General features: G+C 38.2%; 2 long non-coding RNA genes and 1 pseudogene across 2 annotated transcripts; 1 reads left to right on the top strand and 2 right to left on the bottom strand.

The window, feature by feature from the left end:
- Positions 1–22,386: 22,386 nt before the first annotated feature.
- LOC150066594 (NADH dehydrogenase [ubiquinone] 1 alpha subcomplex subunit 12 pseudogene) lies at positions 22,387–22,786 on the bottom strand (annotated as a pseudogene).
- A 2,619-nt stretch (positions 22,787–25,405) lies between these two features.
- Positions 25,406–93,145, bottom strand: LOC150066592 (uncharacterized). The gene is made up of 3 exons (XR_016539201.1): positions 93,049–93,145; positions 89,407–89,468; positions 25,406–25,842 (listed from the first exon to the last, which is right to left on the bottom strand). It is a non-coding gene; the product is annotated as an uncharacterized LOC150066592 (long non-coding RNA).
- LOC150066593 (uncharacterized) lies at positions 70,531–82,236 on the top strand. Its single transcript, XR_016539200.1, has 3 exons — positions 70,531–70,596; positions 70,713–71,134; positions 82,161–82,236. It is a non-coding gene; the product is annotated as an uncharacterized LOC150066593 (long non-coding RNA).
- Positions 93,146–144,179: the final 51,034 nt, after the last annotated feature.

Here is a 144,179-nt window from a genome sequence, read left to right as displayed (position 1 = left end):
TAATGTAGGTAAAGGAGTTAGAAAGATGCCTAGTAAGTGGAGAAGGATCATAGATGGTAGCCAAGGTAAACATTTTACTCTGTTGGGGGCAGATTATAAATGTTCCTTGAAAAATTGGTGAATTATCTTTCCTCTTCCATTCTGCATGGTATTCCAGGGAACTGAACCAAATAATTATTTTATGAAAATACATAAGGAGAGTTTCAATAAATGAGAATGATAGCACTCCTAATTTAGGTGGGGTAGGTTTCTTTCTCTTTCTTCTTTTTAGTATACAACTTCAAAAAATAAAATAAAATAAAACAAAATAAGGAGCTTCTCAGGACTCTGATTTAGATTCCTTCCAGGAATCTACATTTTAGACACTTGTGTTAGTCTGGGCAGATGGTCTATATTTTGGGAAAAAATTAAAATAAAGATAGTATAAACTATGGTATCTATATATGAGAAGCATAAAATGGTTTATATTTCTACAGAGTTTCACTGAAGTCTGTGGGCTGACATTTCTAAAGAGATTAACACCAGCATCATAAATGAAAGTGGATTAGTTCAGGATATATTATTTGTAAAAGAGGGAATTTGCTCTCCTATACCCAATTCTTCAAGGAATGTGGACCATATCATTTTTCTTTGTGATGTTCCATAATGCAATGAAATGAATGAGGATAATCTAGAGCCAGTAAAATATCTATGAAGCATATTCTTCTTGGGAAATAGTGTAACAAATACATATTGTTATGTTAAAAAACTTTCAGGATGGATGTACAATCCTGGAAAGCAGCCTCACAGGAAAGATTTGTCCTGGAAGTAACACAGAGCTATCCAATTCAATGTCCTCATGTTTACCTGTGATGAAGAGCTACTCACAGATAAAAAGTTATAGCTGAGCAACAGTGGCTCATGCCGATAATCCCAGCTACTCGGAAAGCTGAGATCTGAAGATCAAGGTTCAAAGCCAACTGGGGCTTTGTTTCAAATGGGGTTTGAGAGACTTGTATCTCCAATTAATCACCAGAAAACACAGAAGTGGTTCTCTGAATCAAAGTGGTAGAGTGCTATCCTTGAGCAGAAAAATCTCTTGGATAGCACCCCAAGCCCTGTGCTCAAGCCCCAAAACTGAAAAAAGGAAGTGTATTACAGACCACCTACTTTATTAATAACCAGACTGAATCAGACCCACAGTCTTCTCAGGTTTTGCTGTGGTCCTTTATGGCAAATCACTGATTTTAACATAATCATAAACAGGCTTGCAAATCATTGTCAGTAATTCTAGTGATCCAGAAGACAAAGTAAAAAACTGACTCTATTCTTCTCAAAGAAAAAAAAAGCCAAGAGTCATGGGAAATTATATAGAATTAGTATATATATAACATTGATGCTTACAGGTTGCCCAGAATTTCTAAATGATTCTGGAAAAGATTTAAGAGATAACTGTACTATTATAAGCTGACTCACTGTAGCATTTTCTGGAATATGATTGGTGGACATGGCTCTGACACAAACCATTAAGTGAACGTATTCCTGTTCCCATGGAACCTATAGAATAGAGGCAACTGAAAAAGCTGTGTGCAGCAATAAATGATGTTTGGTGCCTAAATAATTCAAAAGGCTTTGTCCTGATGCTCAGCAGCATCATATGTAAAGTAATGGTTTAAGCATGATAAACTTGGAGCCCAGGTTTAGTTTAGATCTATATTTAAATAAAAAACCTATAATTGTCTTTAATAACCAAATTGTTATTTAGTGATTCAATTCAGTGAAAAGTAATTCCAAAGACAAGTCATTGCTGACATGAAAAAAAGAAACTAAAATTATAGTACTACATCAGCCCTTCCTACTGCTGCAAAACACAAGTTCCTAAACTACGCTTATAAAATTCACAACATGAACAGATTTCCAAGAAAGAATATCAACAGAACATTGAATATTTGGATAAAACTTAAATCTATGCTCAGGATGAATAAAACATTATTTCTACCCCATTGTCAAAACTTAAATATACCTGGCTAATCTGGCTGTAGCAAACATTTAAATTAATTAATAAAAAGCATCATTATAGGAATTCCATATATTCATAGGTTTATGTTTTATACTAAACTTCTTTAGTCAATCATTAAACCTACAACAAAACATATCACTCCTCTCTACTCTCTAACCTGGCTGCCATCTTGTATTCAAGTTAAGAGCTTCAGGAGTCTAGCATGGGAAAGCATCTAGCCATATCTTATCTTGCCTTCCCATAAAGTTCATACAGAAGTGAAAGGACAGGGACTATGTAATAAAAAAGAAAAATGCAGTAGTTGTGCTACATGAACAGAAAGAATAGGAACCCTGTTAGCTAAATACATTCAAGGGAGACATCAAGTCACCTGTCATAGATATGCTAAAACCATGAATAGATAGAAAATGAAAGTTGCTATCAACATATTAAATATTTAGAGGCATTATCCAGTTTGTTCTTATGCCAGTCTTATGCCAGCTATTTACTTAGCTGGACACAAAGTTTGTACATGTTTTAATACTTCCAAACTTTTAAACATTTTTGGATCAACTTCTCAATTTCTGAGCACTCAAATCAGCTCTAAATTTCAAGATACATATCCAAAATCAAAATTCCAAGAATACAACAACAATTAACAAAGGAAATCCTCCAAACATTTCTCTGAAAATGAACCATTTGTAAAATATGTAAAAATATGTGAAGGAAATAAGTTCACATTTTATAGACACCTACCTTATTTTATACACCATTTTTCCATTTCAACATCATCTCTTATTATGTTAATATATGCACATACAATAAGGAAATGGGAGCATAAAAAAGATGGAACAGACCAAGATGAGAGACAAAAGATGGTAGTGCAGACACAGTTCCTGACTGACAAAATTGTCTACATTATCCTCAATTAACTGGACACAGAGATGTACTCAAGACACATATCCAATATATTAGCTACTATTATCAGAAATAAAATCACAACTTGAACTAATTGAAACAAAATAAGAAAATTCATTGAGGCCCCAAAATGTCTAGAAGGAAAGCATCGAGGCTGGCTTTAAAAGTAACTAAAATCATGAACTTGATCAAAGTCAGTTTTCTCTCTTATTTCCCTCTCCAGTGACCTCTCCACGAGATGAAATCTATAGTCCTAGAATGTTACATTATAGTTTAGAAGCAAATAGAGCCTGATAGTATCATCTTGGGATATACCAGTTGGCAGTAAATAATTCTTTTGGTCAGATTTTTCAATGGCACCATTATCGATATTCTGAATTGGGTAGGTTTTTTTTTGTTTGTTTCAAGGTCTGTGTTAGACATTGTAAGATATGTGAGAACTCTGCTAACCTCTCTCAGTGGATGTTAACAATATCATCTCCATTACAACAAATGCCACATCTCCAAACATTATCAGTGTTCCCTACTGTGGAAAACATGCTGGAATCTTCTGTTGAGAACACTGCTTTGGGATAACTGGCGGACTACTAGCCTGGTTTGCTTCAAGCATCCCTTCAACCATAATCCTAGTGAACAGAAAAAAAAAATGGGTTTAAGAACATGGTAAGTCACCTTAGGACCACAGGACCAGAGTGCTGCAGCAGAGATGGTGGGGAATTTCATTTAGAGGCAGGAGCCAGGATGTGGTTACATTGCAACTGAGCTCTACTGCAATTTCTGTTAATTTCTTAGAGCTTAGAGCAAAGAAAACAAAGCAAATGAGTTTCTTTACCTGGCTCAAATGCAGTCTTGTGTGTCTTTCAGGCTTAAAACTAGTATCTTCCCGGGTAGTCCATGTGATCTTTTATATTCAGTAACTCTATGAAACATTTGGTTTATGCTCTCTCTACTTCTCTCTAAACTCTGAGTGTACTTTGTTGACATATGACAGTCATACATATCTATGAGTTCCATGTGGTAATTTGATACAATGTAAGTAGTATTTCTATCTCCTTAAAGATATTTCTTCCTGGGGCCGGGAGTTTGGCCTAGTGGTTAAAGTGCTTGCCTAGCATGAATGAAGACCAGGGTTCAATTCCTCGGTACCACATACATAGAAAAAAGCCGGAAGTGGTGCTGAGGCTCAAGTGGTAGAGCTCTAGTCTTGAGAAAGTCCAAGGACAGTGCTCAGGCCCTGAGCTCAAGCTCAGGACTGGCAAAAAAAAAAAAAAGATATTTCTTCCTTCATTTTTCTGTGCTAGGGATTGAACCCAGGCCCTTGCATATTCTAAACAAACACCCTTTATTATCTCTTGGTTCTGGGAACTTTAACACTCTTGGAGTTAAATAACTCTTATTAACTAGCAATAATAATAAATCATTGTGAATTCTTGTTACCCTATGCAAACATGCATTTTTAAACACAGGTAGCAAGTCTTTTTGTTCAAGGTACAAGATAATAATAGCTAACAAACACATTGAATACCAATTATGCGATGGACACTGAGCTAAGCATTTTATTCAGTCCCTAAAATGGACCTATGAAAAGGCCCAGTGATTACTTCTGTGTTGCAGAAGAGGGAGAGAAAGCCTTAGAGAACTTAGGTGATATGCCCCAGGTCATCAAGCTGGGATTTCAAATGGTTTTGTTAGATACTGAAGTCTTACCTGCAAATAAATGCTGTCAATTTTATTTTTTTTGCACAACTCAAGTTGAAGAACCAGGAAAGAAACAATGGAAGTAAATGTGATATGGTTCTTTTTCTTTTTCTCTATCCCATATCCCACCACATGTGCGCGCGCGCGCGCGCGCGCGCGCGCGCACACACACACACACACACACACACACACACACACACACACACACACACACACACACACACTTTTTATAGGAATAAAGAGCCAAAGATATTTTTAAGTCTTTTTCTAATAAGTAGAGACAATCAATTAACCCCAAAAAACTAAACACTGCCAAGGGTAGGTGAGGGTTAATCGGCTTTCATTCCCATTCAATTATGGCCCATTTCAGTTGATGTTTCTACAGCTGAAGGGCAAAGGTGGGCTAGATAATTGCTTTGAAATATATTTTCCTGAGGGATTAGCATTAGAGCAGCAGAATTCTTTTATGGAAAATTAGAAAAAAAAGTAGTTGCATATCTTGACTGTTTCAGAGTGCTATTAAAAAAATCCCAGTAAAGTAGAATTTGGGATCACTTGTCAATGTCAATGAGCATAGAAAGTTTTGAATCTCAAGATAGTTTTCCGAAAGCATTTTCTTGTTTTGAATAGGAAGCACGGAGAAATGTAAGGAAAAAAACAGACCTGGCTACTAGTTTCAACAATTTGTTTCCATTTCATTAGTCATCTATTGACTTCATTATTGTCACTTCTAAAAGTAGTAAGTTAGGTTCTACTTCCTACAACCTAGCAGTGGTGAGAAGCCATGGTGGTAGGATCAAAAAATGTTGCAGCAAGAATCGTGGCTCATATCTCTGATCCTAGCTACTTGTGAGTTAAAAACAAGCAGGATTCCTGGTGGAAGCCAGTCCTGGCAACAAGTTCCCAAGACCTCAACTCAAACAACAGGCCTGGTAGTTCTTTCCTGTGACCACAGCTAAATCGAAGTCTGAATGAGCATTGTAGACTGGGACTGGCCACAGATAAAAATGTAATATTTTGCTTGAAAAATACCTAAAGCAAAAAAAGAGCACCTGTCTAGCAGTTGTGAGTTCCAACTCCAGTATTGCCCATCAAAGAAAGAAAAAGACATTTCTTAATACTGTTCAATCCAATCTGCATAGCTGAGGAGCGCTTGTTTCTCTTGGTAACTCATCAACCTGGTCAGAAGAAAGTCTGTGTGCAGCTCAGCCATCTCTCTGAATATGGCTTCTCTATTTACAACAGCAAAAATAAAAAAGAGGGAGGCTATCTTACTGTAATGCCTGCCCCTCTTTTTACACGGTTGTTACATGGCCCTAAATGAACGTCCCATGTTTAATAGTGTGCATTCTCACCTGTCGACGTAGACATGGCAGTTTCAGGTGTTCTCCTCAGGCCCCCTAAGCTTGTCTATGGAGAGGATGGATATTTCTTCCCTTGGAATATACATTTTAATATTAATGGTATGTTTTTCAGTTTTTGAAGCATCCCTCATCACAAGCCCACAAACTCCACACTGAGCCTAGAGCCCTTGAAGCACAGATCTTGTTCTCTGCCCCATAATTCTGGAGTCACCTGGAATCCAACAGCTCAGATGATATCTAAGGCTCCTTTCAATGGCTAAATTCTAAGCTTTTCCAAGTCTAAAGTAAAGATATTAAAAAGAGCCAGAAAAACATCCCTGCCAAGCAGCAGGGATCACTAGACTTTTAAAAGTACTTTTTCATGAAGATGAAGGGGTTTCCTATTTTCCACCCATAAACAACTATGTAATAGTCCTGTTATCAGCAGTATTAATCTCCACGCTTCCTGCTTTTGTAAAGATAACCTATGACTCTTCTGTAACGTGAAGGCAGAGCATAACTAGACAAAAACCTCAGAGCCCCAAAATTTGCCTCGTTCCTAAAAGTGATGGGGGTCTCATACACACTTTCCTTGTGGTTGTTAATTGTCATAACTAACATTTTAAAGAACCTTCTTTTGTCCTTCAGCTTAATAATGGTAGCTGGCAGTGGTAGTTCTTTTGAAGTAATTCATGAGAACAAATACATACATATTAGCAGATTTCTTCAATAGAACAGGATCTGCCCTAATATTGCCAATAGTAGTATGTGCTCCTGTTAAACAAACCTAATTTGAAACTCTTTCCCAATTCTTGCTGGGAAAACACTCCCAGTGCCAGTGGATTAACTATATTTACAAAAAAATTTTTACCTGATCACTTTATGGTGTATTAAGTATTTGAAAACTTAAAATAAAAAGGAACTGGATGATCCATCCTGATAAGGCTTCACCAGAAAACCCTGAGCTTTTGCCAGAAACAAAAATTACTCAAATCATATGCTGAGTACTAAGGAGGAAATTTTAAAAAGAGATTTCAAGATTTTTTTCACTTGGTAACAAAATCAATTGGGGCAAAGTTGGCCTGGTCTCTCAAGATAAATATTTTGGAAGTGTCAATACTCATTAAGAACAGTAAGAATGTGTTCCAGTGGTTTTCATTTAGGCACTACCCATTTTGCTTTGTCTGGATGGTGTTTGTTGCAGAAAAAATTTAAAACAGCATGTGACAAGACAGTAAAATACAAGAAATGAAAGTTAAAGAAAAAGTAATTTTAAAAAACCACACTGGGAACACAAAACAGAAGACAAGAATGAGGCTGAAATGCACATCCATGGGAACTTATAGCCCGGAATGTGGCTTTTCCACAAACATTATCATGATGAAGGACATTTAAGTATTCTTTCTCAATTTTCTAGAACTATATACAATGTGCAAAGATGATTCATGTTCAAGCCCCTTGGAACATATGTGTATGACTGATGTCTGCAGAGAAGTGTGATAAGATATTGCAACCTCTAAAAAAAATCAACCAGCTAAATATACTTCTTAAGAAAGAACAGAACACACCAATCAGTCTATGACAAAGGTAGTATGAGGCCATCATTAGTTTTGTTGATTTCTTACTTGATATCCACCAAAGACAATGATCTCACCAAATGGCTTCAGGAAGCATTTGAAATGCCTTTTTATTCTTAATGGGATTATGATTATTCGAAGTAAAGAACTCTGAGAAATCCTAATTTGATTTTTAAAAAGCAGGTGTCATGTTTCCTAGACATCAATGTTTTCACAGCTGTAAGTAGGGCAGCCATATTCTAGGGCATGAGCCTATCTAGAGTATAATTTGGGGTTTCATTCATCTGGGCATCTAGGACAAGGAACTGATATAAAACCATTATCAAAGTAGATCTTTGCACAACCTTGCTTTTGGGATAATGAGAAAAGTAAATCCTACGGGTTATAAATTCTTCCAGATTAGTTGACTTGCTTCCTTTCTTATGAATACTGTGATTTGTAGAGTTGCCTGCCTATACTTTCCCCACTGGTTGATAGATGGAATACCATATAAGACTTTTAAAAAGGTAGACTTTAATTGACTCTTATGAGAAAATTCTAAAATTAACTTGCTTTCTTCTTGTGTTTGCTTTATTAATTCTGATCCTTGGAGTTCAGACTTCTACTTGTTGATTCTGATAGCAGACTCTCAAAATGTTGGCTCTTACAAAACATTTAGTGGTTCTTGGAGATGTGGATAATTTGAACTTTCAGTTTCTTCAAATAATCTGTTTGAGACTACTATGTTAGTTACATCCTTAATAGGGAGAGGAACATGTGCTGTCTGGAAAGACAGGAATCAATTTTGTCTTACTACTCTATGCTTTCTCCCTCCAGAGTATACCAGCTTCCTCAGATACTCTCTTGTCTTTCTCTGCCCAACTGGTTCCACCCTTGCCTGGAAAGTGGGGAGAGGAAGTGGTCGATGTGTCTTCCCTCCACTGTTGGCAATATTTGAGGAAAGGACTGTCTCCCAGCCTCCTGATCCTTTACTTTCTTCTGCAGCATCTCACAAGTCACTCTGGAGTCATTTCATAGTCTTCACTTCCTCTTCCTCCGTCTGCCTCTCCTGACAGCTCATATTTCATGCAGAAAAGATACCCTGTTAACATTTTAGGCTGTGGATTTCCCGTTCCATCCCAGTCTAGATGAATTTTTTTCAAGGACTTTGGTAATACATGTCCATCTGCAGCACCCCCTATGGTTTTCCAGCATTGTAATAGATTGATTTTCAAACGCAATGTGTCATTTCTAGAAATTTGGCAGAGGAATGGGAGCATCTCTGCTCTCAGCATGTGTTCAGCTCTCTCTACAGGTGTGTTGTGGAAACATTATGTTCAGCCCCTCAGCACCCTCCTCCAGAGAAGCCTAATTGGAACTTCCATAGGAACAAAGCTGACAGAATGGATTAAGCAAGGAGAATTTATATCTTTACAATACCCAGCTTTCTAATTCATGAGCAGGTATTTCTTTCCCTCCCATTCGTTTTTTCTATACAACGTTATAATCCTATTTGCAAATGTCTTAATCCATTCTGTGTTACTCTAACAAAATACCCCATGCTGCTGCCTTGTAAAGAAAAAGAGGTCTATTTAGTTTACTGTGTTTTGGATACCAAAGGTGGTTCAAGATCAGGCTGTCTCCTCTATTTGATCTCTGATGTGTCCTCCCCCACACTGTATCACACATGTGGAGGAGTGGAAAGGGAACAAGCCATATGCAGATGGGGGCTGCAAGCCTGGGGTGGCCAAGCTTTATAACAACCCACACTCACTGTTGTTCCCAAGAACACAAATGCATGCCCATAACCAAACACTAATTCCTCTTAAAGGCATAATCCCTTCCATAATCCCTCCCACCTTTTGGATGTATCTCCAATTCTCAACATTGCCACTTCAGGTTATTGCAATACATGTATATATAGGAGGAAATCTCAAATATATATATAAATCATAGCAATATAGGTCTTGGAAGCCATTTGGTTTGATCCTGGATAGTTTATGCTGTTGGTATGGGGGAAGAGAATGCCCATTAGTATTTCTCAGCCAATCTCATTGGTAAATTGGGAAAGCTATTGGTTTTGATATATTCATTTTGCAACTGCCCAACTTGTTCAGCACTTCTATTTTTTTTCTAATCAGCTTTCAATTGATTCACCTACAGTTTCCAGAGAAATGATCCTGGGGTAGTGAGCCATATGTGCACCACTCTTTTCATTTAAATGTTGCTGGTGATGGAGAAAACAATATGAATCTCCATCAAAGAAAAATAAGAAATAGATTTGATGAGTTACAATGAATACAGATAGCAAAGTATCCGGCAACCTTCCAAAGTACACATGTTGGAAAAGATCTGCAAGTGAAGAGGGAACAAAGAAGATTACAAATATCTATTTTGACACAATCTTACCATTCCTACCTAAAACTCTGTGCAAGTGTATATGCAAAAAAAGGAGAGACAAAGTTGGACAGCTGCACAATCTTATGTTTAAAGTGGTGAGTTCCACTGCTTTTCTTTTTTCTTCTCCTGCAATGTCAAAGTATTATTCTTTCAATAAGAAGAAAATGATAAAGATTACTCTTGGATGGATTTGGTAGGTAAATTTTTAGCATCTATAATCACTGTCATTTGACCCATGACCTCTTCTTTCTATGACCGGCCATGTCATTGAAGTCTAAAAGAAGCAGAGCCTGTAGGGGTGTCTGAGTAAGCTAGGTAAATGAGGCTATTCCACTGGAGTAGTGAATGCCAGAGAAAATGGCAATTAATGGAGGATTCTCAGAGATCACTGAAAAATAGGCAAGAGGGTGAAGAAAAGAATGACATTGTCCAAAAGAGAAATGCACTCATTACCTGAGTGTATATTGAAATGGTAACCTCTCTATACAACATCTTAATAATAACAACAAAATTATATTACTTTTTTAAAAAGTTAGTCAAACTAGATAATGTCCAGGCTAGGGAATCTATCCATGAAGCTTTATCATAAAGTAATACCCAATATAAAATAGACTAGACTCGTTAAGCCAACACCATCTCAAATATTTTAACAGCTCAGTGTAACATGTACCAAGAATGTTTCATGCAAGTTATTTATGCCGTTGGCACAGCTTGTGGCCAACCTTAAAATTATATTTTGTTAGGAAAAAGAAGAAGTAATTGTTATTGCATTAGCATTTATGAAAGTTCTTTGCTTATAGAAATGAGGCTAATTCTGTTAGTAGAATAACCCCCAGTGTTAATACCCATAGTTTGGATATTAATTTGCATTTGTGGAAAAATTTACATAATATGGAAAAAAGCTGAGCATCTGCACTTATTGTATGTAGTTCAATAAAATGATAATCGAAACATAGGTTCTCCTGTTTGAAAAGTGTTTTATTGGTTATTAAGTATAGTCCATGCCAGATAAAGGTAGCATCTTGTCCGTACTATCCTTATGTATGGTCTGTTAGAAAGTCAAGATGGTAGAAAAGTTCTCATTAAGCTGAAGATTGTTAACAAGAATGGTGCAGGAAAAACAAGAAGTATTGGTTGCATTGTTATAAAGGCTTTATATAAAATACTTCAATGAATTTTGCAACAATCCTATAAGGCATTTACCATTATATCTATCTTTTACAGAAAAGGGAAAAAATGCTATCAAGGAAGGATCCAGCTGAAAGCAAAGCAGGGAGCCAGGTGACAGTGGTTCAAGTACGTGATCCTAGCTACTTAGGTAGCTGAGGATCACAATTCAAAGCCAATCCAGGCAGGAAAATCCACGGGACTCTTATTTTCAATTAAACACGCAAAAAAGCCAGAAATGAAGCTGTGGCTCAAGTGCTAGAACACTAGACTGGAGCAAAAAACTTTGAGACAGAGTCCAGGCTCTGATTTCAAGGCCTATGACACCCCGCTACACACACACACACACACACACACACACACACACACACACACACACACACACAAAGCAACACCCTGTAATTGACTGTTTCTGATGTATGTAGCTGATATTATTTCTGGTTTCTTCCCTCTCTTCTCTCCCTTTGGTGATGAGTTACCCTATAAGAAGTAATTACCTACTGTGTTTGTCATAGCCTACATACATGTATCTTTTGAATAAAGGACATTGTCCTTGTTCCTCAAAATGATTTATTATGGCTGAGTATTTTATTCTTTTTCAGAATATTTTTGGTTGCAGGTACCAAGAACAAGCCCAAGAATTCCAAAATAATAAAAGCACTATCTCATATCACATGAAAATCCAGAGGTAAAGTGAGTGCTGGTTTAGTTGACACAGGGACTAAATCTTATCAAAGACTAAAGTTATTTTTTTATTGTGTTACTTTTAGTAGTAGAGATTGAATTTAAGGCCTCAGTACATACTAGGCAGACACTCTACTACTGGGCTACATTCCCAGTTCTCAAGATTCTATCAAATACACTGTTTCCTTATCCCCCTGATCCCTCAATCTGGCTCAAGATCCAGGATAACCTTAGCTAATATAGATACCACATTCTAGACGGATAGCATATCTGCCTATATCTCTTTGTAATGATCAAGGCAACTTTCTCAGAAATTGTCAGCATACTTTTGTCCACTGAGTATAATTAAATCACATGCCAGCTCTCACAAGCAGTTCCCAGCAAGAGACACAGGACATCAAAACCAGTCCCTAGAGCTGGAGTTGGGACAGCAATGGAGAAGACACAAGACTGAACTAAGCAGTGGGTGTTTCTTAGGACAGAGATGAAGGTGAGGGGAAAGATGAACAGATAAGCAATCATGGGTGCTAATCATAGGATATAAGGAATAAGTGTAAGGCCACTGGCTTCCCCACAGAATCCTGCCTCACAGATTTTCATATCTGTATCATATTATTATTAATTACTTTATGAGGAATTCTCCCCTTCCACTTATTCAGCCACACCCCTATCTAGAAGCATCTTCCCTGGAATGCTAACTGGCTGGCACACAAAAAAAAGATCTACGTCAGCCGTGGGTTTCACTGGCATCCCACCTTCAAGGTTGGACTGCATCAGAGTCTACCAGTCACTCTGAGAGACTAATCCCACATTGGGTCCGCAGTGTGTTTTTGATTCATGAGGCCACAAACTGAACTTTCTGGTCATCTTGCCTCCTGTGGGCTTATATAAAATCTCACATTGCAGGTGAGAAAGTCTGGCATCCCACAAAGCCACCAACATTGGTATATGACCCAAACCAGAAGTGTGAGTTAGTAAAATGTCCATGAGATGAATTCAAGTCAGAGAGAACCAGGACATAAAACAACTGAGCAGGTCAACTTGCCCTCTTTTATTCCCCTTATGGACTTTTCTGAGCCACAGTTTCTTCAAATAGACTATCTGGGTGTGACCTTTAGCTTCTGCACATGCACTAGCTAAGCATTTAGAATGTCTCTTTGTGAATGATGGTGATGCAGATCTCCTCATACCTGCACGTCTTTCTGCACTCCCTTCTCCCTTCTTTCTCAGATTCTGCACTAAACCTCACAAATAAACTTTTGTGCTCCTCCTGAATAAGCAACTCAGCAACTGAGCAACTCAGGTAACAGATTTTACAGAGAGAGTTACTGGAGACATTCCTCTCTAGAATGCCAGATATTTGTATAGCCTAAAATGGAAAATTAAATCAGTGGTCCTTTTTAGAAGCATAGCTCACAAAAAAAAACTATTCAATAAAACAGAGAACATGTTTGAGGACATTTGAGAAAGAAGATTCTATTTTGTTTACAGATATACCATAAAGTAAACATGAGTATTTACTTGTAAAATATCCTGCAATGAATAAAATATAGACAACATAAAACCTAACTTCACAGAGAAGCAATATCCAAGGACTTACATGCACATTTTAATAATAGTAGGATACATTGCTATCCAGTCAGAAATCAGAAACAATTGAATTCATCCAGCAACTGCTTGTTTATATCACCCATCAGAACTCACTCAAGACATTCTGACAGTAGGTTCCGTAGAATTTTATAAGCCAGAAACATTGGCTTAAAGAAAGTAAATGGGCCAGGGATAATGACAAAGAATAAAATAATCATTAAAAATTAGAGGAAAAGTGACAAGCTCAAAAACCCTGCATCAGATCAGGAAAAAAAAAAAGTTTTAACTTCTTTGCTGTGAATATCACTTCCTGTATACCATCAGCCTGAGAATTTTTTCACACAGGGCCAGTGCCCTTCTGGCTTCTGAAGCCTGCTACCCACTGACCTGGCTGTTTACTGCACAATGTTATTTGATTTTTGTTTAATGTTATTTCATTTTTCCATCTGTTTGTAGCACCCTCCCCACACACTTTCCTAGCTGTCTGGGAAGCTTAAAATACTGATTATTTTGTTCTTCTTCTCCTCTTTGTGGTTCTGGGGTTTGAGTTCAGGATGTTGCCCAGGCTAGGCAAGTACTCTGCCATTCAAGGCCTTCCCCCAGCCTTGCCTCAAACTCACAGTCCTGCCTCTCTCTGGTAAATAGATGGAGTTACAGGCAGGAACCACCACATTCAACTCTATTTAGTCCTGATGGAGAAAATATATAAATTGTTATTTATTATTAGTAGTAGTAGTAGTAGTAGTAATAGCAGTAGTACTACTGTAAGCTGGTGACAAGAGAACAGAGAAAGGAGGAAGCTGTTCGTATCTTCAAGCGACATTAAGCCCTTCATCTCAAGCCTCTGGGATAGGCTATTCTCCCCAACTCAGAACTCATCAGATGTCTGTTCAGTGAATGGAAAGAAAAAGGGTTTCTTGAAGAACATGAAAACCAAACAGCTTTCCCAATCTCCATCCAATATAAAGCACATCCTTCCCTTTCCACTTTTGTTCCATGTTTAATTTAATGTAAATCCAATGCTTGGATGAAATTCAAGCCTCGCTCTGTCTTTAGCTAGTGCTCCAAGATCTTCTGTGAGAAACAGCTGTGAACAAGGCCTGAGATCTGAGACGGGTTAAATGTGAGCAGAGCTGAAAACCTGAGAAGAATTCTCCAGCCTAATAATGGCTTATTAAAAAGCCCCAGCGAGGCTGCCCCAGCTTGACAGTTGGCCCTCACCTTTCTGCTTCCTTTCGAAACAGCTCCGTAAAACCAATCTACCTCTGCCTGGAGACCTGCCATCGCACAGGGCAGAACGAATCAGGCTTCAGTGTTTATCCTGGAACACAATTCATCATATTTACAGAAAGGTCAGACCCGCCCGAACAGCCTGCCTTTGGGTTTTATTTAAATTTACGTTTTGTTAAAGAGGCTTTAAAGAAATATATATTGTTCAATCCATGCTTATAATGAAGGAGCCATTAGGTTTGTATGATTTGTGTTTCAAAGGTCAACTGCTGTATGAAAAATAGTCACATTTGGGGAGACTGGTATAGGAGTGATAGGAGCCGTGGGTGAATTTCCTTTTGCATCCATTCCTTTCTTCCAAAACGTGAGGATTATCAATGTTTGCAGAATAGCCAGTGCTACAGCAACTATGGGGAAATGAGAATCCCAGCTCAGGTGCTTTTTGAAAAAGCAAAATCAAGTCAAGTGCAGAGAATGACAAAGAGACAGACAGACAGACAGACAGACAGACAGACAGACAGACAGACAGACAGACAGGGAATTGTTATGGCTATGGAACATGATTCTCTTAGCAAATGTTCCGTGGCATAGATTATCAGTAGTTTACAGCACAGACAAAAGATACACAGCCAAGCACACAGTACTCCATTTGTGAGGGGTTTTCAGAAATATTATTCACATGCATCCTATGTGGTGGTTGGCCAAGGGGCTTTTCTCTTACATTCCTTGCTGCATTTTTAATCACATATGGCCCCTTATAGATTGTCCTATGCAATCTAGAAAACTTCTGAGGTTTGGTGGTCAAGCCTCCTGGGGCTCCTTTTTGAAACAGCTTCTAATCTATTCCAGAAAGTTCAGCAGAGAAAAACAGTACTCTCTCAATAGACCACACAAATAGTGTTAGTATTGATTAGGAAAAAACAAATCAAGATCCAGGAAGATTTAGACAGTTTAATAAATGAAGGCATCCTGTCTCAGTAGTGATAGAAATTCATGCATCACTGATGATGAAGATGAGAAAATGAAGAGCCTCACAAACCTGGCATAGGTGCAAAGAGAAGGAAAAACTGGAACTGGCTATCACATTTGTCACTTTCCTAGCACATCATTTGAGGGATTTTAGGCCTTCGTTGATTAATTAATTAACCCAGCCTCGGCTGGGCACTCAGGGCCTGGGCACTGTCCCTGACTTTTTATAGCTTAAGGCTTGTGTTCTACCACTCGAGACACAGCTCACAGCTCTAGATCCAGCTTTGCTTTGCTTTGCTTTTCCTTCCTTCCTCCCCTCCTTCTCTCCCTTCTCCCTTCTTTCCTTTCCTCCTTCCTTCCTTGGTGATTAATTGGAGATAAGAGTCTCACTGACTCGTCTGCCGAGACTGGCTTTGAACCAGATCCGGCAGAAAAGATCCTCAGATCTGAGCCTCCTGAGTAATTAGGAGGTGTCTAATTTTTAAAAATAACCCAGTGGAGTGTGCTAGGCACCAATGCTTCATAACTATAGCCCTAACTACTCAGGAGGCTGACAGCTGGAGGATTGTGGCTTGAGGCCAATCAAAGCAGAAAAGTTCATAAGAATAACAAAATAACCAGCCAATACCAGGACTGGAGATGTGACTCAAGTGGTCATGCACCAGTCTAACAGATATGAGGCTCTAAGTCCCAACTTCAGAATAGAATAAAAGTGATATAAAATAAAGACTTCATCATTTCTAGGTGAGAACTAAATGATATCATCTGTATTAACCACTCATCCAGGTGCCCAAATTTAATAGTCACTGAACAATACATAATGACATAGAGGAAATACAAGGCCACTGTGCTGCATCTGGGGCTGACTCTGGGTCCTCGCCTCATATGAGAGCCTGCAGCTGGGTGCTATGAAAGATTTTGGGGGCTGTTGTACTGTCAGTTTAACTGTCTGCTTGAGTCATCTACTCTTGTTTTGTTTTGTTTTTTAAATAATCAATATTTTCAGGAATTGCCCCACCACTATCAGTTTACAACTCTGAGATGAGTATTTTCAGAAGACAGAAGGTGGTTCAGGTAAGGAACAGATGTACGACTGTGTGATCTAATCGTACTTCCATCAATAAATGAATCTTTTCTTGCTGCCTATTCTTCAGGGCATGTCAATGTTGTGAAACAGCCAAGGTCATTTGTCATGTCCTTTCAGGGTTAGACAGTAATTTTTCCACGGAATGGAAACCTTATAACCTCCACCCTTCTGAATCCTTGGTATGGAAGAGCCTACCTTAATAGCTACGTCATAGATTTCTGAAATCTGTAGGAAGCTCATCTTTGGGTCTTCAATTCACCATTTCCTTTGCCAGGTCCTTGAAAATAGTTCTTCTCCAACATGATTTATAAGCCAGCCTGCCATCATCCTCATCTTGTTTTTCATATATTTTTTATTATAATTAATAGAAGGGTTACATGGTATTTTCCAGATAGATGGTGTATTAATTCCCATACATTGATACCCTTTCATATGTCTTGGTCCCCATTTCCTTCCCCCCCACCCCCACCCCTCATCTTGTTTTCCCCCATTTCCTATCCAATTTCAAATAACCAAATACAAATATATCCCATATATCAGGTAACAAAGTGAGATACTGTAACAATATGAGATAACCAAGGGACAGCAAAAGAGATGAGAAATAACATAGTACCTTAAGAACATCATCCTCATCTTGATAGAAGCTCCGTTTAAGATTTCCCCTTAAGGGGCCAGTAGCGTAGCCTAGTGGTAGAGTGCTTGACTAACATACATGAAGCCCTAGCCCCCGTGGCTCACACCTCTAATTCTAGCTACTCAGGAGGCAGAGATCTGAGGATGGCAGTTCAAAGCTCTGGCACTAAAGAACCTGTGGTTCTTATCTCCAATTAATCACAAGAAAACGGGAAGTGGGAATAGAGAGGGCAGTAGTCTTGAGCTGAAGAGCTCAGGGACAGCACCTAGGCCCAGAGTCCAAGTCCCATGACCAAAAAAAAAAAAAAAAAAAAAAAAAAAAGATCAATGAAATGCTCTGTAGTATGGTCTAATTGATTTTTACTATTTTTCTAAAAAGTAGAGTACAGTTTTATCACTTAATTTACATCTCTTCACAGTTATCTAGTACTTTCCAGGTTGTGGGCTATTAGTTTTTTAAATGGCAAAAATAATACTATCCTACAAATGAAGAAAAGTGAGGGAAGGGGTCAGGTGAGAGAGGTGGGTGAGAATGTTAAAAATATCATATTGGTCATGGGGCTGTATTCATAAACTTCTCTGCTGAATGGCAGTACAACTACCTAAAGAAAATAAAAATATATTAAAAATAAAGAAAATGTCTAGTAAGACTAAAGATTGAAACCACTGGAACTCCATCCAACTGAACAGTGATCCACACAAATGGTTATAAATCTTACAGGGGAGTGCATTGTAGCCTTCAAGAAAAGCTTAAACTGCAGAACTCCTTTGATCTACAAACATCATGAAGGCGTCGTCTATGAAGAGAGGTCAGCCTCAGATGTTTTCCTCTTCAGGAATACAAACAAATAACTATGGGTCTAGCTTTTTCTAAAAGCATATAGCAACTTGATAAACTATTGTAGGAATTTTTAAGGCTTTAAAGATCCAGTTTAACCATTTTATGTTTATGTATGTATACTGGTTTTATATATATATACATATATATATATATATATATAGAGAGAGAGAGAGAGAGAGAGAGAGAAAGAGTCTCAATGACAGTTAAGGAAATTTTTTTTACTATCTCGATTTTTCTGGAACTTCTTTGAGTCTTCAGAGGCTACTAACAATAACAGACTTGAAAAACACATTTCTCAATCCTAGTAGCATTTTTCTTTTTTTAATTTACTTTTATTGTCAAGATGAAATATACTCATTGATTACATATATAACTATAACACTTCTAATAGTATTTTTGAGGTACTATTCCTTTTATTCCAAGGCACTGGATTGTTTTTTTATAATATTGGATTTTTTTAATTCTGACTTCGTATATTTTAGATGAAATACCATCTTATTGAATTTGTAGTTTTCTTCTTTTCCACTAATGGGAAAATGTTCTCTTTTTATAGACAATAGAAACAAAAATAGGAATGGTAGGCTCTCCCTTCCTCCCAACATGTGAAGTCATTTCACCTTGCTGTTAGCTTGGTACTTCCTCCAGCATACTTCTTTAGTACTCTGTGTTCCAAAGATAGCTGAAATGGCTTTCTGAGCCATCACGACTTGGAAAATTGCATTCATCTTGACAATACTGTGTGGTTTTCCAGTCCAACCTTGAACATTTGAAATTCATTGTTTGTTGGGTACATGTGGGATGTTTAGTAGCTTTTCTAGAACCTCACCATCAGAGACCAAAAACATCTTCCTCTCTCTGTGTCTGAGATACCCAGACAGCTATATCTATAGTTTATACAGATCTCTTCCTTATTTCATCCACCAAAGAACAAATTGAACCAAGCTTCTCAAATCACAAGATTAACATGAAAATAGTTTGAATCATGAGACAATGTTCACAAGTGTATAATGCCTCTGATTCTGATTCCCCAACTGATTTCTCAGAATGGAAGTCAACTATTTGCCTTAGATTGATCCTTACAAATCCTTCCTAAGAAATACTAATGCTTACCAGCAAAAATTTTTAAAGCTCCCATGATTATTTCTAGCTACTTTTCCAACAACGATTTACTTTCCTTCCTTTAACTAGAACATTCCTAGATACACTTTTTAGTGTTGTGTCCTTGTAATAAAGTCAACTGAGCAAAACCCAGAGGGGAGGATTCTTTCAAATGTCTTTTGGGAAGAAAGAAAAACAATCCACAAAAAAGGGAACAATGTTCTTTTGGAAATAGCCTGCTGTGGCAAACAGAATGCACAGGAGAAAGGGCAATTTTGTGATTCAAAGGAAAGGCAAAAGTCAGAATTCTGCCAATGCATGACACAGGTGCAAGGCACAGTGAACTTTAAGAGGCCATGCTCTCTGCACTATGCCTTTCTTGGGAAGTTTTGCACCCTTCCCACATCACGTCAGAGGAACTCTTCTCTACCTTGTGGTGCCATTGTCTCAATCTGGTAAAAGTGCCCTACCCAACTTCTTCCTCAGATAATTCACTGAAATATGCCACATGTTTGCCAGTGGCCTGTGCAGCTCAGCTTTTCATCATTTAGTGTGCATGAGAAGCATGCTTAAAGTTTATTTAAAATGTAGCATCCTGTAGACCTGCCCACCAGATCTTTGTTATGTGTGAGGCCAAACCCAAGAATTCCCATTTTTATCAAGCAACACAGGTGATTCCACTGCATTGTTGAAGAATACACAACAACACATAACCCTCGACATTTAGTATTGCTATCTTCATGGGCAGCTTTGGCAGTCAATAAAAGAGTGTGACTGGACCTTTACACAAACACATTCAGAAAAGAAAAGAAGACACGTAATGTTCACCAGAAAACAGTGAACAAATGCAGGAGCGATACTCACTAGACACTACGTTGAAATGAACTATACAACAAGTGGGTGGCGAGAGGGTTGAAAAACTAGAAGATGAGGGAAGGGGTGACACTGTCCAAAAAGAAATGTCCTCATTGCCTGACTTAGGAACTGTAACTTCTCTGTACATCCCCTTTGTAAGAACAATACAAATTTAAATTTAAAAGATTTGTTTTGAAATGTCAGGTGTTGGTTTGTATATACTTATATGAATATACTTACAGATGTTTTGTTAACCTTCTCCAGATGTGTGAGCCTGGGGGAGGCTGTGCCTTTGCATATCTGAGCCAGATGATCTAGCTGGTTGTCTTGAAACCTAGGCTCACAATGCATGTAGATGAGAGTCCACTGCTACTGTGTATGGCATTCTGTATGGATAGATGAGATGCATTCTTCTTTGTCCACCTTAAGTAGTGGGCTACATTTCATTTCTCCAGAAGCCTTGCTTCTATACTCTCGAAACAACTCCACATGTGCAGGTTCTTTCATTTCTAAGGTTGCAAGGGAAGAACTCTCAGAGATTACAGAAACATAGACCCATTTTGAGCCCAAAGCAGTGCTTCTTTTACTCTCATTCTACAAGAATAAATAAGATAATGCAAACAAGTTTTTTTCTTTGTGAACAGATATATAAAGAAACAAAAAATAATACTAAGTAATTTGTTGGATGGATATTACTGAAGTTCTCTCCAGTTCTCTCCAGCCAGGTGGCAGGGGAGGAAGCAAATTTTATCCAGGTACTGATGGCTCATGCCTAAAATTGCAGGTATTCAAGAAGAAGATACACTCTTTAACCTGATCTTTAAAGTTCAAAATAATCCAGGAGAGACAAATCCTGGAGACTCTTCTCCCAAATTATCCAACAGAAAGCTAGAAATAGAGACATGGTCCAAGCGGTGGAGAGCCAGTTCTGCATGGAAAATGTAGAACAAGCATTCAAGGTTCTGAGTTCTCATTATCCAGGAAACTTCCTCCCATAGTCTTCTAACCACTACACATCCCAGGATAAGGATGTGAATATTCTGTTGTTTTGATTTTTTTAACCTAGGAAAATGAAGTAATATGGTATGGAATTTCTGAGGCTGGTTTCTTTTAAGACAAAAATATTGAAACAAAATTTTAAATATGAATTCAAGTGGTACTGTAGCTCAAGTAGTACAGCTCTGGCCTTTGGCACAGAGAGGCTCAGGAAGAGAGCCCATGCCCTGAGTTCAACCCCTAGAACTGTCAAAACGAATAAATAAATAAATAAATAAATAAATAAATAAATAAATAAATAAAAAGTTTAGTACCTTTTGCTCTCCCACAATACGGGCATTCATTAAATGTTTTAGAAGTGATCAATAAAGCAATTGGCGTGTCCCTTCAAAAAAGTATAGCAGCTCACTGTGGTGTAAAATTGGTAGAACCTCACTGTAGAAACCACATATGCTTTGATTAGACAATTAAGACCATCCCGAAATATCTGCCCTGTATCAAATTCCACTTGGATTCTAGCTATACTTTAACTCTACACATTAGAAAAGGCAGAGCCCACACCTGGAAGAATTCAAAATGTATCTGGATGGTTAGTACCACAAAGGTTAAGACATGTGTTTATGGTGATGGTCGCACACCACGTTATCTACATTATAAGAGACGAGACTCAGAAGGCAGGACTTGGGTTGCAGACCATGATTGTTTGAGTTATCAAACAATTCATTGTACATTACAAAGTGAGTTATGAAAGACAAAGGCTGATGCAGGAGTACTTGCCAAAGGAAGGCTTCCCAGGAAAAATGCTGGATTGTCCTCTCCCTCACAAGTATATTCTTTGCGCCAAAGACAAGTTCCATAATGAGTCCTCTCTGTCTGTGACAGCACTTGCCTCAGACCAAAACTTGTTCTACAACATACCAAGAGTTCTCCGAGTTGGCATGGGTCAAAAACTAAAATGATAATAAAATGGTATTGATTGATAACAGAGACTTTTTTGGCCCTTTATATGTTCGTGAGAATCATCACCAGGTCCTAAAAAGTGAATATATAAAAAAAGTAAGACTCGGATTAAATGGCTCATAAAAAGAGTAGCTTGGATTTAAGACCAAATGTCTCTAAATCTGAAAACATCTATTGGAAAGAGAGTACTCACATCATTGGATTGTCTTAACACTGATTAGAATAGTCCAGGATGATTGATAATTGTATGGTAGTTTAATCTTGCAAACGTGTATTTAGCACTATTCTTTTTTTTTTTGGTCAAACAATTTTAATGGTAAGCAATAAAAGTATACGACATGAAAGGCCTGTATTTTACACGCTGAGGATTGCTTTCATTGTCTTTATTTGTGAAATGTGGAAGAGGGAACCCATTCATGGATCTTCTTTTTAGTGATGGAGTAGGGATCTTGCTTCTCTGGGGTGTCACTCACGTTGAGCTGGTGGTTTGCCCAAATGAATTTATCAGCAATCAATGCCAACAATGCCATTCTGGAGGGAGGCACTGTGCTTGCATCCACATTCATGAAGTGTTTTTGCTACTCATTTCAGTAATATACGTAACCCATTGATGACAATTGAACAACTGTTATTCTCATAGTATTGGTTTCCATATTTGTCTTCCCCCACTCATGTACCAGTCTTGAAACCATTTGTCCTGAACAAAGCCCATAGGTTCCCGAAGAGGCCACCGTGGCCATAGTACTGCTTTATTATTTCCCTCAGGATGTCCAGCAACTCCATGTTTTTCTGCAGGCCTCCTATTTAGTACTATTCTTAACAATCCCTGTGTTATCTCCTTTTAATGATGATGGTGTCCACGCTGGAGAGGCAAGACTGTTCTCAGCAGAGTTCACCTATTTGTCAGTGGGAGGCCAATTGAAAGCTACATCTCCTGATTCTGTGAATAATTTTCACTATTTCCACAAATGATAAAGCACAGCTTCAGTACTTCTGGGTAAACATGGAAGATAAGCCATAATGTGGTCTTTGAGCCTGAATGAATTATAAATCCATGATAAAAAAATCACTGATGAAATACTTTTATAATAGAGCTGCTCAAAATGTCCTGATTAAAAGAGACCTAGAGGGCAGGATTCAAATAGTCCCATCAGTTATTTATCTCATCCAAATCTCAGCCTGTTACAAAAATCATGGAAATTTCTACATAAATGACTTTATCTGCATCTGTTTGAGAATAAGAGAAGCAGAGGAAGGTTAAACATGCAAATGATGTTGTAAAATTCATTACTGTGGATGTGTCTGAATCTCCATCCCACTGCTTTAGGGGACACCTGGCTACTCAGGAGGAAAGAAAATCAACATGAGAAGAAACTGGCAGGCTGTCCAGTAAACATACCATTTTTAGGATCCCTGCCTGAAAGGATCAGGCAATGTAGCAAATTATTTAAAGGCTCAGTTGTTCACCTAGTCCATAGAAATCTTGAGTTGGCATTCCTTACCAACATTCTCTAGTAAGTTGTGTAAACTTTGTACAGCAGTGTTGAACCAAAGAAAAAGTGAAGCTCTAACTTCTGAACTAAAGAGCTTTACTTTGAAGACCTCCAGACTTAGTTTCAAGGGAAATTGGAATAAGTTGTCTCCCAATCAAGTAGCAGTAGCTGAAGCATTTCTATATGCAAATAATGAATTAAGAATTCAAGAGAAAGAATTCAAGAAAACTCACAATAGCCTCGAAAAATACCTAGAAATAAGCTTAAGTAAGTTAAAGACATATCCAATGAACTCTACAAAGGCTTGAATTGTCCTTACTCATGGATTGACAGAATTCATTTGGTGAAAATACTATCAACATGAAGAAGACTGAAACTAAGCTCTATAAGAGACATAGTACAAATATAAATTCAAAATAAATCAACGATATCAATATATGCACATATATGTGTATATGTACATACACATATATATTAATCTACTATAGGCAATCCTAAGGAAAGCTGAAAGGTATTGGCATAGGTGATTATTTTCTGAATAGAAATATGCCCAGGAAATAATAGCAACACTTGACAAATAGGATTGCATCAATCCAAAAGCCTTCTGCATATCAGAGGAAACAATTACCAGAGACAACTCACAGAATAAAATAAAATCTTTGCCAATGATTTAACAAACAAAAGGATTTATATCCAGAGTATTTAAAGAACTCAAAAAGTTAAACAGTAAAAGAACAAAAATTCAATTAATAAATAGGTAAATGAATTGAATAGACACCTCTCAAAAGAAGCCAAATGACTAATAAATGCCTAAATAAATAACATATCCTTATCCAGGAAGTGATATAAAAGCAATGAGATTCCATCTTACCCCAATAAGAATGATAACTGTCAAAGCAACAACAACAACAAATGATAACAATCATTCAGAGAAAAAAGAGCACTGTTGGGGGGGTGGAATTAAACTAATGCGACCACTATGGAACCCTGCCTTACCACTACTGAACATATACCCAAAGCAATGTAAATCAACAATGAAGAATAGTACTTTTTGCCCATGCTTATTACAGCACTATTCACCATAACTAACTACCTAAGAGCCCAACAACCAATCAGTGGAAGAAATATGGTATATAGTCAGCAAGGAGTACTTTTAAGTACAAAGGCAGGCTGCTTGGGGCGCAAAAAAGGGAAGAGAGAGGGAAAGGATGAGTTACTAATATATAATAGCAGATAGGTAGATAGATAGAGAGATAGATAGATAGAGAGATAGATAGATAGAGCTGAATATATATGCATATATGTACACACAACTATAAATAAACCCCACAAATATAAAAAAAACTCCACCTTTGCAAAAGGAGGCAAAAGGTGAAGGCACTATATAAAGAGAGTGAACTTATTCAAAGTACATTGATTTGCAGCTGTGAAATTATTACAATAATATAACCTGAGACTTAATTTTTACTATCAATTGTGTATTAATAAAATGATAGGACAGAAGGAAGAATGGAAATAGAGGAGAAAAGGAGGGAGGGAGGAAGGAGGGACAGAAGAAAGGAGAAAGAAAGTATGAGTAAAAGGAAGGGAAAGAAGGAAGGAAGGAAGGAAGGAAGGGAGGGAGGGAGGGAGGGAAGGAGAAGGCAGGGAGGGATGAGAAGGCAAATTCCGGACATCCATCGCAGATCTCTTATGCTACAAATTCTAACAAGTATGTTTTAGCAAGCTTTCAGGTAACCAAAATGAATACCGAAATATGTCTCACTGCTGAGGTATAAATCTCCCAGCAACTCAACACTATCAAATGAGTAGGTGTTACCATTGTATAAATGCTAGGTGGTGTGGGGATAAATGGCTGACACACTACAACACTGGTATTGATCTGTTTTGGTTTTACAGGTTTTATTACTGAGCTTTAAGGTCTTAAGGAGAAAGGTCATGGTTTCCACCTCCAGAAACATCACTCCCCAGTGTCTGAATCACAGACATGGTTGCCTTGATCTTGGCTCTCAAAAGTGCCATCTTTACCTGGAATTTACTCCTCATAACAGTGTTGTTTTGTCACATTATTTAAAACATCTTCCCAAGATAAATGTCTCCTGTCTGGAACAGAAGTCTCCATGACTCCTTGCTCTGTTGTCCTTGTTTGCTCACCCAGCTTTCAAAGCTGTCTGGATGCTTCATTAGGGTCACGGGGGAGGTAATAGAAGGTGATCAGCATGGCACAGGCCAGGCACAGCTCCAGTGGAGAATCTTTGTAAATTTTAGACATAGGAATGAGGCAGGAATCATGAAAAAGAGATTCATCTCTTCAGAACACCTGACATCCATCACATTCGTGGCATCCTGCAAAAATCATAGCAAATCCAAAGGTAAATCCAATTTAAATAGAAGCACTAACACTCAAAACATTCACATGGATGTAATTTTTAAGTGAAATAAAATGAATATAAAAATAAGGAACCAAGAGGCAGAGATAGATGATAGATAGATAGATAGATAGATAGATAGATAGATGATTGATAGAGAGACTGAGAATGATAGATACTGTTTTTCTGAATTTCTCTTTTCTTTAAAATAAGTGAGTCAGCTGAATAAACTTGCATGCAAATTCCAACTTTAGAACTCCCCATTTATCTCTCACTGCAACTTGGATCCTCTCCTTCCCCAACCTTAGCTATAACTGAGCTCAGGAGAGGCCAACAACCTCCGAGTTTCTGTGTATTTTTTTATTGCTGATTTTCCCATGATAAATCATTTGGAGATTAAGAAAGTTTTTCCACATCTCTTCCTTTGAACTGCCTATACACATGGAGATGGCAAAGGTTATATCTGGTAATGCATCTGGGCAGTGAAAGAAGGAAAAAGAACAGCTTTTAATAACTATTAAGAAAACTATTCTTCCTTTATCTTAAAAAGTTCTACTTCACAGAATTTCACTTGTATGAATATACCCTCACAACAACCATTTTATACTGGTACTAGTTTCATAATTGTATAGGTTTTTGCTTCTTAAATGAAAAGGGCCAGTGGCTTCTAAAGAAATTTCTTCTCACTAAGTTTTCCTTTCTGCTTTCTAAGAAAGTAGCAGTTTAAACAGAGAATGTAACTAACTGTTCACATCTCTCTGCAGAAGTCCTCTGAGTTAGCCCTCCGGCTTCTTACATTACTGATCTTTGTGATTATTGTCTGTGTTGGTTAGACTTGAAGATTGGCAATGAGGAAAATCAGGATTATTCTTGAGTTTGAACTTTAGCAAGAAAATTACAGTGTTGGTCTACCCACTAAAAGATTAAATTTATTCTTTGAGTTGTTCCTAACAGGTTCACATGGGACACATTTTCACTTGCTCTTCCCACAGGCCCTCTCAATTAAGAGATTGTGAGGCTAGGATATCTCCTTTGCAACCTCTTTTAATAAATAATTCTAATTTCTAACTCTCGGCTTCTGGGCTTTCTATGAATTCCAAGAAGCAGCGAAACCATAATGCAGAGGATATCATTCGATTTATAATTAACAAGGATCATTCCTGTATAAGGCAGCATACTGACCATTTGGGGGAAGTCGAAATATGAAGCTAGGATTTGTAAAAACCATATAGTTTTATATGTTAAATAGAAGGGATCATCATGGAGTAAAAGTAGAATAACTGAATACAGGTAAAAGTTACTGGTAATAAGTGAAGGAGGAGGATAAAAGATAAGTCTTGGAGGAAGGTGGAAGATGGCGCCGAGACAATAGGGACTCTGCCTAGCTTTCTCTGACAAAAAGAGAGAACCAGGGAGTCCCACGAGCCATGGCGGAGGGCACCGGGCAGGGCAGCCCTGACCTGCAGAAACCAGCATAGCACTGAGCCAGCAAGCCGCAGAAGCAGTGGAACCCAGACGCGGAACCAGAACAGCAAGCAGCGGAACCCAGACACGGAACACAGGTGGCAGAGGAGACTCGAGGGGAGTGAAAGACTCCCCACCACCGTGGAGCACCCACAGCCAAATGCAGAGGCATGAGTAACACAACAGGTCCCCAAACCAATCTGGAAAGCAGAGCTGGTGTCAAGCAATAGAACTTAACTCAGACCCCTCCACCCCACCCCACCCGAGAAAAACTAGCAGGAGCAGGGGGCCAAGGAATTTAGAATCCTGTCCTTCCCCCAACAGCCCCCTCCCCCAGGCCACTGACTGGAGACTGACAGGCGGGGGCGCTAAGACCAAGCACCCCACCAAGGGAGGTGGAGGTGTCCTGGCCCCCACCCGCCCACAAGGTTTCTCTCCCAGGCCTCTGACTGAAGTCCACAGGCGGGCTACGCTAAGACCCAGCACCCCACCAAGGGAGGCAGAGCTGTCCCAGCTCCCACCCACCCAACAGGTTCTTCTCCCAGGCCACTGGGTCTGGAGAGTGGGGGGCACTGAGACCCTGCCTTACAACAGTGGGTAGGGTGTGAAGGAAAATAGGAGCCAGCATCTGTCCCCCTCAAATCGTGAGCCCGGCATCCTACAGCTGGGAATCCTGAGCTAGAAGGCACCAAGGGGCCCCCCACAGTCACAGACTCCTGGACAAAGCCGCAGAAACACAGCAGGGAACTGAAGGGTCTTCCAGCAGTCAGGCTCCCTTCTGAGAATCAGAAAGGCATGGCTCCGCCCTTGGAGCCCACGCCCTTGGCTGGGCCCTGCCCCTGGGAACAAAAAAAGAAGAGAGCATACCGAAATAAAATCGCAGACAAAAATGGTAATATCACGACAGAAATTACCAAGATCCAGAGTATCATGAGGGAATACTTCTCAAACCTTTATGCCAACAAATTTGAGAATCTAGAAGAAATAGATGAATTCCTAGCCAATATTAACATACCCACACTGAACCAAGAAGAACTATCTCAACTAAACCGGCCTATTTCAAGCACTGAAATAGAAATGGCATTAAGAGACCTTCCACCTAAGAAAAGCCCAGGGCCAGATGGATTCACAACTGAATTCTATAAGGTCTTCAAAGCAGAGCTCACACCAATACTCCTCAAGCTCTTCAACCAAATTGAAAATGAAGGTTCCTTACCAAACTCATTTTATGAAGCCAGTATAACCCTCATCCCTAAACCAGACAGAAATTCATCAAAGAAAGAGAACTATAGACCCATTTCTTTGATGAACATCGATGCAAAACTTCTCAACAAAATACTGGCCAACCGTCTACAACAACTCATCAAAAAAATTATACACTATGATCAAACTGGATTCATCACAGGGAGGCAAAGCTGGTACAACATACGCAAATCAATTAACATAATTCAACACATCAACAGGAGCAAGGACAAAAACCACATGATTGTCTCAATAGATGTGGAAAAGGCATTTGACAAGATCCAACACCCCTTTATGTTAAAAGCTCTGGAGAAACTAGGAATCCATGGAACATTCCTCAATATAATAAAGGCTGTGTATGACAAACCCACAGCTAGTATTATACTTAATGGCGAAAAGCTAAAGCCATTCCCTCTAAAATCAGGAACAAGACAAGGATGCCCACTCTCTCCACTCCTCTTTAACGTAGTATTAGAATTCCTAGCCAGTACAATAAGGCAAGAAGCAAGTGTAAAGGGAATCCAAGTAGGGAAAGAGGAAGTAAAACTATCCCTCTTTGCAGATGACATGATTCTGTATTTAAAGAATCCTATAGACTCTACTCCCAAGCTCCTTGAGCTGACTCAAAACTTTGGAAGGGTAGCAGGCTATAAAATTAACCCTCAAAAATCAACTGCCTTCCTCTATGCCAACAGTGAGAGGAACGAGGTAACAATCAGGAAAGCAACTCCTTTTGCAATAGCCTCAAAGAAAATAAAGTACCTAGGAATTAGCTTAACTAAAATGTAAAGGATCTTTTTGATGAAAACTTTAAAACCCTGAAAAAGGAAATTAAAGCAGAACTAAGGAAATGGAAAAACCTCCCAGGCTCCTGGATTGGAAGAATCAACATTGTGAAAATGACAATCTTGCCAAGGGCTATCTACAAATTCAATGCAATACCCATCAATATCCCAATGGCATTCTTTAAAGAAATAGAAGAGGCAATCCAAAATTTCATATGGAATAATAAAAGACGCCGTATAGCAAAAACATTTCTTAGCAGAAAGAACAGTGCTGGAGGAATTTCAATACCAAACTTTAGACTCTATTACAGAGCTATAATTATCAAAACAGCTTGGTACTGGCACAAGAACAGGCCTGAGACCAATGGAATAGAACTGAGGTCCCAGATATTAAACCACAGACCTATGGCCACCTAATCTTTTGACAAGGGAGCCAAAAAAATAGAATGGAAGAAAGATAGCCTCTTCAACAAGTGGTGCTGGCAGAACTGGTTAAGCACCTGCAGAAAACTAAACTTGGATCCTTCTTTGTCACCATGCACTAGAATTAACTCCAAATGGATCAAAGACCTGGAGGTAAAAGCTGACACACTGAAAACTTTACAAGAAGGAATAGGAGACACACTAGGCCTACTGGCACAGGTCAAAACTTTCTTAATAAGGACCAAGAATCACAACAAATCAGAGAAAGGCTGGATAAGTGGGACTGCATTAAACTGCAGAACTTTTGTATGGCAAAGGACATAGCTAGTAAACTGATCAGGAAGCCTACAGAGTGGGAGAAGATCTTCACCAACCAAACAACAAACAAAGGCTTCATATCTAAAATATATCAACAACTCAAAAAATTGAATCACTCCAAAACTAACCTCCAAAGTAACAACCATCCCATTAAAAAATGGGCCAAAGATTTAAAGAGTCTTCTCTGAAGAAGAAACAAAAATGGCCTATAGACACGTGAAGAAATGCTCAACATCTCTGATCATAAAAGAAATGCAAATCAAAACAACTCTAAGATTTCACCTCACTCCAGTTAGAATGGCCAGGATCAGGAAAACTAATAACAACAGATGATGGAGGGGATGTGGCCAGGAGGGATCACTACTACACTGTTGGTGGGAGTGCAAACTCATTCAACTATGGAAAGCAGTATGGCAGTGCCTCAAAAGGCTAAACATAGAGCTCCCCTATGACCCAGCAATTCCACTACTTGGCATTTACCCAACCATCCAGAATCTAGGGCATACTAAATCCACTAGCACAACAATGTTCATTGCAGCTTTATTCACCATAGCAAAGATATGGAACCAACCTAGATGTCCCTCAGTTGATGAGTGGATCAACAAGTTGTGGTATTTGTACACAATGGAATTCTATGCTGCTGTCAGAAAGAACGACATCGCCCCATTTGTTAGGAAATGGAAAGACTTAGAAAAAATCATATTAAGTGAAGTAAGCCAGACTCAAAGGAACTTAGGCTCAATGGTTTCCCTCATTTGTCATAATCTGTAGAAACCTTGGGCTCTACTAGCAGAGATTTGCAATAGAGCAAAACCTTGATACATAAGGCCATATAGTATGAAGTTAATTGAAAGGACCTCCAGGATATTGAAACAAAAGCCACATAATGAATGATTGTTGTCCTTAATGTACTATGTTATCTCTCATCTGTTTTGCTGTCCCTTGGTTATCTCATATTACAGTATCTCACTTTGTTATCTGATATATTGGATATATTCGTATTTGGTTATTTGAAATTGGAGAGGGAAGGGGGGAAAACAAGATGAGGGATGGGGATGGCGGGAGAGTAATGGGGACCAAGACATGTGAAAGGGTATCAGTGTATGTGAATTAATGCACCTTCTATCTGGCAAATATCATGTAACCCTTTTATTAATTACAATAAAAATATTTTAAAAAATAAGTGAAGGAAATTGTCATCATAACAAGTAGTCTTTATTAAAGCATTCCCAATATATTTTGTCACGTGCTGCTGTGGCTTTAAGTTTCCTGGTCACTCCTTTCAGTTTTCTTCATTAATTGAAATAGTGTGTCAGTTAACATAGGATTGATTAGTTGTGAACATTTACATCCAAACCGTGTCTAAATCTGTTTTCTCAAAGTCTATTTTATGTAGGGCAAACCCAGTGGTAACATATGGATGACTTTGAGGGCTAAGAAACCTGTATATTTGTTGTGACAGAAATTCTATTGCTTTGGAAATCTTAATTTCTGCTTCCTTTAAACAAAAGAAAAGCATCCATTCTCTTCTTCATATTTAAAAAGTTCCACAGGTAGCATAAGTAATAGAGAAATAAGGAAAGGAAAACCAACAGGTGAATGAAAGGTGAAGTTTTCACTAATAGGTGGGTGAAAATTTTATTTCTTTGCAGAACTCTTTTTAAAGAAAATTGATTTACAGAAACACTGAACATTTCAGTACCATGTTACATTTCTTACAAATCTCACCTATATCTCAGCAAAACACCAAAAAATTTGAATCTGTTCTGTTCTACAAATAAAACATAAATGATTACTTAGCACCAATATCCTGCTTAAATTCTATGCCTCTATCCAAAAGGTCCAGATCTCTTACAATGGCTATAGTTTTGTGCTTTGGGCTAGAACTTTTACACTCTACAAGGAAATTTTAAGTTTGTTTTATAAAACTGTGAAGATGGGGCCGGGAGTTTGGCCTAGTGGTTAAAGTGCTTGCCTAGCATGCATGAAGACCCGGGTTCGATTCCTTGGTACCACATACATAGAAAAAAACGCCTGAAGTCGTGCTGAGGCTCAAGTGGTAGAGCTCTAACCTTGAGAAAGTCCAAGGACAGTGCTCAGGCCCTGAGCTCAAGCCCATGACTGGCATAAAAAAAAAGAGCAAAATAAAACTGTGAAGACTTATTTTATCCTCAGTTTTTTATGTATACTCTTAATAACTTGTCAGATATGTTATTTTCTGCTGCTGCTGCTGCTGCTTCTTTTCTGAGAAGCTGATTGGAAAAGGACATTATTTTGGAAATAAATGTTTCCAGACTTCACCTAAGTACCTGCCAAGAGGGTAGTGTGAGATTCAATATCACGGGTCACCGTGCATACATAGGGTTGCTTAGAACTAAACACAGCTGGCTGCGAGTTTGGCCTAGTGGTAGAGTGCTTGCCTAGCATGCACAAAGACCCGGGTTGGATTCCTCTGTATCACATACATAGAAAAAAGCCAGACACAATGCTGAATCTCAAGTGGAAGAGCTCTAGCCTTGAGAAAGCCCAAGGACAGTGCTCAAGCCCTGAGCTCTAGCCCAGGACTGGCAAAAAAAAAAAAAAAACTAAACTAAACTAAAGGGCCTAGTTTTCCACGGAGATGTAGACATTGTTCTGAAAATGATGGGAGTTACTCCAAAAATATGCTTTGTTTTGTTTTGTTTTTCTGTAGAGGCCATGGGTCACCGCGTTGTGTGGATCCTGTTCATTTTGCTATTCTGTAGCCATCTGGTCTGGAATTCTTTGTTTCTTTCTGGAGGAAAAAGAGATTAGTGACTGGTGCCTCTTGTGTTTTCTGTGGTTTTTTCCCCCAGGTGCTATTTTATCTTCTCTACTTCTGCTGCTTACCAAACTTTCAAATGAGAACATTAAATTTCCTCCTTTTGTATTTATATTTCTGGCTCTTCGTTTGAAAAGTGGGGACTGTTTCATATTTATCTTTTCAAAAGCAAAAGGGAAGACAATCACAATCACTTACATAATTTCACAGTATTTCTTTATCAGAGACCATTAATACAAAAGAAGAGAAGCAGCAGCCGCAGCAGCAGAATAAGAGGAAGGAAGGCAGGAAGGAAGGCAGGAAGGCAGGAAGGCAGGAAGGCAGGAAGGCAGGAAGGCAGGAAGGCAGGAAGGCAGGAAGGAAGGAAGGAAGGAAGGAAGGAAAGGAGGAGGAGGAGGAGGAGGAGAAGAAGAAGAAGAAGAAGAAGAAGAAGAAGAAGAAGAAGAAGAAGAAGAAGAAGAAGAAGAAGAAGAAGAAGAAGAAGAGAGAAGAAGAAAAAGAAAGAAGAAAAAGAAAGAGCCTTCCTTCTTACTCAAAGCCTCCTTGGGAATGCAATCAGGCCAATTAGTAACCTAAAGAAGATGGCCCTAGCAGGCAGTCTGCATCCCTTGCTGGGAAAAGCTGGAAATGAGGGCCATTTACACATATTTGGTATTTAAAACTCAGAGTTTCTATGTTTTGAATCTATAGAACTATTTCCTTTCCTGAATTTTGAATATATGCTTTTTTTGAATATTTTCATTCAGAGTTTTAGAAAAAGCAATAATATAATACCCCTTTTAAACATCTCTAATTTTCAATCCTAATACAATTATCTCTTTTAAGACTAAAAGCATGCCACTCTAATTTAGATAGCCTAATGTATCCCACACTACAAATGCATTTTAATGATTAGCATTGGCTTTAATAATGATCCATCATCCTCATGAGAATTTATTTATTTATTTTTGGTGCTGAACACCTGGTGAGTTTTAAGAAAAGAAAGCAATGAAATGAAAAAGAATTTTATAATAAATGTTTGGTCAGTGGTGGATTGGGCTTTAGAAAGGTGATAAAAGGATAAGGTAGAGAGATTGAAGGGGTAAGAATGATTGAAATATATTATAAACATGCCTGGAAATTCACCTTACATTACTAATATATGTTAGTTAAAAAATAAAAGTAATGGATTATGCCATTTGATACTTCCCCACTTCTTTTGAAGGGGATAATATGTGGTCCTTTCATGTAGCCAACTTAACTATGGGATTTTCATTATTTATAGACATTATATAAGATACAAAATATAGTACTCTTAAATTACAAGGAGCAGAATCTAACTGTGCATTATGTGAAGGAAGCCCCACTTAAGACATGGCATGTGGAGAAAAGTCAAGGAACTCGTGGAATGCTTACATATAAACCCAGCCATAGTCTGAAAAAGAGAGCTGATGGGGTTCACAAAGAGGAGAGAGAGAGAGAGAGAGAGAGAGAGAGAGAGAGAGAGAGAGAGAGAGAGAGAGAGAGAGAGAGAGAGAGAGAGAGAGAGAGAGAGAGAGAGAGGATATCTAGATATCTAGACAACCAGAAACACTCTCACTAACCCCCTGAAAGCTTGTCTTCCACCCTCACCCCCCACCTTGCTACAGCAGCAGTGGCAGGAGGAGAAACAGCATCAAAGAAACTATGCTCCTTTGCCTAGCTGTCCATCATCTTTCTTAAACAGTGTCCTAATAAACCTTTGCTGCTCCTGTTCTCCTGTCTTGGAGAATTTAATTACCCCAAAGAAAATGCATCCTATAGCTATTGGAAGGATCATAGTACTGATCTGAATTTGAGAGAATAGGCTGGGAAACAATGAAAAAGCTAAGGAATTAAAGAAGATCATGACTGAAAGAGCCATAAGACTGAGGATGGGAGGTACTGAAACTACTTATATTGAAAATCACTGACTCCTTATTTGGGTTCATGAATTAACTAAAAACAGGAGAAAAAGTACTTGGTGTCCTTGCCTCCATTTTGGGTCTATCTTTGCTCTGAGTCAGTCACCTTTCAGAAGCTGACTTGAAATCTGGAAGGGCACGACTCGTCAATAACATTTTTTTTTTCTAGAAGAAATGGGGGAAACTTTGTTCCAAAGTAAGAACAGGAGAGCCTCCTCCAGTCAGCTCACCCATCGGATAATAATAACTTCTGTATCCTGACCAGATTGTTCCTCTCCAGTGATCACAGTGATAACTTTTCTTGAACACTTTGATATCAATCAACCAGGCTATATTGACCAAGGTTGTTGAATCATTATGCATGCCTTCCTTCCTCTGTCACCTTCTGTCCGCCCCCTCCCCCTGTTCTTTTTCTATTTAAACCTAAAGCTCATATTTTTATCTACAGATGGCTGAGGATGGATGGAAGTGTTAGCTTGTGGCCTGTAATAAATCTCTTTTCTCTACCCATCACTATTACTCATCTTTTTATTTGGGGTATTGGGCAAGTGTCCAGATCTGACAGACTTTCTCTAAGGAAACTCCACCTGGAGTTTGGGGCCAGGGCCTAAAAGTGTGAGTTTTACTGCTAGTTGCAGTCTTGATTCAATGGCTTCTTCCTCCTCATTCTTGAGTCCTTCACTGAATAGTCAATAACCAATAGACCATAATTAAATCACATGTGAATCACAGAAGTATGAAGAGATTAAGAAGGAGTAGAACATTCTGATTGCATTTTTTATCCTGAGAAATGAGCAGCATCACTCTGAAAGGCTGTATGGGAGGTATTCTCAACCCTCCACCCCCCCAAAAAAATATTAAGAGAAATTTAGACAGATATGGGTAAATTAAAATGGCAAATGATCTTTAAAAAAAAAGAGCACATAATCTTTAAAGTCAGAAACTCTATTTAAGTATGCAACCTTGAACAGGATGCCTTTTCACTCTCTCTGTCACGTTTTAATTCTATAAAATAAGTGCTTGCGGGGTGGGGAGTTTGGCCTAGTGGTAGCGTGCTTGCCTAGCATGCACGAAGACCCGGGTTCAATTCCTCGGTACCACATACATAGAAAAAAGCCAGAAACAGTGCTGAGGCTCAAGTGGTAGAGCTCTAGCCTTGAGAAAGTCCAAGGACAGTGCTCAGGCCCTGAGCTCAAGCCCAGGACTGGCAAAAAAAAAGAGTGCTTGAAAGGATGAAAACAACTCAGTTTTGTGAAATTCTGCCAAAAATCAAACAATCTTCAGTTGACGTCAAAAGGGCTCACCAGTACCATCACTGTCAGCACCTCCCATTTTCAGAAGACATGGCTGTTATCTGCCATAGCAGCCTCTTTCCTCTCAGGATTGCTACTTTTATATCTAAGACTTCTACACCATTATCCTGCAGGATAATGCACTGAGCAAAACACTCAGTCAGGAGCCCTTTAAAGGGGTCCAGTATTGTATCTAAGAAAGAGAAACTCCACTGTGCTTTGGTAACAACCTTTTCTGGTATCTGCCTTAGAGGAAGACATCAGAGTACTGGCTCACAGGAAAGACTGAAGTGCTGCTAATGACACTGGGCAATGCCTTACAACTCAGAGCTGATAATCAACTCTGTGAATCTCACTCATGTAGAGTGGCTCCTAATTCCTTGAAATGATGTGGTGGCTCCCAGAGCTATAAGATTTCTACTTGCAGAGCAGCAGTTTCCTCTGTCCTTCCACTACAACCAAGCTATGAGCAAGATATCTGGCTCCATAGACAGCTCAGGAACAAAGATGGCAGGGTATTACATGGAACAATGCCTATTCCCATCAGAAGTGGTCACACCGAGCCTGTGCTGAAGGACAACACAGATGGGAGGTTCTTAGCATTACCTTCTCTACTCAAACCCATACAAAGCACTGCATAAAGGATTTGGGGGAAAATGAATATGTTTTTCTCCCTATTGTTTTTAATGTGTGGTTCCTGTGAAATCTCATCTTGTGAGCTTATTTTGACTGAAGGTGTTATAAAATGGTAGAGTGCTTGTCTAGCATGTATGAAGCTCTGGATTCAATTCCTTGGTACCACATGCAGAAAGCAATCTGGAAATGGTGCTGTGGCTCAAGAGGTCTAGCTCTAGCTTTGAGAAAGCCCAAGGACAATGCCCAGGCCCTGAGGTCAAGCCCCAGGAAGGGCAAAAAATATCTGTGGTCATATAATACTTGAATACTTTTGTGAGAGGGGTTGAGGGCACCCAATACAGGACGTTGAAATCAGAGTTTCATTCTTTTTTTCTAAGCTGCCAATTCTTTTTTTCATATATTTTTATTGTAATTAATAGAAGGATTACATTACCAGATAGAAGGTGCATTACTTCACATACATTGATACCCTTTCTCATGGTTCCCATTTCCTTCCTAATCTGCCAATTCTTAAACAGTTTTGCTCAAGGTTAGCACGCTGCCAGTTGAGCCAGAGTACCACTTCTGACTTTTTCTGTGTATGTGGGACGGAGGAATTGGACCCAGGGCTTTCTGAATGCTAGGCAAACACTCTACCACTAGTCCATACGCCCAAACCAGTGTTACATTCTTGCTAGACAGGGGCTCGACCACTTGTACAATCATATCAACTCCTTTTTACTTTAGTTATTTTTCTGGCAAGACTTCATATATTTTTTTGCCAGTCCTGGGCCTTGAACTCAGGGCCTGAGCACTGTCCTTGGGCTTTCTCAAGACTAGAGCTCTAATGCTTGAGCCACAGCCCCACTTGCAGATTTTTTTCCATATATGTTTATTGTAATTAATAGAAGGGTTACATTATATTCACCAGATAGAAGGTACATTACTTCACAAATATTGATATCCTCTCTCATGTCATGGTCCCCATTTCCCTCCCCCTACCCCCATCCATCTTGATTTCCCCCCTTCCCTATCCTATTTCAAATACCCAAATAAGCATATATATATATATATATATCAGATAACAAGGAGAAATATTGTAACAATATGAGATAACCAAGGAACAGCAAAAGAGAGATAATATGGTACCTTAAGGATAACAATCACTCATTATATGGCTTTTGTTTCTATATCCTGGAGGTCCTTTCATTTAGCGTCATACTATATGGCCTTATGTATCAAGGTTTTGTTCTATTATAAATCTCTGCTAGGAGAGCCCAAGGTTTCTACTGATTATGATAAATGAAGGAAACCATTGAGCTTATGTTCCTTTGAGTCTGGCTTACTTCACTTAATATGATTTTTTTCTAAGTCTTTCCATTTCCTTACAAATGGGGCAATGTTATTTCTGACAGCAGCATTGAATTCCATTGTGTATAAATATCACATATTGTTGATCCACTCATCAACTGAGGGGCATCTGGGTTGGTTCCATATCTTTGCTCTGGTAAATAGTGCTGCAATGAACTTTGTTGTGCTAGTAGATTTAGTATGTCCTTATTTCTGGATGATTGGGAAAATGCCAAGTAGTGGAATTGCTGGGTCATAAGGGAGCTCTATGTTTAGTCTTTTGAGGAACTGCCATACTGCTTCCCATAGTGGTTGAACAAGTTTGCACTCCCACCAGCAATGTAGTAGTGATCCCTCCTGGCCACATCCCCTCCAGTATCTGTTGTTATTAGTTTTCTTGATCCTGGCCATTCTGACTGGAGAGAGATGCAATCTTAGAGTTGTTTTGATTTGCATTTCTTTTATGACCAGAGATGTTGAGCATTTCTTCATGTGTCTATAGGCCATTTTTATTTTTTCTTCAGAGAAGACTCTCTTTAAGTCTTTGGCCCATCTTTTCATGGGATGGTTGTTTCTTTGGAGATTAGTTTGGGAGTGATTCAATTTTTGAGCTGTTGATATATTTTAGATATAAGGCCTTTGTCTGTTGTATGGTTAGTGATGATCTTGTCCCACTCTGTAGGCTTTCTAGTTAATTTGCTAGTTATGTTTTGCCAGACAGAAGCTCTTCAGTTTAAGGCAGTCCCACTTATCCAGCCTTTCTCTGATTTGTTGTGATTCTTGGTCCTTATTGAGAAAGTTTTGACCTGTGCCAGTAGGCCTAGTGTATCTCCTATTCCTTCTTGTCAAGTTTTCAGTGTGTTGGGTTTTACCTCAAGGTCTTTGATCCATTTGGAGTTAATCCTGTTGCAGGGTGACAAAGAAGGATCCAACTTTAATTTTTTGCAGGTGCTTAACCAGTTCTGCCAGCACCATTTGGTAAAGAGGCTGTCTTTCTTCCATTCTATTTTTTGTCTCCCTTATAAATGTTAGGTGGCCATAGGTCTGTGGGTTAATATCTGGGTCCTCAGTTCTAGTACAGTGGTCTTCAGGCCTGTTCTTGTGCCAGTACCACACTGCTTTGGTCACTATAGCTTTGTAATAGAGATTAAAATTTGGCATTGATTCCTCCTGTGCTGTTCTTTCTGCTAAGAAGTGTTTTTGCTATACGGGGTCTTTAGGCTCTCAGATTTTTGCCAAGAACCTGTCTCTTATCTACCAGTTCACTTGTAGATGGGATGATAGACACCTTGCCATCATATCTGATTATTTTAGATGGAGTCTAACGTTTACTGCTGGCCTTGAACCATGACTTTCCTGATCTCTAGCTTCTTACTAGCTGAGATTATAGAAATGAACTACTGCACCTGATTTTTCAAAGCAGGCTATCGCTATGTAGACCAAACTTTCAGGTTTTGCATGAAACTCACTGTGTAGACCCAGTCAGTGTCAATTTGCAGTTCTTCTGCCTCAGACTCTTGACTATTGATATTCCAGACATGTACCACCATACTTGGCTAGATATTTTATGTGTTCTTGGAAATAAAACTTAATGATAGAACTTCTGAGCTTCATATAATATACTCAGCCATCATCTATTACTCCTTATCTTTCACCATTTGCAAATGTGTAGTAAATGACTATGTTGTTGACACATATGAATATGCTATATCACCTAATTAATATTTTAATTAACACCTTTTGTCATACAACCTTTTTTGCCACTTATCTATGAGCATCTTTTCACCTAATCTTTTTTGAAATGTTGAAAACAACTTAGGTTTTGCTTAGAATCAACAGTGATTTGTTTTATTCTTATGACCCATGTGTTTTTTGCTCTTCTCCTGTGACAGAGGAGCAGGAACCCTCTTCGATGAGAATCTGCTTGTTGTGTGTTCAAGACTGTTTTCTGTTGTTCTCAAGAGAAACAAGTAGCTAGTATCTAGGATCTGGCCCTAACCAAATCATCAGTGTAAAAGAAGTGCTCTTGGTACCACCTATCCACCAGCAAGGTTTATCTTTCATAACTCAAATTGGAAAAGAAAAAAATATTAAAATTACATCAGAATGGTTGACTTTAGAAAACTGTCCCAATGCAAACAAAAACCTGCTAGCTCTGTTCTAGGATTTATTATATGATAAGAACTGGGTTGCTATGGCAAATAATTAGACTTTACTAGGTAAATATGTTTTGTAAATGTATTTCTCCTGCAATTGTCTCTTAAATGTGTATAAATATTGATTAGCAACAAAAAAGAAAGAAAGATAAAGGAAGGAAGGAAGGAAGGAGCGAGCTAGAACTTTAGAATCCAGACCATTCACCCTCATCTGCCTTGATATAATCTTCACAACTTTTACTGTAAAGAAAAATAATTTCCCATAACTCAGTAAAATTGATGTTCAGCTATGAGAAGAGAGTAAATGCTAAAAGCATGTTGTTGTGAGAGGCCTGGTTTTGTATTTCCTAGTTCCTAACTTCCTTTGAACAGAAGGAAAAAAAACTGTATTTATTCTGTCCTATTACTTTGAAGAGAAGATTTAAAACAGTGCTGTTGAAAAATGGAAGGTTCATATCGAAGCTTTTCTTTGCCTTGCTTTTGAGCTTGATAGAAATGTTCTTATGCACCTATGACCCATGCTGTGGGTGTATCAGAAAGTGTTTTACATGTCATAGTTTTTTCCTTGTTATCTCCTATGCCTTTTCTCTTCCATTGTGTTTCACCAAGTGAAGTCACAAATGGCTTTCTGGATGATTCTGAAGGTTCAGAGAGTGGAAGAGTTGTCTGAAGTCAGACTGATCAGGCACAGCACAATAGTATGTGCAACTGGACACCTGGGGGCCAAACTTATCTCTGACAATCAACAATGACAGCTCTAGCCTGACACAGTGGATCACAGCTGTAATCCTCACTACTCAGGAGGCTGAGATCTGAGGATCAAAGTTCAAAGCCAGGCTGGGAAATAAAGACCATGAGACTCTTATCTACAATTAATCACTAGAAAACCAGAAATGGGGCTGTGATTCAAGGGGTAAGGCAGTAGCTTTGAGCTGAAGCACTTAGGAACAGTGCCCAGGCCCAGAATTCAAGCCCTGTGACTAAAAAAAAAAATGACAGCTTTTCTCACTATAGACACTGTGGTCATAAATCAGATCCACTCAGTCACCAAGCAAAAATGCCACATCATTCATTCTGTAGAGGTTCTCTGGATTTACATCCAAGAACTTGGAAGCCACTGATCAAAATAAATGAGGACACGCATGCTGTGATGTTCCACCTGTTTTAATTTCCATTTTACTAAACAAAGTATTGGGAAATTTACAGTTCTACAATGGGTTCACTCCAGACTCATGTTCAGTTTTCATATGAACATCTTCTGACACTCAGAGAAAGGCCCTTGGCTACCTGTGTTTTGCTCTTCTATCTCATGTTCCACAGTAAGCTAATGACTTTAGACTGTGTTACTAAGGGAACTGGGTATTGGACATCTAATTATACTCCTTTTTTGTGAAGATTTCTTCTATACTGAGAAGCCACTGACTTATGGCTCAAAAATTCTGACAAATTTTACTTCCAACAAATGCAAATTAACTAAATTAAAACAGATGGAAGATTCATGTTCTTTCTCTCAATATTCTTTTTTGTTTAACCTATCATCTGAAGAAAAAGTTAAGTAATATGAGAAATGGTGGCTCATTTGTTGGTTTATTGAGAAGTCAAAACAAGTAGAGATCTAATCAGAATCAGTCTTTTGGCAAGGTCTGGGCAAGATGTAATAGTGAGTCTGCCTTATGTCAGAAATATTCTGTCATCAGTTCAAACACCATGGGTACCATGTTGAAGCTACAGCAAAGAGGCCTCTGTGGCTGGTACTGCTTATGCAGCACCTTGGGGAGCTGGGAGGGGATACAGTGTCACATAAGACATGGTCAGGTGCTCCCCTCCCATTCTGAGAGCCATGGAAAATGTGTTGAGAACACCTAGAACTCTAGAATGATACCATCCATTTTACATCATGAAATAACTGTCTCACAGAGGTTGGTAAGAAAGAGACCAGAGCAATCCAGAGAACAAGTCAACATGAGAGCTAATGGTGAATTTGTACTGTAGTGGTAGCTGCAAAAAAAAAAAGTGAACAATCCACTAGGCTTACAGTTGCCACTTAGGCAACTGGTTGTCAGAAAAAGTGAATAATAAAGAATGGTGCCTCCCGTATTGAAGTTTAGCACACAGGTAAGTGTTCATACCTGACACCAAGACTAACCAAAAGAAGGAAAATCTGGTCAAGAGCTCTGACATCTCTGACAGTAGATGAACCCAAATAAGAATAGAAACAACTAACTGGGAAACTGCTATAGGACATGTCCTAAGAGAAAGTGACAGGAGACTGGGACAGAAAAGAAAATGTAACAGAATGGCCAGTATAGCAGAATAGCTAGTATAGGATTTTGCATAAAACTAGAAAACAAAGTGTTGATGGAACCAACTGGGTCTGAATCCACTGAATGGCTGAGAAACAAGGGGAAGAGCCAATAACTATTGATTTGGTAACGATATGTAATGAACTGTTTCTGAGAACTGGTGGAATGTCAATAGTGTTCAGTTAAGGAGGTGTGGTGGGCAGAAAAGTAATGATAGCAGCACTGTACTCCTTTTCCAACACATTTTTGAGTGAAAGAGCACCAAGAGACGAATGAAGACAGGAATATCTGTGGTCTAGGGGTGTTGGCTTTATTGCTGTCATTTGGAAAGGGAAGTCAGCAGAGCAGGAACCATGACTATGGAGCACACAGAAGTATACAGCTAAGGAAGTGATGGCTTTTGAATGACAGAGATGGCATCAGGGCACAGGTGACAGAGTTGTCCTAAGATTACTTTGATGATGAGATAGGAATAGGTAGATATTGATAGTCAGAGACTTGGGTCCTTGGATTTAGACACTCAGTTCAGTGTCTAGCAAGACCTGCCTTTTCAGCAGGTATTTCTGATCACTTCTATCCTTTTCTGTTAGCTTTCTATCACTGTGACAAAACACCTGAGGAAAATAAGCATAAAGGGGGAGATTTACTTTAGCTCACAGTGCTGGAGGATTTATTCGCAGAAACATCATGGTGAGAGGACATGAAGGAACAACGCTGCTCACTGCTTTGCTCTCAGCAGCTGCAAAGTAAAAAACGAGAAATAAAGAGTCCAGGAACCCAATGTATCCTCAAGGGCAATGTCCTCAGTAACCAATTTCCCACCATAGGCTCTGCTTCCTGAAGCTTCCACCACCTCCTGAAAACACAATGAGCTAGGAACTAAGCTATCACTATATGTACATATGGGGCACATTTCAGATCTCAATTTTCCCTCATCAAGTTTCCTCCTATTCTTTTCATTCAATCACACTTTCTTCAAGGAGCCAGGAATTACTCTCGAATTCATGCAGCCTAGCTCCCTGGGCCTATGTGAATTTCTAATCTCTCGATTTCTAACTTTTTTAGGTAGTCCACACCGGGCACTTCATTGTCTACTATTTTTGATCTTGATCATTTCTGAGTTTATGTCTTGTTCTCACCATAGGGTCAAAGCTTTTGTGATGGGGAAGGGGAACATGTGTTTTCTGATGAATTTTTGGTTTCCAGTAGAGCCTTCATGTTGATGAGGATGCCATTGTGTCTCTGTGTGCCTTGTGAATCCTCACAGACTAGCACGAATACAAGTAGAAGAGATCAGGGCAGGGATTACAGAACACAGCTTTCAGAGAATGTCCATCAGCAACAGCATCAACTCCACTCTCTTTAATTCAGAGTCAATTAAACTGTGCAGAGGCAGGTACTTTAACCAACAGAGTCAGTTTCCACTCATATATATCTGTTGGAGGCTGATTGTGCCTTAATACTTTTATAAAGAGAACACTTATTCTTCTATCATCCGTCAGGTGAATTCCCTATTTGTTGAAAGAGTAATACAATGCTCATCATTAAAATGCATGGTTATAATTTCATTTTGCAATGAAATCCATCACTCCTTTCCAAATCTTATCACAGACAGAATAAACTGGTACATAATTCCCAAAATTACATTTAACACATTTCTAATACAAACTTTTGCAATAAATTGAAAGAAAACTGATCAGATATCATAGCCATTTTCAATGAAGAAAAAATATATTTCCTCAAAATCCCCAACTCTTTTCCTCTTATGTAAAAAACATCATTTTAAATAACTTATAGGACTATGAGATTAGAATGCTGTAAAACTGTATCCAATACTTTCTTGCTTTCTACCAGTGTTCTCTCCACTCTTCATAGTGACTACTTTAGGCTCCATTATGATTTAGAGTATCCATTCCCCCCCACGCCAATGATGGAGATGAGTGGGTGTAACAAACAAGTTGTGCACCTATTGGACTATGGCCCTACTGATTTAACTGGTGCGCCTAAATACAAAAGAATACAAAAGAGTTGATGCTCATTAGCCAGATGCAAATCCATTACTGCAAAAAAAAATTAGAAAAAGAAAAGAGGAAGAAAAAGAAGGAGAAGGAAAAGGGGAGAAGGAGGAGAGGAGGAAAGAGGAGGAGGAGGAAGAGGAGGAGGAGGAAGAGGAAGAGGAAGAGAAGAAGGAAAAAATAATGGGGAGAGAAGATGTAAAAGGGAAAGGAAGAAAAGAAGTCAATCAATGAAAATAAATAAAAAACTGAATTTCCAATAAGTTAACAGCTGGATCACATTTGTTTATTGTAATACGCAACATTGACTAAAGTTCTATTTTCTGGTCCTCTTTAACCATGTTTGTCGAATTCTCTGAAATACACTGGTTTAATTCTTTAATTGGCTTGTGCTTAAGGACCAAATTCTTTTATCTGAGCTACCAACCAATATACACTATACTTTTGGCCTGTCCACAAGATGGGTTAAGACAAGAAAATGGCAGGAAGGGCTGGCAAGGAGGAGAGTGATAAGGCAGCCATTTAGAAGTCATTAGCTCTAGAACAACATAAAGGAGGTGTGGGGGCAGAAGTTTTTTCCCACGGGATATTTTACAAAGTTAAAAGGAAAAGGCTATTGTTCTTTACTGTAACCTGGGTTTTACTAATTGATAGTTATCAGAGAAGTATTATTTCATTAGCAAAAAATAGAATTGTCTTTTAAGCAGTGCTGAAAGTTAATTTAATGCTCTTGGTATTATCATAGTTGAAAATATTTTGGTGGTTTTTCCAAAATAAATTCGCATCTCTCTGTTACCTCTTTCCTAGTTTGTAACCATACCTTGGTCAAATGTTTCTGCGATTAGCTAGAAAAAAAATATCAGAAGTAAATTCTTTAAGAAAATCTACTTCATAGGAGAAATGATAAGACTTTGCATCTTTCCAGAGTTCTCTAGTCTGCTTAGCAAAGACATTTTTTTCTTTAAATTTCTGTGAGCAAGAGGAAGATTACCTTTAACATAGTTTGGAAACAGAAATTTCACCACAGTCAGAAGTCCATTAGTAAATTGGTTTAGGATCACAGCATCTTCTATCTGCTCTGCTTCCCAGTGAGACACATTTCCCAATTAACAGTGGAAAGCTTGACACATGAAAAGGAACACTCTTTCCCATGACGAGTTGATACCTCTGTAATGTTGTTCCTTGCCCTGAGGTACATTTTCTACTTTGAGCCATATTTCCATGTGGGCTTTAATAGGTCCACTATTATGGGTGCTGGGAAGACTTTACAGGGGAAGCTCTGCAGATCCATTCCTACTCCAGACAATTGCCTCTGTTTTCTGCCATGATGAACTTAGTACACACATGAACTGTCTCAACACCTACAGAGTGATTGCTAACCTGCTTACCAAAACACATGTGTGCCCATGTGTGTGGGTACACACACACACACACACACACACACACACACACACACACACACACACACGCTATGACCACTAGACGACAGCGATTGCTCTTTATCACTCTAATAGTCTCATTGCAAATAATAGGTCTTAAACATCTGATAAGCTTGTGATTCTCCATTCTGCTGCTTGCTATATGATCCTTTGATTTCATTGTAATGTATATATTGACATAAATCCTTCTAGGGTTTGGAAAGGACTAAATGAAGTAGCTATACAAAATGTTAATCCACATGCCTGGTCCATAGGAGAGACCTATAGAAGAGAATCTGCTTGCTAGTCCCAAACCATTTCTGCTACATATAATTTTTACTTAAACAAAACTAAGTTGATATTTTTAAATAAAATGGGCATGCTGAGGATTGATGGTTCAAGCCTATAATCCTAGCTACTCAGGCGGGCTGAGATCTAGAACAAAAACAAAACAAAACAAAAAAAACAAGAGAAGAAAGTAAAAGAAAAAGTCCTCACAATTCTATCTCCAAAAATCAGAAAAATGTCAGACTGAATGTCGCTAAAGTGGTACAGCATCATGGCAGAGGGTGGGTGAATAAAGAGGCCAAGTGAGAGCATAAGGTCCTGAGTTAAAGACCCAGTACCAAGAAGGAGAAAGAGAGGGGGACGGTTATCTCTAACGCTAAATCACACACCTGAACAACTTCAGGTGTCCTAAGTATACGTGTGTTAAAGAACGGAGATGCTCACTGCTAGTGTTGCAGGTGCTCTCTGAGGACAGGTAACTATGATTTTCTTGCCTTCTTGTAATCTACTACTGTTCCACACATCAGCAGGGAGAGGAAAAGCCCCGTCCTTGGACAAGTTAAGTGTCCTTACTGGAGAAGACAGTGAAAATGCTGCCCACAAACATCACAAAGTATTTCAGTTGCCACCTGGGTCCCTTGAAATACTCGCTGTGGGATAGCCAGCCAGTATGTACGAAGTTATGACTAAATTGAAAATTTCAAGCTTTGAGGAAGCCTCAAAGGAGGAAGTCTATCCTCCCAATAGACTGTGCACATAACAGAAGGGTAGCTGCCAGCTCCCTGCAACCACATGTATGAACCCAAAGGAAACCACTCACCTGGTCCAATCCATTGACAGGAACATGAGTTTTATTAGTACATTTGTGCATGCATGGGTATCAGTTACCTGCCTTGAAGTTATGGTCTTGTGTTGGCTGGCACTCTACCACATGAGCTATGCCAACTGGTTAGCATTTTGCTGGTTAATTGGAAATGGAATATCATGGAATTTTTCTATGCAAGCTGTCTTTTGAGTAGCTTGAATCAGAAGCATGATCCACTAGTATCTAACTGGGGATATAGCTTTAGTGGAAGAATACCAGCAGAGCAAGCAAGCCAAATAAGCGAGAGGCCTTGTGTTCAAAGCCAATCCTTACCCTAAAGAAAAGGAGAAGCAGAACATTTTTAGGCACTAGACATTTTTGACATTTCTTTATGAAGCAATAGATTACTAGAATGGTAGTATAGACTAATATTCATTTTTTGGTATTTCCTAATTGTCCTCCAACCACGAACTCATGCTGTGTCCCATATTTCACACTGAGAAATCTTGGTGGACATTTTGCTAGCTGATCTTGGTCTTTTCACTTTTGTTCTAAATCAAAGAAGCCTTCTTAACTTCAATTTATTTGTTCAAGCCCCAACCCCCAAAATGTTTTAATAAAGAATTTGCTTTTTGTGTCCAACAGAGATAGGTAAGATACTATTTTTGCTTTCTCCGATAAATCTGAGTAAATGATGGTAATGGTAGTGTTTGCAAATTCCAAGCTTGCAGGTCATGATATTCAAAAACTATTAGAAAAGCAGAGTCTAAATCACTTTCCAATGGTCAGTTTGAAGTTGATCTTAGTTCCATAGTTGTAGGAAAGAGTGCTTCTCAAGGTGGATATAGTTCTAAATATATAACTGTACTCCTTTTATTTCTCTAATCCAATTAAGTATGAGCAAACTGTACAGTTATCAGAAAATGACTGCAGAGAATTGGGTCAATGTAGTTCTGTGATGAATGTTTCTAGTCCAATCAGCGAGCTAGTCCAACTATTTTCAATGATTTGGAAGGTGACAGAGAGTCTGTCTTTCAATCTTGTCACTTAACTGTTCACAGCTAGATACTTTCCAGGCTAAGTGTATAGAAGATGGTACTGCCAACAGAGATTGAATGTGCGTCTATCAGAGATCCTAGCCACAACCTTTCCAATCATGTTTTCCCCAAGTCCTTCTTTATGCACTGAGAGAAAGCCATAACTCCTTTTTCTAAAAGGAACTAGCTTGTAAAAAAATGTAACATGTCACTTTATAAAGCCATGCAATAAAGAATTCCATATTCCTAAATCCCTCCTGAAGGTAAGAGAGAGGAACTGTTAGATTGGAATAGAGAGTAGGATATGACACATGGCAGAAAACATGAGGCCCATCAGCCTGCTTTTCATTCTCATAGAGTCTTGGGTGCCTGCTCAAGCGCTTTTGGGAAAGTCATGGGGAAGAAAGTAGCCTGACATTTTTATTTCAGTAGTTCACCCCAGAAGAGGATAGGTACCAACTTCAAGGCAGACTAAAACAATCAATTGTTTTGAAATAGAAAAAAAAAGCCATTGGAAAGTTGGATGGCTTCTGCCTGAATCCTGTGGCTGTTTGCTCAGAACAGGGAGGAAAATGAAGGAATGCTAATAATACACACATTGTATTTACCTGGAACTTGAGAGCACTCACATAAATAAGTACTTTAAGACATGTCAATGTTGTCATTTAAATGAAGACAGTGGAGCCCCATTAAAGCTTAGGCACAGTAGTTTCTCTTGCATTGAGATGCTCTCCAAAATGAAGACATGGTGGCTCAAGCCTGTAATCCTAGTTATTTAGGAGTCAGACATCAAGGATCAGAGTTCAAGGCCAGCCCAGGAAAACTTGTTCAGGAAGCTGCATCTCAACCAATGCCTGGATGGAGTGGCATAATCCCATTATCCCAGTTGTGGGGGAAGCACAATAACTAAAAGCAGTGACATGTACTTGTCTTTCTCAGTGACACAAGGAAACACAAACAAGAAGATCAAAGCCCAGGGAAGCTTGGAATTAAAAGGAGCCCTTGCCTTGAAACTAACCTATGTGAAAAGGGACTGAAGGCATGGATGACCGCATGGCAAGCACAAAGCCCCAGAGTTCAACCACCAAAACTGCCCAAAATCAATTAATTCACTAATTAATAAACCAAAAGGAAGTCTTTACATTCCTTAAGGCATCTATGTAGTACAATTGGTATTGTTACCAGTAGTTGGTCTGGGAAGTGAAGATCCCATATTCTTGGTATCCCAAACAACAAACCTACCAGAAACACACACAAAAGTTATGTGACAGATCCAGAAGAGAGAGAGAGAGAGAGAGAGAGAGAGAGAGAGAGAGAGAGAGAGAGAGAGAGAGAGAGAGAGAGAGAAAGAGAGTCAGCCACATTAACTGAAACAGGCTAGAGCTAAACAGCATGAAGAAGAGCAAGTGGTTATAGAATTTCAGTGTTTTAGAGATTGAGGGGCAACTTCATAGTAATGATAGTGATGTTTGGGAAATGAAGTATCAGGATCAGGATCAGGCGTTATCATCCCATAATTTTAAGCATAAATACAATTCATATTCATTGAGATTTTTCAGAAAGGGTCAGATTCTCTGTCTAGATTGAAGTGAGCAGAAATGTTGCTACGAACAGTCTTAAGTGCAGACTGGTCTCAGATTACTGACAAGGGAAGTAGCTGAGGGAGGTACTTGGGAGGAGATAAATACATGGGTATTTACCCTGCCTCAAAGATTAACAGTAGAAAAACAAAATATACTCAGGTTTGGGAATTAAAGGACCCACAGGGTACTGGAAGATTTTTTTATCATTGATAATTTTCAATAAAATGAGATATACCTAAAATACATGACAACAGCAAATTACCTAAAGAGCTTCTCATTTGTGAATCTGAGACCTACTCAGGAATTAGCTTGATGGTTTTAGTAAACCAAAACTAATGTGATGATGCTGGCAGGAGGAATCTAGTTTTTCAAGTCAAATTGATCTCTTTTTTTTTCAAATTAATCTTAATCAGAGGAAAGCCAAAACAAAAAAAAAATGATTGGAGCCTCAACACTCCTCGAGTTGTATTTCCTTCACAAGCAAACATGGCAACCACTGACACAGTCAATTTTAAAAGCTTGTTTACCTGGTTTCCTTGGTTGATAATAAATTAGAAACAGCAATTTAGGGAAGGTAGAAAACACTAGTGGCTATGGTGGACAAACTGACAGGAGCAAAAAGTAGAAAGAAATGTGAGAGAAAATGCACTGATTCGAATCCCTGGCAGCCTTGAACCACTTATTATAAAAGCAAATAGCTTCAAAGGTCTCACAGCATGAGGAGAAGGTGGCTTGTACTTCCTTTCAATACATTCTATGTAAAAAACATTAGAAAACTGTAGAGCAGATTTTTTAAAGACTTTCAGTGACGTATGTGTGTGGGTAAGCATTTGGGTCTTAAATTTTCAAAAAAAACATTATGGTGAACCCCACTGAATATTTCATGAAGATTATTTTCTCCCCATATGCATGGTTATTTGGATAAGGAATGAAGGAATTTTCATATTTGTACAGAGGTCACCAGCTAATGATGTCTCCTCAAAAGCTCCTTAATTAGCTTGTTATAGATAAAGTTAGTCTCTATACCTCTGCTTGCCATGTACCAACTGAAGTAAGGGCTTTGCCCAGTTACATGTGTGTGCAATATTCTCTGAAGACAACTCCATCAGACCTTGTTCATGGAGATTACCTTAAATTTTGTACTGAATTGTGTAGGCTTGATATTGGGAAAGAAGTTGAAAGAACTGGGTAGATTGACAAAGCATATAATGACAAGAGTTTCCATGCTGGTTTCTAAGAAGACCTGCATTCAGAGCATACTTCAGAGACCACTTTAAGGTAGAAGGACCAAACACAATTACTTGTAGGCATAATAAAGAATGTGTAAACATTTATGTGAATATTTACCTGTGTGTGCACACATATGAAAAAGCAAACAATAAATGGGTCTAGATTTATAAGGCAAATAGTTCCAAATGACTGGAGTCCAAAGGTATGTGTCAGAGGAATCATCAAGTCAGAAAAGTTATACAGCCTGTATAGAGTATATGCCCGCTGCATGGAGTCTCTGATTGGGTCCAGGGTTGATAAGGCCCAAGGGCTGTCCAATAATAATGAGCTGCTTCTCTCCATAAAGACACTTCATTATCCCTGGCAAAACTCACACCAGGCAGTAATCCTCTTGGTACTCCTATTGTTTAGCTGGAGACCTGCTTATCTTTTTCTTCAATACAATTTTCTTCTCCCTCTGCATTCCCGAACTCATTCTTTGAGACCATGGAGACAGTCTATTTCAACTGTTGCAGTTTCAATATCAGCATTAGCCCAAAGTTTTCCTTTTGAATAATAAATCTATATATATATATACTATATGTAATTTAGTATATAACATATGCATTATTTAATATAATATATAAGATCATGTATTTTATATATTCTTTTTTTCTTTTTTCATATATTTTTATTGTAATTAATAGAAGGGTTACATGATATTTGCCCAATAGATGGTGCATTAATTCCCATACATTGATACCCTTTCACATGTCTTGGTCCCCATTTCCCTCCCCCCAACCCTCACCCCTCATCTTGTTTTCCCCCCTTCCCTATCCAATTTCAGATAACCAAATACAAATATACCCGATATATCAGGTAAGTGAGATACTGTAACAATATGAGATAACCAAGGGACAGCAAAAGAGATGAGAGATAACATAGTACCTTAAGAACAACAATCATTCATTATATGGCTTATGTTTCTATTTCTTATTTTATATATTCTTTATCTATTACTAAATATTGTTTCTGTGCTTAAAATATCAAATTTTCTAATTTCCCAATAAATGAATCAAAAAGGAATAACTATAACTTAAAGACCTACAATCTATCCCAAATGTTGCAGTATCAATATCAACAAAAAATTTCATTTTCTCTAATAAGTTTAGACCCATATATAATATATAGCATATATAATACATATATAATATGTATGTTATATAATACATACTGTATTGTATATCTCTTTACTATGTCTATTACTAAATGTCTCTGTGCTTAAAACATCAAGTTTTCTAACTTCCCAGTGAATAAATCAGAAAGGGATAATGACTATACTTTTAAGAACCATCTTCATTTGCCCAGAGTGGTGATGTAGAACTTGGGATGTTAGGAAGGTGCCATTGGAGCTGGAGACCAGCTAGGATCACATAACAAATTCAAGGCCACACTGAGCTGCATACTGAGAGCATGTCTTAAATTTTAAAGAAAAGCCTATTGTTCCCAGTTCAAATTATTATTAAAATTTCAAGTATAATATACTGAAACAAAATCACATTCATTAATCATTTTGATCCTCTTATTTTTCCTTGATTAATTTCCCTTAATTTGCAAAGTAAATGCAAACAGTAAATAAAATAAAAATGATCTTATTATGCCCAAGGAACTGTTTCACGAAGCTCTTGAACACTTTTTAATTAAATCATCATTGCTCTTTTTCTTCTTATACTACCAATGTGAAATTCCCCCCACCAGTTTCTTAGACTTGAGTTTATTATTTGATTAGGCAAAAGAATTTATATTTATTGTTTATTACTAACTGCCTAATCTCCTTATTTGTAAGATTGTATGTTTCTTTCTCTGAATTATTTGTCACAAATAAAAGCCTGGTTAACATTTCCTAATCATATTCTTCAAAATTTTGAAGAATACAAAAAAGGACTCCAGAATTTACATTACCATTAAGATAATTCCTTAAAGATTAACTTAAACTCATCACAAAATTATACAGTCCACAGTATGAAACAAAATCTAATGATACCCATAGATATCTGGAAACTTCCAATTTTCTCAAAGGATTTTTCAGAGCTGAAACACCCACCAAACTTCATTCATTCCAGTTTGGTGGGGATCAGAAATAAAGGTCTTCCATTTGCATTGCTCTTATGAAGGATTTAGTGTTTAAATCCTCCATTTACTGGGACTACTTTTCCATTTGTTTTTTTTTTTTTCAGGCGCTGAGCACTTTTAATATGTTTTTGCAAGATGGCTGCTTACTTTTATTCCATGAACCTCTGTAAATCTAAAAACTTGGAGTATATGAGGATTCTTGATGTTATTTTTGTTTAAAATGTACTTACTCTTACCTTAGACAGTCACAGAATTGTTAATAAATATGAATGAAGAGAAATAGGGGAGAATGAAGTCAAAATGCCATATATATATAGACTTCAAATTTGAAGAAAAGTGAGAAGAGGGGTATGGTGAGAGAGATAGGTAAAAATATTGAAAGAGCTGGTGTTGATCCAGATGTATTTTAGTCACCTATTTAAACATAAGAATAATTTTTAAAAAAGAATTGTCAGTGAGACACTGTCTATAAACTTAGGCTCTGTCATCCATACAAGACTTTGAATAACTCCATTTATTACACTGAATAGGCCAGGTAAGACAGGATTAAATTCTATAAGTGATTGACTGTGCTGTGCTTATTTAGTAAATTTTCAAGTTATGATCTATTTGTGAATGAAGTTCTTCATTTTTGAGTAAGTGAAATGGAATACCAACATCACATAACTGAGTCTGTGGAGGGAAATGTGACTATTAAAATGTAACAATGAGTACATCTGAAAAATGAAACTTTGCAGACTCTTACATTGTGTGCATCTTGAGACTTGAGATCTAACTGAGTCATTCATGTCTTCCTAGAACAGCATGTTATTCACAATAATTACTATATTATTTATGAACTATAAAAACAGAATGCACCATGTTCTGCTCAGGAGAGCCAGAAGTACAAATGACTGCAGACCTGACCAAATAAGACAGGACAAATCAGCGTTTGAGGAGAAATTATGCCACTGAGGCAGAGCTAGCTTTTGGGGGATGACATTACTGCCTTTGAAAGAGTGATGGGTAAGAATGCAATACTACAGAGTCAACGCTAAATAATAGGTACCAGAAGGATAGGACAGGATCCTGGAGGGGATGTGCAAGAGCCACAAGGGATAGTGGTGAAGCCATAATCAGAAATGAAGGCTCAAATATTTGTGCATTGGCATGCATATGTGAATGCTCATTACACAAGGGTCAAGCTTTCTCTGGTAGGTAGCTATTGGTTCTTGATGGATTCAGGAGGTTTCTTTATAGAGAAATGACAGGGGCAAATAAGGGTTAAAGTTCTTGTAGAATGAAACATAGATTGGATAGGGGAAAGATTAGGAAAACAAAAGTCCATGTCTTACTTTATCTTATTTTTGAATTAACGTTCATTAGTAATACAAAGTGCTTTATTGTGACAATTCCAAACATGTGCACAGGTTCACCCTTCCTTTATATTCACATTTTTCTCCTCCTTCCTCTTCTTTTCTCAAAATTCATATGTTGTCTTGATCTCTTTCTCTCTCTCTATATATATGTGTGTGTGTATTTATAATATTTATATATGTATATAATGTATTTATAGATTAAGGTATGTATATATGCACATGTATATATGCATATATATGTATGTACATAAACAAATGCTTATATACATTTGCATACAACATCCTTCCATCCTCTTCATCTTTCAATATCCTTTTCTTCACCTCCTGCCCCAGCACTGATGTCTCCTAGATAATTCCCCTTCTATATTCATGTCTCATTAATATCCTCCTCATCATCTTAAGTCTATATTTCACAGATGAGCAAAGACATGTCATATTTAGTTATTTTTAAACTTGGCTTGTCTTGCTCATAATCATCTCTAGTTCCATTCATTTTCCTGCAAATGACATAACTTCATTTTTCTTTATGAGTGAGTAATATTACAATGGTATTTATATACCATGATTTTTTTATCTGTTAATCAACTGTTGGGCACCTTGGCTGATTCTGTAGTTTGAATAAACATGGGTACATAGGTCTATTTCACGTATATTGAATTAAATTCCTAGAGTGGTATGGTGGAGTCATAGGATATGTCTATTTTTGAGGGACCTCCATGCCAATTTGCATAATGGTTACACTAGTTGATGTTCCCACCAAGAACACATTGAACACTCAGTGGATACACAGAGCCCAGATAGCCTCAAGCAATTCTGACTGGCCGGATCCACTAAATGTCTCCAGGTTTTTTGACTCCAGATTTTCATTTCTAGGAATAAGTGTTGTGGGAAAATAAAGGTGTGAGAGAGGATTTGCTTACCATCTTTCAATATTCTTTAGACAGTGGCTAATTCCTTAGACAGTGGTTAAATTGTGGGCAATTGTGCAGCCATGAAAACATGTCAAGGTAACGGAAAAAGGAAAATATGTTAATGATGAATAAAATAGAAGAGATCTATAAAACAAAAATGATCCCAAAATGAAATAAGGTCTACTGTGTAACATATTAATATTGTTTCTACTTAACTTGTGAGATTAAAAGTGAATATTCCCTTTTATGATATTTCTACATTAATAAAGTTAGAGTTACTTTTACAAAATAACAAGAAAGGCCTATAACTGAACCAGTGTGATTTAGATGGATTAAAGTTAAGATGAAAGGCAGATTTCATACTTTATAATTTATTCCCTGTTATCCTTCAGTGGTGGGGCTTAGGGACAAGCCCAATTCCACAAACGAGAGACATTTGTAGAACTGGAAGAAACAGTATTAGAAAATTACTCTAAGAGGACAGTTTGAAAAGATAAAATACGAAGCAAGAAAAAAAGATGATTGAAATCTTGGGAAATCCCCAAAGTTGAGGAAAAGGGGAAGAAAATCCAATACACAAGAAAAACATCTTCCTATCTGATTGACAAGGCTGATGGAAAATTCTCATATTATGGGTTCACATGAAACCCCATTTCTCAAGGAATGTGTAGTCAATCCGTGGCAATCCGTGAGATAGGTCAGGGGTGAGATGTTGAGATCATGAACGTCAAGAAACAACAGATATAAAACAGATTTGCTGCTGTAGAGAGATGTATGTGAACTTCAAAGAGAAAATCAATACATTTGAAGATACCAATTGTTTACCAGGTCCAAGAATTCTAAAGAGTATATTGTTTCAGTAAACCTAGAGAAAATCATAATACTAGAAATTTCAGCAATTGTTGATAAGACAATACCAAACAAAACATGAAGAAGCACAGTAGGTATTTTTATTTCTAGAGCTGGCTACTTGCATAGCCACCATTTGGTTGAGAAACTTAAATGGAAGAGACAGTGAGAGCACTGACACAATAGTTGAAACAGTGGTCAAACATGTCTTCAGTGAAGCTCTTGGTTTTATAAGGTGTGGAGTCTAAGAGTGCAGTACCTCTTCAGCAAGAGATAAGTGAGGATGACAGACTTGGAGGTAAAGAAAAGGGCAAAGCTTTTCTTTCCAAACATTCTTTTTAAAGTTGTTCCTACCTATAATCCAAACTAGTTAGGAGGCTTCTGAGAGAAAAGATCTGTTTGAGGCTCACATAAGACAAATAGTTTGCAAGTCCTTATCTCAAAAATAACTAACAAAAAAGCAGAATTAACTCTGGGGATCAGGGCCCTGAGTTTGAATCTCGGCACTATGAAAACATTTAAAAAGTAAAATAGATTTAGGGAACATCTTTCAAGAGTCACAGGATAAAGAATTCTGACTTGACAAGGATAAAGAACAGTTTCTGTTTCCACAGAATGAAAGAACTTAAAAATTAATCCAGCCAAGTTGCCATACTTGTATCAGATAAAATAGACTCTAAACTAAAATTAGTGAGAAAAGACAAAGAAGGTTATTACATAATAAAGGGATTTCTCCTCCAGGAGGACATAACCATCCTAAATATCTACACTCCTAACACTGGAGCACCAAACATCATCAAGCAAACTTTACTTCCCCTAAAACCACACATAGATCGAAACACACTGATTGTTGGTGCTTTTAACATACCACTCTCACCTATGGACAGATCAAAAAGGCAAAAACTCAACAGAGAAACCTCAGAATTGAACAATGGAATAGACCAACTAGATCTAAGACATCTGCAGATTATTTCACCCAGCAACATCACAATGTACATTTTTTTCAGCAGCACATGGAACATTTTCCAAAATAGACCACATTTTAGGGCATAAAACAAACCTGGGCTGATTTAGAGACATTGAAATTATTCCCTGCATTAACTCAGACCACAAGGGCATCAAATTGGAACAGAACACCAATCTCCACCAACGAAAACCCTGTAACTCATGGAGATTGAACAACACATTGTTGAAACACCAATGGGTCATCAAGGAGATCAGAACAGAAATTCAACAATTTATGAAATTGAACAAAAAAGAGCACACAAAATACCATCTCCTTTGGGGCACAACAAAGGGAGAACTCAGAGGAAAATTTATAGCTCTGAGTGCCTACATTAACAAATTGGAAAAATCGCAAACCAAAAATTTAATGTCACACTTTAAGCTCTTGGAAAAAGAACAACAAACCAACCCTAATCATAGTAGAAGGAAGCAAATTATTAAAACCAAAGCAGAATTAAATGAATTGGAGTTCAAAAAACCATAGAAAGAATGAACAAAGCAAGGAGTTGGTTCTTTGAAAAATTAACAAAATTGACAAACCCTTAGCAAATCTTACCAAAAAAAGAAGGGAGCACACCCAAATAACCAAAATCACAGATGAGAATGGTAATATCACAACAGAAATTACCAAGATCCAGAGCATCATGAGGGAATACTTTTCAAACCTTTATGACAACATATTTGAGAATCTAGAAGAAATGGATGAATTACTAGCCAATATTACCATACCCACCCTGAACCAAGAAGAACTAACCCAACTCAATAGGCCTATTTCAAGCACTGAAATAGAAATGGCAATAAGAGACCTTCCATCCAAGAAAAGCCCAGGGCCAGATGGATTCACAGCTGAATTCTATAAGGTCTTCAAAGCAGAGCTCACACCAATACTCCTAAAGCTCTTCAACAAAATTGAAAACGAAGGTGCTTTGCCAAACTCATTCTATGAAGCCACTATAACACTCATCCCCAAACCAGACAGAGATTCATCAAAGAAAGAGAACTATAGTCCCATTCCTTTGATTAATATTGATGCAAAACTTCTCAACAAAATACAGGGCAACTGTATTCAGCAACTCATCAAAAAAATTACACACTATGATCAAACAGGATTCATCACAGGGATGCAAAACTGGTTCAACATATGCAAATCAATTAATATAATTCAACACATCAACAGGAGCAAGGACAAGAATCATATGATTGTCTCAATAGATGCACGAAAAGCATTTGACAAGGTACAACACCCCCATATGCTAAAAGCTCTGGAGAAACTAGGAATCCATGGAAGATTCCTCAGTATAATAAAGGCTGTGTATGACAAACCCACAACTAGTAATATACTTAATGGTGAAAAACTAAAGCCATTTCCTCCAAAATCAGGAATGAGACAAGGATGCCCACTCTCTCCACTCCTCTTTAACATAGAATTAGAATTCTTAGCCCAAGCAATAAGGCAAGAAGCAAGCATAAAGGGGATCCAAATAGGGGAAAAGGAAGTGAAACTGTCCCTCCTTGCAGATGATATGATTCTGTATTTAAAGAACCCTATAGCCTCCATTCCCAAGCTGCTTGAACTGATTCAAAACTTTGGCAAGTTAGCAGGGAATAAAATTTACCCTCAAAATCAACTGCCTTCCTATATGCCAACAATCAGAGGTACGAGGCAACAATCAGGAAAGCAACTCCTTCTGCAATATTCTCAAAGAAAATAAAGTACCTAGGAATTAATTTAACTAAGAATGTAAAGGACCTTTTTGATGAAAGCTTTAGAACTCTGAAAAAGGAAATTAAACCTGAACTGAGGAAATGGAAAAACCTCCCATGTGCCTGGACTGGATGAATTAACATTGTGAAAATGGCAATCTTGCCAAGGGCTATCTACCAATCCAATGCAATACCCATCAATATTCCAATGTCATTTTTTAAAGAAATAGAAGAGGCAATCCAAAATTTCTTATGGAATAATAAAAGACCCCATATAGCAAAAACACTTTTTAGCTGAAAGAACAGCACAGGAGGAATTTCAATACCAAACTTTAGATTCAATTACAGAGTTATAGTGACCAAAACAGCTTGTACCTGGCACAAGAACAGGCCTGAAGACCAATGGAATAGAACTGAGGACCCAGATATTAACCCACAGACCTATGGCCACCTAATCTTTGACAAGGGAGCCAAAAAAATAGAATGGAAGAAAGACAGCCTCTTCAACAAGTGGTGCTAGCAGAACTGGTTAAGCACCTGCAGAAAACTAAAGTTGGATCCTTCTTTGTCACCTTGCACCAGGATTAACTTCAAATGGATCAAAGACCTTGAGGTAAAAGCAGATACAATGAAAACTTTAAAAGAAAGAATAGGAGATACACTAGGTCTCCTTGGCACAGGTTGAAACTTTCTTAATAAGGACCAAGAACCACAACAAATCAGAGAAAGTCTGGGTAAGTGGGACTGCATTAAACTGCAGAGCTTCTGTACGGCAAAGGACAGATGCTGACAGGGATGTGGCCAGGAGAGATCACTACTACACTGTTGGTGGGAGTGCATACTTGTTCAACCACTATGGAAAACAGTATGGCAGTTACTCAAAAAACTAAACATAGAACTCCCCTATGACCCAGCAATTCCACTACAAGGCATACTAAATCCACTAGCACTATTTACCATAGCAAAGATATGGAACCAACCCAGATGCCCCTCAGTTGATGATTGGATCAACAAGATGTGGTATTTATACACAATGGAATTCTATGCTGCTGTCAGAAAGAATGACATCGCCCCATTTGGAAGGAAATGGAAAGACATAGAAAATTATATTAAGTAAAGTAAGCCAGACTCAAAGGAACATAAGCTCAATGGTTTCCCTTATTTGTCTTAATCAGTACTGCCCTTGGGCTCTCCTAGCAGAGATTTACAATAGAACAAAACTACATACATAAGGCCATGTAGTATGATGCTAAACGTAAGGACCTCCAGGATATAGAAATAAAAGCCATGTAATGAGTGATTGTTATCCTTAATATACTATGTTATCTCTCATCTCTTTTGCTGTCCCTTGGTTATCTCATATTTTTACAGTATTTCACCTTGTTATCTGATATTGTATATATGTGTATTTGGTTATTTGAAGTAGGATAGGGAAGGGGGCAAAACAAGATGAGAGGCTGGGGTGGTGGGAGGGAAATGGGGACCAAGACATGAGAAAGGGTATCAATGTTTGTGAAGTAATGCACCTCCTATCTGGTGAATATAATGTAACCCTTCTATTACTTACAATAAAAATATATGAAAAAAAAATATTCCAGCCAAAGTATAACAAGATTCAGAAATATGGCTTTAGAGTAGTATGTGACCTATCATAATAAAAATTTATTTTCCAATGCTAATAAAAAACTGACATTTAATTTTAAAGCTAATTACAAGTTAGTTTGACTTAGAAAGTAGCCCCATTATTTTTGGTATATTTCCTTCTTGAAGATCTCATTTTTGTCTACCATGGTGTCATGTGGAAAAAGAGATGCTTTCCAAAGCAGGATGTATTATCAGTTTTCAAAAGACCCAGGGAGTTTGGCATATATTTACAAAATAATATGCCATTGCAAATTGATATTTACCAGGACAAAAGTCATTGCACAAATCAATAATCCCCTGAGGTATAAAAAAGTATCCCCCCATACATGGATATTCAGTTCTGACTGAAAGATTCATAATCCTTTCCCACTCTGGTGACCTCTGATAGAGAAGATACAGGATAAAACCTACTCTATTAAAGAGTCATAGTGGCTTCTGGCTGGCTGGAACAACACAGAGACTAAAGTAAGAGGAGGAGTTGTTTCTGCAGGAGGGGATGCAACTTGGAAGATTACCAGAAGATTATTGTATCAGCAGCAGTCAGAGTCTGGGCTGGTTAGACTTCATGCTGCTTTCTTGAACATGTCTTCCTATTCTTCTTAATGCTCCATTATTAATCTCAGCTTGCTAAAAAGAATTCAGTTTTTCCTCTCATCATTTTTCCTTATGTTCAGTTGCAAGAAAATGATTATTCTGTCTGCTAACTATGACAGAAATCCGTATTTAAATACTAGAGTAGAGTTTATATACATTTATATGCACTCTGCATACACATGTCTATATGCAAAGAGGTAAGACCCTAGCCCCATGTTTTTATAATAAGTCTACCAAAAATTTTAGGGGAGCCCCTAGAACGTATTAATTACTTTGTTGGGCTGTATAGATACTCTAGAAAATGTAATTTAACTGATATTTGTACTCTTCTAGATTTCTTGGAGTTTTCAAATCATCTGTGGTTAAAAGTAGAAATTAGCCTCACTGAAAATATTCCTACAGGGACTGGGAGTTTGGCCTAGTGGTAGAGTGCTTGCCTAGCATGCACAAAGACCCAAGTTTGATTCCTCAGTCCCACATACATAGAAAAAAGTCAGAAATGATGCTGAGGCTCAAATGGTAGAGCTCCAGCTTTGAGAAAGTCCAAGGACAGTGCTCAGGCTCTGATCCCAAGCCCAGAACTGGCAATATATATATATATATATATATATATATATATATATATATATATATTCCTACAGAAGTACTATCTAACATTGAACCATTATAAGATCAACAGAACAAGGCCTTGGTGGTTGTCACTTCTATAACCCCAGCTACGCAAGAGGCAAGAGTAAATGGATAGAAGTCTAAGGCTGACTGTAGGAAAAAAAATAGACATTTTTCATCAGCTCCATAATGGAGGACATATAGGTTAGATAAATGGATAGATAGGTGAGTTAAATGGATAGATAGGTGAGGAAGAAAGGTGGGGACAGCAAAAGAAAAGGGGTGCCAGGCGTGGGGGTTCACCCCTGTAATCCTAGCTACTCAGGAGGCTGAGATCTGAGGATCAACGTTCAAAGCCAGCTGGGCACAAAATGACCTGAGACTCTCATCTACAATTAACCAGCAGACAACTGAAATGGCGCTGTGGCTTAAGGGGTAGGGCCATATCCTTGATCTGAAGAGTTCGCGGACAGTGCCCAGAGTTCAATCTCCACGATGAAATCATCATCATCATCATCATCATCATCATCATCATCATCATCATCATCATCACAGCCAGAAAGGGCTGGGTGTGTGACTAGTAAGTACAAGGTCCTGTGTTCAAACTCCAGTACTACAAACAAACAAATAAAAGATTATGCCATCTACGATGTCGAATTGCCTGAAACTTACCTAAAAGCCAATTTATGTATTCTAAATAAGGAGGGACGGCAGAGAATTTTAGAAAGGTAGAAACATAAAGCTAAAAAAGAAATGACAAAAAAATTGAAAAATATTGATGTTCAGGTTCCACATTGATGAGAATATTTTTAAATATGTTTGACTCAATCTCTGCAGAGCTGATTTTTGGGGTGGGGGAATGAAGCTAGGTAAAAATCTTCTCTAAGCACAACCAAGGAGAGCTCATTAGCAGAGCAGCAAGAGATTTGAGTAAAATTTGAGTGAATTTTAATGCAAATGAAATGAAAAACAATTTTGCTTTTATTCACTCATCTGTTCAAGCCAGCCTATTATTGTGTGACCAAGATGTAAAAAATCTTGGTCAAAAACATTTTGAAATTATGGATACATAATTGTTGCATAACAAACAGTATCTTATTTTTTTCTGTTTTGAATTATTTTCCCAAATTGATTTCACTACTCCATTACTCAAGCACTTTTGTCCCATCTCTAAATCCTTTCACTCCAGCTCCCTGAATAACATTCTGAGTTGAATTCAGTAATTAAGTTTAATATATAAATTTATTAGTGCTTGTAGAGTTTTGACAGACATGGCCTGTCTCTGTCCAATAGGCATCTACCCTCTTGGTTTTTCCCAAGTATACTTGTATATGTTATACTCAAGTGTACCAGCTGCTTCAGGTACAAAATCAATATCCTGCTTGATATTTTCAAGGAATCTATTGCATCCCTAAGTGATAAATAATTCAGAAGCAATCAGTAATCTCATAGATACCAATGCAAATTAGCCGTGTAGGTTAATAAGTCCCACAAGGCCCAAGATTGAAAGGAAACTGGTTCCACTCTGAGAGTATAGGATTATCAGCAATAATTGAAATTACAACTCAAATAGTAATATTGCAATTCATTTCCACAAGATACAACGTGGTGTTGAATAACTAGGCCCATGTGGAAGATGACACTGCTTAGTTATAGTACAAGGATGATGGAGTTTAGATTTCTTTGCGAATTTGTACATTGTTTGTATGTAGTAGAATCTCACAAACTCAACTTTACAGGCCTATCTCCATTGGCAAAAATGCATGAATTACTAATATTTATAAATGAATTTATATATAGAAACTGCAGTCAGTACAACAATGAACTATCTTGGAAGGCCCAAGGAGATTTCTTTTAATGATGAGGAAAGAAATATTTTTCAATTAGTATATTTATTGTTTACATGTAAAATTATGCTAACAGCTACTTACAGGAGTTTTAAAAATAATTAATTCTATTAATCAACTTAAACATTCTCCTTAAACTCCTATTTACCTGTTTAATTTGAACAATGAAATTCCTTCAATCATATGTATAAGCGGAAAAAGAAGATTCATATTGCCTGCCCCAACTATTTGTCTTCTTTAGTGAGAACCTATGCCTAAAAATTAGAGGGGGGTGGTTTCAATGTTAATATTTTGGTGACTTTCTATATTGTATTATTTTCTTGGTGGCCAGAACTCAGGGGCTCCTGCTTATGAAGTAGGATCTCTACTACTTGAGGTGTGACCCTAGCCTTTTTTTAACTTTATTGTTATTTTCTTTGTGCACTTTAATTGTTATTATAAAGGTAGATGTACGAAGGGATTACAGTTACATAAGTCAGATAAAGGGTACATTTTTTTTTAATAATGTCACCCCTTATCTCAATCTTTCACAGTTTTTTCCTGTCAACCTCGCCCACAAATTATATAGTCCATTTTCAACATACTGTCCAATGAGTACACTGCTGCATTATTCACCCTTTATCTCTCCATTTCTGTGCCCCCGTCACCCTCCCAGAAACAAACAAGATAAAAATAAAGGAAAACAAAAAGAAAAAATTCCTCTTGTCACCATTTCCTGGAGTTCATTTTGATAAATACTATTTTATAGGCCTAGATGCACATAGATATTGTGCCTAAGTGTTCCTCTCCTAAATGTGAATTCCTACAGACCTGTATAATTTATCATGTCCTAGTTTATTTGTTTTAACATCTGTGATTATTTGTAGATTTATAGGTACAGTCTCGCCTCCACAAATGCCAAAAGCCATATATACTATGTTTCTCTGGGTCTGGCTCACTTTGTTTAGTATAGAATTTCCAAATCTTTCCATTTCCTTATAAATGATATCATTCTTTCTGGTAGAAGCATAGAATTCCACTGTGTATATATACCACATTTTCTTGATCCATTCGTCCACTGAAAGGTATCTGGTTTGATTCCATATTGACTATGGTAAATAACACTGCAATGAATGTGCTTGTGCTGGTAGCTTTAGTGTGGCCTTGTTTGTGTTCTATTGAATAAATGCCCAGAAGTGGGATTGCTGTGTCATAGGGGAACTCTACGTTTAGTCTTTTGCAGAACTACCATACTCTCTCCAGAATAGAACAAGTTTACATTTCCACTAACAGTTGTAATAGAGTTAGTTCCCTTTTGGACACACCCATGCCAGCGCTTGTTCTTGTTCATTTTCCTGATATTGGCCATTCTAACTAGGGTGATGTTGTCTAACTAGGATAATGTTGTCTCGATTGCATTTCCTTAATGGTTAGATATTGAACATTTCTTCATGTGTCTACTGCCATTCTTTTTCTGAGAAGCCTTTCTTTAAATCATTAATACATTTATTTATTGGATTGTTGAGTTTTGGGAAGAATTAATTTTTGAGCTCTAAGTATATTTTGGATATTAAGTTTTTCTCTGATGCATAGCTGATAAAAATCTTTCTTCAGTTTGCTGCAATTCTGGATTTTTACTTAGAAAGTTTCTACCTAGGAGCTCTAATGTTCCCCTACCCCTTCTTGTAATATTTTCATAGTTTCTGGCCTTACCTTGAGGTTTTTGATCCACTTTGAATTGATTCTGGTCCAAAGTGATACATAAGAACCCAACTTCAGTTTCTGCATTGTAGAAAGCTAATATTGCCAGCAGGATTTTCAGAAGAGGCTGTCTTACTTCCTATCTGTGTTTTCTACTCCCTTATTAAATATTAGGTGGTTATATATCTGTGGGTTCATTTCTAGGTCTTCTATTTCCTAAGACTTAGGCCTATTCTTGCACTAGTACCAAGATATTGTTGTTAGTATGTGTTTGTAATAGTTTGAATTTTGATATTGATGCTTCTTCAACACTGTTCTTACTGCCAAGAATTGTTTTTGCTATTTGTGGTCTTTTATTATTACATATGAATTTTTGGATTGCTCTACTTCATTGGAGAATGTTTTGGAGATGAGTATTGCATTGAAGCTGTAGGTTGCTTTGGGCAGTATTGCCATTTCATGATGTTAATTCTTCCAGTCCAAGAGTATGGAAGGTCTATTTCCTGATAACTCCTCCAATTTCCTTTTTCAGATTTTTTGAAGTCTTCACAAAAGAAGTCTTTCACCTTTTCAGTTAAGTTAATTCCGAGTATTTTTAGGCTATTACAAATGGGGTTGATTTCTGGATTTCAGTCTTTATCTTTTCATTGGTGGCATACTTAAGAGGTACTTTTTGTGGGTTGATTTTATACCCATGACTTTGCCAAAGTTTAGAATCAGCTCTAGTGACTCAGGGAAGGAAGTTATAGAGTTCTTTAAATACAGGATCATGTCATCTGTAAAGAGGGACAGTTTTATTTCTTCTTTTCCTATTTGGTTTCCCTTGTTGGGATTTCCAGTGCTACACTGAAGTGGAGAGGAGAGAGTTGACATCCTTGCCTCATTCCTGATTTTAAAGGAAATGGTTTTACATTTTCACCATTAAGTAGAATACTGACTGTAGATTTGGCATACACACCCTTTATTATATTGAGGAATGCTCTGTGGATTCCTAGCTTCTCCAGTGCTTTCATCACAAAGAGGTGTTGGATCTTGTTGAAAGTTAAGATCTTGGGTTTTTGCAAAGCAGACCTGGACCACAATCCTCCTATTTAGCTTTCCCATGTAACTAGGTTAACTAGCACTAACCATCATGCAAAGCCTTTATTGGTTGAAATGGGACCTTTTCATTGTTTTTCTCATGCTGGCATCTAACCATAATCCTCCCAGCCCTTACCTCCCAAGAACCTAAGGTTGCAGGCATAAGACCCTAATTCCTAGCTGACTTTCTATATACTCCAATGCAGGACCTCTGTAACTTTACCTCTGTTCACCAACCTATGTCTCATTAGTGTTAGCAACAGCTTGGCTGCTTCTACCATATGGCAACAATAGCTCACTCAAAACATCAACACTGAGATTTATCATCAAATATACCCTAGGATCCAAATATGTCTGATTCTCACCAAACCTTCAAATACAATCTTTGATTAGCTCTTGATATTTCTGAGGGCTCAAGAGAAAATTAATTGGATAACTATGTCACCTAATGTGAACTGCTGAAGAAAGTTGACAGCTTGAGCTGTGATCAACAGGCAGTGATAGAATACAAGGATAGATAGGACTGACCAGTGAGTAACAAAGCCTGCCACATTCTCTACATGTGATTACACAATGTACAGTGAGGTTATATGAGAAGTACCACCACATTAATTTGAAAAAATTTCAAAATTAAGGTATCACAATGGAATTCTATGCTGCTGTCAGAAAAAAATGGCATCGACCCATTTGTTAGGAAATGGAAAGACTTAGAAAAAATCATATTAAGTGAAGTAAGCCAGACTCAAAGGAACTTAGGCTCAATGGTTTCCCTCATTTGTCATAACCAGCAGAAACCTTGGGCTTTTCTAGCAGAGATCTGCAATAGAGCAAAACCTTAATATATAAGGCCATATAGTATGAAGCTAATTGAAAGAACCTCCAGGATACTGAAACAAAAGCCATATAATGAATGATTGTTGTCCTTAATGTACTATGTTATCTTTCATCTCCTTTGCTGTCTCTTGGGTATCTCATATTGTTACAGTATCTCACTTTGTTATCTGATATATTGAATTTATTTGTATTTGGTTATTTGAAATTTGATAGGGAAGGGGGGAAAACCAAGATGGGGGGTGGAGATGGGGGGGAGGGTGATGGGTACCAAGACATGTGAAAGGGTATCAATGTATGTGAATTAATGCACCTTCTATCTGGCAAATATCATGTAACCCTTTTATTAATTACAATAAAAAAAATAAAAAAAGGAAAAAAATTAAGGTATTATAGTTCTTTTCTTCTAAGACACTCCACCACATTGAGTATTCCTGTGATGATGATGTTAACTAAGGAATATCCTATTCAAAGTATCCAAAACAAGATCATCTGAATGATGAAATATATGTAAAGGCAGTTCATATGACCTCTATGCAAGACAGAAGCCTATCGATTTGGTATAAAAAAATAGTTCCTATAGGGATCTTTCCCTGTTGTCATAAATTTAAGAGAATACATTTGTTGCTGCTTGTGTGTTTCCAGCATCTCTAGTCTATAATCAAGTTATACCTCATACTGCAGGAAATTTGTTTGCAAAACTGAACTTGTTTTTTTACAAAACTGAACTTTGACCAAGCATCTTCTCAATTGCTATGTGAAAAATATCACCCCTACATGTTCAATGATTTTGAGCTTTATTCAGCATGGAATTTTATCACACCTTAAATATTCTATCACCTCATGGTCTTTTAAAAAGAAATTCCCAGCTGGATACTGTGTTTTGATGAGATTCTAAGTGGAATACCAACCACTGTTAAAAAAAAAATTCAACTATACAACTGTTTTTTGCAATCCCCGAAAAAAAAGGAAGTGAGAGCTCATGGATGGGAGAGTAAAAGAAAAAGGGGGAGGAAAAAGGAAAATAAACTGGAGATTTTCAAATTTTTAGATGGTATAACACGGATAATACTGAGCCTATATTTCCAATAAACATGCAATTTATTCCTTAATTCATTAAGTACTATTTGCTAAGTATACTCTAAGTACAGGACACTGTATGATGTGCCAAAAGTATTACAATGAGCAATGCAGATGTGATCCTCATCATCAGATTAACAATGTACACGATCCATCTTCAGTATTTGAGGAAAACTTTCAAGTGCATTTTGCTGATTTTAGGTCTAGATTTTTTTCATTTTCTTTTACAAGAGAATTGTGCTAGCCTTTACATGAGACTAACCAATACTGAGCAGTGTATTGCACTAATGCACTAATTGTACCCATTCTTCCATGTGCAGTAGGCAGGAAAGCAGGCCGGGAGCCGTTCACACTGTTAAGGCTGAATTAGAAAAAGTAAAGCTGAAAACAGAGAATAGGCCAATAGGATACCCTACAGAGAATTTAATGACAACAACAGCTGAGGTTTTAGCACTTCATCTACCTACCCCTTCTAATTCCCATAACAATCCCTCAGGCAAATACATTTATTAAATCCAGTTTTACAAAGCCATGTTCAAAGAGGGAAGATAATTCCCCCCAAATAATAGAATTAACAAAAAGCCAAGATTGAAGTCCAACCCCGACGGTCTAATTCATAAATAAAGCTCTGAAAAACTAGATAAACTTGTCTCTTAGAACTTGTACCATGGTAAGAAAAAATATAAAATTAGCTAATGTCACTTGTAAGTCAGTTTTTTTTAAGATGCCAAGTTCAAGTGTAGTTACGGATAATAAATCAAACTACAAGCTAATTGAAAAGTGTAGCTAGCAGGGAGCTAGCAAAGGAATAATGTAGAGCTAAAGATCCAAATTTTCATGGGTAATATTGTCTAGTAAGGTTTCTTCAAAAGATCTATGGAGTTCAACCTGGACATGAATTTTACACAGTTGCCTAGGCCTATCCCTCGAAACTCTGCATCAATAAACCCACAATTTCTTCCCTGGTGACATGAGCCTGGTGGTGAAATTCTATATAGTGTGGTGGCAGCTATAGGTCTTCTCACCTGTAGGAGGTGACAGAGGAATTTTCTCTTTGAGTGAACGAAGAAAGATCTCCCGACAACCCTACAGCTGCCTTATGAACATCTGCTAATCCTAAATCTCTATTAACTGCCTTGGAAAAAGTCCTCGCTGTAACTACATGCCGGCCTCATGGTAAACCCATTTCTGTACCCGCCTAGACGTATATTACCACATCAAATTATCAAGGACACATCCTAAACATTTTAATGTATAGATACCTCCCTGCTGCCATTTTTAGTTAGGCAGATGCTATCATTTGGGGGATATCTGAGAGTCCTTAAATTATCTGTGAAAAGGCATATCATGGTGAAATTTGCTGAGAAATTAAGAAAAATCTGCAAAGCATTAACTTGAGTAATTGTTGTATAAGGATATCTTTCATAGGAAAAATATCACACCTTTCCAGAAAGCACTGTTTACATTATCTTGGTCATGTAATTACCATTGTTGAAGGAAGGAGAATGGGAATCAATGCTAGGGTTTGATTTTTCTTGTAGAAATAAAAAAAAATTAAGCTAAAGGGTAACATGATTGAATGATTATAAGTAGTGAGTTTGTAACTGGGACACACTACTCAGAAAGATCAGATACTACATCAAATATGCAACATTTAAAATTGCATTGTGGCATAGATTTTTTTCATCAGCTTATTTTCAGCCTGAAAACTTCTATTATCCTTCACATGACTTTTTTTTTTTTTACCAATTTCAACCCATTTAAAATAGCTTCAGATGAAGTTATCTAAGTTTTCCAGTTCACAAAGGTATAGGCCTTTTCTGTTTCTCCATTTGGTTGTTTGGGGGTAAGAAGCAACTTGCTTCTTTTACTATTGGTACATCACTAAGGACTCCAAACTTACCACAGCCCTTGACTGAGGACTATGGGAAGGTCTTCAGTAAACCATGTTGCAGCCCTCTCCATTGACTAGTTTCAGTTTGTGGTCCTTAGCTGATTTGGAAAATCCAAGATGGCTTCACATATCTAAGTCACACCTTGGCTGGCTTGGCTACGAGGCTGGGCTCCTGTTTACCAAAACTGTGTAATATTGTCTTTTTTACATGGAAGTTTCATGTTAGACTTCTACTCTAACAGCTGGTTTCTTCCACAACATATGTTTCAGGAAAACAAGGTACAAGCTACGTGGTCCTTTGTGACTCTGGTGTCACAATAAGCTTTATTATCAATGATGCACTGATACTATGCAACAAAAAAATGAGTGGTGATGAAATAATACAGTCTGTGCCAGCTCACCATGGAGCAGAATCCAATGAGTAAAGCAAGGGGAAATGGCGGGATCTGTGTCTGACAGCTTGGCTTTGTAATTGTTCTGCAATACGGTAGGAATTCTGAGTGAAGTGATGTGGATCAATACAGCTGTCTTAAATGTCAGGACACTTTCTTGTTCTTACCTATAAAACAAGCTTAAATTCATTGATGATTCTTTTTGCTGCAGGCATGGAGCTTCCCTGTTACTTTGAAGAAACAAGAGAAAACTGATGAGGACAGTGGCCTGAGACATCTTAGAGCTTTTTCTTCACTAAACAGTGTGGGCTCAAAACAGCAATCAGATCAAAAACTAGCTTCATCACCAGGGCTCTCAAGACCAGCAATGTTCAAGACTATCAAGAACATCTCTGAGCAGGGCCCTCTGGGGCCTGTGCCAAGAGCAGCAATGTAAACACACGATCCACAGCTGCCATCTTTGTGGCCTCGGTCAGAAAGAAAACCAGACTCCTTTTGATTGCTTGTTTGCATCCAGACTCATGAAAAGATTTTGCAAGTCCTGATTGAATAGACGTGCTGTGGTTTCAGAGAGACCAATGATAATTCGAAACTAATTTACTGTGGAAATCTTGGTGACATTTAAAGTTTAAGGTGAGGGCTTTAGGGAGATTCACGGGCAGTATTCAGAGCATGCAAACAGGCACATCTACAGTGACTATTGTCCCATGAGCTACAACTAACCCCTTTTAGCCCATTTAAGCTATGACAACAAAATACCATTTGAATCAGACTATTGGTAAGTGATATAGACAGGTAGACAGACAGACAGACAGACAGACAGACAGACAGACAGACAGACAGACAGATAGGTATGTTTTTTTTCCTCCCTGTTCTGAATGAGAAATCCAAGATTCAAGTGCCAAAAGATTTGGTGTCTAGTAAGAGAACATCTCTCTCTGACCTTGACCTCACATGATGGGAGGTGTGAGGGGTCTTGGGCCTCTTTTGTAACAACTCTAATTCTGTTCTAGGGGCTTGTGCACATCGTCTAATCACCCTTCCCTCCTAAAAATCTTTTCTTCCCAATAATATCACCTAGTACTTCAACAAATAAATTGAGGAAAATAAATATTCAGAACATACAGTCCTCTCCTATGATGAGGTTCCCGTATCCAAAATTTGTCTAACATTACTGAAGCTGACTTTAATTTAGTATTGAGGAATAGCAATAGACATTTCAATAATGTAATTCTATGAATCACAATTTAAGTTTCGTTGCCACTTTGACCCATATTGTGTAGCATATATCATATAGATGCATTGTATATATTTGTTGTGTATATTTATCATGTATGCATATATTTATTTTGTCATATATATCTATTCTGTGTGTGTGTGTGTGTGTGTGTGTATGTGTGTGTGTTTGTTTATATTGTGCCAGTACTAGGGCTTGAACTTAAGGCATCACTCTCTAGCTTGAATTTTTTCACAGCTCTACCATTGAGCCATGTCTCCATTTCCTAAAATAGTTTGTAATTTAGTTACCTTGTCTAGGCAATGATTCATTTGTATCACTTAGGAAGACCGTAATCTTATAAATGTTCAAACCTTTCTAACATTATTATTAATAGACACAACAGGAGAGGATGAAAAAGAGACAAATTATTTGTCCTGTTTACATTCCTATTTCAAAAGTCTATTAACTAAACCTACCAAAGTATTTTCATAGCCTTTTGGGGATCTAAAACATATTGTATCGTCCAGTATTACGCCAGGGCCCTGCGTGAATGATTATTTTCATGGCAGATTCTATTGGCAATAATAACTGGCTTTAACAAATAATTAGCTTTTGTATCCAGAAATGTATCATACAACGGGACATTGGAAGGAAAAATTGCTCTATTTTCCCTGGTGTAAATATTAGTATTTCTGCACTATATAGCACACAAATCATTCATTTTATTATTCTTCCAAGAGAGTGAGGTATGATTATTGAAAAACTCGTCAGCTAAGGATCTACCTACTCAACTATTGATTCTACATTGAAACTATTTCCTAAATATTACAATGGAGAATTCTTCTAAAGAGCAATCCACTTTAGGTCCCATAGTAATCTCCATGATCCAGACTCTGCCCATCTTTCTATTCTTATTTCTTACATTTACTCTCCTACATTCCCTGCTTTGTGCTGTGGGGTTTCGAGCTAGACTAACCATACTCCGTTCCTGCCCACATTCTTGTTCCCACCTGAATCATTTGCTTCCACCCCAGACATCTCATTGGAGCTAATGAGTCTTCCTTTATCCTTCAGACAACTGGACTTGGTTTTATGCTCTTTAACTGTATGTCTCATCAGTACAAATATTTACTTGTAGAATTATTTGTATTATCCAACTTTCTCACAGTCCTTAAAGCTCCATGAAAAAGATGGATCTTGTCTAATTAGCTTATTACTATACACAAGGTATCTTCCGTGGTATTAGACACACGGGTAAGAAACTAAACAAAGATCTGTTGGAGGACAGGATTTTGTTGTGGTTGTTGTTTTAATATCCAAGAGTATAAAATTTTCTCTAGTTGGAAATTAATCAGCATCATGCTAGCTATATCTGATTTAGTAAAAATTGAACATGTTACAATGGAATAGCCATTAATCATATGGCATAAGACATCACACCCAACTTTGTCTCCCATGGTAAATACATATTTGTGTGCTGATTTAATTTGGGAAGGAGAGCATGAAGCCAGGATTCTAAGTATCCTTTCAAGTGACACACTGCAGGAATTAATTGTTTTACAAGTTGGTTATTTTTTAATATCTAAAACAAGGTAGAATTTAAGACTGAAATAGAAGAATCTGTTTATCCATACTCACTGATTCTCTGGACATTGCATTATCTCTGGAACACTAGGTGCAAAACTCTAAGAGAATTGGCATGAGAGGCTCAACTTGTGACTCGAGCTACTCATCATCATCAGTAGCTGGTGATCATGACTTGGAGCTAGTCTAGACAGAAAAACCCATGAGACACTTTTCTCTAATTAACCACCAACAAGCCTTGAGCGATATGGTTTAAGGGACAGAGTGCTAGCCTTGACTGAAAAAAACTAAAGGACAGCACCAAAGCCCTGAGTTCAAGCTCCCATACTGGGACACATGCTAAAAATAGCTAACAGAGGTGCTGGGAGTTTGGCCTAGAGGTAGAGTGCTTGCCTAGCATGCACGAAGACCCAGGTTTGATTCCTCGGTACCACATACATAGAAAAAGTTACAAGTGGTGTTGTGGCTTAAGTGGTGGAGCTCTAGCCTTGAGAAAGCCAAAGGACAGTGCTCAGGCCCTGAGTTCAAGCCCCAGGACTGGCAAAAAAAAATTAGCTAACAGAGAGAGACTCTGGAAAATAGCCATCTCTCAAGAAACTACCTATACACAAAATCATATGATTCCCGAAGCATCCTTGACAAGTAGTAAAACGTTGTCAACCAGTGATCTACCATTTTTGGTCGATCAGCCTCCTCACATTACAGCAGAATGCACAAAAACCTCCATTGAACTCACCCCCTCACACACATCCACACAAACATTTCCCATTGTCTTGAAATGCCTGTCACTGTCACTCTTTTCTCCCACCACAAAATGAGATTAACATCTACTAACCTTCAAGGAATATTTCTAATGAACAATGAATCAAAAGAGCTGAAAAATTGCATATACATGTAATAATAGAAATGTCTAAAATGATTAAGAAGGAAATCATTCCAGCTTCACAAATCTTTGCAGCTTTCCAACATCATAGAAAAGTTAGAAAAAAATCAAATACTTCACATTTCTCAGAAACTAGAAGAAAGGAATATAAATTTCAAAGAAATTTTAAAAAATGTCACCAGGAAAAAATGTAACTGAAAGGATTTAAAATAAAACTGAAACTTAACAACAAATCCTTTGTATGCCTTAGAAATGATAATGGTGATATCCAAAATAAAGAATGATAGAATTAGTACTTAAAGACTATGTATACCAAAAAAGGCATTAGAAGGAGAAAATAACAATATAGAGCCATAACTTAATTTCATATAGAATACCTATTAAAAGTAGACTTATGTAGCTGAGAGATGGTGATTCATGCCCATTCTCTTAGCAACTCAGGAGGCTGAGCTCTGAGGATTTCTATTCAAAATCAGCCAAGCAGAAAAAAAAAATTGAGATTCTTATCTCCAATTATCCAGAACAGAACTGGAATTGAAGACTTATCCAGACTAGGACAGCCAGCCAAGCAACAGCCAAGCAACAGCCAAGCAACAGTTCAAAGCTTTGATTTCAATTCTGAGTAATGGGAGGTGGGGAAATGTGTTAAAGACATTATAAGAAAATCAGTTTTATAACTCATCATGATAATGGTCAGTTTTAGAAAATTTGGAAGAAGTGGATACATTTCTATATGCATATAACTTATCCAAATTGAACTAAGAAGTTATGAACAAGTTTATAGCAAATCTATTACATGCAATCAGATTGAAACACTGAATAATCTCCCAACCTAGAAAAACCTGGGACCGGATGGATTCATTCACAACTTCTACAAGCACTTAGTTTGCATTTGATCTGCTGGTACTCTACTACTTGAGTGACACTTCAACCCCAGATTTATGCTAGTTATTTTGGGGGGTGGAGTCTCAAGAACTTTTTCTGCCCATGAAAGAGGAGCTATTACTCCATTAAATAAAACAATAGACTCTAAAGGACAACTATGCTAAAATAATTTAAGGCAAATTAGATAAAATAGATACATCCCTAGGAATATTAGAGGCAAGTTTTGAAGAGTCAGTTAACTAGCCATGGATGAACCCAGAGGATGTGTGAAATAAGTGAAATAAACCCATAATAAGACAAGTACTGTACCATTTACATGAAATATTTAAAATAAAGCCATGCAAGAATAAAGGAGAAAGATGGTTGCCAGGGGTTACAAGGAAGAGAATGAAAAATTCTTGTTTAATGGGTACAAAGTCTTAGTTTTAATCTAAGACATGGAGACACAAATACATTGTATCTAACAGACTGGTTTACAAGTTATTGCTTGCCTCTGAAGCAATAACTACAGATTCGACTTTAGCATACTTTCTTTGAGAGAAATTTTCATTTAATTATCCAAACTGCTATTTAATTGAAGTTGTTTCTTTGCATGGCAGAAGCTAAAAATTAAGCACAGCAATTGAAAGTGGCTGTTTTCTTCCTTTAATGAGGATTTATTTTTCTATAACCCATGGCTTAAAAAATCAATCATTCAAATTATTCTGAGAATATTGAATTTGAGGGGCAATTAGACGAAACCCTAAAAATATATGTTACACACTTAATAGAATAAACGGCAATTTACTAATCTTACAACAAAGATCTTATCCTAGATAGAGGAGAGAGGTATCAACTTTACATTAATACCTGTCCTTTCTGAACCTTATCGTACAAAAAGTTTCTTAGGTCTGATGAGGTTTTTTCCTTTGCCCTCCTTTCCGAAAGATTTTGTGTTTGATGTCAAGGCTGTTTATTAATTTATCATGTTTTACTGAAACTTAAACTTTCTCCACAGCGTAAGAAAACATCCAGAATCACAATATCGACTAGATGAAAAATTTTCGAGAAAACAAAATGCTGAACACTTAAAGAGGCAGAAAGAGACTGAAATCACCGGTGTACTTGCATGCCTTCCCAGGCCAGTTCCTCAAGACCTATGATGCACTTGAGAGCCCAGTTTCAAATGTGGATTTGGTTGTTTGGTTGTTTTGGGGAAAGGGGATTGGGTTTCTTTTCTTATTTTTTATTTGTAAATTCCAGACAGGTTATCTTGTTACCCCATCAAGGATTAACGATCAGCGGTGTTGTATCAGTGATCAGGAAGAAGGAACCTCCTTCACATTAAAATTGAGAAGTTAGCTGGGTTCTGGTGGCTCAAGCCTGTAATCCTAGCTACTCAGGAGGCTGAGATCTGAGGATCACAGCTCAAAGCCAGCACCAGCATGAAAATCCAGGAGACTCTTATCTCCAATTAACCACCAGAAAACTGGAAATGGTGCTGTGGCTCAAGTGGTAGAGTGCTAGCCTTGAGCTGAAGAGCTCAGGAACAGTGCCTAGGCCCACAGTTCAAGTCCCACGACATACAAAAATAGATAAAGTTGAGAAGAAGCCTTAGTCCCAGCACAGTAGTTCTCAGAGTCCGATAAGGAAGATGCACATATGTGTACGTAATAATCATAACAAAGGGTTGTGTGAGAGCACAAGGTGGAAGATACTGAAGATGATTGATTGAAGCAGCCAAAAAGGCATTGTCACAAAAGTAGTGATGGCTGATCATATTATAAAGATGAACAAAAATCTACCCAGTGTCCAGCAAAGAACATACTGGCATACTCCAGTGTGCAGTACAAAGCAGAATTGTTACCCAATGGGAAAATTCAACTTGAGAATATTAGTGGAAAACAGAAGTAAAGATTAGGCTTGCAGTGCATGGGTGTGCAGGCTTTACACATCTACCATCCCAGTCTGTACTGACTTAAGGATGATGATGTTCTACATACAGCCAGAGGGATTGCACAGGACATGGGTAAAAGCAGACTGTTAGTACATTGTAATATCATTTGCAACCAAGGTGTTCACTGTTTGGATTCTGGTTAAATAATCCATAGAATGCAATGGTGTGCACTTGCTTTAAAAATATTGTCTATTGCTACAAAATGAAAATGGGCCGTGGTTCAGGATATAATGATCAATAAGCAAAGCAAAACAAAGAAGGGTCTGGTTGCATGTATCTACTGTCTTTTGTGAAGTGTTTATAAATGATAGGTGCATTGCTAGGTGATGCCCTGCGAAGCATAAAATGATAGGAGCTTTTTAAAAATCAGACAGCTCCGAGGCTCATTTTATTTCCTCATTCCTTTTCTTTCATCTGTGAAAATGAATCAGAAAACACTAATTAGGGCCTTGGGAGGTGTGGATAGAGCAGTTGAAAAAAGAGTCATGGGCAATGTAGGTTTTTCCACAGTCTTACAGTCAACAAAACACTTCAGAAAAGAATAAGTAAATAAATGCCTTGCACCAGCCAACCGTCCTTGAGACTGGCCACATTTGACATTTATTTCTTCTGCACATATGAACCACTGCCTACATGGTGAATGAGGAAAGGGGCAAATATATGAGAACCATGTGTTCCCTGGAATATAGGCACATTGCCTTCTATATGGGAGTCTGATATCCAGGGAGCAAGTCGTTCTGTTCAACAGTAACCTGATATGAATGTTGGACTCAACAAATATTGCATGCTTTCTCATAGATGCTGCAGGATGCTGTTATTTGGTGACATGGTACAATTATGTCTGCCTTGGCTACTGTCATTTTGCATTTGTTGTTAGAAAACATCCTAATGGTTGATATAGTACATAACAGAAAGGATAAGGACTATTGTTTCAAATCACCATCATAGCCCTCAGCATTACCACTTTTAGACACTGGTTCTATCTACAATTAATCATGAATCTGGACATGTCTGTGGAGACAATCAGACTGAATTTAAAGTAGGAAGAGGGGCTGTGATGCAAGAGTCAGACCTGAGCACCCAGTATCCAGTAGCTATATCCAAATTTAATATACCAAATTCAGTGTTTAGAAGTCTATCTCCTTTGGAAAAATAGAAAAGAGAAAGATATGTCTATCTTCTTCTCTTCATCATATATTCTTATAATTCCTGTAAATAGAGTACTATAGGATTGTGGGTCAAAATAATTTAAAGACTTGAATGCCTTTGAGCTTAGTGAGCAGTTTAGAATATGAAGTCAGGCAATGTTGGCATCAACTGCCTCTGTCGTGCCCTGATCAAACTGTCCCTAGACTTGCCACGATCCCATTTCTGTCTATGCCACTTCATTGGCCAGTGTCACACAGAATTCATCTGCTTGTAGAAGTCTTAGATCAGTATCTATCACTCACTGCCAGGTATCCTGTTTGACTCATAAATATCACGTTTAGGCTTTGTGGCCTTTGCATCCTCAGGTATGGCTGTCCCTCTAGTTTGTCTGTCAGTGCCTCCCTCTTTCTAATGGATTTCTTATCAGAGATCTTAGTTAAGCCTCTGGAACAGTTTGTTCCAGATCTCACCTTGAAGAAGCACCTCATTTATCTCTTTGAGTTCTAGTTTTGTTTTACATGCCAGAGTGTAATCTACTCTTGGAAAGATTAGTGCCAAGATTTTCATTTCCTTCAGGCTACCCCCCACCCTCACAATCACCTATATAGACCTTATTTGGTCCATATTCAGTATGGTGGACCATAAAGAGACAGGAAAGCTCTTAACCTTTCATCTGAAAACTGGTCTTGCCCATCCTCCCACTGCACTTTAGGTTATTCATAAAGACACATTGCACACAATAAAGAAGCTGCTTGGTGGTTGCTTTGTGTGGTTCCTTCTGGGAAGCAGTCTCTGAGATAAAGATGGGCATGAAGGATATTGATTATGGGAATGCTTGGGATTCAAAATATGTGTAAGAGGAGGGAAGGAAGAAAGGAAGGAAGGAAGGAAGGAAGGACGGAAGGAAGGAAGGGAGGGAGGGAGGGAGGGAGGGAGGGAGGGAGGGAGGGAGGGAGGGAGGGAGGGAGGGAGGGAGGGAGGTAAATCTACACTGTGGCCTGTCCAACAAGGACCTGTATGACCCAGTGCAGAACTTGGCATGAATACTTCAAAGTTGCCCTAAGCTGGAATAAATCTTTACAGAACACATACTGGAGGAGAGATGCCCATCCTCAAGGAGGGTACACAACTGGGAGACATCTTTTGGAAATGCTATCAAAGCTGGAACTTTCTTTGCCGCAGAAGGGAAATCTAATTTGCAACAGAGTTCTAATATAGCGACCATTCAGAATTTTCTCTTCTCCCTATCTCCCCATTCTTGTTATTTCCTATCTCACTTATTCCTTCTATTTTGCCTCTATCGCCTTCATGATTGACAATTCTCCCTCCCACTACCCCACTACACACACACACACACACACACACACACACACACACACACACACACACCAACACTTTGGCAATCTGGTATTTTTTCAGTTTTTTCGCCAATTCAGCTATGCCATTACCTGGCCCTTTGCTTCCGTAAAATACCTTCATACCAAAAAGATATTGGGAAGTGAGTTCTGTGTTGTAAAAAACTTCAAAAAATTTCTTTACAATACCAAGGAACTTACAGGAGCCTTGTGCATTTTAGGCAAGCATACTACTTGAGCCATGTAATCATGGCTTTTATTTTGCCTTTATTTTTTTCTTTTTTTTTATTAAAGAATTTATCAACGTTGATTTTTACATCATATTTCAAATGACGTGTTTAACAAGAAGGGAATCTCTATATACAATCACTGGCACTTAGATTTTAGAACATAATTAAAATTAGGCTGAGGGTTTGTATATATTAGATACATATTAATCTATCTAATAAAGCATTTTGTCTATAAAGTCATACATTTTTATGTCTATATAGTTGTGTTTATATTTCCAATACCATGTCCATAGCATTGGGTATGCAAATATTGAGTCTTCGCTCTTATACTGTTTGGATCTAATAACCACATATTAAGGATACCATGTGCCTTTTGTTCCTTTGATCTTGCTTTTATTTTTTGAGATAGGATCTTCCTAATTTGCCTAAACTGGCCTGAGCTCACATTTCTTCTTCATCTGCTTTTCAAGTAGACGAGACTACAAACCACCATGGCCAACTCTAACTCAAAATCCTTTTTTTTCCCGATGGTCCTGGGGCTTCAACTCAAGGCCCTGAACCTCTTTGTGCTCAAGGCTAGTGCTCTACCACTTGAGCCACAATGCCACTTCCAGCTTTTTCTGAGTGGTTTAGTGGATATAACAGTCTCACTGACTTTTCTGCCCAGACTGGCTTTGAACCACAAACATCAGATATCAACCTCGTGAGTAGCTAGGAATACAGGTGTGAGCCACCAGCACTCAGCTCTAACTCAAATTCTTTTTTTTTCATATTTTTTATTGTAATTAATAGAATGGTTACATTATATTCACCAGATAGAAGGTGCATTACTTCACATACATTGATACCCTTTCTCATGACATGGTCCCCATTTCCCTCTCTCCACCCCTGTCCCTCATCTTGTTTTCCTCCCTTCCCTATCCGACTTCAAATAACCAAATATGCATATATACAATATATCAGATAACCAGGTGAGGTACTGTAACAATATAGATAACTAAGGGACAGCAAAAGAGATGAGAGATTACATAGTACATTAAGAACAACAATCATTCATTATATGGCTTTTGTTTCTATATCCTGGAGGTCCTTTCATTTAGCATCATACTATATGGCCTTATGTATCTAGGTTTTGCTTTATTGTAAATCTCTGCTAGGAGAGCCAAAGGTTTCTACTGATTATGACAAATGAGGGACATCATTGAGCCTATGTTCCTTGGAGTCTGGCTTACTTCACTTAATATGATTTTTTCTAAGTCTTTCCATTTCCTTACAAATGAGGTGATGTTGTTCTTTCTGACAGCAGCATAGAATTCCATTGTGTATAAATGCCATATCTTGTTTATCCACTCATCTACTGAGGGGCATCTGGGTTGGTTCCGTATCTTCACTATGGTAAATAGTGCTGCAATGAACATCGTTGTGCTAGTGGATTTAGTCTGTCCTTGTTTCTGGACAATTGAGTAAATGCCAAGTAGTGGAATTGCTGGGTCATAGGGGAGTTCTATGTCTAACTCAAATTCTTAAAGTAAAATACTTCCTCCAAGCCAGGTACTGATGCTCATGCCTATCACAATTCTAACTATCAGAAGGCTGTGCTCCAAGGATCTTAGTTCAAAGCTGGTCTTAGCAAAGAAATCTTGGAGGGAGAAAGAAAATTGGAGGGAGATTCTTCCCTCCAATTCACCATCAAAAACTTGGAACTAGAAGCATAGCTCAAACAGTAGGGTGCCCACCATGAGAAAGAAGAAGGGAAAAATGCCAAGCAAAAGTATAAGGCTCTCAGTTCAAATTTAATTACTAACACACAAGAAAAAATACTTCCCCCATAGATGGCAATTGTTTAGTTACTGAAAAAACAGAGTAGTACTTATTTTAGTTTATTGAGTGATTAGAGTAAGAAAGGAAGGTAAAGGCCACTTACACTTAACTTCCAGTACTCCAAAAATATCAAAACTTAAGCAAAAGTTATCAATACCAAAATATATATCACCAAAAACTTGAAAGAGAAGTTACAGAGGCATGCCTTTCAACACCAATACAGATTTTGACATTGTAGCAAGTAGAATCATCTACAACAGTGATGTGTCTTTGTGGTCTTAGGTATCAGGGGAGATACTATAGAAAAGGGAGGGAGGTTATGCAAGGAGGTTTCCAGAGTTGACCTCTGCATTAAATGAGTTGTTCATTTTTTATTTGTTCAAGATCTAAGTTAAAGATGATTCAATAAATGTTTGTGAACAGCAAATATGTGTCAGTTTGCCAGCTAGAAAATGGTGGGACTGAGTTTTCAATCTGGTCTCGGTCCCTTGACATTCTCAGGCTGTTGGCAGAGCCTCTTTGTCTTGGGGGGCTGTAAGAGCTTGTATTTGTTCCTTAACTGTGTAACACTTCTAAAAGCTTATTTTCATCTTTCAGGTTTTCAACCACTGCTTAGGAACGCCCATGACTCGTGGGGGAAAAGAAGGAATTTCTTTACTGTGGGGCACATCACATTAGGAAAGTGGGCCGACCTGCCTGTCGCCTCATTGGGAGGTTTGGCTGTGGTGTAAAATAAGGCTACCTCGAACCCTGAGATTGGCCCCGCTGCCCTCTCTGACCGCACCTACCTCCCCTTGCCCTGCCCACCTGTATGCTGATAGACTCCTGCATCCCTACTTTAGCTCCTTGTACTTTCCCAATAAACGAGTCTGCTGTGACAGTCTCCCTGGCGAGTCTGTGTCTTCCCTCTGGAGAGGGAGGGCTGGGTAAAGGCAACCAGTCGGCCCTAACCTTTCTCGGTCTCGTCTTAGTCGGGGTGTGTTCTCCTTGCCCCTCCTGCGGGTCAGGAGGCAAGAAGCACTAAAAACCCTGACACTTTACTGTACTAGTCTCTGCATCTCTTCTGTTCAGAGGTGACTTTTATGACTTGGCTTTTCTGTTTCAGTATTTTGCAATATTTTGTTCAGTTAGGTCTTCTTAGTTGAGAGGTATTTATGATAATGTGTCCTACTTCACAAAAAAAAAAACCATGGGAGAGAAATTTATGTCATCTGTCTTATCCAGGATTACCTCATACTTTGTTTTGCAAGTTACTCAACAAACATAAATTAGACCCTTCCTGAGCTACAGGCCCTATTCCAAGAGAGATTGCAAAGACACTGCATTGGAACTAATAAAGTGAAAATGGGAATTGCATCATTTTTCACAGACTTAAATTAGATAATGGATGTAGTAGACAGAGCAAAGTGCTTGGAACTTAGTAGCATGAACTGTATTTTAGTCTCTGTGCCTTCCAATAAGTTATCCTTCTGGGAGAAAAAGGAGAGAAAACTGGACTCCTCTTTAATAAAAATCTCTATACTAGCACAACATGGAGGAAAAAAAGAGTAAAAAAAAGCAGAATATATTTCTAATCAAGCAGCTCCTGGAGTTCATAAATGATCAAAGCAATGACACACATCCCAGTTTTACTACTGATAAATGATCTGGCTAGGAGCCTGGGAAATTCCTTTCCTTACCATCCTTCATTCCTGCAGAAATCACAGAAGGCCAAACTATCCCTGGTTTCACTAAGTGCAAAACCATTTAGGGATGACACATTAAGAAATTGAGGGGGCGCCGATCTTCCAGGGCAGACCTGTAAGCAGGAGACTCTGAAATAGCAGTACTCTGCCTTGCCTTTATTAGACCACAACCTTCAGGCCTCCCTCACCAGAACTTCCTTGGCCTGTAGCTTCTTAGAAGCTGGAGGGATCCCTGGGCACCTTGGTTTAGTGTTTTAAAAAATAACTGTGTGAAGCTGTAGTCTGCAGGCACATGAACTCTAGGGTTACAGGGCTAGATGTGGGGAGGTCTTTCCTGGCTACCTGTGTGGTCTGCTGCAAGTCTAGGTGTGGGAACACTGCTGGGGCTTTCTCTCTCATTGAACCTATTATGTGGCCCCAGAGAACATATGTCATACAGAGCAGAGATGTTTGAGGCTAAAAATACATGACCAGGTTTTCAAAATAGCAGTTACAAAGCTTTTTCCCAGCAATCCAAATCAAATGTCTGACTCATTTGCAGAAGGAGGAAACATGGGGCTGTTATTGTTCATCAGACCCTTGTTCATGCACAAAAATCCAGGTCTTTATATCTTAGATTGCTGAGACCTGAAATACACCACTAACACAGCAATGCTGTGAGGACACCCTGAGACGTAACCCACCCTGCATTCAAAGCAGTTAGCCAAAATTACATGCCTCAGATATGCTAGACAGATACCACATTTGCATTCTCATCCTCTTCTGGTCTCCTTTCTGCTGGCATCCATTTATTCACCACACCCCAGAGTCAAACAGACACAATTTTGGTCTGCTGCTCCTGCAGAGAAAAATGCCCATGAAGCCAAAATAGAAAAAAAAAAAAAGAAGGCTCAAGCTCTTTTCACCCCTCACAATTTTTCAATGCTATTTCAAGTGACATACTGCTGCGTGGAAGAGAGCTATTTGAGATGTGGAATGTCACTTGTCATAGTCCACACAAGAGGCAAGAGAATGGACAGTGGTGAAGATGTCTGACATCCCAAGATTATAGCTGAGGAAGGGTAGATCTGGGTTAGGGAAAGATTAGTGAAGTGAGCACCAAGAGGATAGAACTGGGCCCACCATCCCTGACAGCAAGATCCCTGTGCTTCCCTAGGCATTATTACAATTTTAGCATGGAACCCTCCAACAGAAGATTGTTGGATGAAATTTAATGAATGCTAGTGAGTGTTAGTATCTGGGAAGTAAGTCGATTTTGATATCTAAAGCAAGTGTCTTAAAAGAGATACTATTGACAGATAGATCTCCAGTGCATTATAGAATGCTTAGCAGTGCCCCTGGCTTACATTCATTTGTGACAACCAAATAATGATCTCACATACTGACCAATGTCCCTTGGGACATGAAGTTATCTTAAGTTGAGAAACACAGGCTTAGAGGAACACGGGACATTTTGAGAAATCCAGCAGGCCTAGAATGGTAATACTAATAGTAATAATAGAGAAGCTCTAGAAAAGACTTGAAAAATAGAGCTATCTAAATTTTATTTAATTGAAAGTGACCTAACGCAAAGAACCCAGAACAATGAAAATCAATTTATTAGAAAAGTTCCTTAAAAGTCCCACACAGAGGGACTTCAGTCATAGGGTTCTAGGAACTCGATAATAGTGATCAGACTCAGTTTCTCACCACTAACTCACTCCTGTCCTAAGGGACAGCTCCTCCTTATGGTAACAAAATGCCCATCACTGGGTATTTACCTCCCCACCAGCTCAGAAACCAATCCAGACAGGAAGAGAGAGAAAGAGAAATAATAAAAACAATTATCAACAGTTGAATCCCTTGGAAATGACAGGACATGTGTCCACCCCTGACTCAGTAGAAAAATTAAGGAATGGCCCGCTATGGAAAGTGAAATGATCAGATCTAATGGATCTGCACGCTTAGACCAACTCTGCTCCAAGTACCTCAGGTAATATTGGGATGCACAATGGTATAAAAACTCATGATGACACTATTAATTGGGGTAGTAATACACACTAGCCAGGAAAAGCAATACAAGTTAGTAGCATGAGCCTAGGAAAGCTAGGGTGCTTCCTAGATTGGGGTCCTGTCTTAGTATAAGTGTAGAACAGCACCTCCCCATGTGGGACACATTCATTACTATTGTCTCTGAAACTTTCTTTCCCACGTCTGTATTTATTATACATGAAGAAGTTTATGCATGCAAACAGCAACATTTAATCTTTCCCCCTGCCTGGCCTTATTTGCATACCTTGGCTCTGATTCTGCCCTTACTAAAAATCTCTTCTGGTAAACTCAGGCTTGAAACAGCTCCTTAAAGCTTGATGACAGGCATTTTCTACTTTCTGCTGCTCAGACATGGGCCTATGTGTCACAGAGTTCATTCTGCTAAATGCCACAGCCAGGTGGAGAACAGGACTAGGAGACCTGTAATATCTTGTCCTGGTGGTAGGAGGAAGAGGTCTTGTCCTCCTTGGAATAATGAGTAGCCTATGTCCAGACAGTTTGTTTCTCTAAGAACTCTAACTGCTCACATGAGTCCCAGAGGCCCTGTTTTATGATACATGAGTCCACCAGCTGCCTGGTTATAAACTTTCAGCCTTTGAAGCTCACGGTGGGATAAAACATAGGCAATTCATGTGGAAATAAGGTGAGTTTGGTCAACTCTCATAAATACAAGGCTGTTTTCTGAGTGAAAATTCCTTGAGGACAACAATTAGTGTTTGTTTATCTAGAGCCAGAACAATCTGAAGTAAAGGTTTCTGATCAAAGAGCTCTGACTGTGCTGGAGAAATCAATCACTCCTATAAGATCCAAAAGAGAGATTTCAAATATATTCATTCTAAAACGATAATTAAGGCCATTCATTTTTATATATATATATATATATATATATATATATATATGACAGTCCACGGGTTCCAACAATAGTCCCTCTTTTTCTCATTTGAAATCTCAACTTTGACTGTGCTAATTTTCGTGTCTGGTACTCTTCCATTGTACCAGCTTGCTGACCTGACCCTGTTTGGAATATCAAATATAGCCTGATATCCATCTTCACTGTTCTAAAGCACTGAATAGCACTGTGCTGTGAAGATTTCAAATCTTTGTAATCTCACAACCCTGATTTAAATCTTACTTCTGCCTCCTACAGATGGTGACCTGTCTGTACATTTCTCATTTCTTTTTTATCTCTAAAATGTAGGTGAGTCTCTTAGACAATGTTGTGCTAACATTTACCAGGGGTTTATGCAATAATTGGAACAGAAGAAAAACTCTCCATGTGAAGACTATTTCATTATCTCAGAATCTTCCCTTGTCATTTGAAAACGTCTTGGGACTCTGGTGCTTACAACAAAATGCTGGCTTCCTGCTTTATATGTGAAGCCAGGGAAGACTAGCACGTCTCTCTTCACTTCTGCAGCCTATTCCAACATGACATGATTGAGACAGTGCAGTATCATTTTCTGACCAAGCCAAGTGAGTATCTCTGAGGAAAACATTACAGAGAGACAGTGGCTTAGAATTGTATACCAAGTGTGGTTTGAGCTGTTTAATTAACAGTGAGTTACACATGTGTATATATGCACATATAGTGCAGTACTATAATGTACAGAGTAATACAAAATGCATAGCATTTATGCACATATATACTTTGGATACATATGTACACACACATACACACACACACACACACACACACACACACACACACTTAAAGCAACCTTCCAAGGACAACCTTCATCAGGAATTGAGCTCTATTTAATATAAAACATCCCTGTCTATTGAAAAACAATATATTCATCTAGACCTCTTCACACTTTGCCTTTTTTTGCTTTATTACTCCCTAAGTCATGAAGCTAAGAACATATCATTTTCCCACACACAAAATAGACAAAATTAACTCACAAGCATATCCTCAGTAAGAGAGACCTAGGCAAGGCTGAGTCTTTGGAAGCTGTTTTCATATTTCCTTTATGTATACAAAGAATGGTTAGCATCTGATATAACGTGAATTGTTTTCATGAGCAGTCTTTCTCATTGTTTCTATGTTTATTCAACTCTAAGCTCAGTCCTCAGGGATGAATTCTCTGGCACATACCTTGTCTCATGAGACTTCTCAACAATCCATTTCTCCAGTAAGAATATAAGGCTTTTCCCTTAAACATTTCCTATAAATTTTTCTCTATACAAAGAATTAAGGAGACATAAAGCCTTCACTGGATCGCAGCAGAAATCAGCTGATGTAATAAGTGCATGAGCTATAAGCCACGCAGCATAAAACCAGTGCGTCTAATCAGAAACGGTACCTCGTGGGCCCTTCAATCATGGCTCCAAAGCTAACAGCCACAGTTGGATAAATGTGGGGAGCACGATCTCAGTCTCAGTGTTCAAGCAGACTTGACCCTACAGGCAAAATATTTCACCCCTAGTTGAAGAGCCGGCTGAGGAAATAGGGGAGCATGTTCTCAGGGATTCCATTGCTAAATGAATTGGAAAGGACATCACACAGGGAGCAAAGGGTTGATTACATACTTCTTCAATCATCGAGGTCTGAGTTTCAAGGTTGTCACAAATGATTCTTCATATGTAGAAGGGATTTATGACCATTGCATTCATGATTTCTACGGAAGAAGTCTGACAGGCATAGGAGAGGGGGACTGGGCTGTGAAATAATATCACTTTGTCCCTTATCAATCATTCTTGCCCACCTTTTGACTTTACACCACAGCTGTCTTTGATGTGGCAGAAGTTGTGTTCATGTTTTCTTAAGGAATAAGCCTTTTTTGTTTTGTTTTAAAATAGTAATTTGTTACAGTATACTTGGTAAGAGCTGAATTGATGGAGGAATTGGGACAGGATAATTTTTTTAGATATTTGGGAATCCATATGGAATTAGAAATATTAAAAAAAAAACTCCTGAAGCTAACAACACAAAGTCTTTACTTCACTTCTATCAGGATTTTTTAAAATAAAATTGTATACATGTCATAGAATCTCAAATAATCTGTAATTTTGTCAGCATGCTTAATTGACATGTAGCCTTCATCAGAACTTGAGAGCAGGTTACCATGAGATCTGTAGAAAGTAAGATCTTGTTTTACACAAGAGAAGTAAGGAGGATTCATTTGCACTCAGTAAGGATTGGAAGTGAATTTAGTATCAATATACAATTTCCAAACTAACTTGGATTATGCTCTAGAGCCTCCATGTGAGCACCAGACAGGTAAAAAAATTGACTTTAGCCTTTTGAGACCCTTAAAGCAGAAAATCCAGGCAAGCCTTACTGGACTTCTGATTTCTGGAACTGTGGAATAGTAAACGAGTGTTGTGTTAAGTGGTTGCACTTGTACTCACGTGTTGCTTAATATTAGAAAACTAAAATGCATTCTTAAATCAATAGGATCAAAAATGATAATAATAATCCTCCTGCAATAGCAATGAGCTTAAGCCCAATTCAGATGCCCTATAATTAAAGAGGAAGAAGAAGAGGAGAGGGGAAGCGTGAAAGGCTGTGGTCTCCTGCATGTTTGGTCCCTGACTGGAGCAAGACAGAACCCCATTCTAGCTTCCAGTTAGATGCAGCCATTTATGAGCTCAGTTTATACTATAGTTTACACTATAGATCCTAAGAAGTAAATTATACTTTAATCCACTATGTTTTGATTTTGTTTGTAATGTAACATAGATAATAGAAATCAGGCATCCTTTTCACTTGGTTCACAGTTTGGATGTTTCCACATATGACATGTGTTATCTCTTACCTCATAGTAACCTCAAAACACTGATCCTGTGTATTTCTCCTCAGATTACAGAGACAGAATCTGAGTTTCACATAGTCGAAACAAGCCATGTCTGTTTACCCACCCATGTTTATGTTTCTTCTACTTCCTGCCTTTGAAGGATGAAACAAAACTCAAACTTATGCTTCTCACAAAATCATTTCCCTACTGGTATCCTAGAGAGATACCAGTGCAGACACTGATACTGGCTCAGCTTCCCACCATTTGGAAAGGGAAGTGGCACTGTTATAAGACCTAGGTAGACTCGTGCCCCAAAACACTCTGACCTTGCCAGGAAAGCAGTAGGGGCAAGATGCCCTACAGGGAAGTAAGGATCCACCTACTACTCACCATATGTCAAGTGGTGACAGGTCAGCCTTTGTCGAAGAGGTAAGCATTCTCAAAAGTGTCATCTGGCAGCATATGGCCATGGGGACAGAGAAAAATAGTCACTAACATGTCAAATGTTAAATATCAGTCACTAAAAATATATGTTGTTTATATATTGCTTATGACAGCTTTTAATTTCAGGAGACAAGAGGTCTTTTATTTCCCCCTGAGACAGCTTTGTGAAGCTACAAGTCATACTTAACAAACGTGAATAAAAATGCAGTCCCAGAGTATTATCTTTGTGCTTACAGAAACATCAAGATACCCTTCAACATCAGCTCATTGTGAGTTTTTTTTGGGGGGGGCAGTTGTTTGTTTTTTTGTTTGTCAGAGGTGGGACTTGAACTCTGGGTCTGGGTGCTGTCCCAGAGCTCTTCATCTCAAAGCTAGTGCTCTACCACTTAAGCCACAGTGCCACTTCTGGTTTTCTGATGGTATAGCCTGTCATTGACTAAAACATCACTATTTGGTGCCTAACTGTATGTACTTCACAGCACTATCTTTCTAATTTGTTTAAATTAAATGTCGATTGTTGACAATGTGCTCCATTAAACATGCTATTTTGAATTCAATAAATACATGAGATACTTAGATTAATTGGATGCATATCTGAATACTTATTTAATCAAGATTTCATTTATTTTGAACTTTGCTAATTTAATCAAAGGTAAAAAATAGTAGACTAAACTGCTGTAAAAGAGAAATGCATATTTTTCTCAGATATCACCTGTTTCATGGCTGATATCCTTATATTACGAGCAGAGCAAATTTATGTATTAAAAGTTTTACACCACATGCAGTTTTCAGAAATGAAGACCTAAAGATACCAGGAAAATTATGTATTTTTAGGTTGTCTGATAAAAGACATAGACAGTTGTAGTAAAACATGACCAGACAAAAAGAGTGATTGAATGGAAATAAACTAGGCAAACTCTAGCAAGGTCTGTTTATAAAGATTCTTTCTACATCTCTGTACAATATCCATTTTCTGACCATGGGACAGGATACCTGTCATGTGAGGAGATAAAAGAAGATAAACGGGGAAGGAATTCTACCTTTTACTCACTTTGAGGGAGGAAGGAAATGAAGTGAAAGTCAGAGAGACTTTCTTTCTGTGACTTTCCCAACCTCCTTCAACTCAGATATATATGGCATCAGATATACATGTATGGCATCTCTATTTGAAGTGCCACATTTACAAGCTTCAATACTATATATACCTGGAGGCCTTACTGGAGATATCAAGTAGACAAAAGAAATGATATCAGAATGCATGGATTTGATAGATGTGGGTGGAGTGCCCTGACTGAAAATATAGAAAAAAAGTTAGAAATCAGGTGCAGGTGATTGGTGTAACCATAGCTACTCAAGAAGCTGAGATATGCAGGATTTCTGTTCAAAGCCAGCTCAGTCAGAAAAGTCTTCAAGAATCCCATTTTAAAAAACTAACAGCAAAACACAGTACTGGAGGGCATGGTTCGGGCACTAAATTACCAACTGTGGCAAGCAAGCTGATTAAACTTGAGGCTATGAGTTCAAACTACAGTACTTCTGTGGGATGGGGAAAGTAGAAAAATACACAAAAATAGTAAATACAGATGGTTGTTTTATCTATGGAAAAGCATAAGATAGGTCTGTTTAGTTTAGTTCAACTTTGAGACCTGCACTTCTGGTGAAGTGCACCTTGAAGATTCATTTTTAGGTTTTGAACCTTTCTAGGGAGCAACTACAATGATAAAGAGAGGTTTTCTTAATAGACTTTATATGTACCTCCCATGCTCATGTTAATATGTGTGTGTATGTATATATATATATATGTTATATACATAGTAATATATACATGTTTTGTTTTTTGGTCGGTTGTAGGGCTTGAACTCTGGGCCTGGGCTCTTGTTAATGTGTGTGTGTGTGTGTGTGTGTGTGTGTGTGTGTGTGTGTGTACTAATATATACATTTGTTTGGTTTTGGGTCAGTTGTGGGGCTTGAATCTGGGCCTGGGTTCTTTTCCCTGAGCTCTTCAGCGCAAGGTTAGTGCTCTACCACTTTGAACCACACAGCTACTTCCAGTTTTCTGGTGGGCAATTGGCAAGAGTCTCTTGGCCTTTCCAGCCCTGGCAGCCTTTGAACTGTAATTCTCAGATCCCAGCCTCCTGAATAACGAGCATTACAGGCAGGAGCCATGGGCACCCAGCATCATGTTAATATTTCACTCTCTCACCAAACCCAGCACTGAAGAAAGAGGTCCTAGGCCTCCCTTGTGAAGCAGTCTGAGGAGCAGAGCCCTCCTCTCCCCCACCCCCACTGCCCCAAAAGTGGGGTTCAGTGAGGACCTCCCTGGGGGAAACAAAGAACTGATGGAGCTGGTGTTTGGGTACTGTGGAGAACTTACAGCTGTGGCAGAGACCAAGGGCTGCAAAATTAGTGACAGCTAATGATTGAACTAAGCAACATAAAAGATGGATCGATTATGAAAACTCCAGAGGAAAATAACTGGGGATACAAAAAAGGAAATGCAATCATATTGTACAACTTGGCTCATCCGGGAGTAATATCTCCACAGATACCATCAGGAAAACATAATACTGATTTAACACATGATAATGTAGCTATCCTCTGTGGGAAAAAGGTGAGCAAGGAAACACTGTGAGAAAAACAGGAAATGTGCTTTTGACCTGGGTGAGGGAAAGCAGGCAATTAAAACCAGATTTCTTCTTGGCAGAAAATTAAAGCATAGCAGAAAATTAAAGCATATCAAGGAGTTGATAACAGCCAGATTTAGAGATAAGATTGGGAGAGTTTGGAGGCATCGCCTTTTCATTATTAGATTTGCAACGTCATCTTATTTTTAAAATATGCACATGTAGTATTCTAAGAAGATGCCAAATTAAAGAGGAGTTCCCCTCTGACTTCGTTGAGATTTAGTTCTAACCAGAACATAATGGCTAGTAATGTCAGCTATGAAATATAGTCATATATAAATTATATCTGTTAGAGTATTATGCTAATCATTTGCTCCATAAAAGCCTGGTCATGAGACCTCTTTCTCCCAGGAACTGGGCTCTGTCAAAGTTAATATAAAGGAAGCATACAACTTTTTAGAGTGGATACCACTGGGTACTAATGGCCCAGGCCTTGAATCCTAGCTTCTCAGGAGGCTGAGATCTGAACACCATGTGTTGAAGCCAGGCCAACAGAAAAGTCCATGAGATTCTTATCTCCAGTTAATCAGCAAGAAGCTAGAAGTGGAGCTGTGGTTCAAGTGCTAGATGCACCAGTCTTGAGTGAAAATGCTAAGGTAAAGTGCCCAGGCAATTTAATGTGTTAGAGCCCCAGTATCAGCACACACACACACACACACACACACACACACACACACACACAGAGAGAGAGAGAGAGAGAGAGAGAGAATAAATGCAGTTAATAACAAAATTAAATGAACAAAAAATGATTTATTAGCACTTAATATTTAAAAATTGGCAGCATTTTTGCTTATTTTCCCAGAATAGCACCTTCAGTTATTTCTCATTCTTTATAATTTTACTTCAAGTGCATATCCTCAAAAAGGACTCTCTCCCTGAGGTTTTGTTCTATTTTGCTTACAACCTTTTGGAGTATAGATGAAACTTCCCTCACCAGGAAGGACAAGCCAGGTATTTGAGCACATATAGGCTGCTAAGGTATGCTTATCATATTTCCTGGTACTCTACCAACGCCTAGAGAGTAAAAGAAAGAACATGATGAGCTTGCTTTTGCTTTTCTCTTTTGTGACCACTTTATTAAAAGACAAGGAATGCTTCTTTCAGTAAAAACTAGACCCCAACTGATGACAGTTGGTAAGGCAGGTCATGTCTGATCCTATGCTTGCTATTCTATCATGAAACCAATGGCAAGAAATTTATGCATGCAAATTGGAGAAGCTTAATGGGTTACATAGATAAAAAAATTGAAAACACACTTTAGAGTATGGAAAGGAGGGTTGTACAAAGAGAAAAATAATCTTCCACCTAGAGAATAGATTGTTTGTTCCCAAGCATCTAGTCTCTTGTCCTACCTCCTGGTCTATAGCAGGATTTAATTGAACTAAAACAATCATGGAAATCACAGCTGCTTTGTCAAAAGCAATTTTCCAGGTAAACTAATCAGATGTTTCCTTTTGTAGGAATTAGATTCATCTAGAAATAATTCCATGCTGGGAGGGAAAGCAAGCTACCCACAAAAGTCCTCATGTCAGAGGAAACACTCACCATCCAGAAAAAGATTAAGACCCATCTCAGAAAAAAAAAGACTAGCCACTCATGCATGTTTCCTAGATTTCATTTCAACTTTTGGAAAAGTTCTGATACTGTGATGATCAATGCAGAGGCCAGAATTTATCTCTCCTCAGTTTTGCTGAATCAGGAAGCAAATAAGTATGGCTCTCTCTTTTTACATAATACCTTGTTTTCTCTTATTGTGGGCAAACATGGGGACCCAAAGTCAAGCCTTCAGGCTTGGAGTACATTATGCACAGTACTCAACAACTTTGCTCCCAAGCTGGAAGATACGACAACCTCTTTGTCATACAGTGTCCAAGAGGGTCCACAAATCTCACAGGAAAACCAGTGTCCAAAGCTCCCTTGCTTTGATTTGCCTTGCCTCTGGACTTTCGACAATGGGAGTCAGTCAGTCCGCTTTATTGCTAAAGCTAGTATGACTCTCATTTTTTTGTGACAACCACAACTTTCTGGCACTGCACCAGAATGAATTTAATGTGGAAAGAAGCCAAAAGGTGATGGGGTTGTAGACCCTGGGATTAAGGACTGAATGCATCTGAAAATAATTTCATTCAAGTAGAGTTCAGAGACAACTAAAGAGAAAAGATTATCACAGTGCTGGAAAGTAAGAGATAATTGTTTAATTATGGTTTGGGCACAGCACTTGTAAAGGAGGACACTGTATCCTAATGTGGCTATAGAAGAGAAGCTACTCCATATCCTCAAGTTGGAAAGAGCTGAAATACTTTCACTGAGGATAATAGGCCTCTGCATAATATTCTGTTAACTTCTTTATATTGAGGGGCACAGATAGCTTATTTTTCCTAGGCTCCTTCAAGGAGGTGAATAAGGACAAGAAGATAAAGAGGTGAATAACTGGCCATGCATTGAAAGAAAGTTAATATACGATCTGCATATTGCTGAATCATATGTTTGCCTATGGTTTTTTAATGCTAAAGCTTGAACTAGGAATAAAACAATGTACCATAAAATGTTTCGCTGTGCTTCTGAACAACTAGTCATCTTCTGTCCAGATAAAAGTTGGGTCCATCTGGGCCAGGAGTTTGGCCTAGTGGTAGAGTGCTTGCCTAGCATGCACAAAGACCCGGGTTCAATTCCTCCATACCACATATGTAGCAAAAAGCCAGAAGTGGTGCTGTGGCTCAAGTGGTAGAGCCCTAGCCTTGAGAAAATCCAGGGACCGTGCTCAGGCCCTGAGCCCAATCCCAGGACTGGCAAAAAAAAAAAAAAGTTCGGTCCCTCTGTAGTTTGGGCCTTTCTTACTTATTTCTTCCCTTAAATGTAACTCGCATTGTTGGCACCATTACAATTTATTTGCTGGAAAGATGATTTATTCTGTGGTGAGAAGATTCTAAAATGCCCTTTCACAGGTTGCTTCTAATTTGTTGCTCAATATTAAATTGCCCATTTCCCTTTATTTAGATTCCCAGGTCCATGATGACATAAAGAAAGTAGCTTTTAACAGAGTATATATCAGCTTTGGACTTGCTCCATTAGCTATTTCCTCTTACTACAGAATGCCCTCCTCTCTCTCTCTCTCTCTCTCTCTCTCTCTCTCTCTCTCTCTCTCTCTGTCTCTGTCTCTCTGTCTCTGTCTCTGTCTCTCTGTCTCTGTCTCTGTCTCTCTCTCTCTCTGTCTCTCTCTCTCTCTCTCTCTCACACACACACACACACACACACAGAAAGTGTTAGATACATATAGCAGTGTTAACTAAAACACATGCCATGAGTACATATAACATGAAGACATTAAGCTACTTCTTTTTACATGGGTACATATAAAATATTCACTGCTTTGGTTATTAAATGACTAACCACAAGGATCTGTCTGGGTTTTTTTATGACTATATAGAGTGCTTCAATAAAGTAAACGTGTGCACCTAAAAGTATGAGACTGAAGCTGAGTGCCTGTGACTCATGCCTATAATCCTAGCTACACAGAAAGCTAAGATTTGAGGATCAAGTGGTTCAGAGACAGTCCAGACAGAGAAAAAGACTTTGTGAAGTGTTTAGATCCCGAATTAAGTGGAGACACAAGTTTCCTATTCTGCCCCCCACCAAAAAAAAACTGAAGAATACCCTTTTTTTCTTCTACCCGATTTCATTTGCATTTTTAGATGTTCTTATTTTTCTCTTTGCCATTTAACCTACACTTTTTTTCTAATGTTATGATTCATTCTTTTTTTTCTTTTTTTCTTTTTTTCTCCTCTCTTTTCCTGCAATCCTGCTGTCACTGTGGTCGTTCCTAGAAACACAGTGACAGCTCTGGGTACAGTCTGAATAAAAACGATATCCATATTGATACAATCACCTGCTTTTTAAATTCCAGGTTCTCAACCCTAGTATCTCTTGGGTAAGAACTCAGAACAGTGAGGACTCTCCCCCCATCTTTTCTTTTTTTTAATTTTTGTTTTTGTTTTTGTGTGTGTGTCTGTGTGTGTGTTCTGTTTTATTTTGTTGCTGTTTTGTTTCTTTTTTCTTTTTAAAATTTGTGTCATTGAAATCTCCTATATCTACCTCCCTCTTTTCTCTATATATTCTTCTTATTTTCATAAGTTTTATATAAGTTCATCTAAAATTTCTACACAAATACTCTACCTGTCTATCACCTTAGGTCAGTTATCCTTACACGATACCCTTTCTTCATTACTATAATATTCTTACACTCCTGTATTATTCTTTTCGTACCTACCTTGTCATCTTTCATACTATTTTTCTCTCTCTGGTCCTCTGTTCATCCTTTAACTCTTATAATGCATGGACCTACATTTATGGTTGTTGAGCAATGCTGTGTATCTAAGTGTTCAATTATACTCTAGGTCCAGAGGGTCTTAAATACAATAGAGATTGGATTGAGTGGCTTATGGTTTTGGTCATAAATTGGTCATCTGTGATTGTATTAGATTTGTATGTAAGTGTACAAAAAGAAAGAGAGAGTGATATTACCAATCTAAAAGAGCGAACATCTATTGTCAGCCAACTAAAAAGGTCTAGGTTGGTTATATATGAAAAATTATAATTTGGTTAGTATTAATCTTGCTCACATCTTCAAATAGGCAGAACAAGAAACTCAAGAAAAATGTTAAATCAAGGAATAGCATCTCCCACCCAACATAAATAGGCAATGGAGCAGTCAGTGGCAAATCTAGAGGAGAGCCTTCCAAGTGTTATACAAATGCAATTGATATACATCATTAATGAAAAATGTGAAAACATAAAGAAAGACATAAGGGAGGAAGCCACAGCTAAACAAGAGGAAACAATAAAAAAGGTGATATGTGAAAAAGGGGAATCCATAAAGGAGGCCATAATAAAGGTTTTTCAAAGAAAAATGGACAAATTCATAGAATCCACAAACAAAAAGGTGACAGAACTCCAACAAATGTCCAAAGAAAATAAAGCTGCTGAGCTAACCACTCAAATGGAAATCAAGGAGCTAAAGAAATCCATACATGATCTAAAACAAGAGATGCAAGGCATCAAAAATGAGCAATTAGAAGCAAGGGAGAGGAAGAATAAAGTAGATAGCTTTGATAGCAGGTTAGACAATGCAGAAGAGAGAATTTCCAGGGTTGAAGATAATTTAGTTGTTATAGAAAAAGAACAGAAAATGAGTCAATTCAAATCTAGGAAATATGAGAAAATGCTACAGGAGGTCCAAGATACAATTAGGAAGCCTAATGAAAAGCTAATTGGTATTGAGAAGGGTCTGGAGAAAGAGGTCAATGGTATTGAAAATCCACTTCAGGGAATCATCTCAGAGAACTTCCCAAATATCCACAAGGGCAGACCCATCCAGATACAAGAAGCTTTTAGAACCCCAAACAGACTTGATCAGAAAAGGACAACCCACCGCCACATTATAATCCAAACTGGGTCAATAGAGGCCAAAGATAGGATCCTAAGAGCAGCCAGGGAGAAGAGAACAATCACTTATAAAGGCAAACCACTCAGAATAACCCCAGATTTCTCAGCAGAGACCATGCAAGCAAGAAGAGATTGGAAGGATAATGCCATGCCCTGAAGTCAAATAACTACCAACCAAGAATACTGTACCCAGCTAAGCTCTCATTCATAACTAAGGGAACAATAAAAACATTCCATACAGAGAAAAGCTGCAACATTATGTAGCAACCAAACCAACATTACAGAAAATTCTCAAAGATGTTCTACACATAGAAAACCAACACAAATGTAATGCAGAGAAAGACATGGCACCTAAAACTTATACCATCTAAGTACCACAAGAACTATCAACACACAGGCCCTAATGAAAGCTTGTAAAAATGGAAGGAACTATTAAATATTTCTTAATCCCGACTCTTAATATCAATGGACTTAACTCTCCAATTAAACGACAAAGATTAACTAGTTGGATCAAAAAGCAAGATCCATCATTCTGCTGTCTTCAAGAGACACATCTTACCCCAAAACACAAACATTTTTTGAAAGTGAGAGGTTGGAATAAACTCTATCAAGCTAACGACCCCCATAAACAGGCTGGAGTTGCCATCCTCATATCAGATAAAATAGACTTCACACTAAAATTAGTGAGAAAAGACAAAGAAGGTTACTACATACTACTAAACGGATCTTTCCTCCAGGAGGACATAATCATCCTAAATATCTGCACACCGAATCCCGGAGCTCCGAGCTTCATCAAGCAAACTTTACTTTCACTGAAACCATACATAGATCGAAACACAGTGATTGTTGGTGACTTTAACACACCACTCTCACCACTGGACAGATCAACAAGGCAAAAACTCAACAGAGAAACATTAAAATTGAACAACTACATAGACCAACTAGATCTAACAGACATCTGCAGATTATTCCACCCAGCAACAACACAATATACGTTTTTCTCAGCAGTATAAGGAACATTTTCCAAAATAGAGCACATTTTAGGCCATAAAACAATCCTGGACAGATTCAGAAACACTGAAATTATTCCCTGCACTCTCTCAGACCACAAGGGCATCAAATTGGAATACACAACGCCACGAACGAAAATCCTGTCTCTCATGGAAATTGCACAACACATTGTTGAATCACCAATTGGTTATCGAGGAGATCAAAACAGAAATCCAACAGTTTATGAAATTTAACAAAAAGGTGCACACAAATTACCAGCTCCTTTGGGACACAGCAAAGGCATTACTCAAAGGAAAAATTTATAGCTCTGAGTGCCTACAATAACAAATTGGAAAAATCACAAACCAACAATTTAATGTGTCACCTTAAGCTCCTGGAAAAAGAGCAACAAACCAACCCTAATCCCACAAGAAGGAAGCAAATTATTAAAATCAAAGCAGAATTAAATGAATTGGAATCCAAAAAAAACTATAAAAAGTATCAACAAAACAAGGAGTTGGTTCTTTGAGAAAATTAACAAAATTGACAAACACTTAGCAAATCTTACCAAAAAAAGAAAGGAGCATACCGAAATAAACAAAATCACAGATGAAAATGGTAATATCACGACAGAAATTACCAAGATCCAGAGTATCATGAGGGAATACTTCTCAAACCTTTACGCCAACAAATTTGAGAATCTAGAAGAAATGGACAAATTCCTAGCCAATATTAACATACCCACACTGAACCAAGAAGAACTAATCCAACTAAACAGGCCTATTTCAAGCACTGAAATAGAAATGACATTAAGAGACCTTCCACCTAAGAAAAGCCCAGGGCCAGATGGATTCACAGCTGAATTCTATAAGGTCTTCAAAGCAAAGCTCACACCAATACTCCTCAAGCTCTTCAAGGAAATTGAAAATGAAGGTTCTTTACCAAACTCATTCTATGAAGCCAGTATAACCCTCATCCCCAAACAGAGATTCATCAAAGAAAGAGAATTATAGACCTCTTTCTTTGATGAACATCGATGCAAAACTTCTCAACAAAATACTGGCCAACCGTCTACAACAACTCATCAAAAAATTATACACTATGATCAAACAGGATTCATCACAGGGAGGCAAAGCTGGTTCAACATACGGAAATGAATTAATACAATTCAACACATCAACAGGAGCAGGAACAAAAATCACATGATTGTCTCAATAGATGCAGAAAAGGCGCTTGACAAGATCCAACACCCCTTTATGTTAAAAGCTCTGGAGAAACTAGGAATCCATGGAAGATTCCCCAGTATAATAAAGGCTGTGTATAACAAACCCACAGCTAGCAATATACTTAATGGTGAAAAACTAAAGCCATTTCCTCCAAAATCAGGAACGAGACAAGGATGCCCACTCTCTCCACTCCTCTTTAACATAGAATTAGAATTCCTAGCCAGTGCAATAAGGCAAGAAGCAAGCATAATGAGGATCCAAATAGGGAAAGAGGAAGTAAAACTTTCCCTCTTTGCAGATGAGATGATCCTGTATTGAAAGAATCCGATAGACTCTACTCCCAAGCTCCTTGAGCTGATTCAAAACTTTGGAAGGGTAGCAGGCTATAAAATTAACATTCAAAAATCAACTGCCTTCCTCTATGCCAACAGTGAGAGTAATACGACAACAATCAGGAAAGCAACTCCTTTTGCAATAGCCTCAAAGAAAATAAAGTACCTAGGAATTACCTTAACTAAGAATGTAAAGGACCTTCTTGATGAAAACTTTAAAACCCTGAAAAAGGAAATTAAAGCAGAACTGAGGAAATGGAAAAACTTCCCATACTCCTGGATTGGAAGAATCAATATCGTGAAAATGACAATCGTGCCAAGGGCTATCTACAAAGTCAACGTAATACCCAATGTCATTCTTTAAAGAAATAGAAGAGGCAATCCAAAATTTCATATGGAATAATAAAAGACCCCGTATAGCAAAAACACTTCTTAGCAGAAAGAAGAGCACAGGAGGAATTTCAATTCCAAACTTTAGACTCCATTACAGAGCTATAATTATCAAAACAGCTTGGTACTGGCACAAGAACAGGCCTGAAGATCAATGGAATAGAACTGAAGACCCAGATATTAAACCACAGACCTATGGCCACATAATCTTTGATAAGGTATCCAAAAAAATAGAATGGAGGAAAGACAGCCTCTTCAACATGTGGTGCTGGCAGAACTGGCTAAGCACCTGCAGAAAACTAAAGTTGGATCCTTCTTTGTCACCCTGCACCAGGATTAACTGCAAATGGATCAAAGACCTGGAGGTAAAAGCTGACACACTGAAAACTCTACAGGAAGGAATAGGAGATACACTAGGCCTCGTTGGCACAGGTGGAAACTTTCTTAATAAGGACCAAGAATCACAACAAATCAGAGAAAGGCTGGATAAGTGGGACTGCATTAAACTGCAGAGCTTTTGTATGGCAAAGGACATAGCCAGTAAATTAATTAGGAAGCCTATCGAGTGGGAAAAGATCTTCACCAACCATACAACGGACAAAGGCATCATATCTAAAATATATCAACAGCTTCAAAAAATTGAATCACTCCAAAACTAATCTCCAAAGTAACAACCATCCCATTAAAAGATGGGCCAAAGACTTAAAGAGAGTCTTCTCTGAAGAAGAAACAAAAATGGCCTATAGACACATGAAGAAATGCTCAACATCTCTGGTCATAAAAGAAATGCAAATCAAAACAACTCTAAGATTCCACCTCACTCCAGTTAAAATGGCCAGGATCAAGAAAACGAATAATAACAGATGCTGGAGGGGATGTGGCCAGGAGGGATCACTACACCACTATTGGTGGTAGTGCAAACTCGTTCAACCACTGTGGAAAGCAGTATGGCAGTTCCTCAAAAGACTAAACATAGAGCTCCCCTATGACCCAGTAATTCCACTACTTGGCCTTTACCAAATCATCCAGAAACAAGGGCATACTAAATCCACCAGCACAACAGTGTTCATTGCACCACTATTTACCATAGCAAAGATATGGAACCAACCTAGATGTCCCTCAGTTGATGAATGGATCAACAAGCTGTGTTATTTGTACACAATGGAATTCTATGTTGCTGTCAGAAGGAATGACATTGCCCCATTTGTTAGGAAATGAAAAGACTTAGAAAAAATTATATTAAGTGAAGTAAGCCAGACTCCAAGGAACTTAGGCTCAATGGTTTTCCTCATTTGTCATAATCAGTAGAAATCTTGGGCTCTCCTAGCAGAGATTTGCGATAGAGCAAAACCTTGATACAAAAAGCCATATAGTATGAAAGGATCTCTAGGATATAGAAACAAAAGCCATATAATAATTGTTGTCCTTAAGGTACTTTGTTATCTCTCATCTCTTTTGCTGTCCCTTGGTTATCTCATATTGTTACAGTATCTCACTATGTTACCTGATATATCGGATATATTTGTGGTTGGTTATTTGAAATTGGATAGGGAAAGGGGGAAAACAAGATGAGGGGTGGGGGTGGTGGGAGGGTAATGGGGACCAGACAGGTGGAAGGGAATCAATGTATGTGAATTAATGCACCTTCTATCTGACAAATAGCATGTAACCCTTCTATTAATTACAATAAAAAATATATGAAAAAAATACACACATAAAAAAAGATATCTGACAGGGGCCAGGAGTTTAGCCTAGTGGTAAAGTGCTTGCCTAGCTTGCACGAAGACCCAGTTCGATTCCTCGGTACCACATACATAGAAAAAAACCAGAAATGTTGCTGTGGCTCAAGTGGTAGAGCTCTAGCCTTGAGAAAGCCCAAGACCCCAAGGACAGTGCCCAAGCCCAGATTGAGTTCAAGGCCCAGGCTGGCAAAAAAAAAAGCTGGAAGGAAAAGATATCTGACAATTGAGACCATCTATTTGGGTTATTGCTTATTCTTCTCAGCCACCCTTATGTACTCTATAATAACAGAATTTGAGTGCAGAAACCACAGATTCTTCCCTAGTCCTGTCTATCAAGGAACTTCTGCCCAGGGAAGCCCTTCAGAAAAATTCAGAAAGAGAGGAGCCAAGGACTTATTATGTGCTTCCTGGTTCTGTTAACATTGCTCAGATAATAGCCTCCAGATTCTTTTGAAAGTTACAGCAGCCTAGCACATTGATTATTCTTATTAAGCCTTAATTATCCACTTCTTTAATTTGGAGCTTTAGAGTTTACCAGAATTCTTTTTAGTTTTTACTGTTTTAAAATATCACAATAACACATAAATAGATTTATATTTTTTCTTTTTTTTGTCAGTTGTGGGGCTTGAACTCTGGGCCTAGGCACTGTTCCTGAGCTCTTCACCTCAAGGCCAGTGTTCTACCACTTGAGACACTGCATCACTTCCAGTTTTCTGGTGGTTAATTAGAAATAAGAGTCTCACAGACTTTGGTGCCCAGGCTGGCTTTGAACCACAATCCTTAGATCTCACCTCTTGAGTAGCTAGGATTACAGGCGTGAGTCACTGTGCTGGGCCAACAGCCAAATTTATATATTTTCTCACCATAAAAGGTAACTATACCTAAAGGGATCTCCACAGAGATTTTCCAAGTGGAAACTGCCTGAATTTTTAATTTTGTGACTTTTACGTTGAAGATAAGTCTTGATAATCATGGAAGGGATATGTTTAAAATGTCTACGACAAAAGATCTTCATGCTTATAAACTGGATTACACAAATTCTAATATGAGAATTAGAAAGATCCTTAGATCTGATATTCTTTTCTATTAATTTTTATTTTTATTATAAAGGTGGTGTATAGTGGGGTTACAGTTAGATAACTTGGATAATGAGTACATTTCTTTTTGAACAATGTCACTCTCTCATTTTCTCCCAGTCCCCTCCCTCAACTGTGTATTTCCAAAATAGTGTCTACTGAGTATCATTGCTGAATTAATTCACTCTTTGTCCCTCTATTTCCGCTTCCCCTCCCCAAATCAGATAAACTTACATACAAGATAAAAGGTACACAAATCAAATATGAAGGCAAAAGAGAAAAATAGGGGGAAAAACTACCAAAGATACAACAAAAACCCTCTTGTTTCCACTTCTTGGAGTTCATTTTAATGAGCATTATTTATTTCATATATTTTTATTGTAATAGAAGGGTTACATGATATTTGCCAGATAGATGGTGCATTAATTTCCATACATTGATAACCTTTCACATGTCTTGGTCCCCATTTCCCTCCCCCCATCCCTACCCCTCATCTTGTTTTCCCCCCTTCCCTATCCAATTTCAAATAACCAAATACAAATATATCCGATATATCAGGTAACAAAGTGAGATACTGTAACAATATGAGATAATCAAGGGACAGCAAAAGAGATGAGAGATAACATGGTACCTTAAGAACAACAATCATTCATTATATGGCTTATGTTATATGATTATATGCATATAGTTACTGGCCTTTGTGATCATCTCCTAAGAATATCCCCCTTTTGTCTCATTGTGTGAATGTTTAGAATCCTCTTTATTAGGTCTTGATATTTCTTAGCTAGAAGTTCTTTAAATGTGAGGTCTGACCTTTGTTCAATAGAAATCTCCAGATTCCATGTCTAGAACTGGAACTACCACTCTATCGTTGGTGAACCAACTTTCAAATCTGACCACTTCTGACTCCTCTGAGAAAAGCAAATGGTTGGATAAAATCAATGAGTCCCACTCCCTCAAACATTAGAGATTTGTTTCTCTTCTCTAATAAAACATATTTAAAATTTTTGTGCACTAACAGTACATTTAAGTTTAGGTTTCTCAGTTTTTATTGTAACATTAATATATGTACATTTTCTAAGTTTCAATTGGCTATTTCAAATTTTAGACATTTTATTTTTAAATATACTTCAACTCCTTTAAAGCACAATTCATTGGGATATTGATGGGTATTGCGTTGAATTTGTAGATAGCCCTTGGCAAGATTGTCATTTTCACACAACCTTGATACAAAAGGCCATATAGTAGGACACTAAATGAAAGGATATCTAGGATATAGAAACATAAGCCATATAATGAATGATTGTTGTTCTTAAGGTACTATGTTATCTCTCATCTCTTCTGCTGTCCCTTGGTTATCTCATATTTTTACAGTATCTCACCTTGTTACCTGATATATCGGATATATTTGTATTTGGTTATTTGAAATTGGATAGGGAAGGAGTGAAAACAAGATGAGGGGTGAGGGTGGGGGGAGGGAAATGGGGACCAAGACATGTGAAAGGGTATCAATTTATAGGAATTAAGGCACCATCTATCTGGAAAATGTCATGCAACCCTTCTACTAATTACAATAAAAAATATATGAAAAAAAGCACAATTCAGTGGTTCCTATTTCTGTTTTCATGAGTCTCTGTGGATAGATACGATGGGCTTGGAAATGAGAAAAATCCACTTCCCTTCTTAGCTCAACTCTGTATGCTCAGGTAACGTCCACAAATTCTGCCAAAGAATCACAAACATGATCCAAATGTACACATCAGGAACCAAAACATGATGGACCAAAAAAATACACTCCCTTCTGTTTCCTTCAAGATCACTTTTTGATTACTCTCATAGAATATAAGGCCATCAAATGATTATTTTCAGTCCTATAAGGTTCAATTGTGCTTACAAAGGCAATTTTTGAGATTTCATATAATCACATAATCACAGTGCTAAACAGAATCTCTACGAATCTCACTGGATCCTTATTTTAAGGTGCTTCTTCTTTATAATAGCCCTGGCAAAAGATTTTCCCAAACTCCACTTGAATACCTTAGTCCAATAATGATGTTCATTATTCCAACTATCCAGACATCTATACCCAACATGTTACTATGATCTGAAACCTAAGACCCGTATTTTTGTCATATCCCATCTCTGACACACAAGAAATAATCATTAAATAATATCTAATGCTATAGAAAAACTCAGCTCTACTTACCAGTCATTTTCTGAAGCAGGTTGCTTTAGCTCCCTTGAGTGGGATGGAAATCTGCACATCCTCTATTTATCCATACAGGCCAAGCAAAGAAGGCAGCTAATCACCTGGGTACTTCAGATGAGTAGAGAAATATGATTGCAGAAGTAAAGGGGAATACAGAATTGTTAAAATCATCCAGCTGGTCACTTGTTCTCGTTAAATGGATATAACTGCTTGCTCTCCACAATTTGTGTGTGTGTGTGTGTGTGTGTGTGTGTGTGTGTAGCCTTTCCCACCTGTCACATTCATTAGACAGAGTATTTAGCTTCCTTTAGTGGCTTTTCTCCTTTTGCAGCTTAATTTTTTAGAAAGGATTTGTATGGCCTATTATTCAAGTAATTATCAGTTTCTAGCAGACTTGTTGATTGTCTTAATTAAACTTAGCTAACAAATCATTTATTTAGAAGAAAAGAAAAATGGGAAACTGTTTACCCTCGTCCAGATAATTAACTATTGCTTACTTACTTCTATACTCACAGACTAAAAAATAAATTGTGCATACAATGTTTCTAATTTTACTGCTGTCATCCTGAGCTCCTGGTCTCTTGTTGTCAAGAAAACGTTATATTGGTATGCTGTTATTTGTTGAGAATAGCATAGCCAGCTCGTATCCTAAGGCAGATGATTAAAGAAAACCATAAAAGAGAGAAGACTATGGAGGTCTAACTAAAAGAAAATGCAGACAAGCAGAGATTATTTTGCAGAGGCAAAATTTGTTATAATGAATATGGAATTTTTTTCAATCTCACCATGGGGCCTCACTTACTTTCTGCCTTGAATTGAACACTATTACAGTTAATATAAATTGTCTCTCTCTTTCCAAATATTTTTATATCACCAAAACCTACTTTATTTCTTGTTTTTTTTCAGCAAGTAGTTCTCTCTTTCATAATATTCCTCAAGAAAATCAATTAGATTCAGTCTCACAGATGCCATTTAACCCAGGCTCTTTATTCCTGAGTGATGTGTGATTAAAGTAATCCTGTCCCCTCAGCCCCAGCTTCCATGCTTCTCTTGACCTTAGCAGTGCTATGCTTGGTGGTTAAAGCATGAACTAAGAAGTCATAGACTGGAGTGACCTTAGACATGTTACATACCCTTCCTTCTATGTTTACATAAGGATCTGGGAACTGGAAAGTCCTGATCCTACCCTGCTCAGGCCTCAATCAACTGGCTTCCATGGCATGGAGGTGGGGGATGTGAGCCAATGGGTTGCACCAATGGTACTGTACAGAATGGGATGAAATAATTTGGGATGGGAGGACTCTTCTATTTCCTACACTGCTCCAGCTCTCTGGGGCTACATCAATCATGGTTCTGTCCTTAATTGGGTGACCCTGATCTCTGGCCTTGTACAGCACTGTCTCTTCTGCTTGTCCTTCCAGGCTCAGGATGGTAGTAGTTTCCTGCTAAGGTGCTTTGATATTCCAAGTGAATTGCCCATCACCAGTGTAAGCTATTTCCTATATTAAATCCCCCCCCCATATTTTTTTTCAACATATGCAAAATTGGCCTTGCTTGGGTCAGATGTGATTAGAGCCTGAGTGACTGGGAGATGTAAGTGAATTAGCACATAAGACACTGAGAATAGTATTTGGAACTTGGCAAATATTAGTGATTATTAAATATTTTACATATTATTGCTCCTCTAAGTAACTAGAAATTCCCTGACCTTTACTTTGTCTGGAACTATAATTATGTTCACATTAACACTGATATTCAATTCTCGTAAGCTTAATTACTTCACTTAGAGGAACACACCACCTCAATATGTCTGAAGTCTTCTTTGTAAAATTCATAATTTAGCATGATTCCTAACTTGGAGTTTATATTGGCTCTCCAGGGCTACAATAACAAAGCATGACAAATAAAATGGAGTAGGACAATGGAAAGTTTTCTCTCTTAGTTCAGAAGCTGCATGCCTGAACCCCAATGTGACTGATATCTTCCATACTCAGGTATCTGTCTTCACTTGACACAATCACCTCCTTATTGGGCCTCTCTGTTTTTCTCTACTTAACAAGGACAAACGTCATTAGATGAGGGGTAAACTCTAATTCAGTTCTTCCTGCAGTAACCTTACTTCTAAATAAGGCTCCACTCACAGACCCAGGAAGTCAAGACCTCAGCATATCTCTTCAGGAAAGAGGGCAGCCCACACATATACTTTTTTGCTATAGGCAAATATCTTGCATAGGATGCTAGCTATCATAAAATGCCTGAAGAAAATATTGTTATATCCATTTCAGAGGTAGGAAGTAAATGTAAAGATGTTTAGCAGGCTATCCAACATAACTTGGCTTTTACAAAGTCAAGGCTTGAATTAGGTTTTCTGGATCACAGCCACTGCTTTCAAACTCTCTCCCTTTTCTCCCTTGATGGCAGTGAGAACACTAAATGTAGAATTTGGGTACCCGTGATTAGAGTTCTTAGGTATCTCACAGACAGAGTTCTGCATTCTGAGTGTCATAAGCAGCCAAATGATGATCCAGAAGGTGAACATGTCCTGTACAAGTTAGCTGTTGCTGCATAACAACTACAAAATCCTAGGGATATTTAAGCAGGAGATACTTATTTCTCCTGCAATGTGTTGTGGTTGTGATCCCTCACATTTCTGGACCTGGCTAGCTCTCACTGATGTAGGTTCACAGGGAGCACACAGGGAGAATTGCCTGTGTTGTCTCCTTCCTCTGAGACTGGCACGCTGACCTGGGCTTCTTTGCCTAGTGATGTAGAGAAGTCAGTCCTGATGTGAAAGCCTGTGTCAAGCCAGTCCACCTGTGTTGGTTACTACTCTCCCACTAGCTAAAGCAACTTCCACAGCTGACCCTAGTGTCAAAGAGCAGAGCAGGTCACACTGCCTATGTGGTGAAAGAATTACAAAGCATTATAAAGAGGGAGATATTGGCACTCACTTCCTTTTCTACTTTTGATATATCTCATAAAGTGTTTCTTACCATCTCTCTTCTCCCCTGCATTGTAGAGAATAAAAACCAAGCCCTGGCTCATGCTAGGCAAGTATTCTACAACTTTGTTATATCCCCAATCTCTCAGCCAGCTATAAGCCTCCAAATTCTAGAAGCATCAGCAAGACTACAGAGCCTACAGAGCACCTGAAGTTTATAGCCTCTTCTCTGCACCGAATAAATGATCTTCTTGCAGTCTCTCAATAAATTTTGAAACCTTTTGTCATTCTGCAGCTGGCTTTCACATAAGGCTTTAGTCTATTCAAAATGAAAGGGTCATCATTTTAGAAATATAGAAGTACTTGTAGGATGGAGAAATATATAAATTTTTACCATAGCAGATGGAATCATTTACATTGAACCATATTTCTTTTTCTTTCCAAGTTCTTCTTTATATTTCAACAGAAGGTTTCATTTCATTTTGAAACCGTGATTCAATGTTCACTTCAATAGCTTATATCTAAAGAACTATGTTTTCTAAATCTCAGTATTCTCTTTGTTTAAATGGAAAGATATTAATATTATACCAATAAGTATATTCATACATTGAGTTCTTTTCAAAAGAAGGTCTAGATTGATTTTACTTTCATGCATATAGATTCATGATTAAATTGAATATATTCTAGAATACAATTGGGCCTCAGTAAATATTAGCCCAATAACTCAGTTTACATATGTACATGTGTCCACTTACTGCCCATTTGTTCTTGTTCATAGAGAAAAAGTGATGATGACATCTGGTAATCCTCTCTAGCATTGACCCTAGACTTGGCCATGTAACTTGGGCATGGTACCATAGGCCCCAAGATATCTCAATACTTCTCGATATCTCAATACTGCTGCCCTCTCTCTTGGATCTTTGAATCCACTAAGAAAATTAATGTTTGCTAACATGTTGGTTAAGAGGCAACACAGAACAGAGTTGTGTTATTATAGCTAACACTGATAAACACTACTCTTGACCTTATCACAAGGCAGCATGGAGATGCAAAGAATCAGCCATGCCCAGTCAGATCAGAAAAAAACACCACACAGATCAATGGTCAAATGAGAAACACTAAATACTGCTTTAAGCTGGGAAGCTCAAGGGCTGTTTGTTTCATGATAGTAGTTATCTGATACAAGATTTAATGTGGCTGGATTATAGAAAGCAAAGAAAAATGTTGCATTATATTAAAAAGAAATGTAGAGTGTGATATACACATATGATAGCGAACATCTGTAGTTCCCATATTGCAAGATATATTCACTTACCTATCTCCATATTGCCCTGCTGGTATCTGTTGATATTCTCTCTCAGTTCATGTGGTGTGATGGGAATCTAATTCCATGGACTAATTCCTTAGTATTATCTTGTTTCCTCACCTTAACAATTGGTTCAAAGAATGTATGCCTGGAGCTGATCCAATCAGAGAACACATAACCCAAACTGGTCCCAAAGAATGAATTCCAAGGCTGTGGTTGAGGCTGTAAGGGTTTATCTGCACAGCCCCTTGATCAGAGTTATTAACCGTTCTGTTGTGACTATAGCCCATGACCAAATCTGAGAAAAGAATCTGCAAAAGGTACATTGCATTTGTCAGACTCTCATCAATGTGGCCAATACCAGAGGGAAATAATTTTAAAGGAGAAACTTTTTTGTTTGGCTCATCACTTCAGAGGTTTCAGTCCATCATGGTAGAGGGCTTACTGGAGCATGGCAACTCTCCCATGCTGACAGGAAGGGGAGACTGAGAATTTCCTAGCTCTCTGACTTTCTCTTTTATTCCCTCTTAATCTATCCAGATTCATGGACTATGGGATAGTACCACTTTAATTAGTCCCCTCTAGAAATGTCCTCACAGTCACACTAATTGATGTCCTTTACTGATCTAAGTGATTCTAAATCTAATCAAGTAAACAATCAAGATTAACCATCAAAAGGAGAAAAGATCTTGTACCAAATTTTTTATATTTCTATATCCATCTGAATCTTGATTATTCAATAGAATAATCCATTAATATTTTCTTATATGTTAGATTGAATTGATTTCTTATTATTGGCAATTAAAAAAAAAGAATTGGCTTACGCCTGTAATCCTACGTATTCAGGAGGCTGAGATCTGGGGATAGCGGTTCAAAGCCAGCCTGAGCACTAAAAAGTTTATGAGACTCTTATCTCCAAATAACCCCCAGAAAACTAGAAATGGCACTATGGCCCAGGGGATGGGGAGGTAGCCTTGAGCTGAATTGCTCAGGGACAACACCCTGGCCCAGAGTTCAAGTCCCATGACCAACAAAAAAAAAAAAGAAGAAAAAAAAATAATTGATCTACATAAAAACTTTTGTCATCAAGGTACTGGTAGCTCAGACCAGTGGTTCTAGCTACCTGGAAAATCAAAGTTCACAACCAAATTGTGCAGAAAAACCTCAGCGATTTCATCTCCAAAATAATCAACAAAAAAAACAGGCTTGAGGTTTGGTTCAAGGGATAGAAAACTAGCCCAGTAAATGAAAGACCCTGATTCTGCTTTGTTTAAAAAAAAATGGGCAGAGGGGAATTCATTCAAAAAAGATACTATCAGTTATTAAGCAGGATCTAGGTAAGTAAATGTTTATAGTAATATTGCATGGGAAATAGAATGTGTGTTGGAAATTAGTTAGACTGGTTTTTCAAGTGCTCTGATAGGAGGAGAGTAACTGGAGTAAAAGATCAGGGAGAAATAAAGCCAACTGACCTTGGAATGTGGCCCAGTGGTAGAGAGCCTGCCTAGCATGCACAAAGCCCTGGGTTCGATTTCTCAGTACCACATACACAGAAACAAGCCAGAAGTGGTGCTGTGGCTCAAGTGTTGGAGTGCTAGCCTTGAGAAAGCCCAAGGACAATGACCAGGCCCAGGACTGGGGAAAAAAATAAAAGAATGAAAGAAAACAAAAATAAATAAAACCAACTTTGAGTAATCACTTAAGGTGGACAAAGGTAGTTCTGGAGCAAAAGAATAGTCTAAGCATGTTAATTCTGCCTCTGTCTCAAAATCTAATTTGAATTGTCCACCTCAAGGCTACAGAGGCCATTTTGCTAGCAATTCTAGTCCTATGCGATTGCTTCCTTCAAATTTTGTTCACTCCTTCTTGTTATAAGCTGTTTTCCAGATCTTTGAGTAATTTTTCTTTCTGGAATTTAACATTGTTCCATAGACTTGCATTCTTTGAATGTAAAGACTTTCAGCATTACATGAAGCTCTTCTTGTTTTGGCCTCATCTTTCTCTGTATGAAAATTTTACAAAGTCATGCTAAGACAAATCCTAAGAGTAAATGTCCTTCATCAGAGCCCTATTGATAAAGGAATTGCGATGATAAACTTTAAAGTAACCTCTCAGAAAAGATTGGGAGATAATGTCTTAGAATCAGATTTAATGTCATGAAACTAGAATGTTTATATTTAGATATGGAATTATTTTAAAGCAGTGAATAAGTGAGCAATAAGTTATTGTAGTTGATTTTAGAGTGCTTAGTATAGATGATGTTTCTCTCCTATTTCTGACTTACTTGAATTTTGTTTTTCCTGGCATAATCTTTAAAAAGAATAAGTGAAATAACATGGTTAGATCCTTTAATTCATCCTAGGAGGAAACAATCTCTAAGATTTCAATTGTATGAAAATGCACAGAATGAATTTACAGATACATTATAGTAATTACTAATACAGTACCCACTTAATAGATTTGAAAATAACACCCAGCGAGAATAAAGTTAATGAAACTGGGAGTCACAATCTCTTTTCTTCACTAATGAGAGTCAATTGTCTATACAACCAAAACCTTTCTTGGCAGTGTCAAGGTTTGTACTTGGAGCCTTGCACTTGTTCAGCTTGCTTGCTCTTGGGTAATGTTCTACCACTTATGCCATACCTCTAAGCCCAGATTTTTGCTGCTAATTTTGTAGATGGAGCCACAAGGACTCTACCTAGCTGGCTTTGATACTCTATCCTCCAGATCTCAGTTTCTTCAGTAGCTAGAATTACAGGTGTGAATCACTGGTGTCTAGGGAAACAAAGCAACAATAACTCATTACAAAATATTTTATGATAAAAAAAACCTAACCTAACTGTTATTATGCTACTTTTAACACAGTGTGAATAGCCACCAACTTCACTACAGGCACAGCAATGTGTTTGATTACAGGGAGTTGTCTCAGTCCCCAGTGTAAATGTCATATACCAACTCTCTAAACTCTGTTATTAAGGGGTTGATAGAAAGAGAGGATCCCGGGCTTGTACTACTTCATGTTCAATGATATCATAATAACTCTCCTAAAACCACATTGTAAGTCTCATAACAATAAGTTTGCAGAGCTATCATTTTCCCAGGTCTACTTTGTGCCAGATAATTTATTAGTTTCATGACAACTCTTCATGACAACACCATTTAATCCTCACAATGATTCTATGAAAGAAAGTTTTATTGTCTCAATTTTCTAGCTGAAGGAATCAATATACTGAGAGAATCTGCAGGATTGGAGTTAGCATTATTTCTCTAGCCTACATTTCTGGCTTCTCAGTTAATTTCTCTTCCATGATTAATTGTACTCTATCCTTATGATTTTTTTAATGTAGGTCAACTCCACTACTGTATCTGCTTCCTTCTTCCGTCTTGAGTTAGATCAAGCAAGTGGGTCACCTTATAAATTGGTCATTCTTTAAAAAGTCCTGACACTGATCATTTCTGTCTTGTTGAAGAATAAAAAGAATCAGACGAATGATTTTCTTACTATAGCTTTCTTAATCTTCCTAAGCAGGGATTGAGGTAGGTTTTGATATTTTAGATTTTAGGGGAAGAAACTGGAACTATGATGGCTGTGAGATCATCCATCATGGCATGATTACAGAAATAAACTTCTAATTGTTAGATGATAATGTAATCTAGGGCAGTATTTATAACAGGGCAATCCACTAATGAAAGGCATTAAGCTTCCTCACTTCCTCCCAGACCAACCAAATCAAAATAGCCAGAAGAGAGGAGAGCCTTGGAATCTGTGAGCAAGGATGCCTCTGCCAGATAATTCTAACACTGGAACATTTGATGCATACTGGATTGGAACAATACACATGGACTTTGAAACCCAAAAGCCCAACACCCAAATCCAGGCTACATCATCTACTAGCCTGTGAACTTGGCTATGATACCCTTTCTAAGCCACTGTGTAAGTAGACACATTCAACATTCCTGCCTCATAATTCATGGTAGAGTAGAGGTGAGACTCCATTTATGATGTTTGTAGCATGAGATACATATTCAATAAAGCTGTGTTGAAAAAACATCATGAACATATAAATGAATAAATAGATCAGACACAATCTATTTCCCTTGTTCTTATTACTTTTAACTAGCTATGCTACTTTGCCAGAGGTTTTCTTTTCTAGAATTCTTCTAGTGCATGTTAACTTGGAGATGACATATTTGGAGATTAAATGTGTCCCTTGTACATTTCACGCTTTTTTATTTGATCTTGAATCATAGTTCATATGAACACCAAGTAAGATAAAAGAGAGTGTTTGCAGGCATTGATAGAACACGCTGTCATTTCTGAGCTTTGTTCACACGATGAACACTCCTGAGAAAATCCCAAAGGAGTCCCACCTCAGCTTTACCTGTTAATATTACTATTTTGTATCTAGAAAAAAAATGGTTGAGCACAATGGCTTTTCCCAGATCCAGGTTTCTTGCCCTGTTTTGGGTTATGTAATTGATAGGCTCCAGGTTTCCAAAAATGACAAAATTTGAGTCTCCCCTTTCCCTCTCCCTCCCTGCAAAGAAGTGGCTGCTTTTCTTTCTGCTTTTAAATCTTCCTTTTACAATTGTTAGGAGTGCACATCTATTCCAAGTAACTTACCACAGAAAAATATGCCATATCATATAGTATGAGCTATGACTAAGGCTTCCATTTTTTCAAATGGAAAATCAATATAGAACCTTAAGCTTATGCCTTTCATAACTCTATAGGCCTCATATGCTAGGTTCCTAGGCCATCTGTACCTTCCCATATTTGCTAAAATCCCAATTTCAAAAGCATTGCAGTTTTGTTTCTTCATTAGTTTTGCTTCTTTCAAGAAAATTGACAAATTCATATTCACTCAAGAAATTTTTCTTCCTCATTTTCTAAAGTACTATTTTATCAAGAGAGTCTTGTTCATTTTATTGTTGAAAGGCAAGTGACTCTACTTGTTAAGAGGTTAAGGTTAAAACTCTGGTACAGACTTAATTACACACACCCTCTCTGACTAATGATTCTCAGAAATTCAGGTTGCAACCATAATAAGAAGTATCTCAGAAAATGCCCTGTGACTGGATTCTGAGCATACCCCTGGGACTTTTCAAGATCCCATTTTTACTGTATTGATAAATTATACATAACAAAATCAGAATTTTAAGCGGAAACTACTCAAATAAGTTGAAGAAACTGTTAACCCATTTTTATTCATAAAATGTTTGTTTGGAAGGTTCACACAATGGTGGGGACAAGTGTATCTCTTTCAAATGCCAGATCCTTCATTTCCTGGACTAGCTCTACTTCTTTCATGGACTAACTCCACTTCCTGTATGGACTAACTCTAACTGAAATGACACAGCAGCCTGATGTGAAGCAGAAATGAGTTACACATTACTTAAATATGTCCTGAGATGGACATATTTGTGGTATATATCAGCAGTAGTGTGAACTAAACATGATTATTTTATTGAAGAGTCTCTTTGTTTGCTCAGTCTGAAGCCTGGTGTCCCAGACTATAAACTATCGTGTACTTATGTCTAAGAGTGGGGTACTAGCCTTACCTGTTGGGAGTTTATGCCTATGTCTACCATTTACCTGCTGTAAATGGGGTGTGTTACCTCACCTTCTAGTGCCTCTGTTCCCTTGTCGTAAAATGAAATCCTGTAACAGGGGACAGTGAATGCAGTACACTTAACACAACTTGAGGTGAGTACGTAGTGTTAGTTCCCAACACCACCATCCCTCTCCAACTGAACTTGCAGAATTTTGGAGATTGTGTAAGCTCAGTAGAATAATACATATGTGAATTAATAAAGTATATTGTTTCAAAAAAGTTTTGTCTCGAAAGTTTCTAAATTATAGTTGCAGATTACTTACTAATGGGATCTGTCTTATTTTTAATGAATTCTAAAACAACTCAGAACATATTTTCACAAATCTGTCCCCTTCAGTCACATTCCCAATACCAAAGGTACATATCATATTTCAAACAACATAAACCTAAACAAAGCTATTTCAATGATAGACATTATGACTTGGCAGTATGAGAGAGAAAATATGAAAATGTTTTGTTTGGCAAAAGCCTTTTGGATGGAAGAGAAACTACAGCAGTCTGAATTTTCTTCCTAAAATCTCTGGGCTAATAAAATCACTTTTCTCTATGGGATTATACTTTGAACTAGAATTGAAAGGAAGAAGAGGCTTCTCAAGGCTTCTGTCTGCTTCACGAGGCTCAACCAGAGTTTTGCCTTTTATTCACAGATTTCATTTTGGATAAATAGGAAAAGTGATACAAAGCTCGTGGCTTTTCAAGAGGGTAAAGCAGTAGGTAGGTCTGAAGGAGTCTGACTCCCTACATGGTTTGAGGTCTCACTGTTCTTTTCATCCTTTACATCCAGGGTGTTACAAATGTGGAAGGAGGGGTAGAAATCCCAGCACACTTGTGAGAGTTGGGGAGGAGGTTCTAGAAGAATTAAATTACCCAGGAACTCCAGCTGCTGACAATCCATCCCTGCCTTGCATTCCCCAAGTCGGCTATTGTGAATTCTGCAGATAGCTCAGTGTATTTCCCATCCTTTTCTCCTCTTTGCTTAGAGTAAACAATGTTCATTTCTGCTGGTGATGATAGATGCAATTCTAACAAATAACATTTACTGAGTAATTGAAAGTCTTATGATTTGCCCAGAATGTTTATCTCTTCATCTTTACAACACGATGCCTTTTATATAGACAACAAAAGTGAAGCAGCTGAGCACCAGTGGGTCACACCTGTAATCCAAGCTATTCAGGAAGCTGTGATAAGAAGATCATGGTTTAAAGTCCTTGACATTCCTATTTCCAATGAATCAGGAAAAAGCTAGAGGTAGAGCCATGGGCTCAAGTGACAGAAAGCTAGGCTTGAGCAAAACAGAAAGCTCAGCAACAGTTCCCAAGGCCCTGAATTCAAGCCCCAGGACGAGAGAGAGAGAGAGAGAGAAAGAGAGAGAGAGAGAGAGAGAGAGAGAGAGAGAGAGAGAGAGAGAGAGAGAGAGAGAGAGAGGGGGGGGGGAAGGGAGGGAGGGAGGGAGGGAGGGAGAGAGACAGAGAGAGACAGAGAGACAGAGAGAGAGAGAGAGAGAGAGAGAGAGAGAGAGAGAGAGAGAGAGAGAGAATAAAATCACATTATTTTGCTAAAGTCACACAACTTGTTAATAGGAACTTTGATCTGAGTCCAGACAGAGTGGCTCACATGTGTATGTGATGAATAAATACCTGGCTTCCTTCTGCCTTTCTCCTCTGACAATTTCCTCACTGCTTTTTGCTGTCCAAACTTAGTCTCTACTTTCTATCCTGTGCCTGTTTTTCCTTAATAAGCCCATGTTTCCAGGTCATCTATGAAAGAGAAAAGTATCCCTGGGGGTGATTCTGAATAGATCACCCAGAGACAGTTCTTAGTCTGGGCAGAGTGAGAAGGACTGATTATGCTAATAACTGCAATCTATCATGTGCCCATGTACCAATCTCCCTCCTGTGCCATCCCTTCCTGTATTCAGACCTCACCGAGACACGTAGGCATTATTTCTCCAATTTCATAAATGTAGAAACTTAAGACTCCAAGATAGTTCAAGAAACCCAATGTAAGAAATAACTCTGGCAAATTTAGGCCCCAAAAGAAGTGTACAGATAAGATATTGGTAGCATTCACAGAGAAGCAGAAAACCAGGAAAGAGCTAGGAAAATTCCCAGTGCAATTAGCTATTCAAGTATTTGTGGAGGTCAATGGGCACAAATATTTTTGTCCTAGGAGCTTGCTCTCTTGGCTAGGGAAGGGCAGTACATGGAGAGTTATACCCTACTATCACAGAATACAACAAGGACAAGCCAATCTCTGAGGGTATAAAAAAGAAAGTGCTTCATCTTCCCCTGGTAGATTCCAACATGGCAGAAACAGGAAGCCTGAGTACCTTTCCTGATGAAAGGGGCCATAGGCTGACTAGTAAGAATTTCTAGGGCTTCTACATCTTTAACTAGCAGGACAAGGAACTGAGCTATGCCAGACACAGCTTCACAATTTCTGGTGTAAATAAGAATCAAAAAGATGTGGGGGGGAGGGAAATGGGGACCAAGACATGAGAAAGGGTATCAATGCATGTGAAGTAATGCACCTTCCATCTGGCAAATGTAATGTAACCCTTCTATTAATTATAATAAAAAATATATGGGAAAAAAATCAAAAAGATGTATGAGAAAGCCAGGGAAGATGTTATTCTGACTCCTGGTCTTTTTCCCTCCCTTCCTTGGAGGCACAAGAATCTCTTTGTCATCTTAAAAGCTAATCAGTCTGAACATGCATTGCTTGAAGGTCTGAGTAGAATTTAAAACCGGAACTCTCCTTTTTTTTGGTAAAACACAGCCTTAGCCAGAATACCCACAGCACTGGGCAAGGTGGAGTTATCTTATCCTGTGGGTCTAATGGACACTCACAGAAGAATATACTCCTTCTGTAGCAGATAGAAGGGAAAATGCAGTGCCCATGGACTGCCTTCTTCTTTCAGAGATAAATCCCAATGAATTTGAAGATGGTGTTACAGATGTGAGCTCCCTGGCTCTCTTCCTCACAGAGAAGCTCAGGACCCCTATAAGAAAGGATTACCTAAATTATATATAAATGTGTGTGTGTGTGTGTGTGTATGTGTGTGTGTGTGTGTGTCTATCAGTGCATTTACAGGATCATACCTCACTGAAGTTGAAGTAATTTGATGTTCATTCAATTTCAAAATGATACCTCCACCATGGCATCAAAAGGCAAACCAAAAAGAGGGAAGAAATGACACTGTTCAAAAAGAGATGTACTCATTACCTGACTTACATAACTGTACCCCTCAGTACATCACCTTCACAATCAAAATAAATTTTAAATAAAGAGGCTAAGCAATCTGCTCAGTTCATTTCTATCACTGGCAAGGTCGAGTTCCAAGAGGCTTAACTCTTTGCTAGCTCCTCACTGTAAGCATAAGAAACTGCTTAGACAAAGATGAACACGAACTCCAAAATCACCAACCCCTGTCCAAAAAATTAGAATAGAAAAACTTTAATGAATCCACCATATTCTTATAAGAAACACAAAGTAAAACTCAGATGAAATACTTCGCGTATATGACTATCATCCAGTGCTTAATACACTTATTTTTTGTGTCCCTAGCAGAAGGCTTTGGAAAAAAAATAAACATCCTTTCTAATGAACTGAAAATTGTACAGAAGAAGAGAGAGGAGGTAAGATTTGGCATCTCCAAAGACCAATATTGTGGTTCAATAACACACTTGAAACCGAGATCTGAGCATGAGATGTAAGCCTCATGTACCTACTGCTGCAGAGAAAATGATGAAGCTCTATTCTAAAGACCCACTTAGGGAAACACTAGAAAGGTTCACAGCATGCTTAGTTCCTTACCCCTTCTTACACATGGGAGAAACAGTACCACAACTCAAAGTAATTCAAAGTTTGCTCAGTTTGCCTACCCTCCCTCCTGAAAAACGTGCCCTCCTCTCTACTCTCTTTATTGTTTGATAGGAAAGAAACATCAGTGTGGAGTTTTCATTGAAAAGAAATCTTTAAGTGGGCTGAGTCCAGAAATTCTTGCCTTCTGCTTTATAGTTCATTCTGAGAGCTATGGACATCATGACGTCTTGATAAATTCCTATGGAAATAAGATAAATAAGCAACAATCAAAGCCACTATTTAAACACTATCTTAACTACTGTAATAGTAGGTCATTTAATCACTTCAGTTGCTTAATATTTTTTAAATGGCTACATAAGACACTTATCCATGTACTCAGTGAGGGTCTCAGCAACTGTCTCCTCTGAGCCAGGCTTTCTTCTGCCAGAGGATACAGTAAGAAGCAAGACAGTGTTTGTTTTCATGAGCTTAAATTGAGACAGGAAGATGCATGATGGAACTTATCAACTTATGTCATCTTTCCTGCTCTGTAAAGAGCACTAAAAGAGAAATCAAGCCAGATTACTGTAACAAAACATATATTCTAGGACACATTTATACCTCAAAGACATTTTTATGTTTGGTTATTTTTGTTGCTGTTTTAAAACTATCTTTTTATATGTATTTTCTTTCAACTGTCATTTTCTCTTTTCATGTTAGGCATGCAACATTGAATAGATGTCAAAGAACTGTTTTTTTCCGAGGATCTAGAGTAATCCAGAGTAATCTCAAAATACTTTATATTAGAGCTTAGTAGCTAGAGCTTATGAGGAAATAAAAGGGAATATTTCCTTGTTTTGTTTTATTTTGTTTATGCCAATATTAGAGGTTGAACTCAGGGTTTCTCACTCTCACTCTGTTTCCTTGCTCTCGGATGGTACCCTACCACTTGAACTATGCTGGTTAAAATTTTGCTGGCAAAAAAAAATGCTGGCTAAGGGCTAAGTGACAATGAAGATTAAAACTTTTCTGCCAATGCAGTTGGCTTTAAATTATGATTTCTGGATCTCAGGCTTCTGAGAAGCTAGGATGACAGGCATGAGCCACTGGTTCCCAGCAAAGTGAAAGTTTTAGATTCAATAGCTCAATCATGAAGAAGCTTAATTGCAAGTGTTGCTTTCATAAATAACACAGCTAAAATGATCTGCTTTTGCTAGATTATCTAGGAATATATACATATATGCTTATGCTATCTCTAATATATTTTGGATAGAATACTTTAACTCTATGGTAAACGATTATGAAGATAAAAACGTAGAATAATGGCAAAAAAGTAAATTATAAAACCAACTCCACACTTAGATCATTCTCACCCTAGCAATGACCCTCTTTCAGTCTATTAGAAGTACACTCCTTTCCTATCACGTTCAGAGAGACAGACATAAGAGAGAAAGAGAAAGAGAAAAAAGGAAGGAGGGAAGGAGGGAGGGAGCTAGGGAGGGAGGGAGGCGTGGAGGGAAGAAAGAAAAGAAACAGAGGAAAGGAGGAAGAGAGGGAGGGAGGGAGGAGGAAAGGAGGGAAGGAGGGAAAAACAATTGGATTCAGCCATGTTTTAGCCATAAACATATACAATAAGAAGAGTATCTGAATCATAACAGACTATTCTTCCCTATTAGTATCAATATTATTCCTTGATTGACAGTCTTTATGATAATCATTTCTTCTCATTTTATTTGCTAAGTGTAATTCATTCTTAATCATATAAGTAGGGAAAATCTGGAGAAGGAATTCACTTGTAGTCTACAAGCCTAAAATCAGTCGATCACCACCAAGCCTTTGATCAGAGCTGTTAATATGCATACTCAGTTTGGTTTCCTTTGATTTACACTGTCATGAAAATACTTCAGTCCTTCAAATGGCCTAGAGGTAGGCAGAAGCAAATCTCTGCATAATCCTCTGTCTGAGTATGTAAGCCCTACAGTAGGCTTAATCACATTGTCACGGCCCCCAGTACTGTTACTTCATGCAAACACTGAGGAGGTCTCTAATTCCATCTCCCCTAAAACTCCCATCCCAACAAGAAACCATTTAGTTTCATTCCCACACTTCAGAGGGAGGAGAAAGAAAAGAAAAAGAGAGGAACAAAAGCTAAGATGGCCTAGAAAACAAGTCTCAGAATGCAATTGAGGAGGCTAATTTCTGCCAGAAATTGCCTCCTAATGACATTGACACCCTCAAGAGAGAAAGCTGCTCTGCCCTTTGTTTCAGCAGAATGTGATATTCTTCACTAACACGCAAACAGAAATGCAGACATGGACAACCCTCGGGTTGGGAAACTGAATATCGAATGTGTATTGGGAGGCATTAGAGATGTACTGTTTTCCTGGTTATTAGATATTTTGTCCTTAGTTTTGAGAGTTGTGTGCGGATGTAGTTAGGGGTAAAGTGTCATGATATCTCACATTTAAATGGCTCATTGGAGAAAAAAATGCATGTGAGTACAAACTTTATATTTATACCTTCTCATAAAGACGATGTGATGGTGGAACAAATATAAATAAAATCTGTAAGTTTGTGGATTGTATTCCTTTGACTTCTCTCATTTTAATCTAAAAAAAGAATACTGGAAAAACTACAAAACAAATAAGATCAGCAGTAGAGTGAGAAATGTGAATATGCAACTAATTGTAAAATGAGATACAGACAATGTAAGTAGCAACTTAAAAACTGCCATATAAATACGTAATATATATACATATATATATATGTAATATATATATGTATATATATATTAGAAAAGCTGACTCTAGATTTGGGCCCATGAATTAACTGGAACTCCAGTTAACTCCAGACTGCTTTTTTGCCCTTTGCCCTGAGCCATTCTCTCTCTCTACAGTTACTTGGCAGCCATCTTGAAATCCAGAAAGGGCCAGATATCCTACCAGACAGAAGTCAATGACTTTTACCCTACCAAGGCCCCCTCCTGACACAATCAGGTGGTCAAGCAACTTAGTACCATCTTCTGACTACCTCCAAACATACCTGTAACTTGGGATTGATTTAACTATGCTTGCCTATCTCAGCCCCCCCACGCCCTACTTAACTAAGACCAATGTCTGTGATCCTGAAGATGACTGAAAATTTCACTGAAATGCATTCTTCCCATAGCTGCAGTAAATCTCCTTTCTCTGCCCATGTGTCTTTATTTGGTCCATAGGAGTGAGTGATAGAGCCTGCCATGTAAGAATATTGGAACTGGAGCCTGGTTTAAAAGCCCAGTTTCAGAAATAAGTGCCACTCCAACTTTGCTTGTTTAAGTGTCATGGATGTCAAAGAAGACTGTGAGGACTTCTGACTGGAGAACAGGAACACTTCACAAAGTAAGTGACAAGCCTTCCACAGGCTGAGAAAGATGGAAGCTACTCCTCTAGAGAGGAGGCAGGTCAGTCAGAAAGTCTTCCATTCATCTCTGTGAAGTGTTTTCACAAGGATGTGTATGAAGAGATCTGGGGAGTGTGCAGTACATTATGTCTGGGAATTAGAGAACTTGGGAATGAGGTGGAGATGGGGAAAGGCTGGGAAAGGCTTCAAATGTCATCATGACCTTGGGCTTTATACTCTGGGTGAAAAGAGATATGCTTAATGTATATTTGAAGCAGGGGAAGAATGCTAAAACCAGCCTCCTCTCCTAGCCATGCCCTAGGAAGTACCCCTGAGTCCTATCTCCTTCCTAGTACCTCCTATAAGCATTCCTTTTGGGGGATAATTCGTGGTCAGTTTGCCATAAGGGCTTCCTTCTAGGGGCATTAAAATGCTGGGCTAGTTCTAAGATACCTATGAGTACTTAACCTGACCTTTGCTCAACAAACTCCTACTTAAGGCTTCATGCATATGGATTGCATCTCATACATATATTTAAAACCATAAGATGGCAACGTTGTATTTGTACAGATCCCATCCAAAAATCTGCCAAGCCATGATCTTTCATTTCCCTAACAGCTGGCCACTAACACAATGAAATCCTCCCATGCACTCCAAATCCTAGAAAACGGAACATTTTATCCACATGTTTGCTCTTGAGACACCTCACTCAAGTTCATTTTCTTTAATAGTGTATTTTTCTCTATTAAACTCCTTCCTTTATCACTTTATGTGTGTATTTATTCAATTCCTAAGTGAAGACACCAAGAATCTGGGATCTTTCCCCCTCCATGGCCACCCATCCGTAACATGTGTATTTCTATTATTTTTTCTTAACAGAAGAGTCCATCATACATTTTCTCCATTATTTTGTTACATTTATATCATTGGAATATTGATCAAATAACTCACATGTTGTATCACCTCCCATATGTATCTTCTCTGTCAGTCATAATTTCTAATGCAACTTATTTGCATATGAATGTGTACACCCACTTATTCATTACATTGTCTCTGCCTCCCAAAGAGCTAGGCACTGTTGTGGTGGATCCCATTTGACAAAAGAGAAAAGTGAAGCCCAGAGGCCAGGCAACTTGCTCAGATCACCAAGCTAGCAAGTGGCAGAGTTGAAGATTCAAATCTGGGCAGGTTGACTCCAGAAAATTCTACCATTCCACCTTTCTAAGAGAAAATATAAAATATAGCTATAGACTACGATTATTGAAAACTTAAGAAATTCTTATCTGAGAAAGTTAACTGAGGAACTGTGTGTGTGTGTGTGTGTGTGTGTGTGTGTGTGTGTGTGTGTGTATGATCATCAATGATTTATATGAAGAACATCAGAGGATACTATTATTGCATCTTACTGCTATGGATGCAAGAAAACCTACTGTTTCTATCCTAAAATCAGAGTAAAGGGGGAAAACTAAACCCAAAAAGTAAAGGTTGAATCTGATTAACTGCAAAATGTAAATAAAATAAGCAAAAGCTATCTCCTCAGGCAAGTGCTTAGCTTTAACAACTCCAGTTCCAGGGCAATTGAAAAATCTCTGTCTGCCTCCTTCCCAGTCCCTCCTGTGATAGAAATACAGGAAACTGTGCTGCAGTTCTTGACTGGTAAACATATTTTTTCTCCTCAGAAGTACAGGGCTAACGGTGATCTGAGACAGCGTTTTCTTACTGTCTAGAAGATGAAAATGTCATTTTCATTGCTGGTCTGTAGGATGGATCCCCTTTGGTAGCAATTCTCAGATTCTTCACTGGACTTATTGATTCTTTGAAATAATAATGTGTACATGTCCCTTGGCCCTGCTCCTGCATCCCTTTCCAAGCAGGAGAGCACAGCAGGTTAGAAACAGTGTGGCATCTCTAACTGTGGACTGATGGATGCATAAACCTCCAGAATGAGGGAACCTAGATGATTGGATAAAAGTAAGCAGGGGACCTGGGGTGTATCTCAGTGGTTGAATATTTGCCTCAAGTACATGAGACTCTGATCCCCAAGACACCTTATTTCCACTAATTAAAGAAAGCAAACATGCTACCAAACCTGTTTCCTTTGCACTATGCCATGTCCAACCCTGGCTCCACTCGGATTTTAGCCCAAGTCCAATGTCATAATCAGATGAGACTTTAGAGATTGAGAAAGAAAGGTGTGTTTGGAAAAGCAAATGTCCATGGCTGTGGTCTAAGATTGCATTTCCACAAATAGCTGCATCAATGCTTTGGATTCCAAATGGTTCTTCCATTACCCTGTCACTTCCTCTGCTGGGCAGTCTATTCCCCACCCAATGAAACAAAGCGGGTCTCTGCCACTGTCTCAATGAAGAGAATGCTTTGAAAGTCATGCCTGTAATTAGCTGGTTTGTAAATGGAATATCTCTCTCTCTCTCTCTCTCTCTCTCTCTCTCTCTCTCTCTCTCTCTCTCTCTCTCTCTCTCTCTCTCTCTCTCTCTCTCTCTTTCTGAGCATCTCCCCTCTCCTAATCACACTTGAAACAGCCACTAAAATTAATGTCTAAACTATACAGTCAGAATGTGGACAGATTCCACAAACAGACCCAGGGTTAAATTCTCAGCCATCAGCCAGCATTAACCAGCAAAGATGTATGCAACAGAGACTTCAGAGGATGCCCACTCCCAGCTACCAATCCTCTCAACTTTTTGGATCTTTTAAATCCGAAACTCCAGGCATTGTGGATATTTCCCGACCAGATTACTAACCAACAGAGTCTAAGAATATAGCAATAGCTATTATCTCCATGTCATATAGCTCCAGAGTAATTTGTTATGCATTAATACACAATCAGAACATCCATACAGGCTGTGTCTGCAATGGAACCCTCCTTACAATTTCAACATCTTTGTGCTACTAAAAAGTTCAAATGAATATGAAGTGCTACCTTGATGGGTAAATGCTGCATCAAATGAGCAACCAAGCAGTACCACCACCTTCAAAGAGCTGTCTGCAAACATACTTCTGAACCTCTGCCTTGCATAAGATCAGAGGAGATGATCAGAAGTGCCATCACTTCTTTCTGTCTCCCCCAAAGACGGCAGACTGTAGAAAGTGGAGCTCAGTGGCTACACTTCACCATCCATCCTCCTGGAACCGCAGTCTCCATCTCTTTTTGCCTTTGCCACAAAAATCTTCTCTTTTTCTGTACTTTATATGACATGATATTTTACTGAATTTTAATGTTAATAACAAAGCACTCAAGTTTGACCTTCTAGTCTCATTTTTTATTTCATGAAAAACAGAGCAAAAGGAGCAGAAAAATGGATTCTTATTCAATTCGTCTCAAAATGCCTTTAGCTCTGGGTTTCAGTATTCTAAAATGTGTTAAATATTCAAGGCTAACAAAAAAATTCAAAAATAAGACCATAATAGATAACATGCTCAAGACTAGTATTTAGGTCACTTTTCTTATTGTTTTTCTTTCCCACCAAATAAGAGCAATAATAAATATAAAAGGTCACAACATCTTATCTGTATTTCTTTATTAGAGACCCAGAGTCCAGATAAACTGGAAGAAAAAAAATCATTATAAATTACTACCCTAAAGAGTAGACTTGGCACTTAGACTGAGAAACACATTCCCAGGGCTAGGAGAATACAAATTGCCAGCACAGCTAAGGACTGAGAAATGTACATACCTTTTCATTATTCACATTCTTTTACTCTAGTCAAACCTAAAGCTCAAGTCTATCTGAACAGGGACTTACAAGTACTTACCTTTCCTCTTCCTATGATATGCCTGTGCCACACAACAGTATTTCTCTATCCTTCACCATTCCTCCTCTCTATTTGGTATATTGGACTGAGTAGCCAACCTGACATTTGGAGGCCCTGGAGTTGGGCCTGTGGCCTGGAATACCATTTTCATTTTTATGGGACACAATGGGTACAGTGAGACAACTGGCAAGAAATCTAGTCCTAGGCAGGATCTCCAGAGCACCAGAGCCTGCCGGACTCATTATGGAGTGAGCACCTGCATTTTCTTTCCAGATAGACATAGTATTCTTTTTTTGCAAACTGATTCATATGAGCTGAGGAGGTGAAGGCGTGTTACAGAGGCCTCCCTTTAGAATTTAGAAAAGTAAGCAGAAATATGGAAACAGACGTTTGTCTTTGTGATTATAGTTCCTGTAATATCTGAGCCATTTGGGGGGGCCCCGAGCCCCTCTGCAATCGAGTCACCAACACTCAGTGAACTGAGCTAGGAGGCAGTTTCATAGCAGCAACGCGGCTACTCTCCACCTTTGGGCTGATAGAGAGCAGTCACGACCTTCAGAGGGGCTGAGCTTTTTAAAGTAAACACCTCGTGTAGGTGGTAATCACCTTAGATACTCATGGGTAGTAAACACAGCAATGAAACTACACGTAGGTGATCGAGCAGGTTAAACATTTTTACAAAACCAAAAACAATTTGACAGCTAAACCTGCCATGTTATTACAGTTCCTAATGTACTAAATGAGGTTATTTCTTTTCTCTTTTATTCCCCTTATGGTTTATCTCATGTTGTTACTGTATCTGACTTTGGTACCTGTGTAATATATATACATTTACATGTTTATTTGAAAAAGGGAAGTATAGTGACCTGGCAGGCTTAGCTGCCAAGTTGTTTCTGTTTTTGTAAAAATCTTTAATCTTCTTGACCATCTCTGTGTGGTTTCATCCTTGTGGTTATTGACTATGGGCACGGTAAGGTGATGTCATAAGGTGACTACCACCTGTGTATGATATTTGCCTTTAAAAGCTCAGCCCCACTGACGATTGGGGCTGCTGTCTATCTGCCCAAAGGTGGAGAGAGGTCACTTAGCTGCTATTTAACTGACTCCTAGCTCGGTTCACTGAGCGCTGGTGATTCTATTGCTGGGGGGTTCGGGGCCCCCCGCAAAGTGCCTGGTATATTACAACACAATCAAGAAGAAACAAGCAAAGCTTCATGCATAGCTGGGTTCTGAGCTATCATCGGAAACCTTTGGCTGGATGGGATCTGTGCATAGATTTGGATTCATTTGTATTTTCTCTAAGTTTATTGCCTCTGTTGAAACCTTGAAATATTGCTCACAAATATTAAGAATTCTGGTTTCTCTAGAAAAATCAGAAGATTGGAAAAAACTAAGATTCTGCATTCCCACCTGAAAATGATTTCTTAAAGGAGAATAGTTGCTCTCTAGCTTGCTGTTGTTCTCGCCATCTGCTTCACACAAGACCTGCTTCATTTCTTTCTTTGCCCTGCCTTGCTCCTATGTGCATAGAACTCTATCTTCCAGGACCAATGGGAAATCAACACACAGGGTTGAAGAGGCAAATCCAGGGCAGAGATAGAGAGGCAGAATAGCTGGGGTGATTGATGCTCAGAGAACAGGGAAAAATCTTTAAACTAGACAAACTTTAATGTAGATAAACTTTAAAATCGACAAGTGTTGGCTAGAACAAGTGAGGAGAGACAATATGAAGAGAGATGACTCAACCTGGTAAAGCTGTGAAGCCACTGAAGAAAGTTAGGTCAGGGAACTACCACCTGGAATTCCTTCCATAAGAATCATAGGTGAGAAGAGCAGCTAGGTTCCCATTGCAGGTACTGGGTAATTTAGTGAGAAGGGAGATGGGAACCTATGTCATGAACTTGGAGACCACTGAAAAGATGGCACAGGTAGGGGGCTGGGATCTTTTTGATATGATCATGAGGAAAGCATAAATTGGACAGGGAGGGGAAAAATCAGACATTTTCACAAGTTCACAAGTTCTCTCTCTCTCTCTCTCTCTCTATATATATATATATAGAGAGAGAGAGAGAGAGAGAGAGAGAGAGAGAGAGAGAGAGAGAGCATAAATAGGCTTAGTGGAAGGCATCAGATGTCATGCATTAATGATGACTGGTGAAATGAGAAATGCATATTCACAATCAACTTCTACAGTCAAGCTGTAAGATACCAAAGTGCTTCTCAAACATAACATGTGAATGAAACAGAATCTATCCGCTGCCACCTTAAGCCCTAACGTGATCAATGGAAGTGAAAGGGATCAAGAACCCTCTTGACCGACATGTCTGCCACCAGCCATTCCTCACTGTTGGGGAATCTCTGGAGTGGGAGACAGGCTTGAGTTCGGATCTGAGAGTCTGAATGAACGAAAGAATCTCAGGATTGAGGATCATGAGGTCTAGGCACTCATCCACCTTTTATTATACTGACTTTATTATACTGACTTTGACTATGTGAAGCAGATGTCAGGAGTGTGGGGAGGAAGAGAACAGGAGCATCCCAGTGGCACAAGCCGTACTGCAAGGCAAGGAGGAGGACACTGAGAAATGGATGAGGAAGTAAGAAGTGAACTGAGAAAAAAATATAGAAAATGTAGAAGGAAAAATACCTATCAGGAAAGGAAATATAAGCCAAAGTATGAAATGCTGACATATAATAATATCCCCTTCTCAAAGGCACAATTAAAATGCCTCTCACCCCTGAAGAAAGTACTTATTTCTGTAACAGCTTTCTATAGGAATGACTAGAGTTTGAATTGGTCTTAGCTGTTCTTTCTCTCTAGGCTAGCCACAGGCAATTTCCTGTACCACTTACCATGGTGTCTTAACAACCAAAATGCTGGTTTCAGCCATTGACTTCCCCCAGACATGAACAAATCTGCCAAATCCTATCTACTGCCTTCTTCGCTGGCACTTGAAACTTCCCAGAGGCACTGTGTTCCCATCAATGCCACTCACCTCTCCTTGGGCACCTGGGAATTAATCAACAAAGGGAAAAAATGCTTTTTCCTAGGAAACAAATCCCCCAGTGGGAAATCAGGACATTTGACAGAGAATTCTGGGATGCTTTCTGAAAGCAATAAACTTGCCTTTTTCCTATTTCTCACATGGTTACCAAAGCCAAAATTGCTCCCAAATCACCTGAATTATAGCACAAGTGATGATGGGAGGAATTCATGACTTTGCTTTTAAAATGAATTTAAAAAACAAATAAGCATTCTTTTCATTGAAAAGATGAAACACCATAGGCATGGTCCACTATTCCCAATTAGAAGAGCATCTCCTAGAATCTTGTTAGAAAAAAATGCAACACCTAGCTATGAATTGTTTTGTAATTCTTCATGGCAGAAGAACCATGTGACAACTAAGCTTAACCCAGCTAATTTCAGATAGCCTCCAGAGTTTCTGATTTCAAGAACTGGCAGGAGCTCCTGAAGTATCCTCAATTTCAGCACTCCTCACAGCTTTATTTTTCATACACTGTCAGCATGTGCTGAGGAGGTGAAGGCTGATGGACCCTGAAGTTTTATATGTGGACATCTTTGTCTCACTTGGTAGGAGATAAAACACTGGAGGAGGTTATTCTAGCAGGAGTGGCTCATACTGGTCATGGTAGCTACTCAAGAGGCTGAAATCTGAGGATTATGATTTAAAGCTAGGCTTCACAGGAATGTCCATGAGACTCTTATTTCCAATTAAGAACCATAAAAACTAGAAGTAGATCTGTGACTCAGGTGGTAGAGTACTAGCCTTGAGCAAAAAAAAAAAATCCTGATAGTGCCTATGCTGAGGTCAAAGCCCCAGGACCAGCACCAGAAAAAAAAGGTACAGTTTAATCTTCATCCTAGAGAATTATGCTATCTAGCACAAGATGCATGTGAGAAATGCATGGAGCAGAAGCAGCACTCATCTATAGTCAAAGCTACTTAGTAGCTTTCAAGTAACCAGATAAACATATATACAATATATCAGATAACAAGGGAAAATGATGTAACAATATGAGATAACCAAGGGACAGCAAAAGAGATGAGAGATAACATAGTACATTAAGGACAAAAATCACTCATTATATGGCTTTTGTTTCTATATCCTGGAGATCCTTTCATTTAGGGTCCTACTATATGGCCTTTTGTATCAAGGTTTTGCTCTATTGTAAATCTCTGCTAGAAGAGCCCAAGGTTTCTACTGATTATGACAAATGAGGGAAACCATGGAGCCTATGTTCCTTTGAGTCTGGCTTACTTCACTTAATATGAAGACAATATGAAAGACTTTCTCTAAGTCTTTCCATTTCTTTACAAATGTAGCGATGTCATCAAGAACATATATTCTTATGAACTATATTCTTGGTTAATTTTTTATCACTCATCTACTTAAAAATCTATAAACAAATTAAAATACTAAAAGGGAAAAAAGGATTCAGAGTCCTGAGAATTCTATTTATGTTAGGTTCCTCCGATTATGATTTGGGGGCTAAGAACCCCTTCTTAATATGTAGAGATGATCATTCTCAAGTAAGTCTCCTCAGCAGGTTTTCAAAATACTTTTTCTATCTAAGAAGACTTAACAACAAAGAAATACATATGGACTAGGGTTGTCAAAGCCTGAGTGGAAGAGCATTTGCATGGCAAATATGAGGTCCAGGGTTCAGTTCTCCAGTACTGCAAAAGAATAGAAGAATGAAAAAAATGAAAGGAAGGGAGGGAAAAAAGGGAGGGGGAGAGAGATAGAAAGAAGAAAGAAAAAGAAGGTGGAAGTGGCTCTGTGATTCAAGTAGTAGAACTCAAGCCTTGAACTGGAGAGCCCAGGGTCTGTGACCAGGGCCAAGCCCCATGACAGGAAGCGGGGGGGGGGGGGGGGGGGGGGGGGAGGGAGGGAGATTAATTTGCCTTCTATACAAGAAGAGTTTCTCCTGTGTGCTAAATTAAGGCCTCTAGAGATGGTGTTGGCATTGCCTGGTTTTTACAGATTTTGTTAGTGAAAATATGTTTGTGTTTAGTTTCATTTTGCTCTCTTCTGCCACACTGATGGCAAAACTGAGAAACTTACAAGAATCCTGTGATGTTTGCCTACTTGGATTTTTACCAGGTGGAAGCCACAGGAAGCAAGAGATCTGCTCTGAACAGAATTATAAGACAGAACCAGGAGAGCTGGATCCAACTCCTTAACCTGCTTCCCAAGCGGACACAACCCCAGGTTTGGCTCTGGGTGGGAGAGTTAGTGGAGTTAACATCATTGTGAATAAAGGGGTACAATTAGCCATACTTACTGTACGGATTCCACTTCCATTGGACTTTGAATCATCATTTGATTTTTAAAAGCCAACAAGGACTATTGTGCCATTGAGGTGAAATGTATAACTCAGACTAAATCAATAAGTATATTTACTTATTTTCTTAATTCAATTCTCTGTCAACATTCCTAAGGTTTCACCTGGAAACCTGCTGTGAATATCATCTGAAAACTCAATTTGAGAAATAAGTTTTGAGAAACATAAAATAGAACATATAAAAAAATATTACATTCGGGGCCGGGAGTTTGGCCTAGTGGTTAAAGTGCTTGCCTAGCATGCAGAAGGACCCGGGTTCGATTCCTCGGTACCACATACATAGAAAGAAAAAAAAATATTCAAAACCACCAGAAAATGACCAAATGATACAGACAATAAAAAGAAGCCAGTGATAATAATAAAATGCAAATAATCTTGAAATAGCATATTTTCTCAAAAAATAATAACCCTCTTATGAACTTGGTCCAAATGGCTCAAGCAAGGATGTTGGCCAAAGAGAATGCCAGAAATTAGTATTTAGAATTCTCTAGAGACATTGCCCTGTTCCATTGGTCTATAAATCTCTCCAGAGGGGAAAGGAATTATAAATTGGAATTGTTGGACACAGGAACACTGCTTTTGTCCTTACCTCCCTTGATGGGCTCTTAACCTAGGCAGTAAAATGGATAGATTTTTCAAAGTATGACCTTGATTCATGAATAATTACTGACCTTGACTTTGAAGTCCTCCTGCCTCCACCATCCAAATGATGAAATTACAAGAATGCACCACCATACTCTATTCTCACACACTGAATAATTAACACTTGCATAAATTCTTTCTATTAAAAATTAAAATACACATATACATCTGAAGTTCTCTTTGGGTTTCAGCTGCAAACCTAACTCTTCCAATTACCTCATTCGCTGTCTCCTCTGCCTTCTCCAACATCTTGTCTCTATAATATGCATCAATACAGGCCTGATAACACACATTTTAGTAATTGTGTTCTGTGAACAGCATTGTATATACCTCTTGCCTTAAGCTCTCTAAATCCCATGCTAAACTAGTAAGGAATAAAGAATGTGTATAATGGGTCTTTCTGTATAAAGGAGGCCAGTTAAGAGGCACTGACAGAAGAGAGGTAGACCATTATACAAACTGACAAACTTGCCAGGCCAGGAGCTGGTGACTCATTCTCGTTCATCCTCGCTTCTTGGGAGGCTGAGAATAGATTTCAGTTTCTACAGAGTAGGCAGAAAACTTGTTGAGATTCCCCACTTCTCAACCTATTACTTTCATCCTCACTTTGTAGCAAAAGGAAAACAGGAATAGTGCCATTAGAGGCCAGCCCTGAGGGGAACAGTCTATGAAAATACATAACACAACAAAGAAACTGGACATGAAGGCACACTTCTATTTCAGGGTACCCTGGTGAATCTAAAATAGATGGATTGTGAACCCACTGCAGGAAGTAATAGCCTATCCTCAAAATAACTAGTAAAAAAAAAAAGCCAGGGGCTAGAAGTATGGCTTATAGATAGAGTGCCTGTCTAGCACAAAGCCATAAGTTCTAAACCTCAGTATCACTATATATACATATATATCATATGAGCATGATTTTGAGCCTATATTATATAGAAATGATAATATATGCCATATATATGAAAGTATGCAAGCCTATATTTCCACCATAGAATTGTTACCTATATTAAATGGTAGAATCAATGTAAATAATTACTACAACCCTGACACAGAGTAAGTGCCCAATAAATAATAGCTTCTTAAGGCCAGGAGTGTGGCCTAGTGGTAGAGTGCTTGCCTAGCATGCTCAAAGCCCTGAGTTCAATTTCTCAGTATCACATACACAGAAAAAAAGCCAGAAGTGATGTTGTGGCTTAAGTGGTAGCCTTGAGAAAGCTCAAGGACAGTGCCAAGACCCTGAGTTCAAGCCCCAGGACTGGCAAATAATAATAATAGCTTCTTTTTTAATTTCTGGTGTGTTCTGAGATGGTGGAGAAATTTCAACTAAAAGCCATTCATCATTTATGAAGAATCTATTGTAAACAAGCTTTTGTGCTACCTGAATTGAAGAGAACACAGATAAATGAGACAACCCCCATCCTCAAGGATTTTGGAGACTGTGTCTGGGAATATACATCATATCTGGAAAAAACTTAGTACAAAATGAAATGTCTGTGTCATAAAAAAAATGTCATAATAGACTTCCTTTACCTGGGAAGTCACTTCTCCTTGGAAAGCCTGCATCCTAAAATCCTAGCACTTAAGGATAGAAAGAGTTATAGAAAGCATCCTCTGGCTGGCTACAGCTGTAGGTCAGAAATACACGTGTGACTTAGGGCCCAAGATCCCTGCCAGGCCAATTAGATGTCTCTTCACACAAAGAATGGAAAGATGAATGCATAGATGAAAGGGCTGAATATAAGTGGCAGCCACATTCACCCATGTATCAGGGGAATCTGATCAGATAGGATAAAGAAGCACAATGAAAAAGTGTAGATAAAAACAGACTGACAAAGAGTCCTTGGTTTGAAAAGCCCGGTCTTAATCCTGCTCTTTCATGGTGACATAGGAGGATATCACTAGTTTTATGGCAACATGATTTTTATATGCTTCTGTTTATTCTCTATCTCCAGTATCAAGAACAATGCCTGACAGAGGCACTCATTTCATGAATGAATGAACAAACAAACGAATGAATGAACAAATGACTAAAAGAAATCCTACATGTCCCTCATTTTCCTTAGCCAGTTCAAACTGTATTCTTTCCTCAGAATCAAATCTAGAATTGCTTTCAGTAAAGTGAAATATATTACAACCCTACCTCCAAAGAAAAGAAGAGCTGGGAGGCTCAGAGAATCTTCCTGGATCCCAGCACAGTGACTCCAAATCCCTCCCAGGCCAGCCAGGTCCCACTGCAGAAGCTCCCATCTTTCTGCCACAAATCGAAAGGTATTTTGAGTTGGGATCAAAATATCTCCAGGTAGTAAAATGCATGCCAGATTTCACACCGGCTTATCTGATTGATTTCCAAGACTGCATACTTCAGAACCTGAAATTCAAAGGCTATGTGTTCTATGCCAGATTCCATCCTTCTAACTTGCATAGGTCCTTTGCTTTTCCCTTCTGTGGACCAACATGTAAGATATAAATAAATGCTCAGGCAGTTAGGGACTGGCAGAAAACTAAGACGCTGGTATTGAGCTCAATGTCAATAGGAAATTCACATTAATGAGCTCAGGTTAGCTGTGATTAGATGCAACCATGAAGAATTAAATAGCTAGCACACACCCAGACAATCTGGAACACACAGCTGACTGAAAATCATATCATTAATGAAAAATCACACAGTATAACTCAATGTTCATGCCAGACCAAGCTTCAGTAAATTAAAACAAAACAAAAATTTGCTTTCTGGATAACATAAAAGTCACAGTTCATCAACTTGACCTGAGCATATTTCCTGAAGAACTCTGGGTACATTTTATTCCTTAATGTTTACTTACGTTTCCTATTTGTTTGTTTTGAGACAGGATCTCCTTCTGCAGCCCAGGCTGGCACTGAATCTATGATCCTCTTGCCTCAAGTTCCCAAGTACTGGTACTCCAGACATGCTTCAGCACACTTGATTTTTACATGTATTGACTACTTCATATATATGTAAAATTTGAAGAGAAATTTGAGGGCAGCAATTACCAAATCAAGTACAGATCTGTATACATGCTTAATATCTACCGTGCTCCCACTCAGGATCAGGATAAGGAATGTAGGTGAGAAAAGCCCCATTGGAACGTTTTCATCAACAGTGCAATGGACAGCTACAGTTCAGCTTTCTGTCCTGCAACCATGATCATCACCTTGGGCTCTGTTCTATGTGTGGCATTTGCCACTTGCTGCTCAAGTCCAGACCACTCCCTGTGACTTCCGTAACCAATGGGTACTGGCCTCCATCCTTCTGTCTCTTGGCTCTTGGAACCTTCTTTATTCAGGTTGGAACATATCCCACTCCTCGAGACCTGTCCAGCCACAAAAATCACTGCCTCTTACAAAAAAAGTTAAATGAATGGGTAGTCCCAAACATCTGGCCTGGTCATGTATCATTTATCTTTATACATGTTCGTAGGTATGTATACACAGTTTATGTTGTTGAACTTCTTGTGTATAATCAGAATTATGGAAAGAAAACCAACTTACTGTATCCATTTTGTGTCTGCTCTGCATTTATAATCTTCTTCTTCCCATATCTATAGCTTCAGGAAATTTCTCAGTTCTACTGAACCTAATAGAAAGAGTTGATGAAAACGTACAATGACATTTTATCATTCTCTATCCTTTCTGGGGACTATCCATAAAAATCTCTGCCAACTTGGCAGAACTAAGAAAGGCAGAGCTATCTTTATTAAGGTCACAGAGGTCTAACAATGTTCACAAGTGAAAGTTTGGGGAACATATTCTTTTGTTCTCTGATGATTTGGCCAAATACAGAAGGCAATCAAATGTAAAACAGAGTCCAAAGTGTTGAAATGTCCACAAGAGCTACATACAAAGGAAATTCTTGAATGTATGCAGGTTTTCTAACTTCACAAAATCATGATTATCAAGGAGAGGTACTCCTGTTTTTTGCTCTGGTCTTGTGAAAATCATACAGGTAGGGCTTTCCATAGCAATGAAAAGAGGCTTGGACTGAGCTCACAGCAGTGAAGATCTGAGCAAATGAGAAATAACCATCCCCTGAACTGCTGGTAATAGACACCTGTCTAGTCAAGATATAACTTGAATCTAATTTCAGAATCCAAGAATGAAATCTGCCCTTCAGTTATTACTTCTCAAATATGGACATATATTAACATTTTATTGACCCAGAAGCAGAACCAGCTTTCAATTTTGATGGTATTTTTTCTTCAGATCTTTTATCCTTTTAAGATTAAAATTTATGAATTCCATGGAATTATGCATGTGATTCTACTTATATTTGTTTCTCTCTTTTTACACACACACACACACACACACACACACACACTTCTTTCTGAAGGAGACAATTATCTATTTGGTACATACATTTATGCTTTCAATTTACATATGAATCATACATATAGGCAGCCCATGTTGTTTTTGAAGGCTTTTCACTTTGTATAATTGGTATTACGAGACATTTTCTAAATCTTGCTTTTCTTTTAAATCTAAAACCACATTTTGGAATATATTCATAATTCCCACATCAGTTTTTGTTTGGTTATAAAGATTTTTCTCACTAACTGCCAGAGTTACACATTTTGGAAAAGTTTCCTTTTTTATGTATGTTTCCTTTCCCCCCGATCCAAGGTTTGCTTTTACATTTGTACGTGGTTTCCTCTGCCATAGCTTTGTACATTTTAAAATAGTTAGATTTAGCAATATTTTGCTTTCTAATTTTGCCTTTTGAAGTTCTGAGTACATCCAAATATCTATATTAATTTTTTTCTAGTACTGAGTCTGAAATCAAAACCCTGTACTCTCACTTGCTTTTTTTACTCAAGGCTACCTTGCCCTGCACCAGTTGAACCACATCTCTACTTCTGGACCCTTGCTGGTTAATTGGAGACAGTTTGACCATCTTAAGAAGGTTTTCCATTTTGTTGTTCCCCTTTGGACAAAGGGCAAACCAGTGCAACAGTGATACCAGCTCATACACTGAAGACACACTAATGGCCCAGTAAGTAATGTGCCAGGGCCCAAATATAATCATTGGCATTGTCCTTGACTGGAATACATCAAAGACTCCTGTAGTCACCGGGTTAATCTACACCAGAGGGCCTCCCAGGGACAGCCTCCATCCCTCCCAGGACAGCTGCCTTCCTCTATCCTCTAAAGCAGCAACCTGAATGCAACAGTGTAAGGCCAACTAGACCTTGTTGATTATTTGGTGTTTCTAACCACACTGTCTTATTTCCAGGATGTTTTAACCATAATAAGATACATAACTTTGGAAGAAAATCAGATCACAACTTCCAGCAAGTTCATGGCTAATCATATTCACTGAAATCTAATACCCTGAAAGCATTTCCTTCCTAAAGTCTGGCTGTCTTACAAAGTCTTTCCAGGCAAACAAACATTCCCCATCTGGGACCTACAACAAAGCCCAGCATGTAGACTAGCAATGCTTGTTTTTCAGTGGCTGAAAGCAATGCAGAGTTTCTCTATGGACAGAAAGTCAACCTTTATCTGCTGACTGAGCACCATAAATTCAGCAAAGCAAGAATGAAGATAAAATTTGAAATGAGCAACTTGGACAGTCTTTAAATATTTTGACAATCGGCCCTGTTGTCAGCTGGATGCTTGGCTCCAGATGTTGTTGCTTGGCAGTACCATCTGCCTGTAGTACAAGTATGTGATTATTTTCTATGGTCAGGCCAATTTCCCAGATGTTTCCTCCTCCTTAAAAGTTAGCAGGGAGAGAAATGAATAGGTCAGAGACAGAAAGGACTTCTGGCACAGAAGCCACTGCAATAGGACTCTGACCTTGTAGAGCACCGAAGCTTTACTTTCTTTTTGTTGGGGACGAGCACATTGTCAATCAAAAGAATGTCATTCTGACCAGATACATGACTATAATCTCAGCACTGGGGAAGCAGAGGCCTTAGGATCAGAAAGGTTGAGAGTTTGAGGCCAGCCTGGAGCATACAGCAGGACCATCATAAAGCTATAGCAGCAGGAAACAGGGTAGGGGTATCAAGTGGCAGAGCATGTGCACAAAGCCATGGTTCAATCTCTAGTAAATAGGAGGGAGAAACAACAAGAATGTCTTTGGGTCACATGAAAGTCACCTGGAACTTTTGAACATACATTTTAGCAGGGGAAAAATAGATAATGAGCAAATAAACAGATCATAATGGATATAATTATTATTAGAAATGAATGTAGGAAAATGTGACAGAGTAACTGAATGAAGGAAGAAGACCGCTATTTTAGTGTAATCAATAGCTTGCTCTTATGGAAGATTATATTTGAGATAAGAGCTAAAAGATATGTAGGAATTAAATTACTTAAATGTTTTAGAACACTCTGTATACTCTGTTACATGGGCTTCTATATTTTATACTAAATGTATTTACTCAATATATTAGGAAAGTGTATTCTTCCACATCGTAACTTTAGCATAGGATTTAAAAAGAAATAAACCCAGCAAGATCATATTGCTTTAAAACAATTGCGTAATGATGTCGAGACACTCCATTCTTCTCTCCCACCTTTTCAATCTCTCTGCCTCTCCTCCCTTCTTCCCCCTCTGGATCAATAGTAAGGAGTCAATGCTGGCTCAGTCACTGACAAGAGCTTCAAATAGCATCCCCAGATTCAATTCAAGTGCAGTAGGTATTTGAAAGCCTGTGAATATCTCCCATTGTCCTGCCTGGTTATCATTTTCCCTGACTCATGCAAAACCAGTTCAAGCCCCACAGGCTCCAGATCACCCTCAGCTCTTTTTTTTCCATTTTATGTGTGAATGATGAGCCTCAAATGAAAGTGTTATGCTACGTCATGATCAAGACTGGTGCTCTAAGCCACTATGATGCCTCAGCCAAGTACTGACTCTGCTGCTAGCATTCTTCCTCTTACTTTGGGGCCTATACATGTTTTGTTTTGTTTTCCGTGGGGGCATTTTGTGTTTTGTTTTGTTTGTGTTTCGTGTTTTGCTGGTAACCCGATTACTCATAACCGGGCTATCATTCTCCCAGCTCCAAAGGAAACTCTTGTAAAGTCCTAGATGCCACTGCCTTTTAGATGATACCAACTACTGCTTTCATCCTGGACTGGGGTCGGGTTAAGCTATACTCTTCTCCTTGGTCTTGTAGCAGCCCTGCAGAAGATAGCACCAGTCAACACACCTACCCTGCCTGAGACTGCCAACACTCAGGACAATCAAGAATGTTCCTAAGTATGACAAGGACCTGCCCTAACAAGTAGGCTCCTCTCCTTACCCAGTACAGGGCAGGCTGACATGTGGGCTCCAAAGCAATTGTTTTAATGAAAGCTCCAACATTCACACACTAATATCCACACAATCTAATATCCATTTCTCTGTTCATATATATATATCACATATACATATATAACATGCATATATATTACATATACACATACATAGATAGGTATATTTGACATTCTCGTAAATCTAAAAAATGATAATATACTTGGTTTTTCAAAACCATGTATGGTATACTTTTCTCTTCAAGCCAGCCAATTTGAACAATTCGTTTTGGTATGATGATATGATTTCTCAGTACAGTGATAATTTAAAGAAATAATTAATAGCGGTTAGTACCTAGTATAGTGCCTTATGATTTCTTTTTTTTCCAGTCCTGAGCCTTGAACTCAGGGCTTGGGCACCGTCCTTGGGCTTTCTCTAGAGCTCTACCACTTAAGCCACAGCACCATTTCTGTTTTTTTCTATATATGTGGTACCAAGGAACTGAACCTGTGTCCTCATGCATGCTAGGCAAGCACTCTACCACAAGGCCAAATTCCCAGCCCAGAACCTTGTGATTTTGAAGTAGCTTTTTCATTAATCATGAGCATGCATGATCATTTTTTGTTCATGGCCTAAATCTCAGTTAATGGATTCTGAACAGGGCTGTGTCAGAGCAGCTAGAAGGTGTGTAGATTTGCAAAGCAGCTGAGAGAAGAACTTGGAAAGCTGGTGCTCAATTGCTAATGCATTCAGGACCCTGTGCAGCTGATCTGCATGTTAATTACCTCCTCAGAAACCAGAGCAGGCAGGGCAGAACAAACAGTGCAGGAGGTATTTTCTCTTGTTCCTTCCCCCTTTTCACCTCCTCTCTCTGTGCTCCTCTCTCTCTCTCTCTCTCTCTCTCTCTCTCTCTCTCTCTCTCTCTCTCTCTCTCTCTCTCTCTCTCTCTCTCTCTCTCTCTCTCTTCCTTTATCACTTGATCTCTGTTATGAAAATGAAACACTTATCTCCAAAATGAATCAAGAAATCTAGAGGGTTTTGGTTTGGGTTTTGTTTCACATATAGACTTTCCACAATTTGAAAGTAATTGTAAAAATGATCTTTGGGATCCAAGCACATGAGATGGCTTTAAATCAGGACTGCATTATAGAAATATCCAAGATGAGGGGAGAGGGTGGGGGAGGGAAATGGGGACAAAAACATGAGAAGGGGTATCAATGTTTGTGAAGTAATTCACCTTCCATCTGGTGAATATAATATAACCCTTCTATTAATTACAATAAAAAAGAATATAAAAAATAAAAAAATTTAAAAAAAGGAAGATCCACCTGGAAACATAAAAAGAAGATTGGAGAGAGATTGGCCTGAAAGCAAGTCATGGCTGTTAAAATATCCAAGAGGGATATTGTTTTGACCTGAACATGATGTTATAAAATAGGGAGAAAAAGAATTGAGGAGATATATATAAATTAGAACCAAAGACTGACTGATAGGGGTTGATGGAAAAAACAAAGTTAAGGAAGATTCCCCCAAGTTTCCTGTCACAGAAATTGTGTCCTCTGGATCAATAGTCAGTATCAAATTACCATTTGATTAAATGGTCTCACAAGTTTTTAACATTATAGTCAATATATTCACATCAACATTGAGACTATTTGCCTACCAACCATTCCAATGTGAGAGAACATTAGCATACTTCAGGAATAACCACTACATACACATATGTACTCACACACATATACATGTACTTGAATATGTATGTGTACATACTATGAGTGTGCATATATTCATACTACATATGTATGCATTGTTTGTGATATACATATTCATATCTCTTCCATGTACATTTTATCTATATATACATAAATACACACATATACTCTATCTATATCTACATCCATATCTGTATTCAATTATCTGCCAGGCTAAAAATGTTACTCTGATGTCATTTCAAACTGCCAATTAGTAAATCAGTTTATCTTTCTTCTCTTCCTCTTAATGATACCTGGTTGTAGAAGAAAATAAAACTTTAATGTGTTGAAAATATAACTACCTCTATGGGCCTACTATTTATTTATTTATTTATTTATTTATTTGCCAGTCCTGGGCTTGAGCTCAGGGCCTGAGCACTGTCCTTGGACTTTCTCAAGGCTAGAGCTCTACCACTTGAGCCTGAGCACCACTTCCGGCTTTTTTCTATGTATGTGGTACCGAGGAATCGAACCCGGGTCTTCGTGCATGCTAGGCAAGCACTTTAACCACTAGGCCAAACTCCCGGCCCGGGCCTACTCTTTAGAAAGAACATATTTCCCAGAAGAAAATCATATCTGTTAACCCATCAATCATATTATTTCTTTTGAGATAATTTCCTATTCTTATGAGGAAACAAAGGAGGGAGAGGTCTCCTGTGGGTTCACTGGCACTGGGTTTTATGTAAAATTATACTGCATATGACATTCAGAAATTATGCTGGCCTCAGTTAGATCTGAATCTTTTGTATCTCCAACCAGGACTTCACATTTGCATGCCTGACAGACTTCCCAAAGTAGACTAGTGTTTACCAAAATTACACCCTCATTTGAAAGTGTTGCTTTATTTGAAATCTATCCCCCACCACACCACCACCAGGGGACACTGTTCAGGTGACATCTGAAAAATTAGGAGCAAAAAAAAATAATAATGCATTCTTTTCTAAATTGACACTAGAAGTTGTTTAGAGGAGGAAAGTTATTTCTGTTTCTCACATTCTCACTTAATGTTTTCAGTTAAGGCCATCCCTCCATGTGTGATTTTCTGCTGATTACCTAGAGATAAGAAAGAGTCTCTCAGATGTCTCTTCCTTAGTTGGCATACAGCCCTGATCCTGAGATTTCAGCCTCCTAAGATGTTAGAACTACAGACATAAGCCACCAACACCCATCATGGAGTTTATTTTCAATGCCCACTTGGAGAAGTGGGACTTAGGGGCATAAATGCATATGGAAGGGGTGCAACTGGCTGAACTAGTATGTGAGACCAAAAAAAAAATGGATTTTGATCCTGCATCAGTGGTACACAGAAGAAAAGAAGTAAAGATGGGAAAAAGGGAAGGTTAATATTTAATGTCCAATTTGGAACTGTTGGTAAAAAGTAAACTCAACTTGAAATCCTCAAGGCTATCTCTATTTCTAACTTTATTTATACCTACTAATGACAGAAGCTTGTGGACAGAAGCTTTCATGGAAATTAAGAAAGACAAAGAGCAGGTGCTGATGGCTCAAGCCTGAAATCCTAGCTACTCAGAAGACAGAATGCTGAGGATTAGGATTCAAAGCCAACCCCAAGCAGGAAAGTCTGTGAGACTCTTTATCTCCAACTAAACACCAGAAAACCAGAAATGGAGATGAGGCTTAAGTGTAAAGCACTATCCATGAACAACAACAACAACAACAAATCTCAGGGACAACATCCAGGAACTGAGTTCAAGCTCCAGAACCAGCACATAAACAATTAAAGTAAAAAGAGAGACACAAAGATTCATGTCTATATACATATGGTAGACAAGTAAGATAGCACTTTGGTGACAATTAACTGGTTCGCAAAAACAAGTCTGGGAACTCTCACTAGAAAAGAAGAGGATCCTTTGGAAATTTAGAGATTGCTGCAGGATGAGATATTTAACATTTGAAACCATTTTTCCTAGATCTGCAGGAAGAGGAAAAGCATGGTTGGTATCTGATAGCTACACGCATGCGCATGAGCACCCGAAGAGCAAACTACAAATACAACCATACCAAATACACTCTAAAAAACCTATGCCTTGGACTCTTCTAGCAGAGATTTGCAATAGAGCAAAACCTAGATACATGAGGCCATACAGTATGACGCTAAATAAAAGGACCTCTAGGATATAGAAACAAATGCCATATAATGAGTGATTGTTGTCCTTAATGTACTATGTTATCTCTCATCTCTTTTGCTGTCCCTTGGTTATCTCATATTATTACAGTATTTCACTTTGTTATCTGATATATTGGATATATGCGTATTTGGTTATTTGAAATTGGATAGGAAAGGGGGGAAAACAAGATGGGGGTGGGGGTAAGGGGAGGGAAATGGGGACCAAGACATGAGAAAGGGTATCAATGTATGTGAAGTAATGCACCTTCCATCTGGCAAATGTAATGTAACCCTTCTATTAATTACAATAAAAAAATATATGGAAAAAAAACCTATGCAAAAAAAATCTACTATTTGGTGTTTTAACAGATAGCATGAAGAGGGACAGAATATGTATAGCTTTGGACAGATCCTGAAAATAGAAACAGTTGTAAAGAAATCTACATCACAACAAAAACCTTTCCTACTCCTGATTGAGTTTGTTTCTATTCCCAAGGGTGTCCCTCTTTCCTTTCCCCTTTTCTGTTTGTCATGTGGGCATCTTTTAGGGAGAGCTATTTTAAGCTGACATCTTCAGTGATCAGTTGAGAACACCATGCCTATTCACAACATATCTCTGGTGGGCATTCGTGCCAAAGAACTTAACCTCAGC

This window comes from Megascapheus bottae, chromosome 2, assembly GCF_031878675.1.
Source record: "Megascapheus bottae isolate mThoBot1 chromosome 2, mThoBot2.hap1, whole genome shotgun sequence".
NCBI lineage: Eukaryota > Metazoa > Chordata > Mammalia > Rodentia > Geomyidae > Megascapheus > Megascapheus bottae.
Note: the sequence above shows the minus strand (reverse complement) of the source record. Positions and strands in the feature narration are given on the sequence as shown.